The following is a 108,509-nucleotide window of genomic DNA, read 5'->3' as shown; positions in this document are numbered from 1 at the left end:
GTCTTCACAAATTCGAATATGGCCAACCAGAAGCTGGAAATAATACCCTGGTTGTGGTCGTGAGAAACAAATTTAATAAGCGCGTCGGAATAACTCTCGGTGACTGAAGGTATGGTGCACGTGATGTTCCCATCACGGTAATCCAGAATCATGGTGGAAGAGCGCGGCTAGCGGAGCGATCGACATAATCCGTCCGAAATGTCGCACTCTGTCCGAGCAAAACAGAGTTCGAGTGGCACATTTGTTTCTTACATTTTTTTTTTTTGCATGATCGTAATCGAAACATTACGTGCACCTTATTTTCAGCCACGAAGTGGCTGAAAATAAGGTGCACGTAATGGACGTCGGCTCGTTCCTGCATCTCCGAAGCCGCGAAAAACGGCGATTTGTTTCGATCTACGCCTGTGCCGCTTAGCAAACAAAGCGGTGCGGATCGTCTTCTTTTAGCATCGATGACAGTTTTGTTGACTTCGTAGCGATCGAGTTCGTGGCAGTTGACGAAGGCGGTTATCCCGGTCTCGGCATTCGGGCCCGTTTAAATCGCGGTAGCGTCGACATTTCACTGTACGGACACGATTCCCAGACAAGCATTTGAGGAAAGGCCGCCTGCGTTTGTTGTTCAAAATCCACGTGCTCCGAACCATGGCGAGCTCTCTGATTGGTTGTTAGCGTTGCCGAAGACGCTGTCGCCATAGCAACAGCCCGCTCTCGCGGTGATCGAAAGCTTGCGGGACACCGGAAGATCTACTTTCTCCGCACAAGAACCATCGCTTTTCTCCTCTCACTTAAAAACGCGTTCGAGAATACCGATTTTTCCTCTTCTTACAATAATCATAACTTACGAACTTCTTAGCTAAGATTATGATTATAATGCAATTAACGCAAAGGTGCAAGCGAGCTGGACAAGAATGACAATAATAATCCCTGGAGAAGGGGAACAAAGGGGACAAAGGACAAACACAAATCCCCAAACACAGCTAGGTGACTAATGCGCGACCGACAAAATCCGCCTGGTTTTGGTATCGAACCCGGGACCTCTCCATTTCCAGTGGAGCGCTCTACCAACTGAGCTAACCAGGGGCTAGGCGTCAGCAGAGCAAGTGGGTTTTATCAGCTGCCACCAGTCAAACACCAACATTTCATTTCATTTCATTTCATTTATTGTTCCCTCAAAGCGCCCGGAGGCATTACATGAGGGGGGGAGAGACAAAAGAAAAAGTTCGCTGCAAAAACAAGAAAATACTAACATTGAAAACAGCACGCGACAGATCGCGCACACATACACAGCACACTATATACACAACAGCTACACAAGGGTAAACGGCCTGCATTTTGTTATGATTATAATATAATCAATGCAAAGGTGTAAGCGAGCTAAACAAGAATGACAATAATAATCCGTGAAGAAGGGGAACAGATTCACAAAGAACAAACAGAAATTTCCAAACACGCTAGCTGACTGGTGCGCGACCAAAAAAATCTGCCTGATCCTGGAAATGGAGAGGTCCCTGGTTCGATACCGGGACCAGGGAGATTTTTTCGGTCGCGCACCAGTCGTGTAGCTATTTTTGGAGATTTCTGTTGGTCCTTTGTCCCCCTTGTTCCCCTTCTCCAGGGATTATTATTGTCATTCTCAGCTAAATTGTCGTAGCCTAAGAAACGCTTCATGAATCTGTCCTCTGGTTCTTCGTCCGTTTTTGAGAGCGTGAGCGGTGGACCTGGAGTTGCGAATAGAGAGGTCCCACGAAACGCTTTTTTCCTTCCGGTAAGTCGCGTTCGGCCATGTTGATGAATGCAGCGTTTGCCTTTTCCGCTATTTTGGTTACACACAGACGCTTAGTTATTGGCGCCGTTTTATCCTGCAGTTTGTCACAGACCAAGTCTGGTGGGTGATAGGTCTTTTCACTGGGGAAGTAATTACAAAAGGGAGAAGGTGACTGCCCCAGCTGTCGGATTTGGCGAGTCAGAGCGCACGTACGACAGCGGTGGCAAAATTCAGGTCGAGCACACTGTGCTCTACACCAGGTCTCACAAAGGCTGCAGTTCCGTCATTCACATCCCGTAGGCCAATAGCTTAAGTACCAAACCAGCGTGTTGGTAACAGTAATTAAACATGAGGAAGATACATAGAAAGGGGGGACGGACAACAAGGGTCGTGTGCTTCCACGGGGGGAGCAGGGGAACCAACAACGCCTCTACGCCAGTCATCAAAGAACTTCAGGCCGGTGATCTGAGTTTACTTCAAGCTGACAAAACGGTTCAGTTCTTCATCCTGAACAAACAACAAATGCAAGACAAAAAGACCTTTATTGGCCTCAAAACGCGGCCATCCGGGTCCCTTAGGTCCAGAGTGAAGGCACTCTGCGACTCATCTAACCACCCTTCTTATATTGGAAGTCTTTGTTGTCCGTCCCTCCTTTCTATGTATCTTCCTCATGTTTAATGGCCAATAGCTGTAGTGATATCTTCTAGAGACCGGCCATGATTGGACGTTTGCTTGTGCCCCCAGGCCTCGATGTGGGCATTGAAGTCTCCAAGGATCAGCGTGGCTGGTTCACACCGAGAGAGAATCATGTGTGAGATGAAAGAATACCAAGGAGAATTAGGCCGAATATTTACCGATACGATGGTCATGGCGTCTGAGTTGTCTTCTTGTATCGTGACAGCCACGTATTCTGCCTCTGTGCTTTGGTCGCAAAGATCTGAAAGATCCACTAGTAACTGAGGTAAGTCTTGGTGTATGAATAGAGATGCCTTAGGTGCGTCTATTTCTGGTGTTGTTCGGGGAGTATTAGTGTAGATAACATAGGGAGATAGTCGGATCGCTCCTGACTTCAAGTTGGTTTCCTGAAGGGCGAATACTTCGACTTCGTATCTCTGTAAACGTTGCCGTAGGTCGTTTACATTTTTTTCAAAGCCCGTTGACATTTCACTGTATATTGTAGGAAAAAGTATGTTTTTATTTCAGCGAGGAAGTGTATTCCTTGCATGTTTCACTTTTCACTTTGTGATATGTTGTTCTCGATGAAGCAGGCTAGTTGCACCAGGAAGTGTCAAGTGGAACAAGAATGTCGATAGTTGTGATCACTGCGTGAGCGATGGGTGACAGAAGACTAGTAGGGAAGGAGCGCAACAACGTGCAATTGTGCACAAAGCATTACCAAGGCTTTGAGGCTTGGGCGTTGCGACTGATCTTGGCTTCTTTTGAGCTGGGTGGTCACTTGCCCATTTTTTTGGTATTTCTTGGTTCTTGGCAGTATTTCGTCTCAAAACAGCTTCTGTATTCTTGGGTGAAGACTCTGACTGCTGTGCAGACGGGACCGTTGGCTTCGGCACGATTTCTGATGGCGGCGTAACAAACGGAGGAAAGTCGGTTTGACTCATCCTTGGGAATATAGACATCCTTGCCTCCCTTCAAGATTTGTTTTTGCTTGCTTTTCCAGTCCCCGAAGTTTTCGTTCATTCGTGATTGAAGATATGGCAGACGTGTTGTCCACATTGTTCGAGTTAGGCTGAGCAGTTCCGAGACGTGGTATCGTGGCCTCTCTTGCAGTTTGTGCACCTTGGTTGCTTCGCTCCGCACTTGCTGACGGCATGATCTCCGCCACATCGGCTGCAGCGTCGCATTTTTGAGCATGTGCTAGCCAGATGTCCGAAGCGATTACACCTGGGACACATCCGCGGTTTTTCGAGGTAGGAAAGGACACTGTATTTTGTGTGTGCCACCAAGACGTATTCTGCTGAGGCTCTGATGGAGAAGACGAGCTTTACCGCCTCCGTCTTGCCGAGTCTCCTCACTTCAACTACTGGTGCTTTTTTCCTTATAGATGCCCAGAGGTCCGTCTGTGATTTGCGTTGATAAGCCGCGAATCACCCCAGCATTGGAAGATAGGGGTGCTGGCTCATACGTCTGAACTTGGATTGTGCCGAACTTCTTCAGTTGATGAAGGGACTTCGTTGATTCTATATTCCCTGCATCTATGGCCAGGAGGTTAAGTGATATTTTGGTCGAATTTGAATTGCTCCGTCTGGTGCCAGCATCTGTTTCAGAGCCAGAGGATTCATGTTAGTGATGATCGTGGTCAGATCAGTAGGTTTGACAATGACCCCAAGGTTCTGAGTCAGCTGAGTGATGATCGCCGCACCACTCGAATTAGATCTGTGGCGTCGTTTCTTTGCCACTTTGGTGATCGATTAACCATCGTCATCAGACTCCTTCATGACGTTATCAGTGGAGCCCTCGGAGGTGTTGGATGATTCGGCTGATTGGTCTGTGCTGCGGGCTGGTTGCGGTGCGTTTAAATGGCTAATTTTCCTTAGTCCCCGTTGGTCGGAGACGGGTTACTGCTTCAGGAGCCGAGGACAGCTGCTCCTCGTTGAAGAACAAGGGGTTGCGGCCGAATCGGTGGTAGATATATATAAAAAAAATGTTATTTAACTCAAGAGCAGTGGTTCTCAAATGGAGGTCCGCGGACCCTTTTGGGTCCGCGAAGCCCTGCCTCATCAGTCAAGCCGGGCAATAAAAGTTGTATTTTACAGATTGAGAAGAAACGTTCCAATCTTCAGTTGAGTTGTCTCGTATGTATGTCAATGAGGGGAGTCTACTTGACACTAGCCCATTGCATGTGTATCAATTTATTAGATAATTATCATAATTAACCTATACCGCTCCCTTGTCCTCACCAGGAACGGGGTCCTCCGTCATTTTTGCCGATCCACAAGGGGTCCGCGAAACATGGATGGTTGAAAACCAGATCTCTAAAGCAATTTAGACAATGGTTCTACCGGCTGCCTCCTCACTGGGCGTTTTTTATGTTGCCCTTTGTTGGCGTGTGGCTCTTTGCATTTCGATTCTCTAAAGACGCAATTTAGAACAGAAGCCCGTCCCATAGTTTCTAATGATACTGTAAAATCTTTTACTTTCACGGCCCTGATTTTTTGCGAAAGGGGCAGCGGGGTCATATGCGCGACCATTAAATTTCGCATTTTCTACAGGCTGGAATTCGCCTCTACATACAATAGAAATATTCGCGCCCACTAAAGTTCGCGCATTTTACTATTCGCGAAATAGTGAGGCTCCCGAACATTAAGGGTTCTACAAAAACTTCACTATAATTTAAAAGAAATGTTTTTTTTTTGTTTGTTTAAAGGTTGAATTTAGATGGGAGGCGGCATCTTGCTCTTTTTATCACTCGAACTTAATTGGTGCCTTGTAACCACTATATAATCTTCGATACGCAAGAAAACAACACACTCTGCTCAAGACATAAACTAAAAAAAAAGAAAAAAAGAAACAAGATCGATAGATGCTGCAAAAGGGGATTTCTATAATCGGTGACAGGTTAGGAGTAAACTGGAAGCTCCTCCCACCTGGAGAGGAGGTCGCCGCCTCTTCAGCGTTCGCTCTGCTAAAGTGGAAAGAGGTGGGAGGAGCTTTAATTTCCTTCTTGACTTCTTGCCCACCGACTATAAGTGCTCTACTAAACATATGAACAGTACCACAATAACTCGACTAAAACATCTCTTCGTTTTTGTCAATGACGCACAGCGCGCTGGCTAAAAGAAAGAAAAAGGCAAAAAAGAAAAAAAGAAAAAAAGAAAAAAAGAAAAAAAGAAGCTCCTACAAGATTTAGCCTGTGTTCGAGATAACGAAAGCGACATATTCGCCCATAACGAAAGCGACATATCCGACATAACGACAAGCAAATACACGAGCGGAAAGCCAACCATCGAACGGTATGCCCAAACGAGCGCCACGTGGGGACCTCAATCGTGGCGGCACGCATCCAATCCCAAAGTGACGTGTTTGCCGAGGGAAGATTTACGAGCCTTCCCCAAATCGGAACACGGGGTTTGGACTTCTGTGCCAGCAACGAACCCGGGAAAGGAACCGTTTTCCACATAAAGACGACACTATATACGCGGCAAAAGCTCCAAGGGCGATTGGCATTCGGAAAGGAGAGTTGCGCTACCTCTCCTCCCTTCCGCGGCTCATATGATAGCAAGTTTGTTTCACTGCACTCGTGCCCACGCGTGTCCACTCACTCCACGCGTGAATGCACTGACTGCACCAAGACAATCGAGCGTGCGCCCGAATGCAATCTCGTCATGCATCGCTCAGGCGAGGCAGGTGAGGTGTGAGAGCAGGCGACGAGATTCGTCTGCTACTGATCTGCTACAAGCTGCTATTCGCACAAAACAACAACAACAACAACAACAACAAAAAGTGAATTTTTTGCTAGAAATTGTTTTGCGAGAGATGGGATCAAATGCGAGCTTGAGTTGTGACTTTCTGCTATTTCATAAATGAAGCTTGAGGCGTTAATTGTTGCCTTACAGTCGCTAAAATCGACCGGTGAGTAAAAAGGCCCGGGAGAAACGCATCAGCGGCCGCGAGATCTCTTCCACGGGCGTACGGGTGAAAAGTTATCGCCAAAATGTGTCCGATATTGGGGACTCACGAGTGGGAAACATTCGTTGAGAAAGGTTGCCCAGCAGAACCTGTGATCTGTCCAATTAGCAGCCGAGAAAGCTAAACATGGCGATTTTAACCACTGGCTCGTGTAAAATCACAATGTTTAACATATACCTACGCCAGTTAATTCGCACCTTCGTTTTTTTTATTTTATTTTATTTTGTTCGAGAAAGCTCTTGATCTTTCCGCTCTAATTGGAAGTAAGAGCTGCTATGTGCGACCAAGGATCGACATTGAAGGTGCCGCGAAACATACTGCGAGAGATTCCGACGGACTAGTTTGAAACCGTATCTTTTCAATGGTTCACGATTAATACTGATCAAGCTTCTGCGCGAATAGTATCAATGATGTTTTCTCCAGTGTAAACATGTTTTAAGGATTGACAGATTGCCCACTTTTTTGTTATTTCTTGCACTTATTTGGTTGTCAGCTTGTGAAGCAAACGTACGTCGTCTGTAAATATCTCCACAACACTCGAGTTCTATATAAACACTGCAACAACCGCACTGTTTAGCGTTCCTGCCTGTCATGTCAAACAGCAGGGCGCTATTTTTGGTTTGAGGTCGGTACTCTTGGCTAGAACAAAGATGGCGAGAGCATCAGTTTACACTCAGCAAGTTGTTTCGGGACCGGTTCTTTGTGCTGCACTCCGAGGGTACGACGCGTTCTGGTGGAGAACTCGCACGGTGCAGTGCGTGTGAAACGAACTCGTCATGAGTCGCGACACCAAGCGTTGATCGCGCCTTCGCCGCTGCGTGAGGAGGGCTCGATCATGCGCAGAAATGTTATCGGAAAAGGTCAAATCTAGGCCAGTGTCAATCTGAGATCGATGACAATCTCGAGCACGATCGCCTCACGTCACAACACGTGGCCGGGAAAAGGTCAACACCAAAATGTCGAACTTTGACGCAGCACTCTTGCCCAATCTGCGCCTCTCGGTGGCCTCTTGTAGGTGACGTAGCGCTTTTGTTTAGGCGGTGTTTGCCTGGGAAAGGCCAAGATCGCCTAGACAGAAGGCCGTAGTTTTGGAATTACTACGTTACCTACAAGAGGCCACCGAGAGACGCAAATTGAGCAAAAGTGCTGCGTCAAAGTTCGGCTTAGGCCGGTGCCCAATCGGTCTGAATACGAGTTCATGCCGAACGAGGACACGGCCCTCGGGTCCAATCCACGCTGGCAGTTTGTAGGTGACGCGGGAAACCTGGCTCCACGGACTTCTGTCAAGGGGGTGCCGGCAGTGTGCACAAGAGGGAGATGCAGACACAAATAAACAGCAGCTGTACTTTGGCTACATTGTCGCGACCCGTACGACCTATAGGCGTCGCCACCGTCGGGCAAATATGGCGGCCTAAAACAGGTTGTGTCGCGCCATGTGCCATCGCAACGCAAGGGTTTCAGCAAGCAAGCAATGGACGCAAAAAGGTGTGGCCCCATTTTTATTCACTGTGTACGTTTCAAACCTGCGGCGATGAGTTGGCATAAGCGAGCTTCCAGAGACTCGACCTTCTTTGGAGAAGTGACGGAAGGATGAGGTGCCGATTAACGTTGATAAACGCACAATGACTGGCTCACGCAGTAGCTTATAGGTTGCGTTCAGTGGGCAGCTCCCTGATACGACAGTAAAAACTGAGTCACCGTGACAACCGTTCCATGGTACCAACTGCCGACAACGTCTAATCACGGGAGCCACAAGGGACGAGCAGAAAGTCGCCAAAAGTACCTGTTTCGTTCAGTTCAGGTTTTTCCGCTAGGTGCCGTCCGTTTCGCTGGAGGCATGAGTAGAGCTCAGCTCAGATCACAAAACAGTGGACGCAATTTTCCACTATCTCAAATTTAGACGAATAGTGCATTGCGTGAATACCGCGTAGGTTACATAACAGTCTGCAGACACTAGAGAGTTTTAGGGAAGCGTCTTTGCACATGCGATACGGTATACGATTTTCCCTCCGGTACAAACTGCGCATGCGCACTGAAGACTCGCATATGTCCAGTTCGTACCGGAGGTCCCATCGTGGCCGTTTCGGATGTGCAAAAGCTGTTCCCTAAAACTCTCTATTGCCTGAGTCGTGTTTCACCCTCGTATAACGGTTCAGTACCACATGAGTAGTCACACAAAAACTGTCTGAAGAGATGTTGAAGACTGTCACAGTTGACTGGACGGCCGGAGAAGTGTCAAAAACCTGTCGGAGCGCTTTTCCCCGTACATGCGTTTCGACTGAAGGAAATGACGTCCTTCAGCCGCTTCCGGTCGCTTTCCACGGTGTCCAAAATTTTAAGAAACGTGGCTGTTGTCATTGGAAAGGTCTTATGACCAGTACCACCTCACTTTAGCGGTATGATGGGCCCTTTGTAATCGTTGTAAGTCGGCCGGAAGCCGCTGAGTAAGTGTCACTTCCTTCTGCAAGAAAGAAAAGAGAAAGAAAGAAAAGGCGTGCACGAGAGAAGCGGAGGTACGCGCTAACGTAGTCCGCATGCAACATAGCAGAGCGCAGAGTATATAATAAGGTACAACTACATAGCAGACGACGGTAACAAAACATTTGACCATGGGCCGCATTTCAGCAGACGATTGTATAGGTAACAATGTCTGGGAGAAAGTCTCTCGGAGTCCCCATCAACGAAGCCCACGATTCCCACTCTTCTGTAGCAGACGACACGGCCGTTTGCGACGGAGTTCTCGAGGGCCCCGTAAGAGGGAGCTTCGACGATCGACCATGCGGTGACGTCGAGCAACGTGAGAGTCCATCGGTGCATCTGCGCCGCTCCGGATCGATGGCACCTCCAAACGGGCCGGACCGCTGTGAAGCGCGGTCGGTGCCGAAGCCGGACCCGTGGGAAGAAGGACCGAATGCAAAGCGTCAAGTGCTGGGAGGAGACGTCCCAGTGGGCCATGGAGGCGCGCTCCAAGGTCACCCTGCCTTCGTCCAAGCGGAAGACGTCCGCCGCCAGTGTCCTCAAGGACGGAGCAGACATTCTGGTCAGCCACAGGTGAGGACGTGTCCCCCTGTCTGTCAACCGTCCTCTCACGGAGATCCGAGCGCGCCCGCCCTAGCTCCGCATGGAAAACGTTGTAGAGTCTGAGCATATGACGGCAGGCTTGGAGGTCGGACACATCCGACACACAGCAGATGATTAAATGTGTAAGACAGATGCCTCCAGGCAATTGCTTTTGGAGAGTTGTCACACGTGTCCTGCACCAAACCACGCATTAAAATTACTCACAAGGAGAGAAAGGCAGGGAGGGGCTTCGGTTGCCCCGCTTCCCAACGGGAGCGACAACACTTCGGCAGCTAGTGCATCTCGATTGCGCGCGCGCATCCAAAGCACGACGGAAGGCATAGGGTGCGTGCTGGAGGCCGGGCGCCCGAAAGACACGCATTGCCGTTCTCACTCTGTCAGCGGCTATGATGTGGCACAAATTGGAGCGCGCAGACGGGAATGGTAAAAAAGGTCAGTATACCAGGCGTGGAGCACCATTCCTAAGAGTGAAATAGCGAGGTTTTCGGAATTCCGTGATACTGTATATATGTTCCTTATCAGAAATTTTTGCGGGACGTACAGTCGGCGACAATTTTAGCTGAAACAGCCCGGTGTCTGCCAAAAGGTGTCTGAAATGCAGCATTGGGAGCGGGAGGGGGGGGGGGGGGGGGAGGGGACCTCCAGATTGCTAGGTAATGGAACCTAGAGCCACACTGCAGAACGATAGGAAGCGTCCCAGTTCATTTCCAACCTCTCTTTTCACAACTCAGCGCACCCAGAGATCCCATAATGGCAACTTTACTGTCCCTGCCTTACACCAGCTGCCATTGCCGCACCTTGTGCGCAATGGGAGCCTGAGGATCATGTGCTAAAAAGAGAGACAGATGCTCCATGTGGGTCACTCATTCTTAGAGACCTGACCAGAGGTTAGATGATTCTGCATCGTGATGGTTCCATTTCGCGAAAAAGAAATTGCTGATCCGCAATGACGATGTCAGATTCCTCTCCAACGTAGATTCCATGAAAGTCGGAGACGTTATAGAGTAATTTCGGAACGATAAATAATTACAAGCTCGAACAAACGCGGCCACAATAAAATACATAAAATAATAAATATATATATATATATATATATTTAAGAGCATGTAATTGTTGATTTCGAGTTTCTCACAGCTGTAGATAAACTGGATCCCCAAGTCTCACCCCTCACTGGCTTCTCCGGATGCCGTCCGTTAATTTACTACACAGATCATTTGGATATCGGTGCGTATAACTTTCCATGGAAACCGCGGCACGGAAATAAGCAGACAAAAGCAAAACGGCTCTGATCACCGCGCAGCAATACGGCGTCATAAGATGCACGAGTGCCAGAATTGCCTTTGGACATCAATCTTTCATGGTCGCTGTCGATAATCGTCGACAAAGACGTAGCCGAGCACGGATGGACGCCATGCGGTCTGGGCGCGATGTGATTTCGTCGCAATCAGACCCGCGCATATTGCCGTCATGGGATTCACCCGCGCTTTATTTGTAGCCTTTTCATCATAGATGGCGCAGAACTTTCCCGGAACAAACGAGTTGCATGCTCGCAGCGGCGCATGGAGGTCGGCGGGCACTCAGGGCAGTGTTGTAGGCGTTACCGAAAAAAAAAAAGTAACAGATAACGTTACTCGTTAGTAGAAAATAAACGGAATACGTTACGGACATACGTTACTGCAGCGTTACTTTTTCATTATCACATAAACACGTTCTACTGTCTTGACGGCACAGGTCTGCATAAGCGCCTTATCTTAAGAAACATTATGTTCACGATAAATACTCACAAAATACACAAAGAAAAACGCAAAAAACTAGAAGATTCACGTGGCTTGCAGCTAAAAATCACAACAAATTGAAGTGTAATTTTGTTTAGTCTTGGGAAGAAGTCACGAGTAAAGTAACTACGTTACCCGTTACTCAAAATAAGTAACGTAAGTACTTTCCCCTTTACTGCTTTGAAAAAAGTACGTTACGTTGGTGAAGATGACGATAAAACGCCGCCTGCAAGGTTCTGAGAGGCGGTGAGAATTGTTAAAATTCAATGATCATCGACAGTTTCACAAAGGCCGGCAACCACAGCAGTTCCCCGGACATATTTTCTTGCGCACAGCCGCTATCAAGTTCACAATTTCAATGAAATTATACCGTACTGGGAAGGCACCTACACCCGCATGGCGAACCTACATCTTGAACTATTATGCAGGCCCAGTGAAAATACGAGGTCGTGTGGGAAAGGCGTCCCCTCCACAGACAAGAAACGTTTTCCACGAGCCGTGAGCGGTAGCTCTTTCTTGAGGGTGCGTTAGAGCACATTCCAGAGGAGGATATCCCAACAGTCCAGGAACACGTGCTCCACGGTCTCCGGTCTCGCAAAAAAACAAAACAAAAAAAAAAAAAATCCTAGCCCCATGATACAGACATGACCGTTTTCGCTAACCATGTCTTTACTGGCACGCGGGAAAGCACATCACGGTCCGTACTGTCAGAGAAATAAGAACGATAGAGTGGGACGGGAACAGGGTTGGGCAGTATCGCGATACAAATGTATCGCGATAGTATTTCAGAAATACATTTTGTATCAGTATTTCTGTATCGCGATACCTTTTTTTCACCAGTATCTGTATTCCTGTATCGAAATACATTTTGAATGTTTCTTAGTATCGCGATACGATTAGGGTGAAATGTATTTCGTTACATTTCTTGAGAAATACCCCCCCCCCCCCCCCTCCACCAAAAAAAAAATGCAAATCCAATTTTTTATTTTTTTTTTACTTCTGAGGACATTAGGGTCAAGGAGATGCTGGGGCATTGTTACCATGCTGACGAAAATTCCTTTCGATTCTCCAAACTATTTTTCTATGCGTCCTCTTCTCTCTTCTGAGAAGTGTTGCGTAGTCGGGGACTCGAACCAGGTGGCGTGCCAGGCGTGGAGGCAGAGCATCTTGTGCCGCAGGTCCTTAGGTAGGGGTTTCTTGAGTCATTGTTTACTGGCATTCAAAGCCCGCTGCTAACCGTCTCTTTTGCCTTAGCGTACACAGTACACCCAGCCGGCAAAACTGATTCACAGCCCAATGCAGCACGAGCCTGGCGGTGACTGACTTGAAATAGTAGGATGACTCACGCAGTGAAGTTCAACACATAATCGAATGTGTCTGCGGCTGCGCACGTAATATTGCACGGCTCAAGGGTACGTCATCAGCCGACGTGAAAGTGACCCGCTGCTCTGGTGATCCGAAACCCAGGGCGGAGGTCAGACGTGGCCTCGCTGTGCCAACCCAGACTTCGTACACCTGCGACTCGTCTCGAGCGCGCTGTTTCTCGGAGAGCTCGCACCTGGGCCGGCAATATTAGGTCGCAATCCACGAGGTCTCTATCTGGAGTATGCAAGCCGAAACTTGAGAACTGCAATCCATGCGTCGGTGGCGGAGGTTCGGTAGGAAGGGCCTTCACAACAGAAATGCCACCGTATCGTTTTATCAACCGTAACAGAAGACATGTGTTCCAGGATGCTTCAGGTGGCCCACTATTCTCGAAAATTCCAAATGACAATGCCTGCATGATCTTCAACGAGGTAACCTACAACGAAAGCACGTATTGTCCTTTGATACAACAGTGCGGTAAAGTTTCATGTTCAAGGCCACACCTACCGACAAAGAATACCAGTTCATTCCACCGTGACGTCATGTGATAAATGTTGACATGGGCGTCCTTATTGGACAGGGGCATGGTGACATTTTGATGGAAGTTAGGATGGTATAGAATTTATATAGAGGTCGAAGTCTTTTCGCATCCCTCGTCAGACAGACAGGATGTCAGGGAAGGGACCGCGGTCAGTCTTTGATGGAACGTTTTTTTGAGCCCACTGAAGACTATTCGTCGTCCGAAATCACTACCTTCAAGGCAAAGTGCCAGGCCTACAAGAAAGTAATTTCAGAATCAAAAACTTCCACTTCTAACTTCAAGCTTAATCTCATTTGGCGTCTCAAACGAATTTGAAAAATGTATAGCAGTATCAGTATTTCTGTATTTGTATTTCTGCCCTCCATAAAATGTATTCCTGTATTTGTATTTCCAAATACTTTTTGCCTCTATTTAAAATGTATTTCCGATACGTATCGCGATACACTTTTACAGATATATTTCAGTATCAGTATTTTAGCTACTATTTTAATGTATCCCAGTATTTGTATTTCCAAATACATTTTTGAGTATTTCTGCCCAACCCTGGACGGGAAACAGGCACTCAACAAGATCTCACTAAGACGCTTTCATGTGACACAACCTAAGTACTCTTTCGAAAATCGTACCCTACGAAATGGACCTTTTTCCAGTAAGCGTCTGCGCACGCGCACACCCTTTCCCTTGACCTTGACCGCCCTTTCGCCATTTTTGGGGGGCACTGTTCTGTTGCGACACTAATCTGTTCCTACGGGAGAAGGCGAGTCCGGTTGCCCTCCATTTGTAGTACGCGGCAAAACCGTCATGGGGCACTCCTTACTGGAAAAAGGTCCATTGGTAAGCACAAACAACCTCTCCAAGAAAGCCAGTTACTTTTCCTTCACATGTGTCACACGTCAAAACAATGAACTCAGGTAGGTCTCTAAACATCCGTACTCGGATGACAGTTCTCAAAAAAGTGTCAGTTTGGTCTCGCAAAAAGAAAAACCGCTTCATACCAGCTAGCAGACGAATGAACAAATGCGACACACTAAGTCCACCCTAATTCACGCGGCAAAAAAGAATATCTCGTCTAGTTCTTTCCCACGTAGACTTCCATATGTACACTGCCATCCACGGTGCATTCGTTGCAAATGCACACGAGAGCAGTACAGAACCTGCAACAGGTGGCAAATCTTTGCACCAAAAAATCAATAACACACGCGCGAAGATAGGAAAATCCTGGCTACCCCACTTTACGACTTTAAGTTCGTTGCTTTCACGGTAGTTGTTCAAAGGCACTTACAAGTATACACCGGGCTTTGTGGACCACTAAACAGTTTCAAACACACGCAGAGTTAAGTTCCAGCGGCTGTGCCAGATCCCCAAGCATTTCGCCCAATTCACAGCACAGGCCGTTTGGGCGCAGAGTGCTTTAGTGAGCTGAACAGCCGCTGAGACGCTCTATTGCTACAAAAAAAATGTCAACATCATCTGCGTACGCTAATAGTTTAACATCACACGAATTTAAAGAGAAACCACGTATGTTCACACTCCTCATAACATGTAGGCACTAGGGCTCAAGAAAGATAGCAAACAACGGGGAGAGTGGGCACCCTTGCCGGACAGAGGATAACACAGAAATGCGCTCAGTTACTTTTTGTTAATTACAAGACTAGTCATGCAGTTACTGTACGGCATTTTTGCTACATGAAAAATAATGTTACTCACGCCAACATGGTTTGGAATGCAAGAGAGAACACCATGGGACACTCCATCAAAAGCTTTTTTCAATATCAACTTGCAACATAGAAACTTTACAGAAAGCTCTGAATATCGCACGCTGAGCAGTGCGATCTTCACCAATTGTCTTCACAACCCAGCATTTTGTAAACGAAGAGCTTCTGACCGGTGAGATCCTCCGCGTTCGTGCGTATGGCGGGTGGTTTGCTCACTTTCTAAACGGCGAAAAATTATAACATTCTGGGCTGTGACTTTGTAAACATAGAAGCGGTGCATAAGCATCTTTCAGCATTTGCTAACCAGCACTAATAAAGCGAAAAAAAACAAAAACAAACATAGTGCATCACATTTAGCGTTTCATGAAAACGCTAACAATGGCTTCCTTTCGGCTTTCTGCAACAAACCGATCTCACCAGCAAATTTGACTGCACCACCGCTGCCGCAATGCATCGAGGGAACTTTAGTTTTCTTGCACTTGCGACAACCTCGCTGAAGTTCTGCGCGTGCATTAGCGGCGAGATGTTTTAGTGGCGCCCTCCTGTGGTTACCTTTCGTGACGTCATTACCTTGCGAACAACAAGTTCGATGGTATTTGTAAGAAGCATGGTGGAAGCTTGAAATCATTGCGCTCTTAAAGCAACACTAACAACACCGTCGAAATTGAAGTTCTTCCATTCCTCTTATTTCCGTCGATGAGAAATCCTTTGCTGACGTCATAGTCAGCATTCGGCCAACCGTGGAAGGTCGACCACAGCGACGCTTTCGATCGCGCACGTCGAGCACGAGACGGCACGAGCCCCCGCATGCACGACCGTCTGCCTCCTGTGAACTAAAGTAATGCTTCGTGAAATCGGTCTATTCGTATTTTCATTTCACATGTATAGGAAGTATTCACTGGCGGCCATAGCTGTGTGCGCGACTGCTGAGCGCGTGCTGATGGCTAGCTTTCAGGGTTCTTTTGCAACGTGCATTTCACACCGTCAAAATGGCCGGTCTTAGCAGCCTACTGATGGGGGCTCGTTCTGAGCATGCGCTCTAGACAGCACCCACAAATATGGCGCCCAGTGAATACTCCCTATTGTTCGCGTGCAACGTGTGCGAGCGTGCTGAGGCGCGGGGAATTTCTGAAAAAGTGAAGAGCGCGCGTGTACAGATTTGAGCGGCGCTCAAAGCTACGCGACTGTACGGGCGCCAGTAGCGTTGCCGTCATAGCCAGGAAAACTCGCGCCATATTTGTACCGAGTAAGTGGCGTACGCGCTGTGGCTTGACACCGGCGCGTGGGGGGAATCGATCTAGCCTGATAACTGCAAGATCTTCTTGCCGTTATCCCACTTAAAATTTTCAAAACCCGCGCATGAGAATTTTGACGACATCAAAAGTGAGATCGAGCGCAGACACGAATTGGACTCGAGCGTAGCGTCAAAGTTTGGCTGGAAGTCGTGTCAGCCAACGCGTCGAAAGACGCTCAGGCTCAATAGACCCCTTCGAAGAACGTGCCCTCTGTTGGAAGCTGTAGAATCTCTGCACAATGGCGGACATACGTGCGAGCTTCTTGGGTTTCAATGCGTTCCGGCTCACGAGCCCTTGTGCAGCGCGGAAGCACAAGTCGAGGTCACCCGCTGACGCTACTTGCACGTTCAGCGGTGTCGGGTTTCCACCATTGTGCAGTGGATCGGATGTTTTATCAATAGACCGGCCTCACTGAGCGTTCCACGCATGCGCGACACCGCCATAACTGTAGTCCGCAGGAGGCAGCCCGCCTCGTGCGGACTACAGTCCGCAGGAGGCGAGCTGCTTCTTGCAGACTGTAGCGCGTAGCACTGCACGAGACAGCGTGTGCCGTCTCGTGCTCTGCTCGTGCACACTCGCAGCGCGGTCGTCGTGCGTGCCAAAAGACTACAGCTCCCACGATGCATGCCGGCAGCGGCGGCGTAACGAAACTGGGTGGTGAGGTCGGTCTACTGGCACGTGACTTTTGAAAAGGGTCTATTAGTGATAGTGAATCTCCATTACAAAAACTGTGGTGCTTTTCTTTTGAAAGACTGTTGAAAAGAAGTCATCGGAGGATGTAAAATGTCGACAGCGTTTCATTTGACCTTCTCTAGCTTTTCTGTTGAATATTGGTCCACTTTTTAATAAAAAAAAAGTCAACAGACTTTTGTCGCCTCCAAGATATTTTTTCTCCAGCTTGCTCAATGAAAAACTACAGCCAATTAAAAAGAAAAAAAAAAGAAATTTTACAGCTTAGCTATTCATTCAACAAAGTTTTGGAAACTTACTTCCCACTCTGCTACAAATTGGCTGCCCTTAAATAACGTAAAAAATACAAGCGAATATTTTTATTCGTTTTTTTATTTTGTTGGGAAATCTTTTTGTGGTATTTGATCGCACTACAATACATCCCACAAATGCACATCGGTGTCTGCGAACTCCCTTTAATAGTCACATCGTACGGTCGCGGTTTGGAGCGCTTGACGATGTTTTGCAGCGTTGCATTGCGAAAAGGCCGTCGGCCGCTCTCAGGCGTGGCTGTGCTGTGTATGTCTTTCTCTCTTTCTCTTTTTTTTGCCGCTGCGGATATCTTAAAGCCATCCATGGCATTAAATAAAGACGTTTTCTCAACTCAACTCAACTCTCTTAACACATGAGAAAGGAACATATACACAAGCACAATGAAGCACTCAAGACCTCATTAATAATCCTGTTGAATGCCCCAGAGCCTTATATCAACCGGCGGACTCTTCCTATACCTCCCATTGGGACTCCAATTGCTGACGGCAGCGCCAAATCTCCCCTAACGGGCGTTGGGTTTCTCCAAAAGAAATAAGAAATAGACAAAACAATACGCGCACCGTCGTCATGGCAACCGCTTGGTTATGGGAGAGGGTGAGGGAAGTGTGTTCCCTCCTCTCCCTCTCTCTCACCCTCGGCGACAAAAAGATGCGAGTTCGTTCGAAGTTCGGAGCAGCCTCCGAACTCCGAACGAATTTGCATCTTATTGTCGCTGATGTTGAGAGAAGAGGGAACTGCTCCCATTGCCGCCGTCTCGTTCTTCTACAATACAATGTAATCTTTTTTAGAACAAAAAAAGTGTTCACCTTTTTTTGCGAATGTCCGACGCTTCCGAAACAATTGCACTTGACTTTGCCTCGCTCGATTGAGATCGGCTTAGCAACAGTGCATGTTCAGTGACAGCCAGTTCTCATAAAATCGTGAATGAATGAATGGAAAGCACGCCCAGCCGCTGCTGTTTAGCGGCTTAAAATGGGCGCACATCGCCAGTCTGAGCACAAGTCCAAACTTCTTTTGCAAGTTCTCTTTTTATTAGGCACGCTCGTTATACAAAAAAAAAAAAAAAAAAAAAAAAGTTCATTGCACAGCACAACAAAGTAACAAAATCTACACGAAACTACTATTCAAGTATTCACAGACCTGCAATCACACATTTAACTTTGCGGTAGTTAGCGACAGTGATTCGATCGCCGGGGTTTCTCGCAGGTTCCTTCTGCAGCGAGCTGCTCCACGCACGAGCTACCGAGCTGCGGTGCTCTAACACCGATACCGCCCACACCGCCCATTTTAAGATACATGCGCTGTCCCTTGTGACCTTTTACAATAACTCTTCCATAAAGAAACATGCACCAGCAAGTTTTCGGCAATCCGAAACTGTATAACCAAAAGCATAGCAGCCCATCTTTACCTTTCGTCACTCGATTGGCAACCCCAAGAACTTGGCAGAGCTGTTGCCACTGGAATTAGAGCACCACTGAGTCGAGCAATGAACAAGGTTTCGTTTGCTCTGTGTACTGGTAGCAGAAATAGACCGATAACCAATAGGTCAACGCTACTGCCCGCTGCCGCAAACGAAAACCACCACCGCACCGCTGGCACAGGCGCCGCCGAGCAGCCGACGCATCCGCGAGCGCGGCAGCCGACGCGCAACTGTTCTCAACGGTCAAAATACAAAAAACAACCGGCCAATGAGAGCAAAGTATGAGGGCGAAACTTTAGCTAACCAAGATATTTGTTTCATCTTACCAGGATAATATTTGAAATTTGTAAGTAGCAACAATAATATGTATCTAATCCTATTAAATAAACTTTCCGGCGTAAACCGGAAAGACTTAATAGAATACCAACGGATAAGAGATGGCGCTGAAATAGCAAACCGGAAGGCGCTCGAAGTGTCCGCCGGTTGCTTATATAGCGTACATTTTGAAGGTAATGATTAGGCCGGTGACCACCTAAGCACATATTAAGGTTCCAAGTATCCAATCTCCTTCTCGGGAGTCAGCCAAAGAGCAAACAGTGTTTCGACATTCGCGGACTCTATCTCCCACTAAAAAGCATTGGTACAACTATAGATTAATCTGGCGCATTCGTAAACAACACTCTCACAAATGGGTCCTGAAAGAAGTGTTATCACTTCTCTGCACAAGCACCACTCGGGACGAAGCGAGTCAGGTCAGTTGCTCCACTTCAAAATAGTTATTTCGCTTGTCTTTAATAGTTGACTAGTTTAAGAGGGTCAATAAAGTCACTATAGTCACCTACAAAGTGAGAACTGAAGGGTATGCCTTCCAAAACGCCTGGCCTCCAGCACGCGCCCCATGCCCTCCCTCGCGCTTCAACTGCGCGCGCGTGCCCCAGGTGCGCGAGACGCCGAACCGTATAGTCAAGGGTAGAAGGCTCCCGCTAAAAACGGGACAACTGAAGCTCCTCCCCCTCACCTTGTCAGAGGCTATTGAGAAACTTAGCGACTTTTGACATTTAGTCAAAGTTGACTATGTCCAATACAAAGTCAAAAGAAAGTCTGTACTTTTTCTTTGGCTACAAAGCGTCAACTGAACATTGCCCTAACCTATACTTTTCGTTTTTGTTTTTTCTTATTCCTATTACTTCACTTCATCATTACCATAGCAGGTCAGGCTATTGCTATTTTAGATTCTGCTGTATCCTTTTTCCCAGCATTGCTCTGTGAAGGCTCGTTAACGTCCGTTTCACTGACTCGGTATCTCGCTAGAAGAGGGAGTCAGCAATGACGGCTGTAATCTGGCGCGTGTCTAGAGAGTCTATGAGCTCAAACTATGAATCAAGGCTCTATTTCATCATAAGTGCAAGCGAAGCCGAAGGCACGAACGCAGTGGTTATGGCATGCAGTGACGTCACACGAGCTTCCATTGTGGTAGCCTTGCAACTGAACATTTATCTTCTGCAGCGTAAACTGTGTATACTATCGTGTTTTTTTTTTTTTTTTGCAAGAAGTGTAATGCACATTGTCATGGTGCAAGGACGTTATACGTGCAATCAATGTATCTCGCTAACTCGGCCTAACTTGCGTTTTCTTCCCTCTTGAGCTCGCGACGTAGTAGAATCAAAGAGCCGAGTTGGATGACTACATTCACAGTTGTCACGGGATCATCATCAAAGCCCGCCTCGGTACACGCAGGTACCGATTGTGAAAAACATGGCATTCCTACGCAGATAGATAATTAAATGTAATATGGCCCAAGCTCTCTCATTGAGATGCGCCCCAGCCCACGTCTTTCTTTTTTCTTTTTTAACATATGAGCAAGAAAATAACCGAGATGTGATGCTGCCGATAGAAGTCACGGGGAAGTCAAATCAGCGCTGTGATCTGAAGTCCCGGGATAAAATTCACGCTCGGCGTTTTTTATGCCCGAGTCTTACTAGAGCGACGAACAGAAACAAGCGACACCGACAAGCCAAAAAGAGGTGCAGCATGAACGCGAAGGTAGCCTCGGCAGGCCTGCAATCTCATCGTGCGTACTTCAGGAGCCCCGAGAGATTGCAAGCCTGCCAAGGGTACAATCGCGAGCATGCTGCACGTGTTTGATGCTTGTCCGTGTTGGAAGACGTTCCCTGTTCCCTGACGTTCTCAGTCACGTGGGTTCCGTATCTCGTATTCGGGACGAAAAACATAACAAAACAGTTCAACGTGGAATATGCGAGAAAATATGGGTGAGGCAAAGCAAGAAGTGTGACAATCACGCATTTTTCGAAAAAACCTTCCAGCGGTATGGAGAGACCAAAACCGCGTTTTATCGTATACCAGAAGGGACGACATTCTAGATGGCTGCGCCCGTGTGGGAAAGGCGTATACTCCGTTTACCCTTAAAGGGATGCTGAAGCAAACGTTTCAGCGTCTATAATAAGTCGCGCCCAATCATTCTACGAGCCAGCAACAGCCGGTGTGCGCAAGCACACGCAACGAATTTGACGTCAAAATCCTCCGTTCACGCTTAAAGGGGCCCTGCAAGGGGCTTTTTCCTGGCTTTCAATTTGCACCGAACCTGAGCCTGAGTCCTCCGCAGGGACGTTCCAGGAGCCCTTCGTTGGTTTGAAAAGGTAAATCTCCCAAATGTAACTTTACTTCGAGCCAATCAAAAGTGCCGAAGCGGGACACAAAAAAATATACCGTCGGATTGCACTCCTTCTCTAGATAGCCGTCACGTCGTTCGCTCAGCTCCTCTGGTTAAGGCCGAGATCCTCAGCGTTCTCCCTTTGTCCCAGTTTGCTACCCCGTGTATCCGCAAACTTAGTCTCAACGGCCAACTATATACCGACACCTATAAGAAGAATCGAAGCCGCAGGAGCATTTTTGACGTCATCACTGTGAGATCGAGAGTAGACGCTGATTGGACACGAGAGCTGCGCCAGCGTTCGGCTGGGCCTCGTGTCCAATCAGAGCGCCGCAGGACACTCGATGTCGGGCTCGGGCCTTATTACTCACTGGGTGCCGTCGGACAACACCCCGTGGAGACAGGAGGCCGTCCAACAGGGTCTATCGTTCAAGGTGGTGTCGACTATGCTTCATTTCACCTCACGTCCCGACGCGGCCGACACCACGAGCTGATCGGACCAATCAAACAGCGCAAAAAGCGCACCATCATGTTGTTCGTTTTGTATCTGAGCGTGTTCTATCACTGATCAACCAATCAGAAACAGAAAAGACCCAGTGGGATACGTATTAACGCGGCTTGATTGGTCCAATTACCTCGTAGCCTCGTCTGCATCTGGACTTAAAGACCAACGACCAGTTCGCGCTTTCCTCTCTTCCCCCGCTTCCTCCTCTTCCCCCGTTAACCCTGTCCATCGTTGCCTGCTTCCTCCTTTTCCATGGTGAGGACGATCTTCTGCCTTGCAGAAGCTCGATTCTGATCGTCGACCCTTAAGCTGAGACGAAGTCAAAGGGGTATTCACACGGGGAAGAAATCCCTCCCTTTGATCCCCGGGATGTGCATCACGTGGTAGCAACGTCACGCCTTTGCGCGGAGCCGCGCTGACGTAGACATTACAGGGAGGTGGAGGAGCTTTTGCTCGGGCTGCACAAACGCTCCCCGCCTTGGCACGGGACCTCTTCGCAATTGGCGGTATTTTGTTCGCGTGTCTGGCAGCTTTACAGATTTTGCCCAGCGAGATGCCGGCGGTGGCATCGGGATCAATTATGCGACGAACAACTGACGAACTTCACCCGACGGCACGCTCGCTTGGCGCGCGACGTTGCAACCCCTGTGTGCTATACTTCGTTTCAGCTTCGGTCCGAGCGCGGCCGATGTTATGAGCCGAAGGGCCAATCAAACAGCGAAAGAGGCACAACGTCATGGCGTGCTTTCTGCAGTTGATAGGACCAGCCGGTATTCGCCGTCTCTCTGTGCGCGCTCCTCCGCCGTCTAGTCCTTGCAAGTGCAGAGAGCACACTATGACGGTGCTCTTTTTGCGGTGTTTGATTGGCCCTTCGGCTCCTAACATCGGCCGCGCTCGGACAGAAGCTGAGACGAAGTATAGTGCCACGCTCAGAGCAGAAGCCACCGGTCAAAATTCGTCGATTTTTAGCAGCATATTGGCTCCATGGAGTCTAGCCTTGACTTGTGGCTTGCGCTGTTGGACATGTCGTCCAAGGTAGAGTCACTAAATAAGCTACATTTAGAGTATCGGCACCGCTAGATCCAGAGCCGGATTAAAAGATTTCAAGGCCCTGGGCTAATGCTGGCCAGAGTCCTGAAATTTGAGATTATTATTATTATTATTATGATAATGATGACAACGACAATGATGATGATAATGTTGGTCAAAAATATAAAGTTACAGAAAAAGAAAAGAAAAAAGATTTCATTAAATGTCCCCGCTTCGAATGCCTAGAAATGTACTAAGTTAGCCCGGTATCTTTTAACAATATTTACAATGAAATTTCTGACTATACAATACATACAATCAGTATTATACAGAATACAATCTTATGTATTCCCCTTTGCACGTGAATGACACTAAGGCTTAAAATGAGCTAGTCCAATCAAATTTAAAAGAGAGAAAAAAAAAACGATACGTCATTCAACCCAGCAGAACCAATCCAGAGGCAATGCGCAGAAATCCCTGCGTTTGTGGCTCCACCGACCATAGACGTGCCACGCAGCGAGTGGCTCTTGAGAAAGATTGCCATATGGGTTCTCTCAAGGCAGGGCCGTGTTGTGGGGTAGGCTGCGTACAATGCTTTCTCAAAACATGCAATCTGACAAAACATGCATGCACGTGCGCCGAGCGGGACATGCTTTTTGGCAGTCGTAAATCGAGCGGTTGTGAGCTCCGCGTGTATAATTGTAATTTAAAAAAAAGTGGATTAGGAGATTGTCAACGTGCCGCTATCCACAAAGCGAAGTGGCAAAAAAAAATAAAAAAAAATAGAGTGCTTACAGACGCGCAAACAAAAAGGGACTCTTTAACGATCGGCCACCGAAAAGCGTTTTCTGTTGCTAAGCCAAAGATTGAGGCTTCAAAACACTCCAATGCCGCCCAGAAAGTACAGACGTGCAGTATGATCTTCCCCCTCCCCTCCCCTCCCTCCCTCCCTCCCCCCTCCCCCCCCCCCCCCCCCCCCCCCCCCCCCGCTCAAGATATCGGTTTTAACGACCCGCAAAAAAGAAAGAAAAGAGTTGTCGCCTTCTTCGTTTTATTCCGTGTCGAATGGCAATGGAAGACTAGGGGCATCAACAGCAAATCAAGCTCAAGTGCAGAAGTGACGTCACCTCGCTTTTCGGGGATGTATTAGTGCGTGACGATATCTCTGAACTGGCGCTTGATTGGCTGTGGAGGCCCCTAGCCTTACGTTGTGGTTCAACACGAGATGAAACGAAGTATGGTCGGCGATGAAAAAGTAAAATGACCCTGCAGAGAAAAAAGCCTTTGAAGAAGCCGACAGGAAATTGATGCCACTAGTACTTCGGACGGGCTGGTGACGAGCGGCAACTGTCCTAGGCTAAAGTGATTTATGACCAAAGCGGCTCTTTAACACGTCAGCAAGAAACACACAAGAAAAGCGAAAAATTCCACTTCTCTGGGGGGCCTTTCGCACCCTACGAGGAAGAAAGAACCCCCCCTTAATCCAGGGCTGGTTAGGAATCCCGGACAAAAGCTCATATCGGACAGAAGCTCACCAGACAAAAACTCACCTATTTTTTCACAGACCCGGACAAAAAAAGCTCACCTCATTTTTCTTTTTTTGCTATCCCGGGCGAAACACGGGCTGATCGGACGGGATAAAGTGTGGACGCGATGGACATTGCACCACATTTAGGAGAACTGAGGCCGGATTCTCAAAGCGAACTTACGACGAAAAAAATGCGTACGACAAAGTTAAGAGAAAATCCGTATTCTCGAAACGAAATTGTCGTAACTTTTGCGCAGGTTACGACAAAATCCTACGACAGCCCCGAAGCTGTCTTACGCACTCTCTACGATCAAATTAACATGGCCGACAACCTCGCTCAGTTGCTCGGTCGCGACGACCCAACGGACATTTATTTTTCTACCTGCTCTTCTTGCGCGTCCCGACTTCAAGCAGCAAGAAAAAAATGAAGAAGTACTTGAAACCGACCACGACGAACATGAACGCTGGATCCACAGACACCCGGAAATGGCAACAAAGGCGACGATCCCACCGACCAAGCGAGCTCGGCAGAATATATAGGCCTAGCAGGCACTCCGACCCGTTCCGGCGCAGCATTGCTCAGACGGTCCTTGGCCAAGACCGTCTGCGCACGACCGGCTGGCTTGCTGAATGGAATATGCCCGTGCGACCCTCGTGGACCCTCCCCGTATGAATAGTTTGATAGCTGAACTAAATTTCAGAGGTCAACCGATTCCCCTTATCATCTCGATCGCCTTGTTTTCCGAGGCAGCGGTGACGAACGCTGTCGTCGAAATGAGGACTCCTCGATTCTATCTCCTTGCTTTGTGTGATATAGAGCTCAAATAAACGCCGTATGGATTACCTTCGCAACACGGTATGTACACTTTGTTATTAGTATGCCATTTTTAACTGTCGAGCTTTATCAGTTTGTGGGAGCTACGCGATGCCGGTCCAACCTTTCTTTGCCGAGTGTCACGTCAGTATCGAGGTGCAATCGTAGAAGATCGGTCCCGAGGCGCTTACCGAAACGCGGTCTGAATCCAGCACTTCAATCAAACGCACGCGTCTGCTCAGTGTGAACAGGTATTTGCGTGACTCTTGCTGACACTCTCGTAGTTCAAACGTATCTTTTTTAACATCGGCTCACACCTGCATTTCCGAGGCCGCGAGAAACGCCGCGGCGGTTTGTTTCCTTCTACGTCGCTTTGGAAACGACTGGCACGGGGCTTTTACCAACGATGACAGTTCTGTTGACTTCGTAGCGATCGAGTTTGTAGCAGTCAACGAAGCGTTTAAATCGTGTTAGCGTCGATATACCACTGCACGGACACGAACCCCAGACAAGCGGTGGTGGAAAGGTCGCCCGTGTTTATGAGAATGAGCTTGAACACAACACGTTTACACACAGACAGGACAGGATATACACAGAGCTGTCTATCAACGAGTGGTTAGCCTGTGTTTGTTATTAAAAATCCACGTGCTCCGAACTATACGCCTAGCTCTCTAATTGGTTGTTCGTTCTGCCGAAGACGCCATTGCCATAGCAACAGCACCGGAAGTCATCGTTTCTCCGTAAAAGGTCGTAACTTTCCTCCTCTCACTTAAGAACGCGTTTGTGAATACCGTTCTCGCCTCATCTTACGATGATCGTAACTTTACGAACTTCGTAGCTAAGTTGTCGTAGGTAAGAGGTTTTTTATGAATCTGGCCTCTGGCCTCCCATCCCATGCAAAGGTGTCGACATATAAGCCATAACAGGCAGAGAAGCAACGACAAGCAACGAGGTCATTCCAGTGGCGCCTCCCGTGGAACTCCCAAACTGCTCGAGGCAGAGCTCACTAAAAGCAGACAACATGAAAACAACAACAACCCTCGGAGTGTCCCCTTCTTTCACGGTTGCAGCTGGAGGCGCGGCGCCTGCCTGCATTACCGGATTAGGTCAATACCCGACCACGGCTTGTTAAGCATCACTTCCTGCGTTCGTGCGCGCCGGTGTTATATTTTGGGTACTCGTCGCCACCTTGGCCCAAGGACGCCTGTGATGCAGTCTCTACGGCTGCCGAGTATAAGCGAGTGGGAACGGAATGTGAGGGGGCCCCTTGTTCGGGAATGCCACTTCATCTGCCGGCGTCTTATTTATTTCTGCACTCAAACTTTTGTCATGAGCAAAATTAGCACTAGATTTCGAAAGTAGCTAATAATTTGAGAAGTTACCTGCAAAACGTAGTTAAACTAAACTACTAATTACCCAAATAAAGTTGTAATTGAAAGTTACTAAGTTACTCGGAAAAGTAGTTAAACTACAGTAATCTGTGTAGAGCAGTTGAACTACGTCCACGTCTGGGTTCTGGCATATCAGCCCTACAACCTTAGATAGCTTTTTATTTAGATAGGCAATATGATGGTCCCATGATAATATTTTATCTAATACTAAATTTATATTTGACACGAGCTCATCCACATTATCAGCAGCATAAAGAAGTGTTGTATCATCTGCATACATTATAAATTTAATAGATAGATTGGTCAATATTTACTATATCATTTACATAAACGTTAAAAAGAAATGACCTTAAAATACCCCCTTGTGGTACCCGTGAGAAAATTGGTTTTATATTAGAACAAAAGTTAACGCAACACACATTGTTTTCGGTTATCGGGATAGGACCGTAGTAGATGCAAGGCTTGCCCACGAACAGCATAATATTGAAGTTTTTTGTAATTATAATTCGTGGTTTAAATAATCGAACGCTGTAGTAAAATCAATACAAGCTCCCAAAACAAGCCCTTTATCCTCTAAATTGCGTAAGATAAATTCTTTTTCTTCGAGTAATGCAAGTTCCGTAGAACGATGTTTTTGAAATCCAAACTGCGACCTTGTAATGAGTTGATACTTGTCGAAACGATTTGACAATCTTACATGAACAATTTTTTCAACCCCTTTTGAAAACACGGCAAGTATTGAAACAGGTCTATGGTTATTAACGCCATTCTTATCAACTTTCTTATGCAGTACAGAAACTTTGGCAATCTGCATAAGTTTTTGAACTATACCTGCAGATAAACACAAGTTAAATATTTGAGTTAAACAACGCACGTCTCAGTCTAATACATATTTTACGGGTCTAATTCAAACAGCATCCGCGTCTCTACCGCATGTATTATTTAGGTTCACAAATACACTAATTAAAGACCTCGGAATCGCTAACGGGATTCAAGAATATTGAATTTAAGTTTCTATATTTAACATACCCGCAAGCTAGATTTACAAAGTAATAATTAAATACATTAGCTAAAGCAGTATCTTTAACATCTTCTCCGTTAATATGCAATAAATCTATGCTGCCATGGTTCTGATTATTTTGTCTAATTGAATTAACTTTTTTTCCAAGTAACATCAACATGTCCAGCTGAAGATCTAAGATTGTTCTTAGTTCCTTCGTTAACTGGTTGCGATAAGATTTAAACTTTGTCAAATCATCTTGATTTTGTGATTTGTTAAATCTCTAAAATAACTTGTTCTTGTAATTAATGTTTGATAAAAGATTTGGGGTAAACGAGAACGTCTCAGAGTAATAGGGTCATCTAATATGATAAAAAAACGAGCTCAGATTAATAGGCTGCTAAGACCGGCAATCTTGATGGTGTGGAATGCACGCTTCGTAAGAACTGAAACACGAAATCGCAAATATATGGTTGTGCTACACGAAAAAATACGTTGGCCAAAAAGGAATACACGACGTTTCGTCGTGTATTAGCCGTCAGCATGCGCTCAGCAGTAGCGCGCACAGATATGGAGGGATGCTAAAATAGCATCCCTCAATTCCGTTTCTTTCTTTTTTTTTTGGGGGGGGGGGGGGGGGGGGGGAGAAGGGGGGGGGGAGAAGGGGGGGGGGGGAGTTGGCGCTCCTATTTCGGTGCGACTTTTTGAGCTTTAGGTGTAGTCAGTGTTGTAGCCGTTACCGGAAAAAAAGTTACCTGCAAATAAAAGGAACGCCGTTAGTGTCCTACATTATAGAAATAAAACGTACACGTTACCGCGAGGGAGTAACGAACGTTACTTTTGCGTTACTTTTAATTATGGATGAACACGTTTTACTGTTTTGACGTTTCAGGTGTGCATAACTGCCGTACATGCAGGATCTGAACATAATTCTTCTTTTTTTACAATTTCACTTAAATACTCAAAAAAGAAAAAAAATACGCAAAGACTAACGCAAAAAAAACAACTAAAAATTCACGTAACTTGGTACTTTAAACACGAAAAAAAAATTGAAGGGGAATTTTTTAAGTCTTGGGAAGATGACGTCACGAGTAACGTAACTACCTTACACGTTATTCGTAACGTGAGTACGTTAACCGTTACTGTTTCGAAAAATGTAACCAGTACGTTATGCGCTACTGAAAAAGAAGGAAGACCAGCGGAGCTGTACTCGATACACTGTTGGCTTCTTTTTCGTCGTCGTCTGTTTTTCGCGCAGTTTCCTACGATGAATTTCCACCAACGCGCCCAACTATTCATTCTTCTATTATAGCTGGAAAGGTTGCCTCCATCTACGAGCGACGTCGGAAACCATACTGGTTGTGTGCTTGCCGCCGTCGCTTATAGATGGCGGTAGTTGTCCAGGTAGGTTTGTGTCGGCATACACGGACACGATCCTGGGGAACCTAGCCCTTAACAGCTCCGCTGTAAAAAAAGTAACGCGCTACCGGTAACGCAATTACCTGTTTCCGCTAACGCTGGGTGCAGTATAGTGTGCAGAATGAGGAAGCTAAGGCACCATATCGCTTTGCTTTGTCACGAACCGTTTTAAGATTCCTCGGACACAGAAAATCGCTCCCTGCAATTATGGTGCCATGAAACGCGTCTCCGACTGTTGTGTACAACCGCGTCCAAAAAAAAATGGACCCTTTATTTCCGCCTGATGACGTCATAGAGGCGTCATGCTGTCGCCGGCCGCGATCCTGGCGGCGTCCCAGCAGCGGTTGTGGGTGTAGCAGACGCCCGTTCTGCTGCAGGTCGCTCTCTAGTGCGACAGTCCACGGAAGCTTCGGCAGTCGGCAGTTGGGACGCCGCGACGACAGCGACGCTCCCCGTTTGCTCGCGCTTTTTTGCCGGATCTCCTACGGGCAATCGCCAGTATCGCGACATCAGACATCTTGACACTCCGCTTTTTGTGACGTCCTTAATTGTTTCCGCTTCGGAACCACTTTCGGTGCACGGTCCGGAAACAGGTCGCTAAACGCACCAGTCGGAGACGCTTTCCAGGCAACCGTATAGTTCCGTTAACTTCACTCCATCATTACAGTGCGTTTACGTTTCCCGTTCTGCAGGGAAGTGGACTACGTGCTGGTGTACGAGTGCGACGACCTCGACGGCCACTACTCGGGCGAGCTGGAGCTGAACCGGCACTACCGGGAACTATACGAGTCGGCCATGAGGGCCGAGGGTCTGCTGCTCGACCAGGAGTTCATCGGCGACTACGTGTTCCTCAAGGTCCACTGCCCGTTCCAGAGGCTCTGCCAGGAGGCGGAAAACGTGCGCCTGGACCTGCCCCTAGATGGCGTGAGTGTACATCACTGCACTGGTGCAACACGACATCCATTACGAGCATTTCTGCGCTAGTTCACGCACTAGCAACCAACCCCCAGATGTCAGCTCTCTGGAAAGGTGAGAACGCACCCTTCTGGATCCGAGCACGACCAAGAAAGAGGCCAAGTTAGAGATCTTCATATAATATCTCTCCTCTTCGTCACCGACGCGCTCCATCTCCCGCTCCCCCATCTTATGGCCAATAAACGCCTTTTGAACGAATGCAACTGATTAGGACCGAGTCCATTACGCCCTCTGGCGACGTCTTACAACGAGAGAGCACACCGACACGCTGGCGCCATCTGTGAGGTGGCCCTGGAAATGCATTTCCGTAGAGCGAAGATTTTTCAGTATTTGCGAGTGTATAGTATCTATGAGAAGTGACCGTGTATAATACTGATTAAAGCTTTCTCGAGCCAATAGTGAAGCAACTGGGATTTATACGGAAATCGCGAGTGTCCTACGGCCACCCGATAGAAATGCGTCATCGTGTTCTTTTGCCGTAAGAGATTACAAGAGGTCGCAACGCACTCGGTCGTAACCAGACGCAAGTGCGTGAACCGCCTTTGCTCCATGTCAGGTTGGGAGTGTCATGTACAGCATGCGAAATGAAACGCACACAAAAATATGTCCCAGTTGGAGCGCCATTCTCAAATCAACGGTGACGTGGGGCTAAAATGAGGGGAGAGACTTCTTAGGCGGGGGGGCGGGGAGAGGGGAGGGCAAGCCAACGGGAAGCAAATTTTGGACAGAGCTTAGGAAGTTCCTGAGTCACACTGCAAGAAGCGGCGTGCTACATTCCAAAGGTTTTTTTTTTTTTTTTTTTGCTTCTCAAACGCGCTTTTATTTCTAGGAAAACATGAGTGCTGAATTTGCCTGTGTCGCTAAAAGTGGCCACCGTAAAGATTGAACACGAGTGCCGCGTCAGCGTTCGGAAGGAACTCGTGTCCAATACGTAAGAACACGAGTCTCAGAAGAACGCTGACGCCGCACTCGTGTCCAATCCGGCGGCCTCTTTTAGTGACACGGGAAAAATTCAGCACTTGGGCTTTCTTTTATCTAGGACGTGTACAGGCGCCACCTCCCAGATAAAAGCTACGGCCTACCTCGGAGTGTTATGTCCGATGCCCCGAGTCCCGAAGTGTGACGTCACGCAGCGTGACAAACGACCGCGACTGTCATGAACGCACGGCGGAAATCACAAACAGCAAACCACGCATCGACCCGCGTTTTCAAGAAGTTCAAACCCCCCTACCCCCTTTCTCGCCAAAAAAAAAAAAAAAGATTTTTTTTTCTTTTTTTAAAATATTCATAGCAGCACTTTTCGTGCCAAGGTTGCCTTCCCGATTGTCAATCTAACATGGCGAGGAAGTCGTCTTCCAAAAACAGCATCGAATCGATGTGTTTCAAATGCGGGTCAATAGGCGCATCCCCCAAATGCCGCCGCGCCGCAGTGTCACAGCGTAGCGACATGCGCAACCTTCTCTCTCGCTCTCCCTCTCTCAATATCTCCCCTTCTCCGTCTTTTTGTCCCAACCATTTTATTTGTTTTCTTTCTGCCGTGGTCCGTAGAAACCACAGTCCGCATCTTGACTTACGCAACAGGCTTGTTTTTCAGACTGCTCACGTCTTGATTTACCTGAACGTGAACACGTTTGCAAGTCCGGTCTCAGGGCGCCGCCATCTTGCCCAGTGGGGTGCGCTTGGGTACGGTCATAATCCGATTATTACGCCTTAGCAAGGCTTCCTAATCGGATAAAGACGCGTCCAAGCGCACCCCAGCCAGCAAGATAGCAGCGCCCTGAAGCCGGACTTGCAAACGTGTTATACACGTTTGCAAGTCCGGCTTCAGGGCGCTGCCATCTTGCTGGCTGGGGTGCGCTTGGACGCGTCGTTATCAGATTAGGAAGCCTTGCTAAGGCGTAATAATCGGATTATGACCGTACCCAAGCGCACCCCACTGGGCAAGATGGCGGCGCCCTGAGACCAAGTCGTCTGCTTCTTGTGCAAGAGTTGCGCTGACGTCAAAACAACGCCGAGCTCTGATTGAAAAGATAGTGGGTAGACCTCGATGCTAGATTCCTTGAGGTCTACCTGATAATATATATATATTTTTTTTAATCAGGCAATAAGAGCTCGACATTCTGGCTCGGCGTTCATGTAGCAGACGAACTTGCGCTCCGCACAGTCCGTCTCACCGTAAAGCCCCGGTCACACCGTTACTACATCCGAGAAAGGGCAGCCTGCAGACACACTCGAGAGTTTTAGGGAACCGTTTCTGCACATCCGATAGGGTTCTATGGGCCCACCGGTACGAACTGCGCATGTGCGAGTTTTCTGCCCTAGCGCATGCGCAGTTCGTAGCGGAGGACCCGTCATACCGTGCCGGATGTGTAAAAGACGGTTTGCTCAAAGTCCCTGCATTCTGAGGCGTGTCTGTTCCTTGCGTAGTGCTTCCGTCACATTGGTCATACAAAACAAAATGGTTGGATCGATGAAATACTTGAAAACGAGACAATCCGGGGCGGGTCAGTCAGCGAAAACGTTCTTTCCTGGATTGACTTAGAGCCATTCAAATCAGGTTTTACACTTAGACTCGCCGGGGTGGCCAGGCTAACCCGGTCTAAGAGCCGCAAAGAAAACCACGAAGCTTTTAAGAGCGGGGGTGGGGGGTGGGGGGGGAGGGGGGGGGGGGGCAAACTTTTGTCTAGAGCAATAAACGAAACGCGAACTACTTTTAATCTATCCGAGTCAAAAGCAGTCCAACTGTACGTAAGGTAGCAGTAAGACAAGACGTCCAAACCGCAACCTGTCTTTCGATTTAAAACTCGTTCAATTTCCCTTTTTGGGGAAGTGCTCGTGTGACCGGGAGGGAAGCTTGGAACCCCCTCCCCGCCTCCCTCCCGGTCACACGATAAGAATGGGAAATGATAATCTCAAACGCAGGCTCCTGTGAAGAGAGAGGCTGCGCATAAAACAAGATTTTTGCTCTTTACAGCACTCTTGGCATCGGTGTTGTCCTTGGAGCTACGTGACAGTGCATTTCTGACATTCTTGCACTACAATATGTCCGAATATTTCTAAACAAAAGAAAAGAAAACTGAGTTTCGCAAAAAGCGCAGCCCCCGTCTGTGTCATGACGTCAGCATAAGCAAACATGGCGGCGCCCGTGTACCAGAGCAGACGCTGGTCTTTATCCACTAGTCGTTCCAACTAGTGCCGCTAAATAAGCTACGCTTCAGAGTAACGACACTTCGCCATATTGTGTCTTAAAATCATGGTTGCCAGTTATCTGAAGCTTTATCAGAAATCACAGGAAACGCTTCTCCGCCCTCTACAAATGTTTAAACAGTTCGCGACAGAGCAAAGCAATCTTAGATGACCTTCCTAACACCAACTCTAATGCTGAGGAAGCCTCCCTTATGAATCAGGACGATCGGCAGTTGTGTCTGCTCTGCATACGAGCCAAAATGGCGGCGCCCACAACAATGTCGGGGAACGGAGTGCCGATACTCTAAGCGCAGCTCATTTAGTGGCTCTAGTTCCAACCAGAGCTCGGTGTTCTGACATCCGCGCGCCCTCCCGTCTCTTCCTTTCGCTTAATTTCTTCTCAGGCGGCACGGGCGACATAGTTTCGTTTTGTCGCGGGCTGTTCTATAACGTGTCTCAAAGACGAAAAATCGGTTTCTGCGATTTCAGGTAACGCTAGAGCCACTAAATGAGCTGCGCTTAGAGTATCGGCACTCCGTTCCCCAACATTGTTGTGGGCGCCGCCATTTTGGCTCGTAGGCAGAGCAGACGCAACTGCCGATCGTCATGATTCAAAAGTGCGACTACCTCCGCATTAGATTCGGTGTTAGAAAGTTCATGTAATATTGCTTTGCTCTGCTGTGAGCTGTTTAAACATTTGCTCACGGCGGAAAAGCGTTTCCTGTCATTTCAGATAGAGCTTCAGATAACTGGGAACCATGATTTTAAGACACAATATGGCCAAGTGTCGTTACTCTGAAGCGTAGCTTATTTAGTGGCACTAGGTAACGCTTCTCATAACTGGCAACTATTTTTTTCAAGCACCTAGATAGGTGGCGCAAGCTACCGCTCGCTATAAAGGGTACAGCCATTAGCATCCATCCGTCCATCCATCCATGGCTGAAGTGTCGTTACTATGAAGAGCAGCCAGTTCAGAGAGGATTGATCGGCAGATCACCGCCAATGAGACGCTTCGGTCGTTGCGCACGGTTTCGACCAGTTTGCGTATACATTTTACACGTTTATTCACATGAATACGATGATGTTTTATTACAGTAGTATTTTACTCGTTTGCTTGTTTCTTTCTCCTCCTATTTTTCGACATCAGCTGCTCATAGAAGACAACGAAGAAGACGAAGAGCAGCAATGGATTCACGAGAAAGTGGCAGCCATGTTTGACATGGGGGTTCATTGTGAGTATATAGTCTATATGTATTTTAGATGGCTTTTTTCAAACTCAGAAAGGCGGTTGTTTCTTATTCCAGCTGCGTTGCCTATACTTCATTTCACCTCAAGATATACCGTAAGGGGCGCTGCGAGCCACCGGAACCCAGAGTTTGGCCATTCGTGGGGAAGTATATAGGAGACAAATGAGGAGGCGCCATTGGCCGAAAGCGGGCTGGGCGTGTTCCAGGGCGTCTTCAAAAATTCGAATCTGGCCAACCAGAAGCCGGAAATAATACCCTGGCGGTGGTCGCGAGGGTGTTCGACACCAGCACCACGCGCGGCTTTGAACACTCTTGGTACCCTTGCTTCACACGGCCGATGGGGCACCGTCCACGCCTTCTTTCCACTACTTTTAGTTCTGGTTCCCTGCAGTATACGGCAGCTGTAGTGAAACGTAGCAAAGATAGAAGATGGCCAACTGGGGTCTCTTTCACCATCTCGCGCCATAGCGCTAGAAACGCGTCTGTTGAGTGATTAAACGGAACATATACCCGACGAAGGGCGACACTGCGCCCGCTTTGGTCTCAACTGACTTGGTCTCATTGTGATGCCCCGCCGGTAACTCTAGCAGAGTGTAATTAATTATTGGAAAGAAGATTTCACGAAGGCAGAGCATAATAAAATAGCACGATACATTATGTTTGTGACGTTATTAGCCGTACGTAAAGGTGCACATGGAGAACTGTTCATGCCGGAGTCAGGCGGAAGACTGAAGTATTTATCAGAACTGAAATTGGGGGGAAAAAACGACGCCTCAGGTACGAGGCGCTCAGATTACCGCGTAACCAGGAAAGGATGTTCATACTCTTTTCCGACGCATTTATCCTGAAGGGTCACGTGATTTCTCCAGCAGACCCGTTAAAACAATTTTGATGGGACACTTGCTTTCCCGAAAAAGATTGCGAAAAATCCCACCAGTATCTCTAAAAAAAAAAAAACTAGGACGGGTTTTTTTCTTTTTCTCAGAAATTTTTGAATGGTATACGCAGGCCCCTTAGAACACATCGACGGACATCTTAGACCTTTAAACAATTGTTAAAGGGCACGTACGACGAGACCTTTCAGAAGTCCTGGTGGGCCTTATAGACAGGTTTGCAATAGGGAAAAGGCTGTAGCCGTTCGGAAGTGCAGAAAATTAAACGATGTATGGTATCGATAAAAAAATACGCTGGGGGCGCGAAGAATCGCCCCCGTGATTTCCACAAAGGTGCGAATTAATTTACGATGAAAATTCTCTGGCCTGTACTCTGATGCAGGGTTAGCCGTACGAAACCGCAAACGTTGCGTATTTAACCCAAGCAACGGCGCTTCATATACAAGTCTAAGAAAGAGGACCCCAATATCACAATATAAATTGATAGAAGTCCACACCTTTTCCTACAGCTAAATAATATTATGATTAAAGATATAAGTGCATAAGTTGCGCAAAGCCACGCTGACCCAATTATCCAAACAGAAAGTGCCGTCGATCAAGCTCCTCTTAGACATAAATTTCAATAAATACGCACTAAGTACTGCAGAATCATTAAGTGCAAAATATAGTCCCATAAAACGGCTCAAGTTTTACGGTTCTGGTAAACTATATAGTCACACTGACACATTGAGCAACACAGGGCGAGGCAATTGTTATGTTCAAATTTCTCGCTTCCTGATTGGCTCGTTGGCGCGTATTATCGGCGAATGCCGCAATCTAATTGGCTTTGGACCGATAATGAGCTGAACGAGATTTTTAAGCTGACAGAGACTATGTGTATAGACGTTCCTCTAGCTAGGACGGAACAGAGTACCTCTGTTTCATTCTCTTCGAAAGCGAAAGTTCACCTAAGAATACGCATTTCGGTGCAAAATTTGGCTCAAGTCAGGGTGGAGAATAAAAATGAACATAATAGAAATCGTTAAATCATAATATAAATCATACTGCTTTTACCATGGTGATTTCAATGAAACCTTTGCAGCAAAATTAGCCATCAATATTTTTTCCCGCTTGTTTATTGTTTGATGTTTTTGCTTCGTACGGGGATTAGTTGGGTATTTAAATAAAACAAATCATCAAGCGAGAAGGATTTAGATAAGGCTGAACACGAGCAAAAAGAAATTCTCCTTTGAGCAAGTCGAAGCGTTGAGTTTAATTCCTACCCTCTACTTCGTTCATCAGCTAAGCGACGTCCTATTGCAACAAAATTAGGACGCAAAAGAAACAAAAGTTAGAAAAGTATAATGCTCTATTCCAATCAAGTGATAACTCGAAAGCCAAATCAAATATAGTTTTCTTTTTAACTTACTGAAAACATTAAGCTGTTTTTGTTAAAGTATGGCGAGGATGACAGCAAAACAATCTAAATTAATCTGTTTTTCCCAATTACAGTACTTGTTCCTTCCGCCTTGTCGTCAGTGATCAGACGAATTGATTAATCAACCTGCCACGTTGAAAAATACATCTACACTCGTTTTCACCTCAAAACCAGTAGTAAAAAAAAAAAAAAGGAAGTTTGATTTTTTTTGCGGGCTTTACTACTTTCCTCCTTTACGTGTCGAGATAGGGTAGATATACGTTATGTTATCAAAACGTGCACGCTTCCAACGCCAGAAGCATCGCTTCCTTCCTCCGACAACCAAATCTTGGAGGCACTACTTCACGCGGCGTTCGAACAATGCGCAAAAGTCGTTTCCTTCTTGAGAGTGAAAACGAGTATAAAGCTAAAGGGTCACAACCTTCTAGCTACCCGGATTTAAATTAAATAAATATGAATAAAATGAAATAAATAGGCAATAAACCAAATAAGTATAAATTAAACAAAAAGCTTTGATTTATTTAATAAAAAATTATGACTGCTTTTTTTTTTTTTTTCTAGCCTGGCTAAAGCTATGTTTTTTTCTTTCACAGCTCGAACGCTCAGCGCGCCGTTCCAGTGCAAGTGTATGGACTGGTTTATCGGCGTGAGGGACAAAGCAAGCTACTTCCGGTCAGCGCTACGCTGCCTCCTGGTAAGGTCACGCCATCATTTCGTCGCAACCACTTTGTCACTGCACTGCACGACTGCCTGACATCGTCAACTTTTCTTCCCCTGAGGCACCGGATTGCAGTCCTCCGGGGATTAGGAAATAATCCGGTCTCTACAAGATTACCTGAGAAAAGGAGGCTTCCCGAAATACGTAGAAAATGTCCTCCATTCGGGGCATGACCTTTTCTGTGTACTCTCGTCTCCAGCCAACTAATAGGCGTATCCGGTATGGGCGACGAAAAAATAATCCAACGTTTCAACCTGCAAATTGTAAAAAAAAAATAAAGGGGAGGCAAAACGACAAAGTGTGACGTTTACGCTTCTATCATAAATGCCTTCCATTGGCGTGGCAAAGGCAAAACAATGTTTTCGCCCATACTGGAAGTGACGTCAATTCAAGATGGCGGCGCCCTTGAAGAAAGGGTCTTATAGACCTTTTTCGCAAGGGCGCCGCCATCTTGAATTGTCGTCACTTCCAGCATTTTCCCCCGTATTTTCTGTTTCCATTGCTAAAGGCGCGAATTTTTGATAGTTACTGGTTTGCCTCAAGATTGATTGGTTCGACACATTAATAGCCACATATGAACCAGTACCCCCAGTTGCAAGCCACAGTACTTTTTTTTTTTTTGGCGAGGATATTGAAGTTTTAAATTTGGTCTGAGAGAATAGTATGCTCTATTGGCAACAGTGAAAACATGACGTCAGACGTCGTAAAAAGGAAAAATATGGGGCCACTAGAGCTTGTTGCCTAAGGGTTACAAAGAACTTCGACGGTGTGAAATGAATTATGTTTACTCTCACGTCAGGAAAACGAAAGAAAAATAAATAAATCCTGCGCGAATTACCGTCTGTTTTTATAGACTGCCTCCTCGACTTGCACCTCATACAACATATGTGACGTCGCCACACTGAAGAGTGGCAAAACATTCGAATTTCGGTTTTTACATCACCTCTGTAGGCCGTTTTCTCAATAGCTATCTTGAATACGGAGGTTAATAAATATCGTGCCCGAAGGAGTAAAGTCTGGGTATTCCGAAAACGCGTCATGTGCGCGCGCTATCGACAGAGTGTTTTAGTAGATCGTTCCGATGACGCCGATAACGACACCCGATACTCAGCCGTCGCCTTTGCTCATGGATCGTATCGTTCTCGGGTATCGTTATCGGGGGTATCGGCAGTATCGAACCGATCTACCAAAAACTCTCTACAGTTGAAAAAAAAAAAAAAAAACACAAGCTGAGAGATAAAAAAAAAAAAGCAAAAACAAGAACTTACGGCGAGCTAATGTAGTATTATATGATGGTGAAATACTTGAAGTACGCAACTACGATGATTTTTAAACGATGGCGGTCATTCTAAAACCGCCATGTATAAATCATTGAGGTGACCCGAATAAATCCCACGATGAAACCAAAAATGAGATAACAAACAACGCAAAATACAAGTAAATTCGATAGAAGCGGCAAAAGTCGATACAGTATGTCGCAGAATTTAAAATTAATGTTCGCTCAACGCGGTTTATATGCGCCATAAACCTGCACCTCTTAATATTTATAAAGACTGATTTACAAGAGCGACATTCGCAAAAGGAGGCTGATTGTTAGCATTTAAAGTCACGGCCATCGAAGACAATGAAACGACGATCTAAATCTGGCTGTCCAGTGCGTATTTCTGGACCCCTTTTTCCCTCCCTCGTGTGCTATATTCAGCGAATGGAAAGTCGCGATCGATATTGTCACTCCTCGGTCCGGGCTAAGGCGTAGTAGTGCACGACGAAGCCAACGGATGACGTTCAGCCTTCAGACATATAGATGTAGCAGCATCAACGCGTCTTCACGCACTCGAGGCATTTGCAGCGTACTTATAAGGCGATTATATCGACAAACCTTATGTATTATGCAGCGCCTATCCTATATATGACACATGATATACGTATGGCTGATATCTTATACGGCATTTACATCGCCATATACGGAGACCTTTAGCGACGTATGACACTATATGCTTCATATACATGTCCAATTCGGCATATAAGGAAGGCCAAAATAGCCATACGGTAAGGTCGCCCGCATCGCAAACTTGCATCCTATATGACGTCACGAGAAGCCAAGAGGGATTGTAGTTTAAAATCCCTATTTTTGAGGGATTCAAATGGGTCGTAGACAATGAACTAGGGTTACGATGTAGGCTAGTTAGTTCATAATGACAACAGAAAGCAAACAACGCGCAAAAAGAAATAAACCGGGCAAAGTAAAACAAGTCGCAAAGGACAAGCGCTTGTCCCGTGTGCACATCTTTTGTCACATGCGCGTCCCGGTATGCACCTCTTTTAAGTTGTCAATGTTTCTTGCGCGCCTTTTCCCCCCTCTATTGTAGATGATGAACATTTGGCAACACGCGTAAACCGACCAACGTTCGCGAGTGACGCACCTACTCACGTGCCTGATTTAATTACACACAAACAATACACAAATAACACAAACATAAGAACAACAACAACACGCGAACGCATATTGCCATTAGCGTTTCCAAAAACAGATGGTGACGTTCTCATGAACTATTGCAAGACCCCACCAAAAATAGCGAAGGTTACTTTTTTTCTTCTTTTGTGAACAATCCTTTTTTTTTATCGATTCTGTGTATACCGTAGCAACACGCACTCTTCCACTCAAACGCACACTCAGATTCTTTTTTTTTTTTTTCGCTATTTAAGAATAACCGATGCGTGGTCATAATTTCGCACCCGGAAGGTGCCCCTTTTGTTGAGGCACCAGCGATCGTTACTCGCGACGCTTTTGCATCTGCCCCGTCCCCTGTCATTTCGGAGCTAACGACGGGGCTCGCGTTCCGAGGCTTATTACGTCGCATGCGTAGAACGAGCTTTGCGCGAAGGACATCCGTTGATGGAGTCTGCAAGTGCTTCGAACGAACGACGCATGGGGAACGTGATGTTGACGGAAAGGTTCGGTCAAAGTGCATTTCTGTGTAATGTCATTGTCCGCCGTCAGAAAGAGAGACAAAAAACAAAACAACAAAAAAATACCGAGGCCGGTTTTGAAAACAAAAAAAAAAAAAACAATTTTGTTTTATAAACGGTTATAACGAAGTCAGTTATAACTAAATAGCGTATATATCGAAGCAATCACGATTTCCCAGTTCCTTTTGCACTTCGTTGTAAACGAAGTCGGTTATAACGAAATAGCGGATATAGCGAAATGATTTCCGATTCCCGCTGACTTCGTTATAAACGAAGTCGGTTATAACGAAACAGCGGATGTAGCGAAGTGATTTCCAATTCCCGTTGACTTCGTTATAACCGGTCTCGACAGTAGTTACTGAGAAGGTGAGAATGGTAGGGAGGAGCTTCAGTTGCCACGTCTTCAGCGCGAGCTTTCTGGCTTCGACAATTCTTCGGCGTTTTGTGCACCTCGCGCGAGCACGCAACCAAAGCGCGGCGGAACGCACATGACTGTGACGTCACACGACGCCTCGGAGCTGGGTCACGGGACGCTACTTCGTGACGCTCCTTCATGGCGGTTCTATTCATAATGGTTTTTTTCATTGAATTCGAATAATAGACCATATTCTGCCTTGAACCACTCACCAAAAGCCTCAATGATGCAATGACGTTTCGCCAAGGCCTCTCACCGAACCCACGTCGTAAAACTAGCCAAGCCAACTTGCAGAGGTTCAAGTGTTTGGGACTATAACCATAGAGTAATATAGTAAACGTAAAGAGTGAACATTCCCATGGCCATCACAGTTATAACCACTCAGTAAATGACAGGGCTTGGAAATCTACATTCCTATATGGAACTTATTTTTGTATGCAAAAAAGACCAACATGAACTGTTTTGTACAGGATAATCTGCTTGGCGACAAAATTGAACACAAAAAAGCACGACTATACGCTCTAGCACCTTACTACAACCGTAAAGACAGGAACTTCTATACTTGAAGCATAATTAGAGCCCAGCGTTGCAAAACGGAAGATCACGCAATTTAGAAGAGTGAGTGACAAACCACTTTTGGTCTAAATGTCAACAAACCAATAATATTCAACTATTCGCAGTAGCACCAACACATCTTAAGTACGTATCATCTACGGTTGGTGTCATCAAACAAACTACAGGAAGCCACCATGGACACAAAGCCACGCCGTACCTGCAGTCATCTAAAAGCGCCCTTTAATGATTACCATATTTTTCATGCCAGTTCATAACTAATAAATAAATACACAACAGAAATAAACAAAATACAATGCAACAGACAAAAAAAAAAAACGTAGAGCTGTGCGCCAAGAAATTGAGGTAGAGGAAGAGACGTGAGCACGCGGGGACATAACAACGCCGAGCTCTGAATGGTTGAATTAGGGGGTAGACATAAAGCTCGCCGAACACGTTCCATCGCGGATCGCCGGCGTCTGGCGTTTGCATTTGAACCCCTTCGACCAGTGCAGTGTAGACAAAAAAAAATTCTTTGTCTTCCCTGCACTCCTTGAACGAACCAACCTTGCCGTTGAAAATAAAAAAAAGCACTCCAAAGTAGTATTTGCATACCCTACATGGCCCAGGAACGATGCCACAATGTTGTTGAGCTTGAGACGCGCCCCCACATGCCGCAGCTAAACGGTGATGTCCGTGACACTGGGGCTGCCGCTACTACGACAGTAATGATGTAACGTTGAATAATTTAAGTGCTTCCGATATTTCTGTAAATAATACTACACTACGTTTATTAATGCAAGTTTCTGTGAACAAATTATTAGCAAGGATCTCAAAATGTAATTTATTTTCCTAGCAGCGATATCTAACGGTCGGCAGAGGCAATGCTACAAGTAATGGAGTAAATTACTATAGTATGTCTCTCCATGGAGCACTTATCTCAGCCGCGAAAGGCTCTTAGTGTCCACTTTTTACGTGTACTATATTACTCTATGCTATAACCACGAAGTTCGAGAAAGGTTCGACTGAGTGGTTTGACTATTATGTGCATGCGGAGGAATTAAAAACTATAGCTGACGGCACCTAGCGAAGGAGGGGTGCAATGTTTACCGGGTGTTTAGTCCCACATCAAGAAACTAATTAAAAGTTTGAGTTTGGTTTTGTATCCCATGAAATAGAAAATAAACCACTATATAAACTCTCGTTATTTATTTGAAACAATTGTTTAGCCGTTGGGAAACGCGGTTCAAAACTGAACCTTCGTCGACTTTGGTCAGAAGTTCGAAGCTTCGCTGAACCTGTCAAACCGCGCCGACCAAATCCGCCACAAAAACACTCTTAACTAAATAAAAAAATAAAAAAAAAGCTTGTTTTTTATTGGAACTTACAACTAAAGCGAAACGTCGTTTGCCACTCTGGGGAATTCTGGAGGGTCCATTTTTTACATACTTCTTACAATTTTTGGCAAGCATCGCGCTTTGTTTGGGCCGAATACACAACAAATAAAATCTTCAAATATGGCGGTGAATCACACGACTGAGAGGCTAGCTGTCGAAATATGCAAGCAAAGAGCTATACAAAAATATTTCTCGAAAAACTATACTTTCAGCTCTATTCGGAGATTGATTTATGCTTGCCTCCGTTTGCCTACCTTCGTTTCGGCGCAAAAGTGAGAGGACGCAAGAATGCCGAATTCTAAGCGGAATGATTCTGGGTAGACGCAATACTGGCGGTTTTTATTTCTACCATAGCCTCCTCTATACTCACAAAGCCTGGCAGTTCGACTACGAAGCCCTCGAGTGCCCGGTCGCAGATGTGGAGCGCGAGGATCTGGTAGCAGAGAGCGTCATAGAGCCATTTCTCGTGGAACCTGTACGTCAGCGCACAACTTTTGCTGCGGCAAGGAGCCGAAACAGACTCGTTCGCTCAGGAGAAGTGTGTTTCGGCGTCTCGCCGCAGCGGGGCGCCAGTCACGTGGCTCTCCTCTCATCCGTTGTCTGTCGCTCCAACTTTCCCATTTCCGCGGCCGCTTCTCGTGGCGATCTGCCAGCCTTTGTCGGTATATAGGATGCTATGGCCGTACTTCGGTTGCGCATGCACGCTCGAGGTTCACGAGACGCCGAATGAGCATCTTCGAAGCTCGCGCTGGGGACGAGACAACCAAAGAGCTTCCCTGCCGTTCTCGTTTCGTCAGTGACGTGAGGCTGCAGTCTATGATCCACGAGAAATGGCATATGTGTGAAATGGCTTGTGTGTGTGTGTGGTTGTGTGTGTGTTTGTGTGTGTCTGTGTGTGTGTGTCGCTTCCTCGCATCGATTCCGGTCTTTGATTCCCACGTTTCAGACTCATCACGTCCTAACCAACATAGACATTGCCAAAAGTGAAAATGAAAACCCCGTGGAATTCCATCGGAAAAAAGGTCAGTCTCCATAAACCGTAACTGATGACTCCCATTAGAAACTCAAAGTTCGTGGACATTATTAATAGTTTCCCGTATAATCTACGGCTCAATCTTAGCTAATGGCATCTGGGTGTTTCCGATCGAGAGAAATCGCAATACGAACATTGACCCATGCTTCATCTTTCTTACCGCCATAAGACCAGTAGTTAAAAATGAAACACAAGTGTCGTTATTTTATTGATCCCGGTTTCTGGTTTGCAGTTGAATGATCTTATCATAAATCGTGCACATGAACGATTTATGACGGCCATATTATGTACGGTGATACGGTCCAATTTTAACGGTCGTACTATCGACTACGGCCCACATTTTATAAGATGTTTGTCTAATCAATGACCCGATGTTCGCCGGTCCATCTTCAACGCAATCATGACCACGGACGAAATAGTACAATTTAGGGTTTAGACCGACATCGAGAAGATCCGGCGCGTGGCCGTGAGATGCATGTTAAAAGGGGCCGGTCTAAAAGTCGTACTGCACTAGCTTAATGTTAGCGTGAACCGGTGTCACCATGCTCCGGCAGACAGACCTCAAACTTTCTAAACATATTACGTCTGTAGTCTGTTGCAGATTTAGAATAGCGGGACGAGATCCTTCCACAAAAACTCTGTCCGCCAATATTGGTTGTTTTTCTCCTTCCCACTATAGCCTTCTTTCCAGCCTTCGCTCTGCTAAAGTGGAAAATGTGGAGGGCTTTGTGCGAGGGACATTAACCTCACCAGACTATGCGCAGCGCAAGTTTGTCTGCTTCTTGCACAGTGGTTGTGATGACGTCAGAACGCCGATCTCTTATTGGATGATTGAAAAAAAAAAAATAGTGGGTAGACCTCAAGGCATCCAGCATTGAGCTCTGCCCACTATCCTCTGAATCAAAGACAATCAGAACACGGCATCGTTCTGACGTCCCCGCAACCCGTGACCAAGAAGCAGACGACTTGCTACCTACATATGTCTGAATACAGTGTTTATATAACCAGTGTGCCAGGACCTTCATGCAAGGAAGAAACGTGCCTTAGACAGTGTTTGCAGACTGTCTTCCGCACGACGTAGTAATGGTGCGACCGAGGCTCAAGGAACCCGCGTGCAAACTTCTTCGCCCAGGTCTCTCGTACCTGCTCATGAAGAACGTGTACCTCGACGCCTTCGTGATGCACGACCGGTCGGTCCTGGAGCCGGTCTACGTCCCGGGCGAACCGACCAGCACCGTCACCGGGCAGTCTCTGTCCGCGCTCAAGGTGACCGACAGCGTGAACCACCTTGACGACCGGCAGAGGGACAGAGACTACGGTTCCGGTCGGACCGTGAAGGACACGAGGACCTCGCTGGACAGTCACTGGCGCAAGCTGATGGGCGGCCAGCCGCTGGACAGCATCAGGGACTACTTCGGAGAGAAGATATCCTTCTACTTCGCCTGGGTGGGGACCTTCATCGCGTCTCTTGTCGTGCCGGCGGTCATCGGGCTCGGAGTCTTTTTCTTCGGCGTCATCGAGAAGTGAGATTTCTTCACGAAACTTCAAGCTCTTAAACCCGATTCGCCAGTAGATGTAGCCGGTGCATTACGCAGCACCTTCGGAGGTATAGCGAGTCTACTTTCGTTTTCTGAAAAATTCCTGATTATTGCGAACTGAGTTTAAACTCCGCGATGAGTCTCTAAAGACACAATCATGGTACGTAGTACCAATTACTGTGGTCTCCAGCAATGCACTCTGCGCGACACTGCTAGTACGAAGAAGCGATCGCCGCGGTACTTGCTGATTCTTTTTTTTTTTCTTTTTTCTTTTTTTAAATAAAATGGCGGTTATATCAACTATCAAGTGTGGCGGAAATTGAAGTCATCATTGAGGGGAGTCAACTAAGTGATACATTTTGGTGCCCTTCACTATTCCGTCTCAACAAAATGCTGCGAAGCGTCGATGTTGTGTTCGCGCTAACAGTGCCGTGCACTGTAGAATACTGTACAACATTTTCACACTGCGGCAGGTGAGATACAAAAAGCTCCAATACAGGTAGTAATACAAACGCGATAAAACATGAACGAGCTTTAGTCAAGGTATTTATGCAAGCCTCGAGTTTTGCGGTCGCGTTGACGTGACGGGGCCCCCATTTCCCGGAAGACGTTTGCGCTTTAACAGAAGAAAATTGTGAGAAGTCTAGACTCGGGACGGAAGGTGACGCGATGCAAGTTTCTTGATGGAAATGAATGAAAGAAAAAATGCGTTTAATCATACGGCAAATAAAAAAAAAGGATATCCGGAGCGAATTTTTTGAGACGCTGAACCATCATGGCACCTAAGGTTCACGGCTAACAATGGTCCGAGCACTTGGGAAGAATAAAATGATCTATGAGGCGTATTGATTTGTTGACTCGTATCCTTAATTCAAACTTGCCTGTCGCTTGGTCCTTCGGTGCAAGTGTTCCGCGTCAATACTCCATTCACCGAAAAGCTGAGTGGGCGGTACGAGGTATGCGCTCGTAGCTTCTAGCGCCTCTATTAGCCTTTGTCGACCTAAGGGCTATGGCCTTTACTCAATGAGCCTTGGAACACCCAATGAGGGTAGTGCTCGCTTTAGTATCGAGGAAGACAATGATGATTAAGTTAGATGGGTATTTTTATATCAAAACTACATTGTTAACAGCCTAACGCACCAATACCCCGTTATTGCGTGTGGCGTTTTAATAAGGATTACACACTCGTAATAAAACAAGAGTGTAGAAACTGAAATCGAAAAAAAAAACTAATTAAGCATTCACGACTTTTTTTTTTTTTTTAGGGTGAGCAACGACAAGGATCTGCTTCTAAAAAACGACTCCAATGCCATCAATTACACGTAAGTGCCTAAAAAAAAGAAAACTTGGTTTTGCAGTGTTGATTTTTGCGTGTCGTTCCTCAGGGCTGGTTCGTGCACTTGCGTTTGAATGGGACCGAGTGCATTATGGCTGCTTGTAAGCGCTTCCGACGAGAGGACATACTCACGCCATCTCTTAGATCGCCCTGGAACACTCGCGTTCTGCGTATAACTTGACTGGTGGTGTTGCAGTATGCGAAATCAAATCTAACCACTAAACTGTGAAACTTAATACGTCAAATTTATTTCAAGCCCGCGGTAAAAAAAAAAAAAACGGATGCGTAAAAAGCAGAAAAAATGTATACGCAGACACGGCCGCTCTAGACCGGTTGTGACGCAGATTGGAAGGGTTCCACGCCTTCCCGATAGGTAGCGCCAGTGTGTTATGTCGTCGCAAGAAATCGCAAACGGTTGTAACACACTTGGCCACATTCAAGCGCAAATGTGTGAAATATTTTTTTTTTAAAAAACCTAGCTAGTAAAACATGTGCTTGAAGAGCGAGGGCTGACCCGAAACCCCGACTGATGGTACGACCGATTCCCGAATGTTGTTGTATGTCGTTTCAGGGACGTCAACGCCATCATCTACACCGTGGACGTCATCAAGGCTGCCGGCGACACGTTCCTCACACCATTCTTTGCCTTCACAGTCTGCCTCTGGGGTAAGAGGGCGCTTTATTTTTAGTTCATTTCATCACCCTCCTAATCTTAGTGTCGACTGCAATCGAATTCGACCGAGATAAAAACTAAGCACAACTCAGATATCCATAAAATAGGCAATGATCTAGAAAAAGAGTTCAGTAATGGCCATTTATATAGAAGGCAGACAGATGGACAACGCATGGTCGAGTCTTTGACGTGCTATTTCTCTTTTATTTCATCACAAGACCAATTTTCGGGGACACGGCTTTAGTTCGAGATTTTAGCGACACGTGGAGTATCGACCCCCAAGCGTATTTAAAGCGTAGCTTTGCGCGATGATCCCAATCTCGCCCTCTATTCTCGTCCCTTCCTTCACCGTCCTGCTACGGTCCGCCGGTGCCCTCCCCTTCTCGCGCCGTCCGTCTTCCCAACACCCTCTAGAAATTAAGGCCTGGACGCCCGCTTTGTGACGTCACAGTAGCTAGGCCAGCGAGCGAAAAAACGACAGTCGGCTGGGCGCTGGGCTTCGCTGTGCCGACGCGCTAACCGGTGCGGGGGGGGGGGGGGGGGGGGGGGTGTTTGTTGTTTTGATAAATATTGTATGGATGTCACTTATCCTTGCGTGACCCTAGTAAAATGTGTTATATGTATAAGAAATTACTATGTCCTATAAACGCATATGACCAAATAAGATCGTATAAAAACATGGAAGAACCTTATAAGAACAATGTAAGCAATATATCAGGTTATATACCAAGTTATAAGAAACTGGTAAGAAGTTTCTTTAACTTCTTATATAACCTTATATGTTCTTACAAGGGTCTTGTATTTATTTATTTATTTATTTGCTTTACCCTCTGGGCCCGAAGGCATTAAAGAGGGGAAGAGCAACGTTGGGATCAAAACCAGCGTAATGTATAGTTATTCACACTCACCAATAAATTGATTGGTAAGAGCAGACCTAAAAAGTACGGTGTCAGTTATGGATTCAATTGGTCCGGGAAGGTGATTCCAGTCGAGGGATGTGCAAGGAAGGAAAGAAGATTGGAATGTTGGTGTGATAGCGATAGGTATGTTCTTATATGATCTTATTTAATCATATGCATTTATTGGACGTACAAATTTCTTGTACATATATGATTTTTATTATGGGACGACGGCAGTAATAATTCGAATTAGTTATTTTTTTTTAAGATTAGACGATCATATAACAACTCTAACTTCTACGGTTCATCTATTAATTTACGACGACTGAAAACACTTAGATAAATATTATCGACTACACCCTTTCCACAATTATTTAGCTTAATTTCATTTGTAAAAGCAAAGCGCTGCTCTGCAGTCACAAATATTTTAATTTGAAACATTATTTTGACGTCCACGCTTGCCATGCAACTAGAACATATGTGAAATAGTATTTTACGCCCAGCGCCTTCGAGGTAGTTTCCTGAAAGATAAAATTACCTCCCGCCACATGTTAGACGACTACCTTTGTATGTAAAATATACGAAAATAAGTGACGGCTCGCTAACTAAAGAGCCAATTGTATTATTAAAAGAAAGGTAGTTTTAATGACGATATTCATCCTTGGACAAAGGGGACAAAGGACAAAATAAACCTTATTCTTGTCCAGCTCACTTGCACCTTTGCATTTATTGCATTATTATTGTAGTTTTAATAAAGCGAAACAAGCAAACTTGAAACAAATGTGAGTCGTGACTGATTGACTGCATGTCAGAAGGCTATTAGCCCCGAGAAGTTCGCGTGGCGCCCCCTTACGGCGAGCCGGGGGACGTCACGGCGAGGAGAGAATTTTTCCCCGACTCGCCCCGCTCGCCCTGTGGAGGCTGTGACGACGCTAGCTGTCGGCGCGCTCGTTTATATTTAATTATTTTTTGGCGTGTTTTTCGTAGGAAGTGTAAATGTCTATATGTGCCTTTATTGAGGTATGGCCTGTAGCTACAGGCGAAACTTCAACCAACATTTCAAGCATGCTTGACAGGGCAGGCAACGCATGAATCACAGCTGGTATATGAAAATAAAGAAATATGACCACAATTGCAGAAGCATCACCATTGACTTACATCTCGCACAATAAATGCTGCTGATGGTCTGAATGAATTGGCAAATTATGTATACTATTTTTTTTTGTATCTGTTTTTAAACAAGATCGCCGAAGCAGAAAAGCTGCATGCTGCTCGAGCAGCATGCTAAATACAGTCTGGGCCATGGGGAGAGAATCACAAGTTAGACAGCCCAAGTGTAGGGGCAAAGTAAAAACAAAAAAACATTGCTCGCATTTGACCTTTGCTGGATTCGGATAGTATTTCAATGGACTACGCGGGTGGTATCTGTGGACTTGTTTATATCAATTCTCAAGTAATGTATAACAAAGGTAAGCGAAGGTGTCTAGCTCGTTATTAGCCCCTGAAGCCCTAAAATTGAAATTTTACTTAAATCGAATTGCCCTGAAGCTAAAATACCAGAAGCTTTTCTCACGCAGACTGTCGCCCTTCATAGGCTCCACATTTTCCGCTACTAGCGCTGCAACTACCACTGGACAGACGTTCGAATGCTTGCGTTTACTCCTGTTTTCCTCTGTTGTCAGAGTCCATCTTAGGGAGATTGGAGGCTGAGGAAGCTTTTGGGGACCTGCAGCAGTGTCTCTTTTAATTGGAAATGACATTCAGACTAAACGGCGTATTTTCCGAATACCCAAGGCTGGAATAAAGAATGTCAGGAAAAAGTATAAACATTCCAAATTACGGCACTATTGCTGTGCATAATTTGGGCAGTTCAGTACATATTATACAGGCAACTGGGGGCAATTCGGCCGTTTTTGCTGCTACCATTCAAACTAATTTCCAGTAATTGTGCATCTTCTAATATGCCTACATACGTGTATAAAATATATAATTAATTCACGAAGAAGCTACATTTATGTAAAACAACCCTGTTCCACGAGCACGTCCAAGATCATCAGACGCAGGGCCTTTAAAACATCTGCGAACCAGCACACGCAAAGTGGCAGCGCAGAGTCGGGGTCGCGAGCTAATTTGCCGACCACTCAAAGGCCCATGATATAAATGCTACTTCAAATGCCTTGAAAGCGGGATGTAATATCGTCCTAAATCATGAACATGCAAGGAACAGAATTCCAGCGTCGGAAACACTTGCGCCACCGCTTCACCGACCCCTCGCAAGGTTGCCTTGCGTTGTGTGGACGGACGGGGAGGTTCATCGGCGGAACTGCCTCCACCGATAGCTTTCGAGATTTGTAACCCAATTTTAAAGGCAAAAGGGACAAGCGGGCTTATAAAATGTACGGGAGCACGTCAATATCGTGTTAACTCAACATCTTGTACACCGGGTAAACCAAGTCCAGCTCCTCGAAGAGCTTGCGGCACACAACGTCAAACCAGGAAACCGGTGTTGGGAAGCGAGCCGATGCGAGATCGCGGAGCGGAGTCCTCCCCCTGACGTCACGGTACACCTCACCCAATCAGGGCGCGGCGACCGCAGCGACGCTTGTGTTCGCTCTCGGGGCTAATCATGAACGCGACAAAATGTATATTTCGTCTTCTGAGAAAACTTCCTTTTTGCCTCCGATTCGGGTCTTAGTAAGTCGGTCTACAGAGATGTCTCAGCTCCTTCCGACTTTATTTTTAAAACAACGCTATCTTTTTTGCAAAAACAGACAGTTACTTTTTGGCTGAAGCAGACCTCGCATCTTGCCTAAGGTATCATTTTTCTATTCACAGACATTGTTGAGAAAAATGGCGCCTCCCTTGCAGAAGTGTCAAACTCTTCGAACTCTGACAGCGTAGCTAATGTCAGGTCCCTGACAACTTTTCGTCCATCACGTAACCCCAAGAACTGAGCGATGTGCTGGGACCGACATAAGCTCGTTCACAACAACTTCAGCATGCATTATCACAGTGACGACCAGTTGTGCTGAAACATACAGTCCCCCTTAATTTAAAGCATCTGTCAGGTGATGAACCAGTGCACGCATGGGAAGTGTCTTCTCCAAAACCAAATGTTTTCTGCGGTATTTGGACTTCAGTGTTTTCACAGTCACAGAGGCGAAGTACCCAGCTACGTAAGCCAGAATAGAACAGCGCTGCTAAATCATAGCCGGTGATGTCAAATACAAAAACTAGAAACAGAAAGCAAAATACAATGTGCAGGTGACTCGCGTGCTAGAACCAAGAAAATATTTCAAAACACTGTTGAAGCGGTAACTCGTTCTAAAAATAACTACTACACCTTTTTTGAGAATAAAAAAACAAATTTCGGAATTGTTTACCATATTATCGTCCTTCCGGGCACATTCACATTTTAAAAGTACAAAAGTGCAAGGATAAAACATATATCTGCCAAACCGACCTACCTTCAAAGAGCTCGCAACTACTTTCTCCGGAACCGCCTGAATCCATTGCATATGCCGTTGCTCGTCGGCTGGGAAGGAGAACACGTGAACCTTCGATTCCCCGGCGTAATTTTCTCGACAGCACGGCACACAACACATAAAGCATTGATCCTCACATTCGCGCACACAAAAACACGAGATTGTGGTCACCGACGGACGCAGTGTGTACGCAGGCGTCTTGTCTCTGCATCTCCAACGGCTCTCAATGTCGCTCGATGGCGCACCTACGGCTCTAAACTCGTCAAACACAGAGTTCGGGCCGAAGTTGAAGGGGCGCACCGACACGACAATCACGACGATGACTTCGCACTTTTGTCACCGACGTCCAATCGGCGCCCTCCGCGAACTTTCGACTCCAACTTTGTGTTTGACAAGTTTAGGGACCCTTTTGTCCGGCTTTTCTTCGCTTGCTAGCCGCCTGCCCTCTCTAGATTTGCGTCGTCACGTCGCGTTTTTTTTTTTTATTCATTTCTTATTAAATTTAGTCGTGCAAGAATAGCCCGTGTAATCTTTGGCGTAGACAGAACGCAACGGAGATAACAGAGCAATAGAAAAGAGAAACAAAAAAGTCTTTCTTATCCGGAGTGCTCCGTCAGCATTGTCGCAGATGCTCGGCGGTGAAAACCCTCGGCTGGCTCTCCTCGCTTGGCCTTGGAGCAGTGACGTAGCTGACCTAACAAAACGAAACGGGCAGCGCAGGCTTTAGTTTCTAGAAGGTCTTGGTCTGACATCTGTGGCTGCGTGCTGCGTCATGTCCGAAAAGCGTCAAAACAATTTTAAAAAAAACGCGAAAAAAAATTTTTTTTTTTTTTTAGAATTTAGTAATTTAGTGGCTTATTTCACAGTTGTGTCTAACCACGTAAGGAATATACCGAAAGAAAAATGTTCAAAATTAGTCGCTGAGGGTATTCAGTCGCAGGGCTACGCTTTTTGTGCGCACCTTGTCCTGGCACCATGGATTGTCCACTTCTCACTGTTCATCCTTCTTTATCGTGTCTCCCCAAGTTGAGGCTTCTGCGTTTCTTCTGTGTGCCTTAGAGCAATATCAGGAATGAATATTGAAAGGCAAAATGAATTGACCGCACCCGATAAGGCTGACGTCTAGGCATAACGTAATGAATTATGAGACTTACACAGAACAAACGTATACGTTGATATCGCTAGTTCAGGATTCTATATCCCTGTTTTGTTCTTTCGTTGTCATCCTTGAAGGTTCTTGTTCGTCTGAAAATTGTTCTATTATATCCAATTTGTCTATTTTCCCGAGCCCTCTAAATCTTTTCTTGAACCCTTTACCGCGGTTTAGTAAGCGTGACAATGAAGAACAAAAGAGCGCGACAAGACAAAGAAAAAGCAAAGACCAGACAGACGACAGTGTCGCACGCATGCACTTAAGTTGTCCGCGCTCGTGTTAAAAACAACATAAAACGTTTTTCTGGCGAGTTTTTGTCCGGGACTGTGAAAAAATGTGTGAGCTTTTATCCGGTGAGGTTTCGTCCGGGATTCGATGACTGTACATAGCATCTCAGGCGGGACGAATGGAGTAATTAGGGCAGACGTTCTCCATGCTGCGATATGCACTAATTATGTTGTCATTTTGCTTTTTCAAAGTCTAGAATATAGTCACGCCCATTCATCAGGTTCAGCACCACTTAATTTGCCTGCTGACCGATTGGTTCATGAACTTCTCGGGAACATGGATGGGATTGAACCCACGCGGGCTTTGCCCGCGTGGGTTCAATCCCATCCTCGTCGCCAATGTAGTAAAGTACTACCGAATCGCCGGTGTGGCGATATGTTCTACTAAGAACTGAAGAGCCAGGACAGTAAACGTCTTTACTTCATGATGGCAAATGCCGAACCGCCGCTCGCGCGCTCGGCTCCAGACGAGTGTGTGTTGTCGTCGTCGTCTAGTCTCAGTTCCCATCATAGAGTTTTTGCGTTATGCTGGCGCTGATATCAACATTGCGGAAGGGATCCATTAACGCCTTTCTGTGATCCTTGTACGTTGGTCAAGCCCAGAAGGCGGGCGGCAGAGAAAAACTCACCGGAGAAAAGCTCACCGCAAAACCGGCAGATGCGGAGAAAAGCTCACCTGTTTCTTTTTTTCACTAATAAAACTTAAGTTGCGAAAACAGTATGGTCCTGTCGTGTTTGTTGTCTCCACACGGTCGTCGTTCGAGTTGTTTTTATCACGTATAATCTTTACCAACTCGCCCAATTCGCTACCTCAGTACAGAAAAGACTAGTACCTATATAGGTCACGAGTTACAACGGTGACAGTGTGCAGCTCTGAAGGTCATGGGTGGCTCGCCGTAGAAGGGCACCATCACACAAGGCAACGTGTGAAAAAACTAGCACGAACTGCTAAAAAAGGGGCTTGTCCGTGAAAAAAAAAAAAAAAATCTCGATGTCCTGTTGACAGTTTGATCTTGTTTTCAAAGGCTAACAAAAGGTACAAAAACAATTTCAATCACTGCGTTGTTGCGCATGCACTTTCAGATTTTCAGCATTTGAATTTTTTTATATGTTTTAGGCAGGCATTATTAAGTTTTTAAACTTTTTTTAAGTTCATAAAGTTTTCAGTTAGGCTTTCGTTGCCTAAAGATAAAGAGTAAACCGAAAAAAAAAAAAAAACTCGCCCGCAATTATTTTTTTGGAAACAATATAGCCAATAAGCTTCACAAATATTCAAAAAACAATTTTTTTTACAAAACTGGCGAATTTTAATGGTAATAAATTGATGCATGTTAGCATTTTCCAACGGCCTCCATAAGAAAAAAAAAAAAAAATGGTGAGCTTTTTTTCGCATTTGCCGGTTTTTCGGTAACCATTTTTCAGCTAAGCTTTTCTCTGGGATTCCAGAAGGCATGCTTTATGTGTTCGGGTTCTGCATGAGGCGCAATAAGCTGCGTTCTACCCTTCTGAGGCACAATAACGACAACAACCAAGCACGTAAAAGCTCACTGGACCTGTTGAGAAAGCAATGTGGAGCGCAAGTTCGTCTGCTACTTTTGCAGGGGTTGCGATGATGTCGAAACGCCAAACTCTCATTGGCTGATTAAAAAAAAAAAAAAAAATAGTGTGCAGACCTCAAGAGATTTAGCAGTGAGGTCTACCCACTATCCCTTTCAATCAAAACCAATCAGTGCTCGGCGTCCTTCAGGCGCCACCGGAACTTCTGCGCTAAATAGAAGCAGACGACTTCCTCTCCGCATTAGGCGCCGTTCACACTCCTGCGACCGAGTAAGACTGAGAGATACCAGACCGGTTTTTAAGCCTTTAGGCCCGTTCACACTCTTGCGACTGCTTGCGACCTCTTAAACCTGAGTTCCTTAAAACTTCTTAAACCAGAGAACACACTGGCGCCATCTATTGGGAAGCAGTGTAAACTCGGCGGTCCGGCATATTTTTTTTTTTTATTTCTCGCGCAATATCCTTTCTTTTTTGGCTCGAAAAACTTTTGTCAATGTTATAAACGAGCCTTTCTATGGGTATTACGCACATTTGACCTCGGAAATCCCGCAAAACCTTCGCTTTTGTGAAATGCAGTTCTAGGGTCACTGCATAGATGGCGCCACAATGTCAGTGTGTTCCCTCATTCTAGAAACTTTTAAGAAGTTGTAAGAGATCTCGTCTCTCTCAGTCGTACTCGGTCGCAAGAGTGTGAACGGGCCTTTTTTCGACCTCTTAGGATCGGATGCTCTGCAGCGGAGCTGGTCCTAAGAGATCGCAAGAGGCTTAAAAACCGGTCTGGTCTCTCTTGGTCGTACTCGGTTGCAAGCGTGTGAACGGGCCTTCAGGTGCACGACCGGGGTGAAGACATATTTATGAACATTGCGAAGTAGACCAAAACATAGCCAAGTAGTCTATCTCCTTCGTAAGAAGGAAATGGTCAGGCCAGGTATCTTCTGGACCCCTTAATGAACAACGCTTAGCAGTTGTAAAGCAGTTGTAGGCTTGCGCATAAAAAATGGATAGCGGTGCCTTAGAGTGCAAGACTTCGCGCGCAAAGGTCCAGCAAGAATCAACTGTTTAAACAGCACCGACCACTTTGCGTCTTTCAAAGAAATCAAACTAGGTGTGCTCTGTGCTAGCAGAAAACCACCTCTCTGTGCGACAAGCGGATTGTTTAGATTATTTTCAAAAATGCTTCAGGCTGTAGAAGAGATCTGCTTCTATACACGTTTGCAAGTCCGGCTTCAGGGTGCTGCCATCTTGCTCGCTGGGGTGCGCTTGGACACGTCCTAATCCGATTACATAGCCTTGCTAAGGCGTCATAATCGTATTATGGCCGCGTTCAAGCGCACCCCACTGGGAAAGATGGCGGCGCCCTGAGACCGGACTTGCAAACGTGTATATGTTGGAAACTCTGTCGAGTTCCCAGGATATAGAACGACCTCAAAATAATAATAACAAAAACGCACAATTCAAACCTTCTGAGCTTTTTTAGTAAGCAATGCTCATTATCTGCGCTTAGTTATAAACGTTAATATGAAACTAGAATCAAAACACTGCATTTTATATTGAAATGGGGCCTGGGCCCGTGACAGCGCAGCCTTTAGTGTATTATCATAAATCACGAGACGCTCTTTGGCGCGTGACACCGCACCTTCGACTCCGTTACCGGCAGGTTTCTGACACCAGCATGACAGACGTCCTGTGCAAGCCATATACAGATATGTGACTTGCACATATCTATTCGCGCATCAGTTTATGTTGTAAAAGTTGCCGACGTGAACCGGAAAAAAAAAATCATATTAGCGCTTGTTCCATCTTTTTTTTTTTAAACTCTGGTGCATTCTTATTCATTTTTCATAATAGCTTAACCCCAAGATAACTCTTAAGTGATAGGACAGTAGAATGACAGCTGGAACACACTGAATCATACCCAGAGTCCTTCGTTTTCGGGTAAACCCAATATTTCCGATTTTTTTTTACCCTGAACGAGTTGTGTAAAATCCGGGTTAAGCCGGATATCTCATTTTAAACCTACTTTTCTTGGAGGCAAAAGCCACCTAGAAGTCTGGAAATTGGGAGACATTAGGATCAATTCTAAATGTGTCCCCAAAGTCGCTAGTCCGATGATCGCGAATATTTTCTTATTTTCCCGTGACCGCCGACAGACATTCGCTTCCAAACGAGTTTAGATATAACCTGGAAGCAAGTTCATGGAAGCTACGCACTGATCCAGTGATCGGTTGACGTGACGTTATAGCGCGATACCCTACGTAAGAAATATCGAGCCGATAATGTTTTAAATTACAAAAAAGGACCTGCGCCACTTCAAGAGGAAATTCAATTTTGTTTTTCTAATGCGTTCTCATTGCTTTCCCGCCACCTTGATCCCAGGTAATTTGTGGGGGAAGTGGAGGATGCGGAGTACGGTAGGCGTGAAATGCGTAAAAGTGGTGCCGGAGCCGGGCCTTTAGACCTCTATAAACGCATCATAGATAAAAAAAAAAAAAAAAAATGTGGGAAACAAGCTATACTATGTGAGCACGAACACTCCGTTTCCACGTATTATCTGTACATTGTTTAATTTTCTTAGTGTACATAAAAAGAATAGCGCACTGAAGCCGACGCGCTATTGTGAATTTTAGTTGAAATTACTGATCCTTTCTAAGTATAACCCGTCAACACCTGAATCCCGGAATGTCTGCTTGAAAATAACGATTTATCTCGGAATATCAGGTATAAGAATTGCGCCTGATTTCTACATTCCGATTGTTTTTGTTTTTTTTTCTTTTAGTATAAAACGCGAAAACGAAGATTTTAAACACGTCCAATTGAAATTGCAACAAGTAACTTAGTACCGGTTCAAAAAAATGGTAGGGAATACAATGAAAAACAAAATGCTCGCAAGATACGTCGATAAAAGCTGTAACTTCAGCACTGACGCGAAAAGCCCATTTAAATACGAAAAATATATTTTAATATGCGGGGTGGAATGTATAAGAAAAAAAATCACGAAGAGAAAGAAGAATAAATGATGATTTGTCTATGCCTTGATGGTCCGCAATAGCGCCGCGATGCACCCAAGACAGTAAAGGCCGGTTCACAGATGCAGCGAAGCGCTAATGTAGCGCTTCTCACGTGTCGTCTGCTACTTATTGTCTGCCATGAACAACAGTATTGACGGTGCGACACAAAGCTGGTGAACGCTCCCGTCAACACGCGCTTAGCGCGAGGTCAGCGCTACGCTTGTAGCGCTCCGCTACATGTGTGAACAGGCCTTAAGTAAGAACGTGAGTGGAATCGAACACGGGTGAGCGGAATGGAGCCAGGCGCGATAACCGCTGCGCCCCACCGCAGACAGCGTGAGGAGCATAAATCTTGCCTACGATCTTAAGCTTGAGTACATAATCTATACCTTCCTAAAGGAGTCACACACATAACAGCCTCCTTAATCAACGCATTTCTTTTCGGGGGTCTGTCTAGATCAATTGAATACCGCAAAGTTCGTCACTCTTGTGAGATTTCCCATATAAACTGACAAGAATTTCAATCGCGTTTGGAACCACCTTCCACTCTTTTTTAGGCTCTCTTTTTCTGTGGAGTGAATGTCAACGCCCATCAAGAACCCACGTCTGGATGCGCTTAGATTACGGTGCCCTCATTTTTATTTTATGGCGAGAAAACCAATTTTCCCATTGAAATGTCTACAGGGTACCGGCGTCTGGAGGTAGATGGCGTAAGTAGATGATGTAGCTGAAAGTTGGGAATGTTACTACTTTTCTATCGACTACGAGCGAATCTGACCAATAGAAAATCAAAGACTAACCCCATAAAATAGCACTCATCTAGTAAAGAATCTCGTAGTAATTCTGCACAGAAAAGCTATTGAACAATGCGTAGAACTCACTGTGACGTGCCATTTGTTTCCCTGCTCTCATCATTACTACTGTACTATCGACTAAACCCGAATCCTACCAAGATAAAAGATTATAAGGCTGACCGTGATATCCATAGAATTGCAACCATCTAGTAGAGTGCCCCTTTATGACCATCTTCATGGCGGGGGGGGGGGGGGGGGGGGGGGGGGGAGCTAGCTATTGAACAATGAACAACCAACTCAGTGACGTGCCATTACTTCTTACTTTGATCGTCACAACCTCACTGTCTACGAAAACCAGATACGACCAAGGAAAAAGATCAGACTAACCAAGATTTCCAAGAAATGACTTCGGTCTAGTAAAAGAGTCGGACAATGACCATCTGCATGCATGGTAGGCGTTTGTTTGGACAATGCGCGGCCCGCACTGTGGCGTGCTCATACTGTCTGCCTCTCCACTCCTTCCTGGTTTTCCGCTCCTGCCAATCGGAAGAACGGTTCGCAAACAAAGCCGCGGTAGAAACAAACAACGAAGGCACGAAGTCGGCGACAGGTAAATGTCACTCGTCGGATCGTACAATGAAGCAATCCCGCGCAACAACCGTCGTCTTCTACCTGTGCGTAGCTTGCGCACGGAGTTCAGAATGTTCGCGGGACGACGCTGTTTCTATGGCAACAAAAGGTCCTCGAGCACGCGCACTGTCGCAGTTCGCCGGAAAGGCGATGCAGCCAAACGATCTTACGGACAATACCGCCACTCGTACAAAAAAAAAAAAAAAAAAAAAAAAAAAAACTGTGAAAAAATAGTAAAACAATAGCAAGATAAAAAAAGAGAAGAACGTAGTATTGGTGTGCTAGCTAGAATTTTCGACTGGTGTGTTTAGCTTCCTATACCCATGCATCAAAGTAAATGGCAGCAAATAATGTTATGCAAAGCTCAAGTTCGTATGCTTCTTTTGGGGGGGTTGTGATGACGTCAGAAAGGCACCGAGCTCTGATTGGCTCCGATTGAAGGATAGTGGATAGACCTCAAGCTCACATAAATAGGATGCTAAGACCGCCACTCTTGATGGTGCGGAATGCACGTTGTAAAAGAACTGTGGAAGCTCGCCATCAGCACGCGCTCAGCATTCGCGCACACAGCTATGGCCGCCAGTGAATACTCCCTATTAGCGGCGAGATGTTTCGGTGGCGCCCTCGTATGGTTGCCTTTCGTGACGTCATTACCTTGCGAACAACAAGATCGATGGTGTTAATAAGGAGCACGGCGGAAGCTTGAAATCATAGCGTTCTTGAACCAACACTCTCAACACCGTCAAAATTGAAGTCCTCACATTCCTCTTGTTTTCGCCCATGAGAGCTCCTTTGCTGACGTCATAGTCAGCATTCAGCCAATCGTGGAAGGCCGACCACCGCGACGCTTTTGGCCGCGCACGTCGCCAATAGCCACTGTCAAGATGAAAACGGCAGGAAAGTCTGTAAGCTGTCCTACTCTCAGCGCGGCCGTTTCCCAACTTCGATGGTGCTTCGACGTCTCGTGAGCCTCGAGCGTGCTGGAGGCCGCATACTCGAAAGAAACGCCTTGCCGTTCTCATCTTGCTAGAGATGGTACCTCACTTAACACAACTAGCACTGATAGAGCGTCGGATATGTATTTTCGCAATCAGCCGACGAGAACTAAGGGTTATTATTGCATTTGTTTTTCCCCGATATGTATATTCTCGAGGAACTGGCATCTAATTTTGTGAACATGATGGGAGGTCCCGCTGTAAATACGGAGACTAAGTCTGGCCGCACCCGCACAAACAAGCCTGCTAATCCATCAGATAATCCGCTCCGTGTTGTCCGGTTTGTGTTTCACAGATATTTCTCGCTAATTCGCACAAAAAAACAAGATCAAAAGAAAAAAAAAAGAAAGAAAAAGGAAGAATCCAAGTTTTGATTTCTCGTTATGATTGGCTACAAATTGTTAGATCCAAACTTCATAAAAAAAAATAAAAAAGGTGATCGAAACCGGATGAAAGACTGGACCAAACTGTCACCGCCACTTGGCGTCATCCACAAAAAAAAAAGGAAAAAAAAAAAAAAAAAAGAAAGAGCAAATTACTGCTCTGATTTAAATTCAAACGTCAATACGGCGAGACATTCGTGGCACTCGTCATACAAACGCTACAAAGGGCGTCGTCGACAAATTGTTACTTCATTTCACCGTCGCCATTTGTGTAGAAACGCAACCTCCCCCCCCCCCTCCCCCGCCCCCTCCAAAAAAAAAAAAAAAAAAAAAGAGCGAGCGCCGTGAGATTGATACCGTACAGCGCGCACCAAGCGGGCATTCAGCGAACTAGGGCGCTCCGGCAACATCACGACCACGCACGACAGGTCGGCGGGGCGAAGTGCGGGGTAGGTCGCGACCGATGTCCACCCGAATGTCAAGGTTTTCCGGTCTGTAGGTCCATACGCCGGCGCAAACAAACGTAGACATTTACGATGCGCGTGCGTGCTGGCTACGGTCGTCACTAGGATCGATGCAGATCCGCGCAGGCATCGCTTTTGGGGCTTCTGTCGCGTTCCGAGCTCGTTGTTGATAAGAGTTTTTTCTCGTATATGTCGCGCTCCCGATTTCGATTTCATGTTCGTGTGGAATGGATCGCTGCGGGTGCTTCTATACTCGGCTTCGCTCGACGCGATAAAAAGTATCATGCGTGTTGCGTTTAGCAAGTCCGTGACTTTTTTTTTCTTTTTGTACGTGCGTTGTTTAGGCGTTTCGCCACGTGGTGCTGATGTCGAAGGACAGACGAGATTGTGATTAGGGATGTCACGAACTTTCGTCGAACCTCAAGATTTGACTGGTTCACCTAGCCTTCGAACTTTTGGCCGAATTCGACGAAGTTTGACTTTGGAGCAGTTTATAAAGCAATTAAACGCAAAGGTGCAAGCGAGCTGGACAATAATGTGGAAAATAATCCCTGGTGAGAAAGAACAAGGGGGACAAGGGACAAACACAAATCTCCAAACACAGCTAGGTGACTGGTGCGCGGCTGAAAAACGTCTGCCTGGTCCGGGTATCGAACCCGGGACCTCTCTATTTCCAGTGGAGCGATCTACCAACTGAACTAACCAGGGGTTAGACGTTAGTGGAGCAAACAGGATTTATCAGATGCCACCCGGGACCTCTCCAGGGAAAAATGGAGAGGTCCAGGATTCGTCATGTGAAATGGAATGTCATGTGAAAATTTGAAGAATGGACGAGGGAAATGTAGAAACAAAGATGGACAGGCAGAATATCTGGGTACGTGTATACAAGCAGCATGGACACAAAATGAGAAAGCTACCGAGAAACTCGCGTCAGGGTACGTAATGTGGCACTCAATAGACTACTTGCTAAATTCCCCCAATGCCCGGCCCGCACCCGAGGAATCATGGGAACGGTGTTCCTTCAGTACCCCAGTAATTGGTAATTTCGACCAGCTCGGTGCTTACGCACTTTTGAGTGTAATCCGGAGCCATCCTAAATAAGCGTCGTGTAGAGTCCAAAGACCTTTCATATCGCTCTTAAAATTTCTCGTCGATTTCAGCGTTTTTGATAATGTGCCACCTGGCTGAGCTGCGGAAATCTTTTACAATTTTATCATTCTCGTACAACTTCAAAGACGCTGACATTAGCTTAGAAGCGCTAAAACAAATGCTATAAACAGCCCCGCGAACTCCGAGCTAAGTCCTAGTTTTTGCTGTTGTGGATTCTCGGCTTTTTACGCAATTCCTGCTAAAACAACAAGCACGAGAATGATACTATTTTGTAAGAGATTTCTGCTGCTCGGCCAGGTTGAAAGGCGGATTGCATGCACTGTCTCAAAAACATTCACCTTCACGAAAAATTTTAGAAGTGATATGACAGGTCTGTGGACTCTACACGATGCTTATTCCGGATGACTCCCGATTACACTCAAAAGTGCGTAAGCATCTAATGAGTCGAAATTACCGATTACTAATAGGGAAACCGATCCCATGGCTCCTCAAGTACGGGCCGGGGCGCTTGTGGATTTAGCAAGTGGTCTATTGGCACTGTTGATCCGGGAGCATGTGCTTTTGTTTACATATTGCTATTGCGTACTATAAGTAACCGTCAGGTAGCGATGCACCAACTCTAATTTTGACGTCACTCCGAGGCCGCGTGACGTCACGAGCTTGCTTCCAGCGCTTCCAGCCGATGCGCAGTGTTTACAGCCGTAGTAAGGTAGCTGGGCTAATTGGTAACCACTGAACATACTAAAATAAAATAGCGCGAAGATAAAACAAAAAAGAACGCAGCAGGACAGAGCGTTAACTCGTAAAAATGCTTCCTTCCCACCTCTCCCCCCCCCCCCCCCCTTCCATGCTTATACAGTAAAATCGCTAGTATCGTATTAGTTCTTCTTATCTTTGTGTTTGCACTATTTTACCTCGGTACGTCCACAGCCGCTGTAGATAAAAACCACCCTTGTTTGAAAGCAACCAGTTCTTGCACTAAACAAAGCGAAAAAGAAAACGTTCATTCTGAATTTTAAGCTTTGCTTCCACCGCATGATCTATGTCTGCGTTTACATGAATGCAACATTAGCTCATCGAATTGAAAAGGAATTAATCACACACGCCCAGTCCCTCTGCTTCTTCCTTTTCTATCCAATCACAATCATCCTATCTCGAATCTCAATTCGATGAGCTACTGTCGCATTCCTGCATCCAAGGCATATGTAGCAAATGGCGCTGGTAGAAATTAATCGGGAAGGGCAGACTCGCGCCACAAGGTTCAATTACAGCGTGTTAGAATACGGGGAAGTTTTGGGACCGGAGCGGCTCGCGTGAGGCATGTGGATTGCGATAGATATCGATACCGGCGCATCGGCAGTAGGGTCAGTATGGTAGTGGATGTGCGCGTGCACCGCGTGCACGCGCAAGTGCATCGGCACTTGCGAACTGCAGCGGCTTTCTGCTGCCCCAGAGTGGTGTGTATAGAGAGAGAGTTTGGTCAATGAGAGGCGCGGACAGAGCCAGGGCGTGCATCAGACTCAGATAGAGGGCTTGGCATGCTCTCTTGGCCAACCAGAAGCCGAAAAGAATTCCCTAGCGGTGGTAGCGAGAAGCATTTTTAATAAGAACGTAAAGGCTAAATGTAATAACTCTTCGTGGTTGAAAATATGATGCACGTGATGTTTCGATTATGATCATGCAAAAAAGATGTAAAAAAAGTGAAAGCTGCTTACAACTCCCTGTAACGCCGAATTAGAGCGCAGCTCTTGAGGAGGAGGAGGGAAGGGCACTGGGGGGGGGTTAAACTAACCAGGGGGGGTCACGTGACCTTGGGGGGTCACGTGACCTTCGGGGTCACGTGACCCCCAATGCCGATGATGTCATCACTGACGTCACTGATGACGTCATCAGTGACGATGACGATGCGGGTACCGATGACGTCATTAGTGACGTCACTGATCACTTCACCAGTGATGATGACGATGACGATGCGAATGTCGGTGACGTCATCAGTGACGTCGCTGATGACGTCATCAGTGATTATGACGATGCGGATGTCGGTAACGTCATCAGTGATGATGACGATGACGATGCGGATGCCGGGGACGTCATCAGCGATGATGACGATGACGATGCGGATGCCGATGACGTCATCAGTGACGATGACGATGACGATGTGGATGCCGGTAACGACATCAGTGACGTCACTGATGACGTCATCAGTGATGATGACGATGACGATGCGGATGTCGGTAACGTCATCAGTGATGATGACGATGACGATGCGGATGCCGGTGACGTCATCAGTGATGATGACGATGACGATGTGGATGCCGGTGACGTCACCAGTGATGAAGACGATGACGATGTGGATGCCGGTGACGTCATCAGTGATGATGACGTAATTAGTGATGATGACGATGACGATGTGGATGCCGGTGACGTCATCAGTGACGATGACGTCATTGGGGGTCACGCGACATCGGCGGGGGTCACGTGACCTCGGGGGGGTCACGTGCCCCCCCCCCAAAGGTCACGTGACCCCGGTGGGGGGCTCGCGCGGTGCATTATGGGACATTTCCCATGATGCACCGGGGTCACGTGACCTCGGGTGGGGGGTCACGTGCCCCCCACGAGGTCACGTGACCCCGGTGGCGGGCTCGCGCGGTGCATTATGGGACATTTCCTATGATGCACCGCGCGGTTACGCCGACGCCGACGCCGACGCCGACGCCGACGCCGACGCCAACGCCGACGCCGACGGCGACGGCGACGCCGACGCCGCTCAAGCCGGAAACGGGCCCCTAAGAGCTGCGCTCTAAAAACGAACGTGCCGCTCGAACTCTGTTTTGCCCGGACAGAGTGTGAACGCTCGGACGGCAGATTCCCGGCTCCGGCGCCTAGCGTACGAATAATATGTCGATAGTTCCGCTAGTCGTGCTCTTCCACCACGATTTCGGATGACCGTGATTGCAACATCACGTGCACCATATTTTCAGTCACCGAGAGTTCCTCAAACGCACTTATTAATTTCGTTTCCCGCGACAACCACCAGGGTATTATTTCCGGCCTCTGGTTGGTCACATTCGAATTTGTAAAGACATCCTGGAGCACGCCCAGCCCGCCTTCGGCCAATGGCACTTCCTTATTTGCCTCCCACACTTACCAGTGAATGGCCAAACTCTCTATATATGCGGCTCTGTGCTGTCCGGTCGACAGCAACGCCGCGATTGTTGTCGATCTACCTGCCCAGCCTCACAAGTTCCCATTGTCGAGTCACACCTGTCCGAACACTGCATTCTAGTACACTGCAGTTCAATATAAAGACGCCGCCCCGGATGTAAAAAAAGAAAACGCTCAGGCAAATCGATTAAACCACACAAGTAGAACAAGCGGCAAAAATGATGTGTGTCCGCGATCGATCTGCGGTTCTTCGATCCCGGGTGCGAACATGCAAAAAGGCATTTTCCCCTCGGTCACACGCGAAATGGAGTGTAGAATAGTTAGTGAAAGGGGAGAGAACGGTATAAGGCGCGTCTCGATCTTTCGGATGTGCGATCTCCCTCACGCGCTCGTCGCCTTCCGCCGTGCTTTGGCTGCGCGTGCACGATCGAGGTTCACGAGACGCCAAGGCGTTATCGAAGGTAGGAAGCTGGAGCCACGGTATGGCTCCTAGTGGCGACTCCAGCGAAATCGTCGCCGCGTAGCGGTAACGCCGAGAAGCTCAAGAGAGAAGGTCGTTTCGACTCTGTCGTCTGCTATCGCTGCTTGGTTCTCGTAGGCAGCATTGGAACAAACATCGTTTCCAGCAATTCTTTTTATGCTTCCACCGAGCCACTCCTACGCCGTGACTAGAAGAAGGTTTCTGCAACCGAAAAATCGATTTGCCTTCATATGTATCACCGATTTTACGCTGCAGAGCAAGAAATTTATGGTGGTCCGCGTGCTGAACGACGAAAACGACCTCCTGTCGTCCGCCATTTTGCCTGACCAGCCCGCCCCCTGTAATTCGCCGGAGTCGCGAATTTAGAAGCATATCGCACAGACATCGTGTGTAGCAGCCGGCCTCAGTTTCCAGCCAGTGTCAGCTTTCCCGGAGCAGCGCCATACAAAACGCCCAAAGCCACAATCGAAACGAACATTTTTTTTTCTTGCACAACATCCGGAAATTATTGACGCAGATCTTTTCCGTGCACTGGCTAGAAAGGACCACGATCGCCTGAATCCCGCTACGAGTCTACACGATCCGCCAGCGAGCGAAGAGCAACCCGACAATGAAAGGAGCAAAAATATTTCTCGTGCTTTTTTTTTTTTTTTTTTTTTTCAATTACCGGCACTGGTGTGGTGAATGTCGACCTGTACGGAATTCGGCCAGATATGCGAAAGAACGGCAGTGCGTTGCCGTCGTTGCCGCTTGCAACTGCGGAAGACACGACTGAAACCCGAGCTCCGAGCAACTCCATTCGGGTGGAAGGAGGTGAGAACACTTACAAAGCAACGCTGGACACGAATACGTTTTCGAATGTCAAGGTGCCAAACTTCTACTCCGGAGAGAGATCGAGAAACACGGTCCAGGACGTAAGACAGCATGCGGCGGAACGCGCGGATGCTGTCGCTGGTGGCGCAGCCAACCAGTTGCCGAGGCGGAGTCATAGTTATCATAATGTACGCTAGAAGTTCAACTGGCGCTAGTGCCCATGCGACTTCCGGGATGCAAATGGAAGCAGACAGCAACACGGTCTACTTTTGTGGTGCTCCTGTGCATTCCTAAGGGAAAACGCGCGTGCATTTTGTCTATTCATCGGAAAATAACATAGATAACATTTGTCATTTGGGTCGTACCGAATAGTATGTACAGCTATTAACATTGTACAAGTGCAATTGCTTTAGTTAGATAATTTTTCTTTGCAAAAGAACGATGTTAAACTTCGCTATATTTCAGGCCCAAACCTCTGTTCCATAGCAGGTATGTAAAAACGAGCGACATTTTTGAGCAAAATAGCAATCGAAAGGAATGTAGAGTGTGTTCAAAGTTCGCCAGCATTCCGTTGGTGCTTATAGTTATATATTGCTAATATGCCCTTCTTGTCACTATATGAAAATGACCCCGTCGTGTATCTCTTCGAGCGGGGAAAAAAAATCTAAACGTAAATAATAATGTACGTAGGCTATAAAAGGTGTGTCTTTTTATTATTTACTACGTCGGGCAGCTAGCTTCTATCGGGCACCTGTTCTCTGGCTTCTCCCTATTTGCAAATATTTCGAGCGTCTTCGAACATATGCAGAGTAGAAAAATGAAAGCAGTACTTATTTACTGCAAATCGGACTCTAATACGTAACCTTAAATTTATTTTGACCACGCGTGCAAACGGAGTTATTGATCCACTGTTATTGCGTAGCTCTTGCCGTCTCTCCTGGTTTCCCCACATGGCCTTCGTTCCTTTGGCACGTATATCCCCCATGCTGGAAAGCGCCGACGCTTTGTTCGCGCTATATGTCCGACAGTGCACAGAAATACATGTACGAAACAGTTCTAGCACCCTTTTTAATGCCATAAATTTGAAAGAAAAACACCGTCACTGATCAATCATTTTGTCTGCGTTACTGAGAAACGTTCCACTCTACTTAGTACGCACGAATTATTCGTGATATTTGCTCTCATAATCAAGTGCAGGAAGAAATTGCATTTGCTTTTTTTCCCATGAAAATCCATTACCAGAAGTCAATTTCCGACTGGTTGCTGTCTGCTTCCATTTTCCACACCACACTAGCGCCAGTTGAACCTCTGGCGCACATTATAATAACTCTATGGGCGGAGCGGCGTGTCCCCTTTAGACGTTGAACGCTCCCAAGAGCACACCTGAGCTCTGCGCGCCGGTAGACGCCGACCTTTGAACTTTCCTTCGCAGGCACAGTGTTTCTCGAAATCTGGAAGCGGCGGCAGGCGTCCCTGGCACACCGCTGGAACGTGGACCACTTCTCAGCCGAGGAGCCCGACCGGCCCCAGTTCTACGGCAGCGTCGCCATCAGGGACCCCATCACAGGGGACCTCACCTGGCACTACCCCATGATTCGCCGACTGGCCAAATACTGCTGCTCAGTGGGATTCTTCATCATGATGGTTAGAGACAGAGGAAAGAACCTTGTTCTCCCGTTATACATGGGATTTATTTTTCGTCGATGCAGACTACAGTGCACTGTAAGCTTGTCGGCATCAATTAAAACTAAACACCCTGAAGATGAGACGTAAGAAACGTACCTGCTACATGTTTTACTATACGTGGTATATCCTGACGGAGACAGATTGAAACCATCGCGTGAACTCGACCCCATCCACCTTAAGCGAGCCAAGCTAACCTAAGAGCACTCGAGTTTAGCCTAATCAAAACCGAACCATGCTAACCCAACCCGACCCGACCGACCTAACCCGATCCGATTCGAACCTGACCGTACCCGACCTGACCCCATCCGACCCAGCTCACCAAGACTTGATCTCGCCTGACACTGTTAAACAATCAAATAATGGTAAAACAGCTACTGCCTCCACGTACGATAACTCCATCAGTGTTTCTGCCCTAAAAAAACAACAACAAAAAAACAAACTAACTTTCTCTTTTTTGCAGCTTCGTAGAAGCATCTCTCAGCGCTGCCTTCTTCACAAAGTCTATTATGACTCTCTTGACCTTAAAAGAGCATTATTATCACCTCCCGATCGAACATCATCTCTCTTAAACAATGCCTGCACTATCAAAAGGATCTCTGTCTCAACAAACGCTTCCTACCGATCTTTCCTCCCGCATGCCATCAATGACTGGAACAGCCTCCCATCCTCCATCGTGACCATCGTAGACCCAGACGCCTTTAAATCAAGTCTTCGAATGCACTTTTCATCTTGTTAACCATTTACCGATCTTTTCCTGAATGTATTTATTTTTGTGTTTGTTTTTCCAATGCATAATATGAATGATCCCCCACCCCTTATGTAATACCCCCACGGGCCCTTAAGGTTCAATAAACAAAATGAAATGAAACTCTACCCTAACAAAGTACAGGAGCACAGGATACAGGAGCACATATCAAGTTACCAAAGTAGACATGCTCCATGGAAATATATCTCACTTTTTGCTAGTGACTATATGATGGTAATGATTTCGCCGCTTCCTCAACATTCTGGCTTTTGTTTTGTTTCCGCCCCACAGTCTATCGTGGTACTTATCAGCGTGCTGGCAGTTACACTGTACCAGGTGTACATGTACAACGCGTACTGCAACGGCGAAACCACCTGCGAGGTCATGCACGGATCCATCGTCGCACCCATCCTCAACACCCTCTCCATCATGGTCCTCGGAAAGGTACGCCAGCTTCTTTCGATCGAGGTCGACGACGCCACACACCACAAGCGAGTTTTTTTATTTCGAATAAAAGATTGAATTAGAACGTAATAAACTTAACTGAGAGCAAGTATAGGGTGTCTGAAATGCCGAGGCTCGACCTAAATTGGGCGGTAAAAATCGGCTCCTGCATGTAGCGATCTAAACGTTTCGTCCAAAGTGTATTTCACAGGTGGGTTTTACCTTGTAAAACTACAAGGCCGTAGCTCCCTTTCTTAAAAAAAAATAAAGCAAAAGCACTTGCCAGGATTAACGGCAAACGGCAACGCAGACGACAGAGTCGAGTGGCGGGGTGCGTTTAGAGCACGCATTGACATATGGCACTACCTGCTTGTAACGACTTCCTTTAAACTGTCATGTAAATACAAATGCCAACGCATTAAAAAATAATAAAATAAACGCGGTTGCATAATGACGGCACTCTTGCTGCCGACGGATTTCGTCCGCGTGTCGTCTGCTTGCTTTCGCTGATCGGCTGCACCTTCCGCAGCTGTTCCCGACGCGCCCCACCGCTCGATTCGGTCGTCCGCGTGGCCGTTGGCCCTGACAAGTTTTCGGCCCTAACTTTTTACAGAAAGGGAGCTACGCCGTGCAATTTTACAAGGTAAAACCCACCTGTGCAATACACCTTTGACGAAAGGTCTAGATTGCTACATCCAGGCGACCATCTTTACGTCCCATTTTAGATCAAGCTTCGGCAATTCAAACACCCTATATACACTGCGCTTCACTCTATAGGTCCGACCGCAGCCGATTGCTATGATCCGACAGAGCCAATCATGTAGTGCTAAAAGTGCATCGTCACGGTGCTCGTAACTTTTGAGGGTTTCCTATCACCGGCTAAACCAATCACGGAGATAAAAAAAAAAAAAGAAAGCCCAGGACCGTGGTGTCTTTTTTTTTAGTTGTCGGCGACTCTACTACTATTAGCGACGTGGGCGAGCAAGAAAGCCTACCTGTGGTCGCAACTGGTGATTGGCCAAACGCTCGCTATGACGTCATTGTTTAAATTATTTCTCTTTACTTAGACGGAAATCAGTGCGCTACGCGGAGCGCAAGTTCGCCTGCTTCTTGAGCAGGGGTTGCGGTGACGTACGAACACCGAGCTCCGATTGGAAGTATAGACCTTTCCAACAAACGCCTTCTGCGAGCTGCCATCTTTTCTTACTGGACTGTTAAACGCCTTCTGAGCACGCGCAATAGCGCCTCTTGCGAAAAAAAATAGTACGCCGCGCCTGCGTAACAGTCTAGTGACTCGACATTTTGTCGCCTGGGCGATAAGCGACGGAAAGGTCTATAGTGGGTAGACCTTCTCAAGGTAGCCACCGTTGAGGTCTACCCACAATTCTTCATTCAGAACCAATCAGAACTCGGTGTTTTGACGTCAGTGCAACCCCTGCTCCAGAAGCAGACCAACTTGCACTCCGAATATATATGTCGGAGTGTCAGCTGTGGCGATGTTTTAATGACGCGAAGTTTTCCCGCGGCATGTTTATACGATCTACTGCACATGACTCGTGCGTTGTCGACGACGATCCGCGGATTTAGCACACGCGAGGACGTAATGTCGCAATAAGAGTTTTACCGCAGAGCCGCCGTTTAGAGCGGAATCGCAGGGCCGTAACCGCAATACCATTCTAATGCCGAGAAGTAATGGACGAAAACCAAAAAAAAAAAAAAAAAAAAATGTTGAGAAGCCTTGAGTTCAAATCGTGTGCACTCTGATTGGGAAGCTGTCATTTTGTGCAACTAATCCTGTTTTCTTTTTTTCGTTTTCTTTTTTTCAACTGCCTTTTAGATTTACTCTTACGCCGCTGTGAGACTGACCGAATGGGGTAAGCTACTGTATACAATCTCTGTGAGCCTATCATCAGTGAACGCCGTCTGCTATGACGGCCATGTGTGTCTCTCAACCAACGCGTCGATGTTCCTTCTGCGCAGAGAACCACCGAACGCGGAGCATGTACAACGACGCTCTGGTCATCAAGCTCTTCGCCTTCCAATTCACCAACACCTACGCTTCGTTATTTTACACTGCCTTTTTCAGGGAGGTGGGTTTTCATCTCCTATACATTTCTCCAGCGCTTATCGCCAAGTCGAAAATGTCCGGGCTGCGCGCGCATATATACGGAAAACCGTTACTGCTCGGAACACGTTGCACAAACCGGTTTACAAAGATGGCAGCTCCCAGATGGCGATTATTGAAACGGTCTATAGCTTGCTGCGGTTCAAGAATGGCAAGATAAAGCTCCTCCCGCAAATCTCTATACTCGCCATGATCGGCAGGTTCCTCCTCTTCACACGCCTCCTCTCCTACCTGCTAAAATAGAAAGAGTGAAGGACCTTGTGGGGGGAGTTTGTCCTACTGTTCTTAACCTAGTTTTCGTAGATCATTCCGATACCTCCGATAACAATACCCGACGACCGTGCGACGTATGTGCGAAAAGGGCTGGCGGGATATCGGGTATCGTTATACAAGATTTAGTATAGATCATTCCGATACCGTCGATAACAATACCCGATGACGATACGATGTATGCGCAAAGGCGGCGGCGGAGTACCGGGTATCGTTATCGAAGTCATCGGAACGATCTGCTAACACTCTGTACTAAAGCGATGCATTATAGGCTCCCTATTACCTGACGCAGGGCCGGTCCGGACTGTTCGGGCTCGGCGACCAGTTCAAGGACAGATGCGGCCATCCTGGTAGGGACACCTGCATGTCCATGCTCTCCCTCCAACTGCTCATCTTGATGATCGTCAAGCCCTTTCCCAAGTTCTGCTACGACGTCGTCTGGCCGTGAGAAGCTGCATTCCGCATTATTTAGCTGAGCACCAACCACACTCAAACATGAAGGCCACCCTTTCCTAATGATGGTTACCTCCAATGAACATCCCACACTCTGTTTAAGCCTAACTTTGCAACGGGCGAACCCTATAGGAAGCGAGCAAGCCGGCCGTGTCGCGGCGGTCGCCTGTTGTTCGCCGCGACCTGGCGGCAGCCGCCGCAGGAGCATCGGGCAGCAATGGCGACGAACAGCACGGCGGAGAGTGTCCCCGTCGTGATTACGACGGAATTTAAGGCAGTTACGAGTTTGGAAAGTTCCTTGGAAGCCGGTGCCGCCGGCTCCGCCGGCTCAGAATCATCGCGAAGTAATAGCAACGAACAGCACAGAGGACAGTCGGCGACTATGAATCCGGAAAGCTTCTTCGGTAGCCGGTGCAGAATCATCGGGGGGAAACAGTGGCGATTAGCAGCACAGCGGACAGTGTTCCCGGGGTGATTACGACGGGGTTTAAGGCGCGGTTACGAATCCAGAAAGCTTCTTCCGTGGTGCCAATATGACGAAGAGAAAACTGTTTCATGAATCTGGTCGCGGGTGCGACGTGAAGGAGGTCCGTTTCGACGAACAAGTGGATGTCACGGAGCGCCGTACTCTGCAAACAAAACTAAGCGCGCCCGCAAAAAAATTTTGTTGGCGTTGAGTACTGCGGTAATTGTGTACGTTTATTTCTGAATCAGCTTGACAATAACTGGGCGATTTTTTTTTTTCGCGCCGTTCCGCGATTTTCTTTACTATCTTCCTGTAGGCAGATGGAAACATCCATCGGTAGGCTTAGGAGGGCGGCCTCATTCCGCTTCTCGATTCCGGTGAAGTATTTGCTGCATACTTTAGAGTTTGCCGTCGGTGTCGATGCTGTTCCATCGTCGCTTGAAGAGAAAAAAAAGTTAATTGTAATATTCGTCAGCAGCTTAAACAAAGCGCGAACTGGAAGTTAAGAAACACCATGCACTAACCTGTATGGACGCACAAGTCGTACCCAGGTCGCGCAGTACTCCGCCTCGTACGGCTTCGAAGGGACGATGTAGTACTTCGTGCCGTGCGCGATCTTGCCGACCACGCAGCAATTGTTGCGGCTTTCTTGGTACGGAATAGCCATCTCAGAAATTACAGCGCTAACCTAATACAACGCACAACCAACGCAGCGACTGGCAGAAGATGCCCGATGCAACGGACCCGTTTGCCGCTAGGGGCGCCCTGGTCGGGGCTTGAATTAGATCCGCACGGTTCCTATGCCGCCTTCCTCCCGTGAGCCCATCAAAACGACGAGATGAAACATGCGGCAGACGTCCGGAGGAGGTGTACGTTCTATACGACGGTACTCTGTCACGTGCCTCGCCTCGATGCTCCGATTGGCTCGCTGGCACCTTAGCTTTTGCCGTTTGCCAAGTTATGCTCAGACGGAGCACTCACGACGTCGTGGAGACTTGCAGAACGGAGGTGCATGAAGGGGTGTCCAAACAGGGCACGGCAGATGGCGTGTTTCTTCACGGCAGTTGATGTGCTTTCTAAATTGAAGGCATATGCCGTACTCCGGTCCGCGTTCGTACTTTTTCTTGCCGCAGGGAAAGCTTCCCTCCGCTTACGTCCTCGCACAGACGCACAGAGCGTGCTCATCACGTTGGTGCAGACAGCCACTCACACGCTCTGCTGGCTATCGTCAGGACCTCCACTGGTGTTATCGAGACCCAATATCCCGAAAAAAAAATGAAGAGACGACAGCAAGAAGGCAAGAAAGAAGGTCGTGCTGTTTGCGTGGTTGACGTCCAAACTGAAAACGTACGCGCGCGCAGCAACTTTCACGGCATATGCCGACGCTGTGTCGCTACACGGCGCCTTCTATGTTCTGATCTGAGAGCCGTTGAGACTGACAGAAATATTGCCTGTGGGTCAACACTACATAAGGGAATACAAAAGATTAATTTTGTGCAGTTGCGTGGGAACAGGGAGGAGGGGGGAAGGGGGAAATCGCCTCATCCCTTATCAAAAAGAGGCCGTACTTGAAACGAACTTGAAATATATTGAATACGCATATTCATTATGTATTCATTCTGTATTATTTTGTCCCCATTCGAAATACGTGCGAAAGGTATTCCAAATATATCACAAATATTAATCAGAAAAAAATTTAAATATACCAAAAACATAATTTCTTGCCCCTCAAGATGCCATTTGTGCGCTAAAGAACAGCTACACATTTTTGGGGGGATTTTGTTAGTAAATGTGTCCTTCCGGTATTTGAAGGCACTACTAAATATATTCCACAAATAACTATTAGAAATGAACACAAACACCATGACGCACTGAACACCTGAATGACAGTCAAGTTGACTGCTCTAGAGCCTTATATAGCCTACATATTGAAGGTAATCATTTGGCCGGTGACCAGCTCTGCACTTAGTAAGGTTCCAAGCATTCGATATTCTCCTCGGGAGTCTGTCAAAGGGGACACAGTGTTTTGAAGTTCGTGGACGATATCTCTTACTACAAGCATTAATACAGCTAATAATGATTCGGCGCAGTCGCTAAAACAATATCCATCAAAGCGGCTCCTAGAAAAAAATGTATTGCTTCTCTGCGTAGCACCACCCAGGATGAAAAGATGAAGCGAGTGAAGCTAGTTTCTTCACTTTAAAATAGTTATTTTGCTTTTCTTTACTAGTTGACTATTTAATATGGTCATTAACGTCACTATATTAAAGTCACTGCTCACATCACGTACAATGGTCAGTATACGCATTCAGTGAACTAACATTGGGCTAACACAATTACACGCCAAACATATCTGCTCACAGCACTTGCTGAAGCTTTCCAGTATCGGCAAGTGTTGTGGTTGCAGTTCCCGAACCCCGTGTGTGATTGGTGCGCAAGAAACTTATCAGGTCTGTTCTTGATAGAAAAAAGGAAACAATAACATAAACTGGGCTGATTTATCAGTGCGATGCAGCAGGACTCAATTGACAAACTAATCAAATGTTGTGCTTAGGCAGTTCAGTGTACTCCAAATCTGCTTGAAGTGAACTTCTGATAGGCAAGCTTTTCAATACTTTGGTAGTTCAAGTCAGACTACCAAAGTATTGCACTCAAAAGATACTTAGAGCATAACACAGCACTATTTACGATTTCCAGGTACTTTAAGAGTATTCTGCACATATTTGTCATCGCTGCATTTTTATTAGGGTTAGAGTATATTTTGCACGAAAAAAATACATATTTTAAAAAATCTACCTGAAAGGTATTTTGGGCCTACAAATTTAGTATTTACATATTTCAGAATGCATAAAGGGAACTTCAAATATAGTTTAAAAAAAGGAATTTTTAAAAGATTTTCAGAAATATATTTTAGTACTAAGTGAGAAAAAAAAGAAGTATATATTTTCGGTCTACTTATTGTGTACTTACAATAATGAATTGTACTTCAAATACACTCAAATTAGAGTGTGGTATATTTCAAACGTCTTAGTTTTTGCTAAGGGATGTACCCCCCCCCCCCCCCTCCCTTCTCGTAAAAACTTCCGACGCCGCTGATTTTATGCCACACGTGAATGCACAGCTCCAAAGGGTTCCATATCGGCTATATCTACTAACATTTCCAAGTGAGAGAAATGGTCAACAGGCAAGGTGGTGCGTATTCCTCATGATGCTTAAAACCTGAGACTGGGAAGAAAACTTAAAACATATTAGAAGAAACCGAAGGTGACAGACAAACGTCTCAGTGAGGCGTTTGTCCGTCACCTTTTTTCTGTTTCTTCTAATATAATTTCAAGTTTCCTTCAGAATATGAGGTTTTAAGCATCATGATTAAAACCTCCACTTGTGTTAACCGGAATGAAAAGGGGTTCGGACACGGCAAAAATAAAATATGAGATAACTACACTGCTAGGATTTTTCGTATGTTCTTATATTCCTGCTAAATTTATTTTGAATATGGCGCGATAGACTCGTGGATAAATCAAATTATATGCGGAACCCTTGAATCCGCCCATTCGAAAAGGCCGCCGTGGATGTTGGGTTGGTGACATCAGCTGCTCAAAGCGCAGCGTCCTCTTGCACGCACTCAGACGACTCTTTGGGCGTCTCGAGCTTCAGCTTCCTTGTTTACACTCCGCGTTTCGAGCATGCGGCTCGTGACGATTACGTCGGTCTACGGCATCGCTCGCTTCGTCGAAGTCTTCAACATTTATCACAGCAGCGATGAGAGCCATTCTTACCAAGGAATGTTGGAAGCTGTCATTTTGACTGCAACCCGCTAGCGACCAGCAACAGCGACGACGAGATAGTCACGGACAAACTCGCCGTAGTCGCCGTCGTCCGTGACAATGTCGCAGGTGCATACAAGGTGGAAGGTCAATAGAACCAGGGGTTAGAGCGAGAGTAGCGTAGGAGTAGCCGAGTTGCGTGAGAGCTTGGATTTGAATGTACCGTGGCGAGGACAGCTTGGGCGATCACGGGGATGCCTAGATGAGAGATCGTTAATGATAATGTAATTTATGGGCACCATAATTTTGGATTTGGATTTGGATTTAGTGGCGTCCCTTTGTAACGGGTGGCCGCTCGCCGGAAGTTCCGGCGATGGCCTGCCAAAAAGAAAAAAAAAAGGCCTGCCTAGTCTGGTTTTTAGCCAAGTCTAGCCGAGTTCTTGTTGTGGTGGAGCTTCGGACTAACTTGGTCAGTGTTGCCTGGTCGACAGATGAAAATGACAAAAATTCGCAAATTGATTGTCGGAATTACTAGAGCCCTAAAAATCGCGAAACTCGGTGTATATACTCCTATGAGCATTCCATTTCAAAAATAATCTACCCGTTTAATTTTCATCTCTTAACCCCTTTAAAAGTCGGCTTCGAGAGGTCTGTGAAACAAAGTGGACATCAAAGGCGTTAGAGGGCGCCTTTCAGGACTTTCCTTGCTTTGGAAACCTTTTACTTTGCCGATGTCCTAACGATAATATCGTCGGCCTCTGCTTCCAGGCTCATCAAGAAGGTGCTCCGCAAATGGGGCATCATGTACAGGGTGTCCGACGAGAAAGTGTCCGATCAACACCACCTCCTCCGGGAACTGTACAAGCAAGAGGACGCCGAGTTTAGGAGGGACGAGTTCGCCGAAAAGATCATCCAGTACGGCTACCTCATGGTGAGCTCTCTCACCCGTAGTCTCCAGCCCTATACTCGTTTTTTCTCTCATGGAGCGTATTAAAAAGGTTGTATCTCTCTGGCATTTCCTAAAAAAAACGCTCTATGCAAAACATTCACCATCGCTCCCCCCCCCCCCCCCCCCCCCCCTTTGCGGGTGCATAGTAAGGAGGCCATCACAGCCTCACGTCACGTAACGTCACAATGTAACGTCATGGTGTCATCTGTCGTCAACAGTGTAACGTGACGTCACAAGGGTGACACCCAATACACTGGGTGTATTTATTGATTTCTCGAAGGCCTTTGAGCGCCCCAGTCACGAAACGTTGCTCCGAAAGCTACACCTTTGGGGTATTTGTGGTGTTGCCATGAGATTGTTCAAAAGCTATCTTTGTGACGTTCACCGATGTGTAGAAATAGATAGGAAGCTATCCGACTTGAGGCCAAAAAAGGCAGGTGTACATCAAGGTAGTATACTGGGACCTTTCATTTTGCATATGTACGTACACGACGTTGTAAACATTGATGATGACTTATGGTTTATTATTTGCGCATGCGATACGGGGGTCTTCGTTTTCAGGGAATGACACCAACCAAATTATAGAAAGCAAAAATAAATTTTTGCTAAGCTGAATGCTTGGACGGAAGCAAATTGATTGCAACTAAATGCGAGCAAAACGAGGCCAGTTTTATTTAAAGCACATAACACAAATAGTTTCCACGCGCTCAATATTGCTTTGGGTGAAAGTAAAATGAATATATTACAAACGGTAAGCATTATTGGTATAGACTTTATTACGAATATTTTTAGGGAGAAAACGGTGCAGCATTTATCTAAAAAACAACAAAGAAAAACAAAGAATGCTTGTTGGTATAATTTACAAATATTATGATATAACTCCCCATCTCGGTTTTGCTGCTCATCTATGATTCTTTTTTTTTTTTTTTTATTTCCAGTACAACTACTGTTTCGTTTTTTTTTAGTTTAGGGAAGCACGACGTACACAAATCTCAAACAAATTCAAAGCCTGCCAAAACAATGTAATTCGTATTATATGCCATGCTTCTGCGACAGTCACTCTAAGCCAGTGTTTATAAATTTAATATAGTACAAATTCGAAGTTACCACAACTACCAAATTTCCCTTAAAAAAACAATTCCTGAAGAACAAATGAAAATATTTATTCAACAATAGCCAACCTTGATTGAGGAGAAGTGGTTCATAAAACCCGCTGTGTAGAAAAATTGATATGCCGCTCTCTAGAACAAACTTCGGAATTCAAATGCTAAGATAGAGGCTCCCTTATCTTTTAAATCGTTTAGACAAACTGAACATAGATAAAACGAGGATAAAGTTTTGCACAAAAATACATAGATGTCGTTTGTTCAACTAGCAAAAATATACACAGGCTATTTATCTAGAGATCTGTCAGTGTTGAAAATACTTGCATGCAAAATTGAACATATAAGTAAGTGTTTTGTGAGCTAATTCGTTTTCTTATATTTTATATCTGTAATTCTGTACAGCTGTGTGTTACCGTATTTTTCCTGATCTGATGTTGTTGTGGTCTTTGGGGGAGGCAGAGGCATTGTCAAACAACGACTAAGTTGTTTTTTTCTCTCCCTGCCCTCTCCATTTATGACAAAAATAAATCATTTGAATTGAATTGAAATTCACTCATAAACGTTTTGCATTTAGAGCACCTTTGGGATAACGTCGCTGTAACGTGGCACTGAGTTGTCATCAAGGCTGCTTTACATTGAGGACGCGAAAATCCTATCTTGGGCTCCTCACGGAGCCTTAAAGGGCCCATGAAACGAATTTTGGGTTGGAATGAATGAGTTTAAATTGAGACTTTACTAATCGCATATCGTTTTGTTGGCCAAAAGAAAGAGGCTAGAAAGTCAAAAGCCAGCTTTTCGGTACGAACATTTGAAAATATAGCGGACTATTTTGTACCTTCTTGCCTTCGAAAGCTCTCCGCCTTTTCACTATGATACATCCGCGGTTCCAAAAGCGCGTCACCGGCGCCAAACTGATGTCAGCAGAGCCCAGCTCACGCATTGGACACGAGAACTGCGTCACTCGGACGTATGCGCTCGTCAACAATCAATTCGTTGACGAATATTTGGATTCGCGTTCGTGGCCAATGAGTGCCCTGACGGAACTTATCGTCACTGGGGAATGACAAGTTCTATGGTGTGCATAAAAAGCACGGTGGAAGCTAGGAGTCATCGCACCGGTGCCGAAGGAATGTCACGACCACGTGATTTCACAATTCGCATTTGAGTTGAGGATTAAAGCTAAGGAGGAAGAAGTAGGAAAATCGTTTCATGACCCCTTTAAGCCGTGGTCACATTGCTTATACCTAATACAAACTAGCCTGCAGCATACAGATTCGAACGCGAGTCACCACGAGATCCGTGCTTCGAATACCGCATGACAGTAAGTTCAAGAAGAAAACTTGGCACGGGGCATTCCAATCACGGATATTGCGGTTATTCGTGTTTGCGGACTGTCTTTTGTGTTATGTATGAACAGTGTGCCACATTGCTTATACGTCATACAAAAAAAAATCTCCACTCAGATTCGAACGCGAGTTACTATAAGATTCGTGCTTCGAATGCCGCATGGCAATGGGTTTCAAAGGAAACCTTTGCACGCGGCATTCGAACCACGGACAATCTGGTGACTCGTGTTTGCAGACTGTCTTTTGTACGAAGTATGCGCAGTGTGTCATACTGCTTATACATCATACTAAAGACAGTCTGCATACAGATACGAACGCGAGTCACCGTGATGTCCGTGCTTCGAATGCCGCATGACAATGAGTTCAGAGAGAAAACTTGGCACGCGGCATTCGAATCACGCATATTGCGGGGACTCGTGTTTGCAGACTGTGTGTGTGAGCACACAGTCTGCAAACAAAATGTGTGAGCAGTGTGACCCCGGATTTACTAATGCCTCCCTCCATGTGGTAAAGTATAAGATACTTGAATGTGCATTTAAGATTAGCTATTTTGAATTTTATCAAAACGTATGAATCCCAAATGCAAAATAATGTTGTTGTTTTTTCTACTTTTGACAGCCAACCTTTATAAGAACGACTTCGTGCAGCGCAGGAGCTATGCTTAAAACATGTTTTGTTTTTGAGGTGACGAGGAGTGGAGTCATTAATACGATACCTCAATTATATTTTCACCGATTTTTTTTACTCGATATATCTTGGCCAAACATTTAGGGCAAAATTTGGCGCGCGAAATATACAAATTAATATTTATTCACGAATTACGGCACGCTGCGGCAAGTACGCGAAACTTCTTTAGCGGTTAGGATAACATTTTGCCAACAGTCTTACTACAGGCCGTATTAAAATTATCCGCACTGTGCAGTGCTATGCCACAGAGTAGAGTATAGTGAACCGAACAAAAAATATCTGTCCCGGTCTTCGTTTAACTCTATGTCCAGACGCAGCCGACGTCACGAGCTGATGGAACCAATCAGACATGCGTTAAGACGCATGTCTGATTGGTCATGAGTCAAAACGCGGATGATGATTAGATTAAGCCGGGAACACATTTGCGAAAAAACGAACCGAAAATCGGAGAGAAATCGGAGGCTGCGAAAATCGTAGCTTGCGATTTCCGGAAGACGAGCCACATGAGGTGGAATGCGCGGCGCGGGAATCGCAATGCACTGCGGTTTTGTGCTCCGACTTCAGGAGGCTGTGCGGTAGTCTGGCGAACTGGTGTCCCATATTTCGCACCTCTTAAATACATCAGCTATTAAAACCTCATTGAATGCCACGCGAGCCTTTGTACCACCACCCTTTGAGAAAGAGACTGAAATGGTTTCCTCCGAAGGTTGAGATGAGAACGCAGGGATGGCATACGATCTTGCCTGCGCTGCTTCCGAAGCTGCGTGAGCCGCCATGTTGCGAGCCGATCGTATCGTTTCGTTCCGTCCTGTTCCGGGCTTTCGCTCACCGAGCTCCTCCGCCCCGAATTCGGAGGCGCCGTGCGAAAATATCTGGCGCTGCAGATCTGTCGAACCGCTCCCGATTTTCGGAAAAGGGGAGGAGCCTAGCTGCCGTGCGACTTTCGTGTGCGGTTTTTGCACAAAATTCGGCTTTTTTTCGCAAATGTGTTCCCGGCTTTATCGTCGCATTCCGCCACTGCCATCTTTGCGCCTGCTTCACGAGTGGTAACTTTGGTGCACCCCCGAGTTTCCCGCGAGCTTCAAGTCTTTCGAACAAAAGTTGATTTAGTGGTCTTTGAGGACGCTCTCTAAGCTTCTAATTGGAACCATATGCCTATTTTCACGAATTAAAAAAGTTAATGAACGAATTTTCATTAATTAGCGGACTTATTGCAAACATTATCCACCCACATAATGTACCACCCGTCGTATAACTCACTCGGACAAACCGAATAAGTGTAACTTTCACGGCTTTTCTGAAACATAGCTGTAAAGCTTAAAAAAGACATGTAACCGAGTGTGTCAACGAAAACTGACGACACTTTTTTTTTTTAATTAGTGTATTCCTCCAGGTAAAAATATAATTTTCTCGGGACCGCAATACTCGTGGTGGCGGACATCAGAAAATGCGCGATACTTACTAATTAGCCCACTAATTAATTAAAGCGATTAATTATATTTTTAGTTAGTGAAAATAGACATGGTTCCAATCAAAAACTTGCTGAGCGTCATCGAAAACCACTAAATCAATATTTTTCAGAAAGACTTTGAGCAGGTAGGAAGACTGCGCTAAAGTTACCAACCACTCGTGAAGCAGGTACAAGGCTGGGGCTCTGAAAAGATACGAAAAATCGCGCGGGCACCTTATCGCAACCGCTAGCCTTGCACCTGCTCCCCGAGTGGTAACTTTAGCGCACTACTACGCTTCTCACGCGCTCAAAGTCTCTGTGAATTGATTTAGTGGATTTCGATGACGCTCAGCAAGTTTCTAATCGAAACCATATGTCTATTTTCACTAACTAAAAAATTAATTAGTCATTTTTAATTAATTAGCTAACTAATTAGGAAGTGTCGCGCATTTTCTGACGTCTGCCATTACGGGTAATCCGGTCCCCAGAAAATTATATTTTTACCTCAAATACACTCATTTTAGGAATTTTGTCAGTTTCCGCTAAGATACCAGGTATATATCTGGTATAAAGAGACATGATGATGATGATGATGATGATGTCTATATGTACATAGATATTGTATCACTGAACTACATTCAACGGACCTGCGCGACAATCGCTCGGAGGCTTGTCGCGAAAACTCAGCCGACAATTTCAGCGTTAAAGTGCCGCGAAAAGGCACCGGGTATGTATACTCATCGTGTTTGAGAGACGCGGGCGCCGTCCCCTCGCAATCAATGTCGCACGCATCGCCATGGTTACAAAACACATCGACCGCATTCTACCGGGCGCCGCGTGATTCTTCACATCGAACTGTGTGTATAGAGTCGCAACGTCCGCATAGCCAAGGAGCCTTGACGAGGAATAAAGACTCGGGCGTTATTCGCGCGGGGGGCGCCCTGATTAATGTTCGCAGAAAATATCCGCGTACGCACAAAGACAAACGCGAGGGACCAGCCACCACGACCCGAGGCGTCGTGTTTTGTCCTTCGCACAATTTACATTTCTGGCGCGTGGTTACGAAAAGTTTTCTAGTAGGGGAGGAGGAAGCAGACGGAATGCTGAAGACAGGACGAGGTTTCCCCCTCTTCTTTCAGCATTCCGTCTGCTTCCTCCTCTCCTGACCTTCTTTCCCTCGAAAACTTTTCTTAACCTGTAAATGCCGACTTTCTAACACGAAGGCTGTAATGCTTTTGGCGTTTGAAGGATCTACGTCTTGACAAGACAACATATATCTAATCTAAAGAGTACCTACATATATCTTAATTGCCTACATGAAGGGAGAAATCTGTAAAACTCCGCGAGGAGCCATGACTTCTTTTACTACGGTCCGTAAGAGGCGATAAACGAACTACTCTCCATTTCACCTTACGATGGAGCGCAGCAAACGCGACGAGCCAACCCAGCCAACCCAGCGCTCTGAGCGTATCACCTGACCATTCGCACCGCTCCCGAAAGTCACGTGACTCTCACGCAGCACTGGACTGGCTTCGCTAACGCACTAAGGCGTGTTCTACGGTCCATAGTAAGGTGACACGAGTTACGTAGCTCACCACGTCCGGGATAACCGCTGCGAGGTCCAGAATCACGGCCATTCCACCCAGCGTAGTTCCTTCGTAATTTAGACACTATGTATCGATGGCCTGTTATAGATTGGGGGTCTGCAAACTTTGTGGCCAAGGGGCCGAATCAGGGATTTTTCGCTGTCTCGAAGGCCGCAAAATAAATTAGTAAATATAAATGGGGGAAATTGTATGGAAAATTGCTAGGCAATGAGTTGCATATGTAAACATTCTAAGATCACGTGAAATCAGGTCACGTGACGTCAATTTTCCCGTTGAATTTAGGGAGGAAAGAGAATTGGTGTGCAGGTCGCGTGACGTTTATTTTCCTGCTAAATTTAGCGGGGAAACTGAATTTGTGTGTAGGTCCCATAATGCAACGCGCGCAGTGTTGCATTATCGGACGTCACAGGCCATGGCTTCACGAAATGCAGCTTCACGAAATCCGTAACCAGCCAAAGAACGTTTCACGTAAAGAAAAAAATACTCCTGAATACGCATATAAATACAAATTTGAAAGTTAGAGTCGCAATCAAGAAAAAAGAATATAACGTGAATGAATACATTTAATTTATAATCAACTACAATATTTAGCTAAGTATCATACACACTAATTGGGACCCACAAAACTCACCAGGCATCTATAACCAATGCTTACTGAAAATTTGGAATGTCACAAAAGGGAAGAATACTGATGAGAATGACATCACTGATTCTGACAATATGCAATACTTTCATATCGCCGCCGGCAGCGATTGGCCAGCTGTGCACCGGTGACCAATCGCAGCAGACGGCGATGTGCCGGTCCCTTGGTCCCGCCATGTAGATTAGGGCCCTTGAGATAGCGGCACAGGACACTAAGCACAGTAAACATGGAAACGGAAACGGCAACGCAAAGGGGTTTGAACACGCGTAGTTACGCATATATGAGACAAGGGACTAAGAATGACGATGCTAGCGATGACAATGTCTATTGAATAATATGACCAGAGGACACGCATTACAATAAACAGTTTGCTCTCGTTTTTTCTCTCTGTTTTCTTTTGTTTTCTTCTGGTATTTTCGTTTACACGGTTGGTGCACGTTGTGGCACCGCATACTTTAGGCGCGCTCATTTCTGCGCCAATAGCAGCGGGCCTGCGGGAAGCGGACCACGGGCCGGGCTTCACTGGAAGGACCGCGGCCAGCCACGGGCCGGTCGGATTTGTCCCGGAGGCGTGGCTTGGAGACCCCCGGCCTAGATGACGCACGCATAATGCGTAACAATTTATACTTCGTTTCAGCTGAAGTCCAGACGCAGACGACGCTACGAGCTAATAGGCCCACTGAAGCAGCGTCAAAAGCGGAAGTCATTGGGCCTTTTCTGCTCATGATTGGTTCGGCGATGGTGCAACACGTACAGAAACATACACCATGATTTGACGCTGTTTAATTGGTCCCATCAGCTCGTAGCGTCGGCTTCGTCTAAACTTAATGTGACACGAAGTATAATCATCGAAATTCCTGTGGAAGTCAGTTTTTCTCCCATACAAGATAACATTTATGTTTTAGCACCCTGACATAAGCACCTGGTACCAGCTACAGAGAGGCACAGCCCATACAGATAATCTAGACCGAGCTTGCATTTTCTAGTTGGTTTTTTCCAAGACTGTAGTTACCCATTAAACATTTGAAATGTAACGTTGCGCATGCACCGCTCGGGAGGTACGGTCATACCTCCAAACCGGAGCGTGTACCAATGGGCTTTTTTTTATTTTTTTTTACATAAAGGCGGCACCTAGTGGCGGGCGCACGAACTAACATTGGAGGAACTTTCTTGCTGGTGCTTGGCGAACAGCCGACACAAGTTGCCAGCTGCTCGTTCAGACTCAGAACGTGCATCGACTCTTCTCCTCCGAAGCTGATGTGAGCCTCCGCCACTGGGAAGGAAGCGATCGCGCATGCACAGTAGTCTCCTGAAAAAAAGCTGCATCGGTTCCCAGACAGCGATGCTTTTCTCGTGTTGAAACAAACGAGTTGTATAGAGAGAAATTATCACTCGCGAAAACTCTAATTGTGGGACGTTTTCTCGCAGTTATTCGCGGCTTCCTTTCCGCTGGCACCCCTGCTGGCGCTGCTGTACAACATGTTCGATCTCCGCATCGACGCCAATCGTCTGCTATGGCTCAACAGAAGACCAGTGGCCTTCAGGGATGACGACATCGGTACGCGTTACGAGCGTCTTACAGCAAATCTATCGCAGAGCTTTTCTTCAGACGTCGGTGTCTTAAATCGCTTCACGTGTCATTATTTTCTTTGAAGTCAATACACCTTTCTCAAAAGGCCATCAAGCAACACTTGCGGCCCCTATACTTTCGGGGCATCGTGTCCTGCGCGGAGCGTGCGACTACCTGAGTTCACGCTGAACGCTGAGGCAGCACTCCTGTCTATTGTATCTCTGATCTCTATGTCTATTTGCTGGATCGCGTTTGACCAGCTCCGCCTATGGACGGGAATGTGGCCACGGTCGGCCATCTTTTTGGTAGAGTTATATTATCTCTAGCCGGTCATAGTAATATGGCGGACAGCGCAATGGCGGCAGACTGCCATAATATAGCCGTGGATCTGGTACACTGTACCGTGGATGATATTCCGTGCTTGATTGAAGTTGTTTGACGAAGCAGATTCTTGAAGCCCGTCGTGAACGGTAGCCTCATCTTTGAGGACCCGGCGAAAGTTCTACGAAAGCGCAGCACCGGGAGAAAGCAGCGTAGCTATAGCATCGAAAGCAGACACCGGCGTCTACTTTCGATGCTTGTCGTTGGGCGAGTTGGTGAACGTTTGGATACATGGTTTTGCGCAAAAAAAGACGGACACAAGAGAGAGAAACAAACACGAGCGCTCGTGTTTTTTTCTCTCTCTTGTGTCCGTCTTTTTTTCGATGCTTGTTTCGATGCGTGTTATGCTGCTTTTCCCCGGTGCTGCGATTTCGTGAAACTTTCACCGGGTCCTCAAAGCTCAGGCTACCGTTCACGACGGGTTTCAAAAATATATTTCGTCAACAATTTCAATCAAGCACGAAATATCACCCACGCTATTTTTGATGGCAACTGCCACAACGCTGTCTGCCATGGATGGACCAGCTGTACCTTGGCTAGAGGTAATATAACTCTACCAAAAAGATGGCCGCCAGTGGCCTCATTCGCGGAGCGGGCAAACGCGAGCCAGCAATTGTCATAGAGTTCAGTGTAATGTCCGATCGAAACAATGGCCGTCTAGGAGCAGCACTTGAGGAAGGACTCTATAAAGAAACTACTACGGCCCATTCAAAGTTTTGTTGAAGCGTGTTATGCAATGAGGTCATTAGAATAACCAATAGACACAGCACAAGAAAAGAAAAGCACAAAATAGGTTTCTATTGTCCTTGAAGGGCAAATAATAGAGCAGTTAAAGGGGTCATGAAACGATTTTCCTACTTCTTCCTCCTTAGCTCTAATCCTCAACTCAAATGCGAATTCTGAAATCACGTGGTCGTGAGATTCCTTCGGCACCGGTGCGATGACTCCTAGCTTTCACCGTGCTTTTTATGCACACCATGGTGCTTGTCATTCCCCAGTGACGATAAGTTCCGTCTGGGTACTCATTGGCCACGAATGCGAATCCAAATATTCGTCGACGGATTGATTGTTGACGAGCGCATACGTCCGAGTGACGCAGTTCTCGTGTCCAATGCGTGAGCTGGACTCTGCTGACGCCAGTTTGGCGCCGGTGACGCGCTTTTGGAACTGCGGATGTATCATAGTGAAAAGGCGGAGAGCTTTCGAAGGCAAGAAGGTACAAAATAGTCCGCTATATTTTCAAATGTTCGTACCGAAAAGCTGGCTTTTGACTTTCTAGCCTCTTTCTTTTGGCCAACTAAACGATATGCGATTAGTAAAGTCCCAATTCTAAATCATTCATCCCAACCCAAAATTCGTTTCATGGCCCCTTTAAGCAAGGCTGAAAATCTCTGTGACTTCCTTCTCGCGCTCTTCGGTGGTTAACGTCTCTTGTCGTCATCGCCAACTGACACAATCTCTTCCGTAAGGTCGTTCCACTCAATCACGGTTTCAGCAGAGGATGAATTGGCAAAACGGTCAGTTCAATAACTGGGTAAAGCAACTTTTTTGAAACGATCGCAACGGGGGGAGACTTAGAATGGCTTTGAAAGATAAGCGACTTTATCAACCCCTGTTTTCTTGAAAAATGCACAATAAAACATTTTAATTTTTTTTCTTCTACATCCGAGCGTTTCTCATCCCAGCACAGCTTTCGTTTCTGTAACACTAGCATCAGGGTCACAGCTGTAAGTACAAAGCGCGCTGCCTGATTCTGAATTTTCTCAAGTTTGTTTCTAAGAAAGTCGTGATATGGGTCCCACACGACGCACGCGTAACCTAGGATTGTTCTTATTAAATAAAAGTAGTGTTTCTTTAACGTTGCATGACGCAGATCTAAAGTTTTGACGGATAAAATTAAACCTTCTGCAGTGATGTCTCGTTAATATGGACACCTCCGGTCCCTCAAAAAAAAATCGTCCATAATGCGAGTTGTCCATAATAACGAGACAAAAATGCGTGTATTTTCCCGGTTTGTCTCTAAAATGGGGTATCCATATTGCCGCCCGCAGAGCCGAGGAGGCAACGCTTGGTCACGGTCTTCTAGAAAATTCCCGGTCATTCTCGCAGCAGACGTAACTTTCCCTCTGCTTTGTTATTCTCGAAAGTGCCAGTTCATCCTTGCCCCGAGCGCGCGACGCTCGAACCTTCCTTGCCGAACTTTCGAGATAGTGACGTACGGTAGATAAGCAGCTGCCCGGCGACCTTGTCGAGTCAGTCTCAGTCTCGCTCGCGCTCTCTGATTCGCCGCCGAATCGCCGCCTGCTTTTCTGCTGCTTCGACGCTCTTTCGTTACTTACTTTTGGTTGGCACAAGTTCGACCATTAAACCTTTTTTTTTTTTTTTTCAGTTCACTGTCTGCCTTCTCGTCGCCTTAATTCGTGACAATATTAGCTTTCTCTAGTGCTCGTTCTGAATGACTGCCATTTTAGGGAGACTGTAAATAGCACTACCAAGTAAACATACTTAGAAACAGTCCTTAGGATGGTGTCGTTGATTAGGCAGCTTCGGAAGACGTGTGGCTGACTTCTAGAGAGACTTATATTATTACATTTATTCAGATTTAAGTAATTTCCCACTGACTACTCCAAGTTCATATGTCGTACTTAAAAGGTTAAAGCAGCGCAAAAAACGACGGACAGGGTAAAGAAGGGCACGGACAGAGCGCTGTGGTGTGGTGTCTTTTTTGAAAGATAACTCGTCTCTGTTAGTATCGGATAAAGAAGGAGGTTCTTGGTCCTTCCATTTGACCTTTATAAAGTCAAGGCACGGGAAGCTATATCGTCTGTGTTCCAGTCTTACACCGACATCTCCCTACAAAAGGTTAAATCCGAGACCAAAAAAAAAACCTCTGCAGAAGGCTAAACCTGGATCAGCTTGTCCAAAGAATCGACGCAGAAAAGCAGCTAAGTTTTGAACTATTCTTTACTGCTAAGATGCATAAAGTAGACTGCCCTTTGCGCGTTATTGTCTCGGAGGCCGGCACCTGCAGCGCTCTGTCCGTGTCCTTCTTTACCCTGTCCGTCATCTTTTGCGCTGTTTTAACCTTTTAAGTATGTCATACCAACTCGCCCAGGCTTCAACTTTAGCTTCATATGTCGGTTTGCAATATGGCAATGTCGTCTGACGAGTTTATCTCATTGTATATTATACAGTCATCGGCGAATAGTTTAATATGAGACTGTATATTTTCGGTGACATCACTTATTTATATAAGAAAAATAAAGGCACTATTACACTTTATTGCGGCACTCCCAAAGTAACCAGAGTTGGTGTGATGTACTACCACTTAAAAACAACGTACTCGACTTCTAAATAAATTTGTATCTAGTTCAGAGCCTTGTGACTATGTTTAGCATACCCAATTCACGCAATAATAGCTGATCTGGAACCCTGTCGAAAGCTTTGCGAAAATCTAAGAACACGTAGTCAACATATTTCCTCCTATTTAAGGACCTTAATATCCGATGATAAAATTGTACCAACTGTGGATTGCAAGAATACCAGCTACGAAACCGTGCTGTGAGGGCGAAAAGAAATGCCTCAAAAGAAACGCAAAGGTTACTATAAATAATGTGTTCAAACAGTTTGCGTGAGATCGATGTTAATGAAATAGAACGATAATTTTCAACATTGGCTTTAGATCCGGATTTATGCACATGTATGACGTTTGCAATCTTCCAATTCACTGGAACCATCCCTGTCTTCAAAGATTCACTGAATACAACAAAAAGATACCGCGCTACAGGTTTGATACACTTAACAAAGATAACAGGAGAATGCCATCAGGTCCAACGGCCTTGGCAGCATCGATTCCGCGCAGCAACATTACAATACCGTTCATGTCAATCGTAGTATTGGGCAGTACGTCCTGCCCTGTAAGGTAAGCCACAGGAGTTGTTTTGTACGGAGACTCGTTAAAACTGACCATACGAGTTAAAACATTCAACCTTGGCGTCATCGCACTTTGGAGGACAGACGATGGTTAAATATAAACAATGCCCACAAATATGTTCATTGAACAGAGTCACTGGAATTGACTCCAAGTGTATTTGCAGGGATGTGGTTCCACCTGTTCGGCTTCATCAACGCGTGCGGCGTTGTGAGCAACGCCTTTCTCATCGCGTTCACGTCCACGTTCGGCAAGAACCTCAAGAACGACTACAGACGCTTCATCTTCATAATTGCCTTCGAGGTAAGCTGCACAAGTTACGAAAGCTTTTTGATTAACGCTTTCTTAATGCATCACAACAAAGTACCGAGACAATGCATCACAGGTTTGCGCAAAAAAACAAAAAAAAAAACACAAAAAAACACGCTGTTGCGGTCGTTAACTTGCCAGACAAACTTGAAGGGTATAGAGCAGTAGCGTACACAAAATAACCCCCCCCCCCCCCCCCCCCCCCGGGCCGAAAAAAAAAAATCTACATTTTAGCCATTTCAATTTCCGCCAAAAAAAAAAAATATCTTGTCTACACCACTGATACAGAGGGCGTGCTGTACCGTGTCCTTCCGTGGAAAAGCCGAATAGAGACACTTATTTAAAGAAAAACAAATAATGTATATTTAGAAAAAAAAAAAAAAAAACATGTAGGACAAAGACAACACAACCACATTTTTCGAAGGATCTATCCACAGCTTGTTTTAAACTTCAGGGGATGGACAGCGAAACGGTTTGCCCACGCAGCCAGAGAGCGTTGTAAAACATGAGGGGGTTGATTTCCGAGCAGATGATGGAACCAAAGAATCTACAACAGAGGCTCGAACTGGAAGGTACTGATGTTCATCTTCTGGTCAAAAAGAAAAACAAAATGAACTGACCACTCTGCTTTCAAAGTTTAAAGTGTGGTTTTGAATGACATTCCATGACTTGATGGAATGACAAGTGGGGTGCAACGTGGTTGGACGAGTACGGCAGAAACCTATGAATCCGGTGGCAGCCTGTGCTGTAATGATCACCAATAGCGCCACCTGACAAAGTGCATCTATTCGCAATATTTCCTTTAGAGAGACACGGCAAAAGGAAACAAAGGACATAATTTGTACTTTTAGACTGTATGGCAGAGCTTGAAGTGCCGAGGACTCTGGAACAAATACAATCCACACTCTCGTCACCTGCTACAAACGATAAGGAGAGCAAACGACAGACAGGTATAAAGAGCTGATTCTGAACGATTTTTGGTATTTCCAGCACCTCGTGTTCGGCGTCAAGTTCATCCTGACCCTGGCCATCCCAGACACTCCGACAGCAGTCAAGAATGCCAAACTCAAGGTGAGCCAACAAGATAGACAAAACCTTCTTTACTCTGACGAGGCAACGGGCTTCCTTAGTTGAGAAAGCACCTCGGCTACATCGACGCACTCGCAGCGGGAGCGTCCAATCACTGCACATAGTCTTGCGTGTTTAAGATCCAGAAGTGCGTGTACCTATACGCGATGAGAAGTTTGGGTGTCGCCGCCTGGTGGAATTATATCACAACCCAGAGTGAAGATACTTCAACTTCCTCTGCTGGTGCAAGCACGTGCAATGCCGAGCTTTCATGCACTACGAAAATTATAACACAACCGCGTGGGTAGCACGTGCACTAACCATAGTGGAGAAAACAAAAGCGCCCTTCACAATCTTCCCACCGCGAATAGGGAGTATTCACTGGCGGCCATAGCCGTGTGCGCGAATGCTGAGCGCGTGCTGATGGCGAGCTTCGACAGTTCTTTTGCAACGTGCATTCCGCACCATCAAGAGTGCCGGTCTTAGCAGCCCATTGATGTCAGCTCGTTCTGAGCATGCGCTCTAAACAGCACTCACAAATATGGCGTCCAGGGAACGCGCCCGTTGCTCCCGGGCAGGGGGCGCGAGCGCGTCCGCAACACGCGACCATGTAATGCTGGTTGCACCATCCACGCGATACGACCATAAAAGCGGCGCTGTAACGTTTAATTATGCGCGAGCCTCGTTCGAACACAAGCGTCTGTCAGCATGTCCATGCGTGATCATAAAACGCGTAAGAAACTGAAATAAAAGTAAAAATAAAGTATGCAGCTCGCGACCTCAGCGTCCCATTAGTCAGTCAGAAAGCTTTTATTGGCCATAAGAAAGGAAACTGGGAAGAGGGCGTCGGTGACTACGAAATCTGGACGTTGGCACGAACGAAAATGGGAGAGATTAAATGAAGATATCTAAATTTACCTCATAGATGAAATCCAGGATGCCGGTTAGAGCTCTTCTGTGGTCGTCCTCGGATCCAGGAGGGTGAGTCCACCCTTCCAGAGGGTCGATATCTGGGGGTCGGTGCTTGGTCCTGGCTTCACTTGATTTAGAGTACTTCCACAAAATGTGGCGTCGGCTTTTTTCTTCTTTTTCCCCATGTTGCATCTGGAACAGGCTCCAAACTTGGTTCCATTGCTCCACAATGCGATGCGGACAGGCGTGAGTGGTGTCCGTGCGTACTTTTGTAAAGGGTACCTTAGCCCATCCTGCCGAAACCTCCTGGGAAGTGAATCCGCGTTCGGGGGGAAGATTCTCCAAGAGTGTTGTTCTGTACTGGTCCTTAATTTGGGCCCGTCTTTCATCCGGGTCATAATAATGAGGGCTGTGGCCGGCCGGATCCTGATCATGGGCGGGGAGGTAGCCTTGGTCATATGTATGTGAAGGGACGTCAGCAGCGTTGCGGAGAGGAAGTGGACGCGCGAGCTAACTGGTGTATCTCTTCATTGTCCTGGATGCCTGCGTGTGCTGGAATCCATGAGATTTTGATAGCCATTCCCTTCTGAAGGAGTCAGGTGGCGAACTCCTTGATTGTCCGAACTATTCGGCTCGAGCTTTCTTGTTTTTCTACATATTGTGAACGCATCCTGTGAGTCCGAGGAGACTCGGAGCTCGCGAGGTAGCGGGTTTCCTGAGTCCAGGGTGGTTTCGAGGGCTTGTTGAATCGCTGTACGTTCGCCCTTTTCGGTGGAGGTCTGTGTTGGAAGTGCAATCGAGGTCGAAGACCCGAGAACAGGAAAGAAGGCTGTCGCGGTCTTCAAGAGAATAGGAGAGCCCTGCGCGGCTTTGTCGGTGTACGCGGCCGCGATGTAAGTGGGATCGGTCCAGTTCTCAAGCATTTTGCAGTGCCCTTTTGCGATTCGCGCTTGCTGTTGGGAGTCGCCTTTTCGGGCAGTCGGCTTGTTTTCGGTTATGTCCATGTGATCATCCCAAGGAGGGAGTTGTTCGGGAAGGACAGGGAGGCCCTCTGTTACGTGCCAGAGAAGCTTGAGGATTTCCCATCCTTGATTGAAGTATTTGAGGCGCTCGCCATCTGCAACAGTGCGGGTGACCACGGTATCGTGAAGCGAGTTAATCTGTGCGTGGTCCCCCATTTTCCCAAGCGGAGTGAACTTATGGAGGCCCGTGATGATTCTCATGGCTTGGTTGTTCAGGGATTCTAGATTTTGCCACTGTTGTGCCTTGGTGATCCTGTAGTGTCGTCTTCCATCCCGGGGCTGGACGGGGCGCCATGTTTTTTTATGGTGCTTTGGGCGTTTGTTCTTCATCTTGGTTACTTCTCTCCGCTTTTCTGGTAATTTCTACCTTTTTTTGGCATTCCTGGCCAGTTGCCAGGTTTACGGCCTTCTTGCACATCTGGCCAAAAGCATCCGGCTGCGGGCATGCGTTGCAGTTCTCCTGGTCATCTGGAGTTTCCTCGTGTGACCTTCCGCATGATCCGCAGACCGCATCTCCGGGGCCTATGTCTGATTTGTGGCCAATAACGTGACAGTTATTACAGGTTACTGTCTTAAGTGTTCTTGGTGGACCTGTATAATACATCTGGCCTATTTTACGAACCTGAGAAGTTTGTTTTCTTGGAACGTGATGAGCGCCGTGCGACTTTTCTTTCCCATGAGACGGGCAGCTACAGTGGTGTGGGTGTCAGATCTGAGCTTGGCCCCGAGCGAAGTGTCCTCTTCGTCCGGGTCTGCTTCGTGCATGACACCTTTGATCTGGTTTTTCCATAGAAAAAATCGTGAGGGTGCAGGCGAGCTGGTGAATATTAACCATGTTGAATTAACCTGAGACTGGGGTAGAGAAGAAACATCAAAACGTAGAAGGGACAGAAAATAGACAGAACGACGTCTGAGACGTCGACGTCGTTCTGTCTATTTTCTGTCCCTTCTACGTTTTGATGTTTCTTCTCTATCCCAGTCTCAGGTTAATTAAACATGGTTTTCCCCCATGGTTCGAAAGATTCGAACCTGGATGTGTGGACCGTTGGGGACTGGTATTTCAGTCATGCTCAGCAAAAGGTGGGCACTCGATTCTAGCGCTGTTCTGGTTTAGATTGTGTTGCTGTCTTTAGGAACCTTGTATGAGACCTCTTGTAGCTTGCTGCCAAGAACTTTCGAAACCGCCTGATGTGCCACTTTCTTGGGGATAGAAATGCGGTTTCTTTCATTTCTTCGTCTGATCGTGATGCTGTAGTGTGATGACTGAGAGCTTTTGAGTGTGGGTTTGCCTTGAAATCCCTCTGCATTGTGGCGAGCTCTTTTCATCGCTGTTTTTGAAGTGGCAGTTGACCCCGAAGGTTCGTCCTCTGTCTCTAGCAAGTGTTTCAATGTCGGCTAGCTTGTTGAGGCAGCAGGTGTTTCGCGTGACGTCATTGGTTGCGCAATATTTGTTTGCTTTACTACGGTGGCGCGTCCTTCTGGAACTTTCTCGCCGTCAGGTATTGACTCGACGACGGTAGAAGTTTCTTTAGACTTAGCTTTCTTCGCTTTTCTAGCCTTGATGTTCTGGTTTTCCGCTTCGTTTCTGTCGAAAAAAGCTTGTCTAAAACTTGCAGGAGCGCAGATTTTAGTTCATAATTTGGTGTTGTATCTAAAGCCTCCTTTAGGATGGACCTCAGTTGCTCGGCTATACCTCGCGGTGCTTAGGAGCTGGACCGGAGGGAAGTGGTGGAACTGACAAGTGATGATTTGGAGCAGCTCTTGTAGCAAGGAAAAGCGGGCTTTGGAGCAGACAATTTTGAGCTTTCATGTTGGAAAATGTTAAACAATCTCTTCGAAAGTTAGCCTCTGGAATAAACGGCAGTTGGAATGTAGGGAGGTAAAAATGTTATACCTACAGGGGACCTGGCCTCTACATATATTCATTGATTTATTTATTGAACAATCATATGCCGGCAATTTCGTAGATGTCTAAATTAAGGCTCATTCACCCTGCCCCATCTTCTTACGTTAAGTTAGATTACGTAAGGCACCGAAACCTTCGCGTCTCGAATGTCGCGTGTCATGCTTTCTCCTTGAACTGGTAGCCTCGCTTAAAGGAGCTGTGCAACGATATTCAATTGGAATGTTTTTTCTCTCTACACGAGCTTACTGGCACACCTGGGACTCAAGGATACTCACACGCAACACCATTGGCCGAGAAACTCCTTTGTTGCGCTGTAATTTCAAGGACAAAAGCGATCATTTTCATTCAATCTCTCCTTTGCAAAATTTGATGACGTAACTCGGGGATCGCAGTACACCCAAGTGACGATATTTGAATGCGGTTCATAGATTGGACCCGAGCATTGCGTGGGCACTCGACTTGGGCTCGTGACAATTGCTAGCTCGAGAAGCATTCGGGTTGTGACCCGTGTCCAATCGCTGCAACGACGACAACAGCCGAGCCATAACAATGTCTGGAACTCAGCGCGTGTCCTGCGCTTTGCCAACCCCAGCGCGTGGCTATGATCAACACTGGCGGCATATAATCGGCTCCAGATCACGCGGCCGCTTGTTCTGGCTGCGAGTTGAGGGGGTGAACGCTGCTCGTTTTACTTAAATTTTTTTCTGGGACTTCTATTGCGTGGGGTGAAAAACGAACGCGTGTTTCATAGGTCATTAAGGTTAGGGATCCGTTTTAAGCGGTATTTGCGCAAAGTACAAAAAATGTTGCATCGCTCCTTTAATATGAAGCAAAGAGGTCCCGGTGGCCTCAACGTAATATTTCGTAAAGTAACTTAACGTAACAAAATGGGGCACTGTGAACCAGCCTTAGACCTACTGTATTTTCCGGGCTATAGTCCTCACCCGGAGTATAGCCCGCAAAAACCAATTTTGGGCCGAAAAAACTTCTTTTCTTTTTTTTTTTTGCTTACATAGTTTGTGCTCGGTGCACAGTCTGTACGACGTGCATAATCGCCCCTGGTGCTTAGTCGGCACGAAAACCTTCTCATACACACCCCACCTTGACAAATGTCTGCTTGTCTAGCTCACAATGAAGCTTGTATTATACATAAATCCTCATTAACGTACTCATTCATTCACAAAATCCGTCTTGTCTCGTCATAATCAACGATATGAAAAAAACACAAATCCTGTATCGTCCCCACACGTAGATAGTCCGCACAGCTTAAAATTTCAACTTTTAAACATGTATAGTCCGCGGACTATTGCCCGTAAAATACAGTACCAATGGCGTCTTCGCTCTGTGTTTGACGTAAAAAGATGTTTTGGGCTACTTTGTAAGGCTTGTATGACGGTGACGTAATTGTCGCGAGTTCGACACCAAACGGACACTTTTGTGTTGAATGTGCCTCACACTTCCTTCGCTCGTACTAAACCTGCTGCTGTTCATAGAGCAGCTGAGCGGACCACATAGCTACTCTAACAAATCACAATGAATAGCGCTAGCTATTCATTGCGATCGATGTAAGCGCCCGTTCGCACAAAAACCGACAACTCTTCGTTAGGAATGAGCAAATAATCGATTTTAGGTTCGAAGCAAATTTAAAGTGAATAGTGGTTTTGGTCGAATATTTTTCAATCGAATATTGAAGAGTTGATGCGCCTTTCTCCGTGCATTTCACTACTATTACACCACGCTTAAGAGAAAATACAGCTGAACTCGCGAAGGTCGTTCTTAAGCTCCTAATTGCAAACTCATGAGCTGTGTTAAATTTAATCTACCATTTTTAGACCACCTGAGACTGGGTGGAAGGAACGCGACGACGTCTCGTGTTTCTTCCACCCAGTCTCAGGTGGTCTAAAAACGGTAAACTTACACCAGCTCGCCTGCGCCATAACTGTTTTTTTTTTTCATAAATTTAATCTAATTATATTTATAAGCCGTAGCCTCAAAAAGTCCAGTACCTGCATTGGGATGGCAAGTGAACGACAGATTTGACATAAAATTGGACCTATAAAGGAGCTTAGCCATACTCAATTGAGGTGATCTATATATATTCTTGTTGTATAAAAATGTTTTCTTTAATACTAAATTTAAAAACAAAAACAAACAGGCCACTAATGAACACGAATTTTTAGAACATCGCTGTTTACCATTGCATAACATCCACAGTTAAATCTTGAAGAGTTTACAGCAATGTAATATCAACCATCACAAAACTTCCTCTTTTTTTTTTTTTTTTTTTTTTTTTTTAAACTAGTATGGTGCACGCCCGTGCACCATACTACGAAGGTGTGTTTTTCGCCTCAGCGCGCGGCTGCGCTGCGGCAAAGCGAGTCGCGAGATCGCTGTGTCCGCTCCGCGGGTATTGTTTCTCCGCAGTGGAACTCTGCTTGAGGAGAAGCGCACTCAAGGGGGCTAAACCGCTGCGATCAACACTTCGAAAAATATTAATTTCGCAGTTCATTTGGAAGCGAATATCAAATAAAGTATTATTTGAAACTGCTATTACAAAATTAGAATATTCACGCAGCCCTACTCTTTGTGCATAGTACTTAGGCCTAAACAATAACAACAACAGCAACAAAAAACAAACTGTACTTCCTTAGTTTGCAGTGGCATCGCCAACGATGTCACCTGCCAGACACTTCCAGTTTCCTTTTCGGGAACAGCTCCCTTTCGGCGCATACATGGAGTAGCATGTAGCAGGTTATTCGTTCTGGCGCATTTTGTCGCAATTGGAGCAGAAGTTCCACCACTGGGAGGGTTTGGGCGGCCAGGCGGGACGCTAAAGATTGCGGGTTGCTTGACCAGCGGTGGTCAGAAGATCGGAATCCGCGGAGACTTTGAAAAAGCAGCCGTTCGCTACAGCGTCCGCGTCCCATTAAACATTCCCTTTAGCTTTGTTATTTGTAATGCTTTCTTATGATGGCCTTAGGGAGGAAGTATGGTTCGCTTTACGTCATATCGAAGCCGAAGCTGCAAAAGCATGTTCCCCTGAACGATGCTCGCGCTGCACGAGCGCGCGTGTTTGGCAGGGACACTGAAGGCTCGGAGCTCGCTCCTGTAGCCACTGTCTTGTCGGCACTTATAATAAAACGAAGCACAAAAAAAAAAAAAAAAAAAAAAACTGAAGTGGGGAAGCGCAATGAAGCATGTTCGAAACGCGAGCCATAAATATTATATTTTGCTCGCCTGGAGCGCTGCTCAGAACTCGAGAGCTGCGGGTTCCCTACTCCGGGTGTTCTTAAACTTTCCAATCTCGAGAAACCCCCATCCACATTGATCGATAGCCGAGGAACTTCTCCCGGTTCTCGACATTGATGCGGCAAAGCAGGGCAGGACCCAACAGATCCTGTGTAAGCAGTAATGCACATACTATGCTTCGTCTCACCTTAGCATGGAGTGGACTATTGTTAGCCGCACATGCTAAAAGCGCGAGCTAGTTGCTTTGGATGACGCCAAGGCGGCATGCACAAGCGCTCGTACAGCGAGTGCTCCAGCCAAGGCGGACAAGGCTAGCCGCTCGCGCTTGCGCAGCCTTCGCAGTTAACCCATGCTAAGGTGAGACGAAGTAGAGCGTGAGTTTGGCTCATAGTTATGTATCAATGTGTAGGTCAGTGCTGGCTCGCTGTAATCAGCGTCTTTACTGAGACTGTGTGAAAGAAAGCACTGCCAAAGCTGGAGCACGAGCGGAGTGGCACGTTAAGCCGAGTCTCAAGCGCTCGAGCGCCACAAGCTTGACAGGCTTTTCTTTTTATTTTTTTTCGCACAGTTTAAGTGAACAAGCTGATTCTAGCAAGCCAGCTCGAATCTGCTAAAAGAGTGCTTGAACTGGGAAAGCATTTTACTTAAAGGGGCCATGAAACGATATCGGGTTGGAATGTTCATGACTTTGCACAGGCGTACTGGTACTATAGTCTGGCCCAAGTTTATTCGCACAGACCGCCGCTGATTCGGAGGCTTCTTTGTCGAGGTGAAATTGCCAGGATAAAAGGGGACTATTTTTTTCAGTCTTGCCTTCGCAAGGCTTGATGACGTGATTGTGAGATCGAAACCACATGTCTGACGAAACCTCCCACCTGACGCGCATGGACTGGACACGGGAACTGCGTGACCACTCGACTTCGGCTAGTAACAATTAATGCCTCGCCGGACACTGGGATAGTGGCTCGTGTCCACCCACTGCGGAGATGAGAATAGCCGAACTTTAACAATGCCTGGAGCTCAGCAAGCGTTTTCTACTTTGCGACGCCCAGCGCATATGGCTATGATTAACGTTAGAGGCATAGGATAGGCACCGGGCCACGTGGCCTCTTGTTCGGTCTCCGAGTTGAGGGGATAAACAATGCTCATATATTCTCAATTTTTCTTGCCGACCACCACTGCCTTAAAAAAAAAAAAAAAAAAAAAGTTAAGGCAAGTTTATTAGGGAGTGATTCTAAGTAGTATTTAGCAAAAAATAGGAAAATCGTTTCATGGGCTCCTTTCAGCCGGGGTAACACTGCTCATACATCACACAAAAGACAGTCTGCATAGACTCCAACGCGAGCCACCGCGAGATCCGTACTTCGAAGGCCGCATGGCAATAAGTTCAAGGAGGGAACTCGGGCAGGCGGCATTCGAACCACGGATATTGCGGTAACTCGTGTTTGCAGACTGCCTTTTCTATGATGTATGAGCTCCGTGACTCCGGCTTTAGGGGCAGGGACGATAGAGGAAGTTTAAGGTCTCGGAAACCCCGCGACGGTAACGACTAAAAAGAAGAAAGAACATAGTATTACACCCCTTGTCACATAGTATACACATTAACACTTTCATTGGACGTTCAGCCGCACTGACGTTGAACCGACTTTACCAGCTTTCACGAGCGGCTTGATAGCTGACTTGTACAGCTTATTAAAATAGCTAGTTTGTGACTGACTGTGGGGAACCCGCGTTCCTGAGCACCTTGTTTGAGAACCCGTGTCATGCTTCGCTGCTGCAGGAGCGCCAGCTCCTGTCCCACATGATGTCCAAGGTGGCCACCCTCCAGGACAAACTGCTGTCCGGTTCTGGCGCGACCACGTCCTTCCAGGGCAGCGCGGCGGACGTGGCCGCCCAAGTGAGACGCAAGCTGTCCATGACGCGAGAAGAATGACCCTCAGACACAGCGGCGGCGGTAGTCCAGCCCGCGGGGGCCCTGCCCTCGCACAGCCCGACGGCATCGTTCCGCGGAGCTGCGTGGATCCCCGTCGCCGCGTCCGCCTTCAGGACACCGGGACTCAAGAGACGCAGGCGGAGCAGCAAATCCGTCATCCTCATCGACGACTTGGACGCCCCCTGATTGTCCACGGGGTCGTCGGAGGAGTTGGCGTCCCTCCCTTCATGCTCATGCAGATGGGGAAAGGTGTGGAAGAGTTACATCATACCGGGTGCATTTCGTCGTTTAACGAGCTGAACGTCACTGGAGGCGTATATAGGGTAAGCTGTAGAGCTCTCTGTTATGCGTTGGCGGGCCAAAGCGATAACGGAAATACTTGGTGTTCGCTGTTCAACGCCTCAGTGTGCGTTGGGACTAAAACGTCCGCAACTTATAATTTATCTAGGTCCTACACCAGACCACTTTAGACAGATAACATCATGCAAACTGTTTGGAACATAATTAATGTCATGTTCCTAAATGTGATAGACTCGCAGGCTCACGTAACTTCAGCGCCGAGAGCGCACTGTGCGCTGACTAATGAAACAATTTTCGGCTTCCTCGAGGTCTTTCCTCGCAAATGGGTGCCTCCAATTTCTTTGCCGTGAACGCCATTGTCGCCGGAAGGAAGGGACGCCTTTCGGCCACTTCCGGTTGCTTTAAAAAAATTTATAAAGACCCCATCATTCGACTGAAGTTCGGTGGCCTTCTTTATAACTTGTTATAGGCCGTTTTCGAGAGCAACCACAATTTCCTCAAAATCTCGGACATTAGGAAGCGTTTGAAAGCAGATAGAAAAAACGTCGCTTCCATTCGGCGAAAAAGGCGTGCACGGCAAGAGGCGGACGCACGAGTGCCCTGTAAGCAGGGCCGTAACCAGGGGGGAGGAAGGGGGTTCTGAACCCCCCCCCCCCCCCCCCCCGAAATTTTGTTCTGGGTACGGCCGTGGTCTGTGCACTGGCAGCCAGCCGATTTTAATCTCCACCCCTGCGCACGCGCAGTGGCGCCGGTCGGCTACCGGGTACCAAACCGGGACCGGTTCTCCGGTTTGCTGTAACTCTCCATATGCCACCGATGCACATGATTCATAGGCGAAAATAAGACAACAGAGACTTTCAAAATGGCCGCCGTTGTCCCCGAAACCCCCCCCCCCCCCCCCCCCCCCCGAAATTTTTTTCTGGGTACGGCCCTGCCTGTAAGGACGGACCTTGACGCAGGAAGCGCTTCACAGCTGACCCTATGCTTTTGGTGACGTTGTAATGAATCAGTGGCATTCGAAGGCATATGCGACAAATGCCGCTTTCGCCGGCATGCCGATCAATGTTCCACCAGACCTTGACACCGTAAGACGGCTGGCCAACGTTTTTGCCACTTTCGGCCATTTGACGCCCGTTTTGGTCTAGCTAAACCTGGTAGTTCCGGAGTAAAAAAAATACGTGACAAGGGAGCTATCACGGAAAGAAGCCGGACCCCTTTGCTTCACGGATCGAGTACGGTCCAAGCGTTACCTCCGTGCCGGATCCCACAGTTGTTGTTTTTTTTTTTTTTTTTTGTTTACGTATCGAAGCCATTTTTTTTCTCTCTCTTTTCATTGCCTGGCGATACGGAGCAGACTCGTGACACTGAGTTTGCCGAGGACCAACTCACGACACGGCTGTTATGGCCACCGACAACTTTAGAAATGTAGGGCGTGACGATTCTCGGACATCCTATTATCGAATCCGCAATAATCATATTGCGCATTAGACGACAACCGCCAAAGCCCCGCACCCAGGCCATTCCAGTAATCGCCTCCTGAGCTCCGCCATCTTTGTCTACTGGGCTGTGGAACGCGTTCGGGGCATGCGCAGTAGCTCTCCTTTGCAGAATATCAGACGTCGCGCACGCGTCCACATCCCGATGACTATGCATTTTCCGCCTGGGTGATAAGCGATGAAAAGGTGCATTCCCTGCTGCAGCACAGGTGAGCTGCGTTCTTCGGAGCATGATGCTTAAAGAGTAATATAGTGTAACGTAGAGTGGGGGCCAGAAGCTGAGGCCCCAGCGGCCCACTCGACTGTCGGTGCGCTTAGCCGCTGTTTAAAGTGAGTCTCGGCTTCCTGTTTAGGCGCTTCCGTTCACTAACATGGGTGAAGTCGCAGACTGCTGCTATCTGAATAGGTGGACAACTAAGACCAGTGATTCCGTTCGTATTGGGCGGTAGCTTGCGCCACTTATTCTGCCGTGACTAACTGGAATTTTAAATCTAGTTAGGGCCGCAAAAACGCACGGGCTCAATTCTAAATTTCAGAGCAGATGGAATCACACGCACGATATACAATTAAAAAATCAAAACCTCACTAAAAAAAAAAAAAAAATTGGGTAATGCACAAACATTCTTTGTGGCCACAAAAACAACCACAAGAAAAAATAACTGTTCTGCAGGCGTCCCGCTTTACCCGTGTAAAGACCTTAGGCGAGCGAGCTCGACTAACACCATCTAGAATGACCAAAAACCCGTGCAATAGAATTTTGACGTTATCACGGTGAGATCGATCGAAGACACTGATTGGATACGAGTGCTGCGTGAGCACTCGGCTGGGCCTTGTGTCCAATCAATGCGTTGAAAGACGCTCGGTATGAGGCTCGGGTTTCGAAGAGCAAGTAGTCTGCTTCTTGCCCAAGGGGTGCGCTGAAGAACGAAGCCGAGCTCGGATTGGCTTGGATTGAAAGGATAGTGGGTGGACCTCAATGCTAGAGGCCTCAAGGTCTACCCACTCTTTCTGTTAATCAGCCAAGAGGTCGACGTCGTCCTGACGTCAGCGCAATTCCAGCTCAAGAAGCAGACGATTTGCTCTTCGCATTGCCGATTTGGCGCCATCCGCCTGTGATGACGTTCCATGAAGTAAAAGGGGGGCTTTCTGAGGCCTTCTTTTTTCTAGATGGAGTGTATAAAACCAGAGTACCGAAACTCCCAAGCTCGATGACGCCAAAGTTTTTTTCCTTTTTTATTGCGGTCATCATTAGCGTTTAGAAAGGATATTTTTGCGTAACAGAGAAAAAACTCGTGTAGAAACTTTTTTTTTTTTTTTTTAGATTAGTACAGATTGATAGGAGCGTGATGTTTTCATAATATATTAGTTTACAAGGTTTTGCGGCACAGTTATTATGGTTTTTATACAACCATGTCTCATCGGTGATTTCAGGCAGTACGTCCCGACCTGGGCGCGTCCTAACTTTGGGGGTAATACGCGGCGCCTGCGCTTGTGAGGCGGGGACTGGCATTCCTGAAACTGCCAACTGATCAAAGCTAAAATTGAACAGTCACAGCGGACGCTTTCGCATGCGATACTCTAGAAACATTCAGTGACTCTAGTGGCTAGACGCATTAAACGGGCCTAAGATTCACGCGCGCTCGTGAAGTGATAACATTGTTCAAGACAACACGCTCGCATTTATGATGAAAGAGAAAAGAGCTGCAATTAACACTCATGAAACAAGCTTCATGTAATTCCGTCTTTAACCGTCTTACCTTCGCCACATGAGAAGAACGACAATACACTTGGCTGCCGCTGTGGTAGCTGCCAAAAGTCGTGCGTATCGCCAAGTAACTAATAATTTTAGAAACTTCTAAACTAAATTAGAACCAGTTGTTAATGATACAAATGACATATATAAACATAATTAGACGCCATTGCGGACAGCTAGCACGTGCTATAATCCTAATAGCTGGACAGCCATGGAGCTTCAGTGGCCACTTTACGATTCACTATGACTCTACGAGCACACCGAACTGCTGCAGTCCCATTTGTGAACCCTTGGGAAAGGTTAAGACCAATAAGAATAGGCTACGATGTCAGTAACCGTATTAAGGCTGGTTCACGTATCTACGTTGCTTCTCTTCGCATGCAACCGATACGACCGTAACGGCAAAGTCACCGGAGAAGTGCTCGCCGTACACAGCATGGCAACCGATGCAAGGGGTAGCTTCGCGAAGCCATCCATGGGTCACGGTTGTTGCGGTGTTTTCGTCCCTACAGTCGTTTCGGTTGCACGCGAACGCAACCGTTGCAAACGTGTGAACCAGCCTCTATAAGGACATCAAATAAGAAGAAAAAAAAAAAACAGCATGTCCCGGTGCCTTTTCAACACCCCATTGGTACAGCTGACAGTACTTCGAAGACACAATACAAAACATGTTTATTTTCCACTTTGAAACAACCCGTGCACTCCTGTCACTTCCCGACGCTCGAAACCACTCACCCCGATTGGACGATTGCATGACGCAGGCCCCAGAGAGCCAATCAGCAGCTCGGAACGAGGGCTCCATTCTCGACGGCTGATTATTTTGTGATGCAGCTTGTGCGTCACCAAGGTCACTTTGTTTCTATTTGCACGTCTGTCGATACCCCCATCGTTCGTTTCGGGAAAGCCAAAGTGCCTGGCGTCGGTGCCGACGCTCCAGAAAATGACGCAATACACACAAAAGTGATGTAGCCATCGAGGGTCATCGACGTATTCAAATAAAGGCCGCATAAGTGCCTGACCGACGGATCCCTTCCATACGAACAAAAGGTTGCGCAACCCGAGAAACATTCCAACTCGCTTCAGTCAGAATAGGTTCTCGTATCACTGTTGAGTGTAGCGCCGTATGAAGCGGCGAGGGGCGAGCGTTCCCCTACAAAACGACATGACCCAATTATCCGTCCATTGATCCATCGATCGATTAATCCATCGATAAGTGCGATCGGCGTCCGAAGGGGAGTTGCGCTATCTCTCCCGCAATCGCCACTTCAGTCGCAAAGGGAGGAGACGCCAGTCGTAGTTCGAGCGCTCATCACTCTGCGAGAAAGGCCTACGTATGCGCATAGCTTTTCATAAAAAAGGGGAAAAAGAAAAAAAGGTTTGGAACGACCACGAAAAAACTGGGAGCGCACGAAACATTGTGCACCTTTTCTTTCACGGTTTTTCGTTCTCAGACATAACCCTGTCTGCTTTATTTACGGCTTAATTGGAAGTTACTTAATGACAGCTACGGATGTGTTAGTTCAAAGCCAATACTGCTAAGTCATTCGCAGCCTCCACTACCACTTTACACGAACTAAGGTGCACTAAAATCCCTCGATTCTTTTCTTTTACAAGCGACGCAAATACGAATGAAGAAGCACATTTCACAGGCACAAAATAACATATTTCAGTATATTCTGCTGCTCTACGCCACCACTCGATCCCAAAAAACGTGCAGTGTCACGCAGTCGGCAACTCATGGCATGTAGCTAGTCGCAAGCAATGTGCGCCGTTTATGAGGAACTTTAGGATACACTTCTCATTTTCTGTTCAGAATGGCCATACTGTAAAACAGTTTTCAGAACAAAAAAAAGTAAGTTCAGATCCAATAATATTGAACTATTCAGTGTGGCAGACCTGGGGCGAGCTTGCTACAAACAGCGTCTTAAGACTGAAAAAAAAAAACAAAAAAACCTGCCAATCCCTAAATATTTTTGTGCGAAACTATAGTGACAGGTTAAGAATTGCAGTAGATGCTTATCCTCCTATCTGAGCTTTCTGCTTTTGACCAGACTTTGCTGCATGCGCAGACGAAGCTCAGAAGGCAACGAGCGCATGCTTTTACTCATTCTTAGCCTCTTACGAACTATAACAGCAATACGACAATCATGATTAGATGAACGGAAGTGTTGATTCCCTGTAAACTCTGCAGTGCCACGTCTTTCAGACGAATCTGAACAATATTGGAGTGATTTCAACGCAACCATATGAACTCTCCTTGGTGCTTTGAAGTCTTTCCTTTGAGAAACAGGAGTAAAAGAAGTCTGCCGACTATTTACTTGACCATCAATCTATGCGATTCTCTAGAAACACGTCTTGGTGCTTCAACCAAATAAAAATGTCTCAAACAGAACAAAGAACGGTTCCAGCGTGGACCGTACCAACTCTATTGCCACAGACAATGTTGTGTGTTCAGCATGTGCCTTTGTACATAACACTAGACCCATTTTGTACATATACCGAGTTCTGTAGGTTTGTACATCAATCACATGTGGCACGCGGGCAGTGCGCTTTGTACAATGCCTCGGCTTAGGGCCCAAGTTAAGGTGCATTTATAGAACAAAACCCGAACTGTCTCGAAGTGCGAATGGAGAGTGATGATGCTAAAAGGTGTACTATATTTCAAAGGGGCATCTCTGCGCGGGTTAACATCAGCCAACACACGATCAAGTTGGACATGAGAAACCACTGAAAGCTTTTAAATCCTAAAAGAAAAACGGATCACATGTTTAGGGCAAGCTTGTTGTGCCCGACGCCCCAGGTGGCTAGCCTTTGGGTGGGAGAACCTCAAATAGAAATTGAACCGGTGCATACTCGGTCATCGTTCAATGCACCACACTCTTTTACTATTTTGAGCGTGCACTGTTGACTCATTTTTAGGGTGATTTTACAGCACCAACTCCTGTTATGTCAAATAAATTTTACAACAATAAAATGTCTCTGTGTCTGTCAATGAAATTATGAATACAAAACTTTACAAAAAACACTAAAAGTAAAAACAATTTTTTTTCGGGCAAGAATTTTTTTTACAAATATTTGCAGATGGCTAGCAGCAGCCAGGAGGGAGTGGGCAGCTTCCATTTAAACATGCCCTCTTCCACACACACATACACAAAAAAAGAAAAGATTTAAAGCACAAAAGGAAGAACATTAGTGGGACACTCATTTATCCCTGACCACGAAGCACATCTTCCTTTAAAGAGCCAAATCCCCCCCCTCCGCCCCCGAACATTACTTGCCATGTGCCTTGTAGGTGATATTTTTACAGACGTGTTGAAAAAGCAAGGCTTTTACAAGTAAACAAGGGGATCTATGTATCAGAAATACACGAGTCTCAACAACTACAGTCCTGGCGGTAACCTTGCCAACATTTTCCATGGATGGAAACTGCCGCGATGATGTAGTCGAGCTGTGAACTCGACCAAAGCACACTTTGGCAATGCTGATTAAAGCAACTGCGCGAGGTCGTGGTTCTGAGAAACAACTTCGTTGCTTGTGGGGTGCGAGTAAGTGAAAACTGCAATATGTTTGTTGTTGTGGCTGAACTTTTTACCAAAAATCATTATACTTCATGTCATGGTCGCAGAGAATTCCCTGACACTCAGATAAAAAACAGAAAGCCGAAAACAATATTAGTTCCTCTTGCTCCTTAGGTCTCTTAACCCTTTACCTACCGCAATAATTTAGAAAAAACAATCCAAATATAGATTTCTTTATACATATAGTAGCATAAACATCATATATATACATATATTTATTTATTTTAAATACTGCCAATCCTCTCGGGTTATTGCAGGAGGGGGTACAATAAAAATGCACAAAGATACGTAAACAGACGTTATACATTTGATAATCATAAATGTACTGCTGCTGAGAGTGACAATAGAGAAATGGAGCTAACCATGAGTAAACCAATCCATCAACTTTTCCTCAAATGTTTCAAGATTTGAGGATATATCGTAAAGTTCCAAAATAACGCCCGCCCCCGAAAGATTGGCCATTCAGTTTTTCTGGCTAAATACCTGTAACCTAAATTTGCCAATACCTTCAGCAAATTTTTTATTTTTTTGAGGAATGAGTTCTCTTGCTCTTCACCCATGGGATCAGAAAGTCATGTTGATCCAATATACCTAAGTGCATTTCAGAAGGTATCACACTTTGTCCTCGGCAGCGAGACTTCTGAAGTATGTGCTACTCACCGAGTCTTTAGAAACTAGCAAACACAACAGTGAACCACAAGCAACATACACCCCCAGAAGTTCAACCATGTTTGTTTTCGTTTGTCTCTGCACACCCCGTAAACTTCTTTCTGATGCAATATCGTCAAAGCTATAGGGAGGAAGTTTGTCTCCTTTTTCT

The 108,509-nt window shown here is 46.4% G+C and overlaps 1 protein-coding gene across 1 annotated transcript; it reads left to right on the top strand.

The window, feature by feature from the left end:
• Nucleotides 1–9,365: 9,365 nt before the first annotated feature.
• On the top strand, nt 9,366–100,562 carry LOC8023788 (anoctamin-7). The gene is made up of 18 exons (XM_040221713.3): nt 9,366–9,463; nt 29,656–29,887; nt 34,272–34,356; nt 37,275–37,375; nt 43,680–43,755; nt 44,899–45,289; nt 46,570–46,626; nt 47,212–47,306; nt 67,970–68,181; nt 69,260–69,412; nt 71,250–71,286; nt 71,393–71,502; nt 72,079–72,251; nt 77,262–77,424; nt 85,710–85,839; nt 90,330–90,466; nt 91,463–91,543; nt 100,410–100,562. Exons 1-18 carry the CDS (start codon nt 9,366–9,368, stop codon nt 100,560–100,562), a joined length of 2,484 nt encoding a protein of 827 aa, XP_040077647.1.
• Nucleotides 100,563–108,509: the final 7,947 nt, after the last annotated feature.

The sequence above is a fragment of the Ixodes scapularis genome, unplaced genomic scaffold (genome assembly GCF_016920785.2).
Source record: "Ixodes scapularis isolate PalLabHiFi unplaced genomic scaffold, ASM1692078v2 PGA_scaffold13__105_contigs__length_92229423, whole genome shotgun sequence".
NCBI lineage: Eukaryota > Metazoa > Arthropoda > Arachnida > Ixodida > Ixodidae > Ixodes > Ixodes scapularis.
The sequence above is the reverse complement of the archived record's forward strand: the minus strand, read 5'-3'. Positions and strand labels throughout refer to the sequence as shown.

Bases quoted from the DNA above. Each gene is read 5' to 3' on its own strand.
- LOC8023788 (XM_040221713.3), top strand. From the start codon at position 9,366: ATGGAGGCGCGCTCCAAGGTCACCCTGCCTTCGTCCAAGCGGAAGACG. The intron at 29,888-34,271 runs GTGAGTGTACAT...TTTCGACATCAG, and splicing joins TGGACCTGCCCCTAGATGGC to CTGCTCATAGAAGACAACGA. The intron at 85,840-90,329 runs GTACGCGTTACG...GTGTATTTGCAG, and splicing joins CTTCAGGGATGACGACATCG to GGATGTGGTTCCACCTGTTC.